The 123,778-nt window shown below is 36.4% G+C and overlaps 2 protein-coding genes and 1 pseudogene across 4 annotated transcripts; 1 reads left to right on the top strand and 2 right to left on the bottom strand.

Moving 5' to 3' along the window:
• Positions 1 to 29,168: 29,168 nt before the first annotated feature.
• LOC149563004 (uncharacterized) lies at positions 29,169 to 121,677 on the bottom strand. 2 transcript variants are annotated; one of them, XM_089826443.1, is made up of 9 exons: positions 121,119 to 121,509; positions 120,946 to 121,033; positions 120,040 to 120,125; positions 61,262 to 61,340; positions 61,077 to 61,136; positions 57,951 to 58,078; positions 57,749 to 57,820; positions 31,391 to 31,466; positions 29,169 to 29,630 (listed from the first exon to the last, which is right to left on the bottom strand). In XM_089826443.1, exons 1-9 carry the CDS (start codon positions 121,385 to 121,387, stop codon positions 29,583 to 29,585), a joined length of 906 nt encoding a protein of 301 aa, XP_089682569.1. In that variant the 5' UTR covers positions 121,388 to 121,509; the 3' UTR covers positions 29,169 to 29,582. The 2 variants fall into 2 exon arrangements, with proteins under 2 accessions (XP_089682569.1, XP_089682570.1); XM_089826444.1 differs by lacking the exon at positions 31,391 to 31,466 and having other exon boundaries at positions 121,119 to 121,677.
• LOC149563005 (uncharacterized) lies at positions 38,178 to 41,085 on the bottom strand. The gene is made up of 4 exons (XM_089826442.1): positions 40,945 to 41,085; positions 39,379 to 40,812; positions 38,955 to 39,243; positions 38,178 to 38,836 (listed from the first exon to the last, which is right to left on the bottom strand). Exons 2-4 carry the CDS (start codon positions 40,770 to 40,772, stop codon positions 38,273 to 38,275), a joined length of 2,247 nt encoding a protein of 748 aa, XP_089682568.1. The 5' UTR covers positions 40,773 to 40,812; positions 40,945 to 41,085; the 3' UTR covers positions 38,178 to 38,272.
• Positions 103,118 to 107,163, top strand: LOC149563006 (N-(5'-phosphoribosyl)anthranilate isomerase 1, chloroplastic pseudogene; annotated as a pseudogene). The gene has a single exon (XR_016363536.1). The product of XR_016363536.1 is annotated as an N-(5'-phosphoribosyl)anthranilate isomerase 1, chloroplastic pseudogene (transcript).
• Positions 121,678 to 123,778: the final 2,101 nt, after the last annotated feature.

Here is a 123,778-nt window from a genome sequence, read left to right on the forward strand (position 1 = left end):
TAGAACTCATAGCTTTTCACATCATCAGGAAAGTTCTCTATTATGGGAAAGCCTGGCCACAATTGTAGAGAAGCTAACATATAAATCAAGAAAGAAGACATGTAAAAGGTGTTGTAAAACTTCACGATGCTAAGGGCTCTAGACAGATGCTCACTTACCTCATAGGCCTAATCAACATATTGTGTATCTGAACAGATAATTTGTACCAAAAAGAAATATTGTTCAACAAAATTAAGTGCTTCTACCTCACCTTTCAATCTGTGCAAGAGAACCAGAATGTCTATGATCTTGGGCTTGCGATCAGTTCTGAATAGAGTTTTAAGAACTTTACTCTTGGCGCCTCACAGCTTTTAGAACTAGGACCTCATAATTTCTTTTCTCCACACCATTTTCTCCAAGAACTCAGACATTGCTCCTCCTACTGTCAACTCAGAAAAATCCTCCCATTCTAGAACTCAGAGGCAATTTACTAAAGTTTGCCTATCAATAGAGATTAGAACTCTATGATCAAGCAGTAGAATTTTTCTGGTATCTGGGTTGTAGTGATTTATACATTCAACAATTAATTCAGGAGCTTGAACTGCCATCAGAATCCTAGTTGCTTCCACTAACCCACTTCCTTGGAGCTTCTCGGTTATAGGGTGAATTGGCTCCAACCTCAACATCCTTTGAAAATCTTGCATGCATAGAAATGGAGTGAGGTATCTGTGAAACTCTGCAATGTGGATTTGATCCCATTAAGTCCGTCAAACCTAGCAAATCTGGTTGCCATTTTATCTAAGGTAGAAGTGAATCGAAACTTTGAACTTGAAGGAAGCATAGAGGATAGAATTTCCAAGTATAAGAGATTTGAAAATGTTGTGCAATTCAATAGCATAATAGTTCAAGAAAAAGCAGTAATTTGAAAATTTTTTATGTTTCTCTCTATATAGAAATCCTAATTCACCCATTAATCTTCAAGATCTGTGCCACATGAATGAATTAAAGGATAAATCTGTTAGATTAGTAAATTTGGGAGTTTCTAACAGACATTTCCATGTCTTTTCACTGTTTCTGTTGGCCTAATGGTAACTTTCCTTTATTCCATACTTACCTTCCCATTTTTCACCTAGTTTCGAAGAATTAAGAACAGAGTACTCTGTAAGGAAATATTCGCTCAGCCAGATTTTGCTCACTACACTTTTCCAACTATGATTAGCTTGTTTCTATTATCATCTTAAGGTGTCTTACGTGCAATTTGTGTGTCCAATTTTCTTACGAAGTCTATTTCTTCATGAATGCTGAAAACCACCTTCATGCGTTGAAGCCCACTGAGGAGAAGGTGATTTCAATTTTTTCGCCCATGCTTTTATTTTCATTTTATCCTTCAAGTTAATATGCCTTTTAGTTTCAGAAAAGCTAAAAAAGACTGCGAAAATCAAAGAGGGGCCCACTTACTTGTTTTTCTCTTTTACAAATGCCTTTAGCGAAAAATTGACTTCATGAGTCTAAAGCTCGTCGTGGAGGTGTCATTTTTTCCACTTAAGGTGATTCTGAGCAACAAGATCAATCCCAAATGTTTTCCAAGGTAGAATACTATGATGAAAATAAGGCTTATCCATAGAACAAGTCATTCCATTCTTACTTTAGTCTGTAAGCCACATTTGTTAAGCTCTGTGAAAAATCACCTTCATGGGTTGAAAACTCACCAAGGAGAAGGCGATGTTTGATTCTCCACAAGCTTCATTTGTTTTTAAATGTAAATCATGATAAGCCACAAACAAGTCCATTATTGAAAATAACTTTATGAACTGCAAGAATCTCCATTGGATTAGGTTCTAGACTACCCACAAACTCACAACATTGAGGAAAACCCACCTGGCCATGTGATGCAGGAAAAGAGAAAAATGGATAATCCGATGGAGAAACTTCATACCTAAGAAAGAAAGACTAGACCTAGACATACCTAGACCAAACTAAGACACAAAATTTTCCACTTTGCAAAATGGGTATAGGATGAAAAGTGGGGCAACAAGGAGCCACAAATTTTGTTTCCTAAAAACTCATAAAATTATGGCACTAAGAGAATAAGAACTAGAATCAATTGTGGAAAAGATTGTACCTATTCTAGATGACAAAAATAAAAAAACTTAAAAAGAAAAGGAACAAAAACAAAGCCATTAAGATTCTAGTAGATGTACTAAAGGATCATATAATTCTAGTTATATCAAAGTTGGACATTGCAAATGGCATGTTAACCTTCTTAGAAACAATGTCTGAGATAAACAATATCAATAGAGCTCTCGCCTTAAAACAATAACTACATCATGTAAAAATAAAAAAGGGTGAATCTATGAAGATTTTTAGAAGAAGGATGTCTCTCACCTGTGCATTTCAAACTTCTACTCCTGCTCATGCGTTTCAAGCTTCGCTCTCGCTCACTACTTCCTAGCCTGTGTTGGTGTGGAGGATGCCCGTGGTGTGGTGGTTACCTCTGATGCGGCTTAGCTCTCTACCACATCTATTCATGTGGCTTCCTCTATTCGGGTGAACCTTATGCCCCCTCCTATTGTGGCTAAGATCATTGTCGCAGGATCTAAAATTGTTGCTCCAGCTATGGATGCCTTTCCTAATGTATCTTGAGTTTTTGTGGATTGATTTGTTATCTCTTATATAGATGTGGCTTCTTTTGAAGCAAGTATTGATGCTTCAGTTATGAGGAAGGGGTCTTGTCTGGCTGTGGATCATGCGGTTGTGCTTGATTCTGTAAGTAATTCATCATTGCTTAGTCTTGAATCAGACATTGTTGATGAGATTAATACATATGTGGATGATTTCTTTGCTACTATTGCTATCTTTCATTTTAGGGGTTTTTTTCCCTCTCTCTCATATTTGCATGCTTGGATCTCCAAATTTTAGAAACCAATAATTTTAGTTTTAGTTCAGATCTACACTGTGGCAAGGGGTTTTTTATTGTGAAATTTGCTAATGTTGATTATTCCATCCTATGTCATGGTTTCTCTTGGGAGGAATGGTTCCCCCTGATGGCCGAACCTTGGTATTCGACATTTAATCCAACAACTGAGTCCTTTAATAAGATTTCTCTTTGGGTTAGGTTGTCGAATCTTCCCCTTCACCTTTGGTAGGACTCAATCTTGGAGGCTGTGGGGAAAGCCCTTGGGGATTTCTTATTGGTTGATTCGGTCTCCTCCAATGTCTATAGGAAAATGTATGCTTGCATCCTTGTGGAGATGGATATCTCTAAGGGGCTCCCTACTATGTTGAAGTTGGCTTCTTCAAGTGGTTCTTGGACTCAGCTTCTTCATTATGAAGGTATTCCCTTCAGATGTAGCAAATGTCATAAAATTGGCCATCATGCTGCTCAATGCTCTTCTAATAAGGTTAGATCGAAGAAATCACCTTCTTGGTGGTTGGGGTTTTAAGATGATCACTTTACAGTTCAAAAAGTTGCTTCTGATGTGGATGGGTTGGATAGCTCTTCACATATTGATCTCACTTTGGATGAGGATCTTGTTGATGTCTCTGATGATTTGCATATTGTCCCTATGACAGTTTTGACTCAAAGTGTTGTTGTTGATCTGTTTTGTTGACTCTATTGTTTTGGTCCCTTTGACAGCTTTGAGTCAGAATTTTGTTGTTGACCCTTCTGCTACTGACTCTGTCCATAACACTATTGTTGGGTCTTCTATTATGGGGGTTTTGGGGGTTAGTGGGGATTGGCAGAATGTTGCGAGGAAGGTGGAGGATAGTTGGACTTCAGTTAAAGGAAAAAAAAAGGCAAATCCTCCAAACCTTCATTTGATATGTCTTTACGTTCTCAAATCAATGGACCAAAATGTAAATCTTGATGATCTGTGGTCTCTTGGGTTGTTTGCCTTCTTGTTGGGAACCTTAGGGTGTCCCTCTAGTTTTTCGAGTGGTTATCTATATTTGCTTTAATATTCTCATTATTATATCTTTCTTGTCCCTTTGTACAAGGTTTCGAGTCCTTTCAAAACTCGTTTTTACTTAATCAAAACAAGGGTGAATCTATTACGTCATATTTTATAAGAATAAGTAAGTTAAGCGATCAACTATCTACTATTGGGCATATAATTGACAACAAGGAATTAACTATGCTATCCAAAACAAACTTCCCATATCTTGTGAATCATTTATACAAGGGATAAGTGTTGAATCCAAAATTCTAAAATTTGATCGATTGAAAGCCAATTGTATTCAAGATCAATCAAGATTAATCACCAGAATGATCAAAATAAATAATTTTGATGGAGAGATACAAGAGTTAAATACAAACTCACACAAGAAAGTGAAAAAAGGTAACTTCAAACTAAAGAAAGAAAAGAACGTCAACATCATACACTCATTCAAAAAAAGGACATGTTTAAACTACGATGCTTCAAATGTAACAAATGTGGACACCTTGTTGTTAAATCCCAAGATAGACTAACAACTAAATCTTCAATAGAAGTAAGAAAGATTGAGGATACATAAATAATCATATTATTTTTAGCACTACTAAGCGAAATCTCCACAAGCAGAGACACTCAGCTCATTGATAGTGGAGCATCTCGACATATCACTAGATTCAAAGAACAATTGGACATTCTAGATAAAAGCAAAGATGAACAAGTCATCATTGGTGATAATTCCACCTACCCTATAAAATGAATTGGAACCTATACAATTTAGCTAAAATTTAGAGTTTCACTTCCACTAATTGGAGTGTTATTTGTGTTCGACATCAAAAGAAATTTAGTCTCCATCTCAGCCCTTGAAGACTAAGGATAATGTATTACCTTACATGATGGAAAAGTTCTAACATGGCCTACAAAATCAAAAATAAAGAAGACTTATCCTATAGGTAATTGAGATGAATGTCTAGTTTACAAACTATGCATTGTTCAATCTCAAACCCTAATTCATGATATCTCTACTACAAATGAAATATGGCATAGAGTTTAGTACATCTTCATTATTGTGCCCTACCCTTCATAGATTATATTTTTAAAGGCTTACCTAAACTAAATCGGGATAATAAGGGAATATGTAGAATACAAAAGGGACTTTTCATAGTAGTGAGAGTAAATCAAGTAGTATCCTTGAACTTAATCATACTAACTTATGTGGACCAATGTCAATGTCCTCCTTAGGAGGATTTCTATATTATGTTATTTTTGTTGATGACTATTCAAGGAAAACTTGGATTTACTTCTTGAAAATTAATCTAACGAGATCTTATCAAGATTTAAAAAATCCACGGCCTTAGTTGAAAATATGTCTGGGAAAAGAATAAAAACCCTAGGGTCAAATAACAAGGAAGAATATATTTCTAAGAGTTTTAAATAATTTTGTAATATAACTTGGATTAAGATGGAGTACATTATTCCTTACAACTGACAACAAAATAGGGTAGCCAAAAGGAAAAACATGACTATAGTAGAATTAGCTAAAGTTGTGTTGCATGATCAAAACCTTAACATTTCATTTTGGTTTGAAGCCTCTAGCACAATTATATACATAAAAAATAGATGCCCATTACCCTTGAAGAAGCATTTACTGGAATCAAATTTGATATACCACCTTAGGACATTTGCTTATCTAATAGACATTCACATCCCCAAAGAGAAAAGGACCAGACTAGAACCAGCAAGGAAGAAAGGGATATTTGTTGGATATAGTGACTCATCCAAAGCATACAAAATTTACATTCCTGGTCAGAAACAAAATGAGATTAACAGAGATGTGATTTTTGAGGAATATACTACATTCAAAAGATCCAAAGAAATTAATGAAATAGATGATGAGTCTCTACAAAATATAGAAGAGGATCTTAGATTTGAGATTCAAAGGGAGACACATGTAGAGTATAATGAACCTTTGGACCCCACTCATGAACCTAGTGATGCTATTGTCACTTGAAAAAGACTTATTGGCAAAGAAAATAATTGAAGAAGCAGAAAACTTTGCAGCCCTAAAGGATACCTTTAGAGAAAGCAAGAAACCTAGAGGCTACTCAAACTATTTTACTCTTATGAGTGAACTTATTAAGTCTGAACCTTATAATGTCAAGGAAGCATTGCAACATCAAGCTTTGAAAGATACCATGATCCAAGAATATCAATATATTCTTAAGAATGATGTTTGGGACATCATACTTAGACGTAAAGGAAAATCATTATATCATTCAAATGACTCTTCAAAATTAAGCATACAATAGATGGAAGTATTGAAAACACAATACAGGATTTGTTATCAAACAGTTCTCATGGAAGCAAGGAATTGATTATGAAGAGACAGTTGTCCCAATTTCTCGTTACACCTCAGTTAGGACAATAATTGCTATTATTGCATCAAAAGGGTGGAAAATTCAACATATGGGTATAAAGATTGCATTTCCTAATGCCACCATAAAAGAGGAGGTATACTTGGAACAACTAGAAGGATTTTTTGTTCATAATAGTACCTCTCATGTTTGTAAGATAAAGAAGGAACTTTATGGTCTCAAACATGCCCCCCAAGTCTAGTATGAAAGAATAGACAACTACCTCTTCAAATCAGGATTCTCCAAAAATGATCCATATCCAAATCTTTATTTCAACATGGTAAACGTTGATATGTTAATTCTAATACATTATGTTGATGAATTTTTAATCATTGGAGAAGATCATCTTATTGTCAAATGTAAACAAGAACTTGCTTTTGAATTCAACATGAAGGATTTGGGAACACTACAGTACTTTCTTCGGTTAGAAGTATGGCTAGAAGAAAAGTATATTATTCTAAATAAAGGAAAATATACCTTTTAAATAGATTTCGAATGGAAAACTACAAGGCTATGTCTACACCCATGGAAACAAACCTACATAAGCTAAGATAAGAAACATCAAAGTAAGAGCTTGTTAATCCTACTATCTACCAACAGATCATTAGATCCTTAATGTATTTAGTAAATTTCAAAATAGACATTTTCTATGCAACAAATGCATTCAGCTAGTTCATGTATGGACCGAGAAAAATATACTTAGCTGCAAAAAAACATATTATGATCAAAGGGTATTTTCCTCATTTTGACCCCATTTGACCAAGTGTAAATAATAATCCTTAATTGGTCCTAAAGTACAAATTTATACCAACTTTGGCTTCTAACAACACTAACCCATTATATAGTTGGTCTACATGATCCATGTGACCTTATTACATTTGTTCTATTCTAATAGAAACATAATGGATTCGGGCCTTCAATTCAAGTATGAGTTGCTCCTTCACAAATGGGAGCTTAAGAAGTCGTGTGATTTAGAAAATTATTGGTGGGGTTGTTTGGACAAACGACAAATCTCACAATTATACATTATGATAACTAGAGTTGTATAAAGCTTTCTGTGAACCCAGTATTCCATGATAGATCCAAGCACATTAAGATTCCTTACCATTATATTAGAGATAATGTGGAGAGAAATGTAATACAACTGAGATAAATTAGCACTGATGAAAAAACCACAAACATACTAACCAAGCCTCTCAAGGATAAAAGTGGATCACTTTAGATGTAAGCTTGGTATGGTAAAATTGTAAATTTATTCGAGGTTAAGTCTCAATCAAATCTATTGTAAAATATTGTTTATATTAATAAGCTCTTCTCATGTGTGTTATTACATGATCTTGTAGAAATTATGGTAAATTTGTAAATTCATTTGAGGTTGAGTCTCAATTAAATCTATTGTAAAATATTGTTTATATTAATAAGCTCTTCTCATGTGTGTTATTACATGATCTTGTAGAAACATTATGAAATGTGATGATCTTTCTCAAATGTTTTCTTTTGTTAATATTGTAAAGTGGTGACTTTAACAATAATTTAACCTACTATAATGATGGATATCATATGGTTGATATCTATGCATTTATCATGATAGTTTATATCTCTTACTTAATATTAAGTAGTGAAACTACAATATGTTATATTAACGAAAGTCATGGTAAATACTATGAGATATAACATTTGTGGATAGGCCATGATCAAATATCTTCTTCTATACGCATCATGATACTTAATGATAGTGCACATTCTAAAAAAGATACGAGTATGCATATTACAAGACATGTCATACTCCTAAAAAGATATGAGTATGGATATTTAGAGACATGTCATACTCTCGATGATATCGCAAGGTAACATCTTCTATAATGGATGTCATGTTAATGTTCTTTGTATATAGTGTCGAGATGATAAATTTATTATCCCTAACTAAGAGGGAATGTTATTGATTTATAGCTTCGGTTGGATCAATTGATGTGCATCCATTCTCTGCAATAGTATTATGAGTATTGCTATAATTGATATTCACTGGATTGACATATACATCTATCTATCTATTTGTTTGTGTGCACACGCATGCATGTGTGTTTGTGTCATAAATATAAGATTTGGTTGATCCAAATAAATATCAATTATAATAATAAAGTCAATGATGAGATTTTGAATATCGCTTTCAATATGATCGATTGATCTTGAAATTGAAACTAATATATAATTCTAATTGACTATGCAACTGATTGCATATATTATAATCATATTATGTATCACATATCATGTATATTTTAAACATATCCTTATTGGCAATCTAAACTGATCAATATGATTTATTAGTAGCTGTTAGGAAACAACACTATATGAGTAGGGACATGTTTCAATGTAGAGGCATGTCTTGTCTCTACATTAAGACATCTCTAATATATATATATATATATATATATATATATAGACATCTTTAATATACATATACATATATATATATATATATATATATACACACACATATACGTATATGTATATACACAAACTAAAACACACCAAAACCTTTAGAAACTAATCTAATGCATACAAATGAAGGTAAAAGACACAGAGTAAATACTCCAACAAAGTTGCACACCAAGCTCCAAATATTCACATTCCAACAGTCTAAAACAATGTTTGTTTTTCTCCAACAGTGTTCAAACTAGTCTGTTGTACTAAGACCGTACAATAGGAATACCAACCGTTACATTAGGGTTTTTCAACCCTAATATAGACTTCTTCTTAGTATTTGTGTGAGGTTAGGGCTTCTTAGCCACTGAGGTTTGGTTAGGTTACATCATAAAAATTGCTGACAACTTTTAAGCAACTTTTGTTGCCTAAAACAACCTTGCCTCCATTCTTCAATGACCTCTAATGAAAGCCTCCTAAAGCACTCTCATGTATTCAAATTCAACCAAACTCACCTAAGACTCCAAACCTCCTAAGAAAGCATTGATTTCAAGATGACAACATTCCTTGAATCAATGTGTCATTTACATAGGAAAGACCATCTGAACTTCTAGGACCTAGACTAGGCCTAGACATACACAAAATGAGCTTGAAGCTCTTGTTCTAATTACATACTTCATGCAAGAAGTTCACACTACAAAACTAGAAGGTGGGAGCCCTTAGAAGGGTGCTCCTGCACCATACTCCCCCTCAGCACAACTAAGGAACTTTGGGGTCAAGAAGAGCCAAATCAATACCAAACTTCTTAAACTGTCCTTCCTCAATCTAGGTGGCTTCAGATTCAGGCTGATCCTTCCATTTGATCAGGTGCTCCATGTAAACTTGATGCCTTGTGGTCTTCTTCACTCTGGAGTCTAATACCTTTTTTGCTTTGGTTGGCTTCTTCTTGGGCATTGCATTGGTGTTTATGTCTTGCAGCACCTTTGGTGGATCCACACCTTGTTGTTTGATGTCTCCCTTGAACATGACTAGGTCTACAATATTAAACACTAGTGAGATGGCTAATTCTGATGGCAAATCCACCTTGTAAGCATTCTTTCCATATTTGGCTAAAATATGGCATGGCCCTACTCTCTTCATTTGTAGCTTGGTGGGCATGCCCTTCTGCATCCTTGCTTTGTTAAGGTGGACCATAACATAGTCCCCAATCTGAAACTGTACTTCTTTCCTCTTTTCATCTACTTTAGCCTTGAGTCTTTGAGTAGACTCCAAAATGGTTTTCTTCACTTGCTCTTGAACCTCCTTGATAGTTTGAGTGAAATCTTCAACTTGTCCACTCTTCAACTCCATAGAACCTAAGTCTCTCAACTCACACGCTCCTCTAGGGTGTCTTCCCTATGTTATCTCAAAAGGACTTCTTCTTGTGGTCTTGTTTGCACTGTCATTATAAGCATATTCAACCTAAGATATAACAAGATCCCAAGTCTACCCATACTCCTTTGTCAAACACCTTAGCAAGTTACCAAGCACCCTATTGATGACCTCATTTTGACCATCAGTTTGAGGATGGTATGTTGAACTGAAAGAGAGATTAGTTCGTAGCCTTTTCCATAAGGTTTTCCAAAAATGACCCATGAAATTGCTATCTCTATCAGACATAATACTCAAAGGGAGTCCATGAATCCTAACTATCTCCTTGAAGAAGAGATGTGCTACATAGCTTGCATCATGAGCAGTTTTGCAAGGAATAAAATGACTTATTTTAGAGAACCTGTCTACTACAACATAGATGATATTCACACCTGATTTGGTTTTAGGGAGTCCAACCAAAAAGTCCATACTTACACACTTCCAAGGCCTATTTGGAATAGTCAAAGGTTGGTAGAGTCCTGCATTGCTTGAACCTCTCTTAGCTCTCTGACATACTCCACATTGCTCTACATACCTCCTGTCATCCCTTGCTAGCTTAGGCCAAAAGTAGTATCTCTGTACTAACTCCAATGTTTTGTTTATGCCAAAATGTCCACTTAGACTATCATTGTGCTTCTCTTGGATCATATTTTCCCTCATGGATCCCCTAGGTACACATAGTTGATTACCTTTAAACAATAATCCATTTTGAAGGGTATAATCTGCAAACTGACAATGGAAATGGTTCTCAAACTCTAGGCACACTTTGTATGCTTCTGAGAAGTCTTCATCCTCCTCATATAGGTCTTGAAAACTTGCTATTCTAATGCTTTGCAACTGTACTTCTTGGATAGTCAATAGCTTTCTACTCAAGGCATTTGCTACCTTGTTGAGCTACCCTTTCTTGTGCTTGATTGTGAAGGTAAAGGATTGTAGATACTCCATCCACTTCAAGTGCTTGTTACCAAGCTTCTCCTGAGTGTTTATGTAGCTTAAAGCCTAATTATCAATAAACACCACAAATTCTTTTGGCAAAAGGTAATGCCTCCACTTCTTGAGATATTGTACCAATGCATACAACTCCAAGTCATAAGCTGAATACTTCTTTGTCTCATTGAGTTCTTCACTAAAGAATACCATAGGTCTTCCTTTCTGACTCAATACACCCCCTACTACTACACCACTTGCATCACATTCAATGGTGAACAACTTATCAAAAGTAGGTAAGAGTAGAATTGGTTTGGTAGCTACCTCTTGCATCAATGTTTAGAATGCTTTCTCAACTGCCTCAGTCCATTTGAACTTTTTTTTCAGTCCTCCTTTGATGATGTCAAGCACTGGTGCACATATCCCACTGAATTTTCTCACAAACTTTCTATAAAATTGTGCCAAGCCATGAAAACTTCTAACTTTAGTCCCTGTTTTAGGGGCAAGCCAATTCAAGATTGTCTCCACCTTGCTTGGGTCCATTTTCAGATTACCCTTGGACACTACAAAGCCCAAATAAACTAGCTCTTGCTGCATGAACTTACACTTTTCTAGGTTGATGGCTAATTGCTCTTCATGGAGTCTCTCCATGACCAACCTCAAATGTTCAAGATGCTCTGCTTTTGTTTTGCTATAGATGAGTATATCATCTAGATACACCACTACAAATCTACCTATGAAGTCCTTCAAGACCTCATTCATTAACCTCATGCAGGTGCTTGGGGCATTGGTAAGGCCAAATGGCATTACAAGCCATTCATACAATCCATATGTGGTTTTAAAAGCGGTCTTCCACTCATCTCCCTCCTTAATTCTAATTTGGTGATAACCACTCTTTAAATCCAGCTTGGTGAAGTACATAGCACCCCCTAAACAATCCATCAAATCTTCTATTCTTGGAATTGGGAATCTATACCTGATAGTGATCCTATTGATAGCCCTTGATTTTGTGCAAAGTCTCCATTTTCCTCCTTTCTTGGATGCTAAGACCACTAGGATTGCAAATGGACTAATGCTCTTCTTGATCAGCCCTTGATCCAATTATTCTTGCACTTGTCTTGCCACTTCCTTATTATGATCAGGGATAAGCTTATAGGTTTCTTTGTTAGGCAGAGATGCACCAGGAACAAAGTCAATATGATGACTTATAGCTCTTCTTGGAGGTAAAGTCGTAGGGGTTCCATCACTTACTATATCTCTGAATTCTTCCAACATTTGTTGCACTTCCAATGGTAATTCTACCTGCAACTTCTTGTATTCCTCCTTTGGCTTCACCATGATAGCACATCCTATGGTTTCTTCATCCTATAATGCTTGTAAGAAATCTTTACCATTACTAAGCAACACACTAGGTGTCTTAGAAGTTCCCTCTTCATTCTTTATTAAGGACTGAATTTTGAAAGTCCTCCCATCCTTCTGAAAAGAAATGGAATTCTCCTCTCCATCATAGATCACCTTCCTATCAAATTGCCATGGTCTTCCCAATAGAAGATGGCATGCATCCATGGGAAAGACATCACAAAGCACTTTATCTTTATAGCTTCCAATTGAAAACTCCACCCATGTCTGCTCATTAACTAGCACACTTTGCTCTTGATTCAACCAAGTCACCTTGTAGGGGTTTGCATGGGGAAACTTTGTAAGTTTCAACTTCTTTGTTGCTTCCTCTGCCATGATGTTATCAGTAGACCCTGAATCCACTATAAACTTGCAAACTTTTCCTTGTATCTTGCACCTAACTCTAAAAAGAGCCCTCCTCTACTTGGGTTCACCTTGATTAGGTTGCCTTATAAGTACCTTCCTGGACATTAGGTTCTCACCCATTTCTGATTCTAACTTGTTGACTTCATTAATGCATGACATGTTGTTATCTTCTTGGGTATAAGCTACCCTCTTCTCATTATTTGAGGCTGATGGTTTCTCAGGACACCTATAGGCAGGGTGTCCAAGTTGTCCACATTGATAGCACTTCATGGTGGCAAAGTAGGAGTTGCTTCTTCCTGCTCCTCTTCCTCTATTTCCTTGAGAACCTCTTCCTCTATCAAAAGATCCTCTTATACTAATTTTTGAACTTTGTTCCAAGAGTCTACTCTCCCCTTGGATTCTTGATTCACCACCTCTACTAAAACCTCCTCTTTGACCTCCTCTAGAGTCTCTGCCTCTTCGTCTGTTCTTTGAGGTGTGATCTTGCTTTCTTTTCCCTTTCTCTTCCACCTTTAAATCCATTTGATAGCGCTGATGGATTGTTTTACGAGTGACAAGGCTCATGTCTTCTTGAATAGACCACTTGATTCCATTCAAATATTTTGCCAATCTAGTGTTTTCATCTTCTACCATCTTGAACCTTAAGCATAGCTTTTGGAACTCTTCAGTATAAGAGTGCACATCCATATCTTTTTGCCTTAGATTTTGTCTCCTCCTATGTAGTTGTATTTCATAATCTTCGGGAATGTAGGCTTGTCTAATTTTAGCCACCATTCCTTTCCAGGTGACAATGGGATTTTTTCCTTCTTTTCTCTCTCTATTTGAAAAAACTTCCACCATGTTAGAGCAGTACCCCTTAATCTTGACTTTTCCACCATGACCTTTTGAGCATCAGAGACACCATCACATTTCAAATGGTTCTCCATTCCTTCAATCCATTCTATGATGAGGTCTAGATCCATCTTGCCACTGAATAGAAGAATGCCTTCCAAGGCTTTGCTATTTATTGCCTTTATTGCAAGGCTATTCTAGTAGAATAGGGTTTGGTGTTGGAGTTTCTTCTTCCAACTCAATCTCTTTGTCTTTGGCTTCTTTATCTTCTTTCTACTCTATCTTGTCCTTGACTTTATCTGTTGTGTCTTGGACCTCGCTCAACAATTGTTCAAGTTGTGCCAATCTTTCTCTCAAAGACTTGTTGTCTTCCTCTTGCTCTTCTACTTTCTTCTCTTGTTCTTCTACCTTCTTGGCCAATTCAGCATTGGCCACCATTTTTTGCCTTTGAGATGATACAATTGATTCTTCTGGTGGTTGAAACATCCACCTTCCACTTCCCAAGCCTTAACTAGGCTCTACCACCAATCTAATGGGGAGGCTAGGATAGACTAGCTAGTCTATGCTCTGATCCTTGTCTAAGGATCCAAGTGTTCTTCTGACAACCTTGATGGTCTATAAGATTCCTTATTCCTCCAAGGATCCTTTGACCTGCCTAACCTACCCACCAAGTTAAACTATCTCATCTACCAACATTACAAGCTTTGCTCTCAAACTACTATCCCTTACATAGGCTCATAAGGGTCTCTTAGGCTTCCAACTCTTTCCCACACTCAAATAGAAAATTTTAAGAGTTCCAAGATGTTTTTGAGGCATTTGACACCTTTTCAATGCATTGGCTTGGTTGGATCATCACCCGATTTGAGGGTTACTTTGTATTTTAGGGCTACAAGGAAGAGGCCTAATTAGCCCTCCTTCTGGTTTTATAGGGAATTTGACACCCTTTCCACAAAGAATCACCACCCATGTTCTAAAGAACATTTTCTCCTAATGACCCATTCTCAAGGATTCTTGGGTCTCAGGCTTCAAACAGGTTGTATAATACCTTTGGCAAATTTGAGGGTTTCAAGGGTTTGGGGAACTCTTCACTGTCCTGGTCTTCAACAGTACCTTTCCAAGGCTCTTCAAACCTTCTCCTTCACAATACTATGCCTTCAAACACTCCTCTTCACTTCCTCAAAAGGATTAGTCTTGGAACTCCTTCCTCTGTCACCTGGAGCACTTTGTCTACTGACTACTCCTAGCCAAGCAATGTCAAACTCGCCTAGGGATTTGTCAAACTCTTGCTTGCTCTTGTTTGTTGGGGCCCTACTTTCATAGTATTACAAGTTGGGGTCTGTATTCTTAGACTCCATAGTTCCATGGTGTTTCCACGATGGAATCAAGAGTTATAGGCCCATATGTAGAAAGCTCTCCAAGACTGGCAGAGCACTAAGAAAATGAAAGAACACAAACTAAAACACACCAAAACCTTTAGAAACCAATCTAGTGCATACAAATGAAGGGAAAACACACACAAAGTAAATACTCCAACAAAGTTGCACACCAAACTCTGAATATTCACATTCCAACAGTCTAAAATAGTGATTGTTTTGCTCCAATAGTGTTTAGACTGGTCTACTGTACTAAGACCATACAATAGGAATACAAACCCTTACATTAGGGTTTTTCAAGCCTAATATAGACTCCTCCTCAATATGTGTGTGAGGTTAGGGCTTCTTAGCCGCTGAGGTTAGGTTAGGTTACATCAATGAAAAAGTTGTTGATAACTTTTAAGCAACTTTTGTTGCCTAAAACAACCTTGCCTCCATGCTTCAATGACCTCTAATGAAAGCCTCCTAAAGCACTCTCATGTGTTCAAATTCAACCAAACTAACCTATGACTCCAAACCTCCTATCAAAGCATTGATTTCAAGTTGACAACATTCCTTGAATCAATGTGCCATTTACATAGGAAAGGCCATTTGAACTTCTAGGACCTAGAGTAGGCCTAAACACACCCAAAATGAGCTTGAAGCTCATTTCTAATTACATACTTAATGCAAGAAGTTCACACAAAAAAACTAGAAGGTGGGAGCCCTTAGAAGGGTGCTCCTGCACCACTATATTAGTGATAGTTCACATATATTACATTAAAAAAAATTGAAGCTTTTCTATCTATAACTAGATCAAAACCTCTTTTTTATATACCATTTCCCACAACACATAAAAGTAATACAAAGTTGAACTAATTTTTATATCTCCACATATTCATGCACAGCTTTTAAATTAATTTTCCTCATCAATTGCAAAATTAAAGGGTGGTAAAGATCATCCCACAAGAAAAAGTTGTTCGAGCTTTGTAAGCTAATGCCCCTTTAGACCTCTACATTTGTTCACCACTCAACAAAAATGTTGACCAAAATGGTTTCACAACTCAAGTAGAATAATCTTTAACAAACAAAGGGAAAAAAGACCAGCTCTTAAATTCAATAAGTAATCATATTTTTATGTTTTTTACCATGTATTTCAACAATAGTTTGTTAGCGAGTGATCTGATTTAACTTTAAACTTTGATTACTCTATTTCCAAGCGAATTTTATTTGAGAGAATTATGATCATAAAATTTACACATGATAACTGAACCATGTGTCTCGACTCTCTTATATACCCACATGTTAAGGGAAATTTGATTGGAAGGCCAGTACACAATTGTTCTGATGTGCATTATGTAGTTTAAAATTGTCACTCTCATAAATAAAGAAGACTTACATTTGGGAGTATTACAAGCTTAACAACATAATTAAAAGTTGTAAGGTCCCCTTTAAAGATAAATATATCTAGCCTTTCCACTATTTGACAAAAGTCATTTCTTCTTTTATACTAAGTAAAAGTCTCATTAGTTGGTGGGATGTCAATTAGATTGTCCCTTAGAAACCATTCCCTAAAGTTTGTCATAACTTGAGAGACCACTTGAGAACCTTCACTTTTTTCTTCCAGCTCTAATAAGGCATTAAAGTGCCCTCCAATCTAGAAGTTATTTGTCTAATTTAATTCCATAAATGTACTTATTTCATTCCATAAAGCTCGCTTATTTGTTGTCAGGACGGGTCCATATACATTTATTAGACAATTTAATATCATTTTAATAGCATTAAATTGTTTCTCCCATCCAATTGGTATTTGATTCCATTTTTCTATATTCTACTTTTCTTGGGTCCCAAATGATGCCTATGCCTCCTAAAGCCCCATTTGACTCTATCATATCATTTTTCCAAACCCTGAGTTTCTTGCTTAATTTCTCTCCCTCGGCCTTGCTTAATCTATTTTCTTGAATGAGAATGAGTTTCGAGTTAAATATAGTTAAGTTGTGCTTTAACAAGTGTTTCTTGTTAGGGGCATTTAAGCCCCTAATATTCCATGTTTGAGCTTCATGGCTATGTGGGAATGAACTTCCCCTTCCTGCATTAAGAAAATCATTGATCTTTATTTGGTTTTTTGCCTCACCCATTTTGGTTCTGAGTCCAGCTAAGGATTTCCTACCACATTTCTTATTTCATTTACCACATCTTGGTTTCTTTATACCTTCTATATTTTCTACAATTCCCAATATTTTTGTGTTCATGCTTGCAATTTGAACTCTTCATAACGATTCATCTACTCTCTTTGTCTCTTCTATTATTTCTAGCATAATTCTATTACTTAGTTCATCTTCTAGATTTTCTATTTCCTCTTCCAATTATGGTTGATCTGTATATTCTTTACTTTCTTTGAGTTGTATTGGGTCATCTTTCATGTCCTCCATCACTCCAAACTCCTCCCAATACTATTGGAGAGTTGTGTTAATTCTTTTTAACTTGTCTAAATCCGAACTTATAGTTGAATGATCCTTTCCATTTTTTCCTTGTATCTTAAGAATAGTTTCTACTTAATTTGGATGTAGATTAGATTTCCTTTTATGTCCAATTCATGGATATCTTATGTTATGATATCTTCCTGAAGGAGGTTTTTCCTACTTATTGGGGTTTGCCGGATTTTGTCCCCTGATTTTTTGGTCGTTGCCTTTGATAATTTCACTCATTGTCTATCTATTTCTTTATTTGGAGTGTTAATTTGTTGTTCATGTCCTGCTATAGTTTCTATACACTTGTTATTTTCCAATTGAATAGGAAGTGAAGTTTCTATGATATTTCCTTTTTGATTGTTGCCTTCTTTCCCTTGACTCACCGTGATCTTTTGCGAGAGTTCATTTATGCCTGTTATGGTTTCCAATTTGTCTTTATCTAAATTGCAAGTCGAAACTTGCGCTGAGCTCATATGATTTTCAGTTTCTATGTCAGTAGTACTACTCTTGTTCCGATCTTCTACATTTTGTTGTGCTTCAAGCTCTTCCCCTTGTTCTTTTTCTATTTTTTTGGTATTTTTCTTAGGAATGACAATGATTTCCTCATGCACTCCCAAATTTTCTTGCTTTGTGTGTAAAGTTTTCTCAGAAATTTTTTTATTATCCTTTACCAATTATTTACCTAATATTATGTCTAGGTGTTCTTGGTGAGCTTCTTCCCAAAGAATGAGGTCTTGCAAGGTATCATTGGGAGATGTATCTTGATGATATATTGATATACAATAGGAGCAAAGAAGAACCACCTTAAGCACTATGAAATGATGATCAATAGAATCAAATCATTACATAATGTATTACACTTGTACAAATGATGTCCATCCATTCTCTGTGATATTATTATGAGTATTACTATGACTAATTTTTATTAGATTGGCATATGTGTGTCTGTATCATAAATATAAAATAATGTTAATCCCAATAAATACCAATTATAATAATAAACTTAAAGATGAGATTCTTAATATCAGTTTGAATATGATCGGTTGATCTTAAAATTGAAACTGGTTATATATGTTCGAACAATAAATCATGTTTGAACATATATATATACATACACACATATATGTATGTATATATGTATATGTATATGTATATATGTATATATATGTATATGTCTATGTATATATGTGTGTATGTGTGTGTATATGTCTATGTATATATAAGTATATATATGTATATATATACATGAATATGTATATGTATATATGTATATATGTATATGTATATTATGTATGTGTGTATATATGTCTATATATATCTATATGTATGTATGTGTATATGTGTATGTATATATGTATATATACATATACATCTATAGGTGTGTGTGTGTGTGTGTGTGCACGCGCATGTATATGTGTGTGTGTGTGTATAATCAAGCATATATATGTTTGATCATATTAACTACAATGTTATATATATTTCAATAATTTCAATTGACCATACTACAAATTGCATATTTTGCATATAATCTTATCGTACTGAAGATAGCATATCATATGTATTTTAAAATACATCTCAATATCATTATCAACAATCTTAGCCTATTAATGTGATGCATTAGAGGTTGTTAAGAAACAACACTATGTGAGTAGGGACATGTCTCTACGTGAATTAGATTCACATAGGGACATGTCTCTACATTAAGATATGTCTCTAGAAGATGATATATATTGATAGTGTGTTCTTAAAAAAATTATACAATTCAGATTGAGTGCCATTACAAGATACACAATATCAATATACATATTTGATATTTATATATAATTTCATATCAGCATAATAAAATCTTCTATATCCCTACAAAGAAAGAAATAACTACATCAGGTTGAAAGAGACTATATCAGTGATAGAGCACATATACTAAATTGAAAATTTTAAGTTTCTCTATCTACAATCTAATCTAAACCTCTTAACATGGTATCAAAGCCTCGTTGAAGAAAATATTAAGATTGAATACATCCTAACAAAAAATCCAATTACCATCAAAAGAAATTAAATAAGCAAAAATAGTGAGTGGAATCAGATTCGAAGATAGGCTTAAGGGAGCCACAAATTTTGTTTCCTAAAAACTCATAAAACTATGGCACTAAGAGAATAAGAACTAGAATAATTTGTGGAAAAGGTTGTACCTAATCCAAATGACAAAATAAAAAACTTAAAAAGAAAAGGAACAAAAACAAAGTCATTGAGATTCTAGTAGATGTAGTAAAGGATCATATAATTCCAGTTATATCAAAGTTGGACACTACAAATGACATGTTAACCTTCTTAGAAACCATGTCTGAGATAAACAATATCAGTAAAGCTCTACCCCTAAAACAATAACTGCATCATGTAAAAATAAACAAGGGTGACTCTATGAAGATTTTTAGAAGAAGGATGGCTCCCACCCATGTGTTTCAAACTTCTACTCCCACCCGTGCGCTTCAAGCTTTAGCTCTTGCTCACTACTTCCTAGCCTGCGCTAGTGTGGAGGATGCCCGTGGTGTGGTGGCTCAACTCTTTGCTGCATCTTCTCATGCGGCTTCCTCTGTTTGGGTGAACCTTGTGCCCCCTCCTACTATGGCTAAGATCGTTGCGGCAGGATCTGAAAATGCTACTCCAGCTATAGATGTCATTCCTAATGTATCTCGGGTTGTTGTGGGTCAATCTGCTATCTCTTATGCAAACGTGGCTTCTTTTGAAGCAGGTATTAATGCTTCGGTTATGAGGAAGGGGTCTCATCTAGTTGTGGATCGTACGATTGTACCTGTTCCTATAAGTAATCTGTTAATGCTTAATCTTGAATTAGACATTATTGATGAGATCAATACATATGTGGATGATTTCTCTGCTATTGTTGCTATCTTTTGTTTTAGGCATTTTTGGCCCTCCCTCTCAAATTTGCATGCTTGGATCTCCAAATTTTGGGAACGAATCATTCAGATTTAGTTCAGATCTACCCTATGGCAAGGGGTTTTTTTATTGTGAAATTTGCTAATGTTGATGATAGGAATTCCATCCTATGTCGTGGTTTCTCTTGGGAGGAATGGTTCCCCCTAATGGCCAAACCTTGGTATCCGGCATTTAATTCGACTAATGAATCCTCTAATAAGATTCCTCTTTGGGTTAAGTTTTCAAATCTTCCCCTTCACCTTTGGCAAGACTCAATCTTGGAGGTTGTGGGGGAAGCCCTTCAAGATTTTTTATTGGTTGATTTGGTCTCCTCTAATATCTATAGGACAAGGTATGCTCCCATCCTTGTGGAGATGGATATCTCTAAGAGGCTCACTACTATGTTGAAGTCGGCTTCTTCAAGTGGTTCTTGGACTCAGCTTCTTCATTATGAAGGTATTCCCTTCAAATATAGGAAATGTCATAAAACTAGTCATCTCGTTGCTTGATGCTCTTCTGATAAGGTTAGGTCGAAGAAATCACCTTCTTGGAGGTTGGGGATTTCAGATGATCACTATACAGTTTAGAAAGTTGCTTCGGATGTGGATGGGTTGGATAGCTCTTCTCATATTGATCTCACTTTGGATGAGCATTCCATTGATGTCTCTAATGATTCGCATGTTTTCCCTATGAAAATTTTGACTCAAAATGTTGTTGTTGATCTATTTCCTGCTGCTAACTCTATTGTTCTGGTCCCTTTGACAGCTTTGAGTTAGAATTTTTTTGTTGTCCCTTCTGTTGTTGACTCTGTCCAGAACACTATTGTTAGTTCTTCTACTGCGGAGGTTTTGGGGGTTAGTGGGGATTGGCAAAATGTTGCGGGGAAGTGGAGGATGGTTGGACTATAGTTAATGGAAAAAAAGGCAAATCCTCCAAACCTTCATTTGATATGTCTTTACATTCTCAAAGGGATGGACCAAAATGTATATCTTGATGATATGTCGTCTCTTGGGTTGTTTGCCCTCTTGTTAGGAACCTCAGGGTGTCCCTCTAGTTTGTCGGGAGGTTCTCCACAGTTGTTTTAATATTCTCACTATTATATCTTTCCTATCCCTTTGTACAATGTTTTGGGTCCTTTCAAAACCTATTTTTACTTAATCAAAATAAGGATGAATCTTTTACATCATATTTAATAAGAATAAGTGAGTTAAGTGATCAACTATCTACTATTGGGCATATAATTGACAACAAGGAATTAACAATGCTATCCCTAAACAAACTTCCCACATCTTGTGAATCATTTATACAAGGGATAAGTGTATAATCCAAAATTCTAAAATTTAATCGATTGAAAGCCAAATATATTCAAGAATAATCAAGATTAATCACCAAAGTGATCAAAATAAATAATTTTGTTGGAGAGATAAAAGTGTTAAATACAAACTCACACAAGAAAGTGAAAAAAAGGTAACTTCAAACTGAAGAAAGGAAAGAACGTGAACATCAAACACTCATTCAAAAAAAGGATATGTCTAAACTATGATGCTTCAGATGTGACAAATGTGGACACCTTCTTGTTAAATCCCAAGATAGACTAAAAACTAAATCTTCAATAGAAGTAAGCAAGAATGAGGATACAAAAATAATGGTATTATTTTCAGCACTAACTGAAATCTCCACAAGCAGAGACACTCAGGTCATTGATAGTGGAGCATCTCAACATATCACTGGATTCAAAGAACAATTGGACATTCTAGATAAAAGCATAGATAAAGAAGTCATCATTGGTGATAATTCCACCTACCCTATAAAAGGAATTGGAACCTATAAAATTCAATTAAAATTTAGAGTTTCACTTCCACTGATTGGAGTATTATTTGTGTTTAGCATCAAAAGAAATTTAGTCTCCATCTCAACCCTTGAAGACTAAGGATATTGTATCACCTTACATGATGGAAAAGTTCTAACATGGCCTACAAACTCAAAAATAAAGAAGACTTATACTATAGGTAATTGAGATGAATGTCTAGTATATAAACTATGCATTGTTCAATCTCAAGCCCTAATTCATGATATCTCTACTACAGATGAAATATGGCATAGGAGTTTAGTACATCTTCATTATTGTGCCCTACCCTTCATAGATTATATTTTTAAAGGCTTGCCTAAACTAAATCGGGATCATAAAGGAATATGTAAGGGGTGTGATTTAGGTAAGAATACAAAAGGGACTTTTCATTGTAGCGAGACTAAATCAAGTAGTATCCTTGAACTTATTCATACTAACTTATGTGGACCAATGTCAATGTCCTCCTTAGGAGGATTTCTATACTATGTTATCTTTGTTGATGACTATTCAAGGAAAACTTGGATTTACTTCTTGAAAAATAATCTAATGAGATCCTATCAAGATTTAAAGAATAAAAAGCCTTAGTTGAAAATATGTTTAGGAAAAGAATAAAAACCCTAGGGTCAAATAATGAGGAAGAATATATTTCTTAGAGTTTTAAATAATTTTGTAATATAACTCAGATTAAGATGGAGTACATTATTCCTTACAATTGACAACAAAATAGGGTGGCCAAAAGGAAAAACATGACCAAAAGGAAAAACATGACTATAGTAGAATTAGCTAAAGTCGTGTTGTATGATCAAAACCTTCACATTTCATTTTGGGCCAAAGCCTCTAGCACAATTGTATACATAAAAAAATATATGTCCTCACTCCTATCTAGACAATATTACCCTTGAAGAAGCATTTACTGGAATCAAATCTGATATACCACCTTAGGATATTTGCTTCTCTAATACACACTCACATACCCAAAGAGAAAAGGACCAAACTAGAACCAGCAAGGAAGAAAGGGATATTTGTTGGATATAGTGACTCATCCAAAGCATACAAAATTTACATTCCTGGTCAGAAACAAAATGAGATTAGCAAAGGTGTGATTTTTGAGGAATATACTACATTCAAAAGATCCAAAGAGATGAACAAAATAGATGATGAGTCTCTACAAAATATAGAAGAGGATATTAGATTTGAGATTCATAGGGAGACACATGTAGAGTATAATGAACCAAAGTGATGCTACTGTCACTTGAAAAAGACTTATTGGCAAACAAAATAGTAGAAGAAGTAGATAACTTTGCAACCCTAAGGGCTACCTTTAGAGAAAGCAAGAAACCTAGAGGCTACTCAAACTATGTTACTCTTACGAGTGAACTAATGAAGTCTGAACCTTTAAATGTCAAGGAAGCATTGCAACATCAAGCTTTGAAAGATACCATGATCCAAGAATATCAATATATTCTTAAGAATGATGTTCAAAAAATCATACTTAGACCTAAAGGAAAATTTTTGTATCATTCAAATGACTCTTCAAAATTAAGCATACAATAGATGGAAGTATTGAAAACACAATACAGGATTTGTTGTCAAAGGGTTCTCATGGAAGGAAGGAATTGATTATGAAGAGACAACTATCCCAATTTCTTGTTACACTTCAATCAGGGCAATGATTTCTATTATTGCATCAAAAGGGTGGAAAATTCAACATATAGGTGTAAAGATTGCATTTCCCAATGGCATCATAAAAGAGGAAGTATGCTTGGAACAATTAGAAGGATTTATTGTTCATAATAGTACCTCTCATGTTTGTAAGTTAAAGAAGGAACTTTATGGTCTCAAACATGCCCCCCAAGCCTAGTATGAAAGAACAGACAACTACCTCTCCAAATTAGGATTCTCCAAAAATGATGCATATCCTAATCTTTATTTCAACATGGTAAATGGTGATATGTTAATTCTCATTCATTATGTTGATGAATTTTTAATCATTGGAGAAGATCATCTTATTGTCCAATGTAAACAAGAACTTGCTTCTAAGAACATGAAGGATTTGGGAACACTACAATACTTTCTTCAATTAGAAGTATGGTAGGAAGAAAAGTATATTATTCTAAATAAAGGAAAGTATACCTTTTAAATAGATTTCGAATGGAAAACTACAAGGCTATGTCTACACCCATGGAGACAAACCTACATAAACTAAGAGAAGCAACATCAAAGTTAGAGCTTGTTAATCCTACTCTCTACCAACAGATCATTGGATCCTTAACGTATTTAGTAAACGTCAAACCGGACATTTTCTATGCAACAAATGCATTCAGCTAGTTCATGTATGGACAGAGAAAAATACACCTAGCCGCAACAAAACATGTTAAAACATATTATGATCAAAGGGTATTTTCCTCATTTTGACCCCATTTGACCAAGTGTGAATAATAATCCTTAATTGGTCCTAAAGTACAAATTCATGCCAACTTTGGCTTGTAATAGCACTAACCCATTATACAGTTGGTCTACATGATCCATGTGACCTTATTAAATTTGTTCTACTCCAATAGAAACCTAATGGAGTTGGGCCTTCTATTCAAGTTTGATTTGCTCCTTCACCAATGGGAGCTTAAGAAGTCGTGTGATTAAGAAAATTATTGGTGGGGTTGTTTGGACAAACTACAAATCTCACAATTATACATTATGATAACTAGAGTTGTATAAAGCTTTCTGTGAACCCAGTATTCCATGATAGATCCAAGCACATTAAGATTCCTTACCATTATATTAGAGATAATGTGGAGAGAAATGTAATACAACTGAGATAAATTAGCACTGATGAAAAAACCACAAACATACTAACCAAGCCTCTCAAGGATAAAAGTGGATCACTTTAGATGTAAGCTTGGTATGGTAAAATTGTAAATTTATTCGAGGTTAAGTCTCAATCAAATCTATTGTAAAATATTGTTTATATTAATAAGCTCTTCTCATGTGTGTTATTACATGATCTTGTAGAAATTATGGTAAATTTGTAAATTCATTTGAGGTTGAGTCTCAATTAAATCTATTGTAAAATATTGTTTATATTAATAAGCTCTTCTCATGTATGTTATTACATGAACTTGTAGAAACATTATGAAATGTGATGATCTTTCTTGAATTGACTTTAGCAATAATTTAACCTACTATCATGATGGATATCATATGGCTGATATCTATGCATTTATCATGATAGTTTATATCTCTTACTTAATACTAAGTAGTATGAAACTACAATATGTTATATTAATGAGATATGTCATGGTAAATACTATGAGATATAACATTTGTGGATAGGCCATGATCAAATATTTTCTTCTATACGCATCATGAGACTTAACGACAGTGCACATACTGAAAAAGATACAAGTATGGATATTCAGAGACATGTCATACTCCTAAGAAGATACAAGTATGGATATTTAGAGACATGTCATACTCTTAATGATATCGTGAGATAACATCTTTTATAATGGATGTCATGTTGATGTTCTTTGTATATAGTGTCGAGATGATAAATTTATTATCCCTAACTAAGAGAGAATGTAATTGATTTATAGCTTCGGTTGGATCAATTGATGTCCATTTATTCTCTCTGATAGTATTATGAGTATTGCTATAATTGATATTCATTGGATTGACATATACATATTTCTATCTATCTGTTTGTGTGTGTGCACACACGTGTGTTTGTGTCATAAATATAAAATTTAGTTGATCGAAATAAATATCAATTATAATAATAAAGTTAATGATGAGATTTTGAATATCGATTTCAATATGATCAATTGATCTTGAAATTGAAACACACACACACACACACATATAATTATTATTATTATTATTATTATTATTATTATTATTAAACTGGCACAATTGATTTTACTGATTTGTTTCTATAAAACTGTAATGATGAAAGGATTGAAATAATTGGAAAATTAGGCATCTGAGCAACCAAGCTAGCCGAAGGAGAAACACCTAGCATTCCAAACATGCCTGACCGAGCTTTATTCTGTTCCAGACTTGTGTGGGAATTTGCTTCTTAATTCTTATTTTGCTGGATCCCATGGGCTCATGAAATAGTAACTCATCATCCCTAGGAGTAGTAGACTCTTTATTCTCTCCAAGGAATGAAGGCCCTTAGTAGTGGTATAAGAACCACATCTTGCTTGCTTCCAAACGTCATGGTCTGATTCTGGAGTTATGCCAAGGAGAGTAGAGGTCTATTCTGCTAATTGTGCCCTACACATTCCTCAATTTAGTTGCCCAATCTATTTTGGGCCTCTAGGTTTGGTTTGTTTTGTTATATTTATATGTTTCAATGTAGAGCCATGTCTTGTCTCTCTCTCTCTATATATATATATATATATATTCTAGAGATGTCTTAATGTAGAGACAAGACATGGCTCTACATTGAGACATGTTCCTACTCATAGTGTTGTTTCCTAACAGCTACTAATAAATCACATTGATCGGTTTAGATTGCCAATAAGGATATTGAGATGTAGTTTACAATATACATGATATGCGATATGCAATATGATTATAATATATGCAATCAGTTGCATAGACAATTACAATTTTATATATATATATATAAACAATGTAAGAATTACAGCAATGTCATTAGACACTGTATCAGTGATAGTTCACATTTATCACATTTAAAAAATTGAAGCAATATATAAATAGAGAACCATTTCCCACAATACATAAAAGTAATACAAAGTGGAACTAATTTTTATATCTCCACATATTCATGCACAGCTTTTAAATTAATTTCCGTCATCAATTGCAAAATTAAAGGGTGGTAAAGATCATCCCACAAGAAAAAGTTGTTCGAGCTCTGTAAGCTAATGCCCCTTTAGACCTCTATATTTGTTCACCACTCAACAAAAATGTTGACCAAAATGGTTTCACAGCTCGAGTAGAATAATCTTTAACAAACAAAAGGAAAAAAGACCAGCTCTTAAATTCAATGAGTAATCATATTTTTATGGTTTTTAACCATGTATTTCAACAATAGTTTGTTAGCGAGTGATCTGGTTTAACTTTAAACTCTGATTACTCTATTTCCAAGCGAATTTTTTTTTAGAGCATTATGATCATAAAATTTACACATGATCACTGAACCATGTGTCTCGACTCTCTTCTATACCTACATGTTAAGGGAAATTTGATTGAAAGGCCGGTACACAACTGTTCTGAGGTGCATTATGTAGTTTAAAATTGTCACTCATAAATTCGTAGATTTTGTCACATTGTAATTTTAATTGCTAGTTCAGCTGTCTTTTGATGAAAAGCGAAAATTTGAGGGCAGTGTTTTTAGTCTATTAAGCAACAAAGAGTTTCGCAATCTCAATAATTAATTGAACACATTTTTAGGTACATGAACCATTTGATAGCTCATGTACTATTTATGAATTCTCAACTCCATGTCTCATATTTAAAGATTAAACAGACTGCTAACGAAACAAATGTAAGATCCCCTTTTCCGAAAAAGCATGGACGTTAAAATGTTATAAACTAAAACCTACTGGTCATTCTTGAATAGTATTAAGTTTTACCAGTTCAGTTAAAATCCATATACCCGACCATAAATTATCTGTCTTAGTAAGATACGGGTATTCATTGGCAAGAGTGAAGTTTTGCATGAGTATGCGTACTAAGTCTAAAACTAAAACACTTTGTAGAGTAATTGTTTATTCCAATCCCTGCTAGACATTAAAAGTTAAAACTACAGATTCCTAAAACTGAAATCAAATAGTCATAGAAGGACACTTATAAGTTTCACCTAAGTGGCTCACATTCACATTTACCACCAAAAATCATGTCTTGGTTAGAAAGGATCTTTATTGGCCAAGGTGAAGTTATTTCATTTTGTAACAAATATAAGCACATGGTCTCAATTTTGCACTTACAATGTGTAGAATTATAGATCCTTAAATTTATAATTTTATTACTAGAACACTAAAAATTTGGCTCATCTCTACACCTCCCACCATAAATTGTGTCTGTGAAAACCTCTTCCTAATACATCACAAGCTATAAAGAATTGAGTTTTGAGTTTATATGCCTGCAGCATTTTCCCTTACCTACAAAAACTGTGTAATACGTATTAATTTAAGCTATATAATGCAAGTCTAACTCTATTTTAGCTTTTGATGCCTCGTGCAACAACTGAGTGTAGTTCAGCTCCCCATTCGATTTATTTATTCACAATTGAAATTGCACAACCTATTTAACATTCATAACAGGACATAAATGCTATGAAATTTGAAGGTCTCATTATCTTCATAAAAACAAAACAAACCAAACCCAGAGGCCCAAAATAGATTGGGCAACTACATTGAGGAATGTGTAGGGCACAATTAGCAGAATAGCCCTCTACTCTCCTTGGCATAACTCCAGAATCAGACCATGACGTTTGGAAGCAAGCAAGATGTGGTTCTTATACCACTACAGAATAAAGAGTCTACTACTCCTAGGAATGATGAGTTACTATTTCATGAGCCCATGGGATCCAGCAGAATAAGAATTAAGAAGCAGATTCCCGCACAAGTCTGGAACAGAATAAAGCTCGGTCAGGCATGTTTGGAATGCTAGATGCTTCTCCTTCGGCTAGCTTGGTTGCTCAGATGCCTAATTTTCAAATTATTTCAATCCTTTCATTATTACAGTTTTATAGAAACAAATCAGTAAAATCAGTTGTGCCAGTTTAATAATCTATATACTTTCTCAGATGTGACTTATATGGCCTTAATGGGGTGTGATTACTTTCATTCTACCTTTTGTACAATAAGCATAACTATCCTTTAAATTTCAAAGTAATATTAGTCACCTTTAAAATCTGGAAGGAAAATCAAAGGCTTTATTGGAGAAAAACTAGGCAGCCAAGAAACCATGGCAAGATTGCTGCTATTAGCCTTGCAACAACTCATGTACAATTGAAAGCATCATATCATACGAGTTTTCTTCCTCCTAGAAATATCTTAATTGCTCCACTACCCTTCTGTCATAAAATAGATTATTACTCCATGATGGCCTGTCAGAACAGAAGGGAAAATACGATCATAAAGCCCTGCGGTCCTAATAGGATATAGCCTTCCTGAACATATATGCACTTCAAACTTTTGCAGTTTGCACAAGTATAAAATGCTAACCACTGGATGGCTGACTTTGAGTTCGCTGATAATTTATATTAAACAATTTATATTTTCCATAGTTTAGAATTGCCTTTTGAAGATGCCTCGCCTTCTTTCCAATCACCCCAGCATTGTCCACCAAAAACCAATTGCTTGATCCCAATATAACTGGTACAGGCAAATCAGAGAAAAATCAACAAACCTCACTCGATCAGTATACTTCCACATTGTGAATTAGTTGGTAAAAAATTTTAAAATGTAGAAATTATTAATGCACATTACGTGCACAGCAATGTAAAGAAGGAAACAAATGATACATTTCTGAATATGCCAGCGCAAACCGTTTGAGGAAAATATCAGCAAACGATAAGTATAAGTTATCTTTTAAAAAGTCAGGAAGAAAAAATTAAAATAATTGGATTTTCAAATAACTCAAAACTAGAAAAAGGGAGCTTTTTTTGTTAGAATTTAAGGGCATTTCCATAGCATAGGGATACAGAGAACAAATAAAATGGAGTTAACCTATGAATTGTAGAAAATAGATTTTAATGTTTATATTCGTATTGCTGATGTTAACATTTTAAGAGGGCAATCACCAAATAGCGTCTAAGATCAAATATTAGCTAAGTTGATGAAGTAACTGAGATTAAAATTTATCAGACTTTTAAAAAGGGTGGTCAACAAATAGTTGCCCGAGCCTGAGATCAAAGATTAGCAAGTCTATGAAGTAACCGAACAAAACTTATCAGACAACGATCCAGCTGTTAGGAAATTAGTAAAAGTGGAAGCAATTTTGAAGTGATCCACAACTTTCATTGTGATTGAAGCAAGGAGATCTGTAGGGGTAGTTCAATATTTGAGAAGCTAATCAAATCATATTCTACAATTGCACTGCTTTATATTCTATAATGACAATTGGTAAGTGTCATGTCCCCGTATTTATAAGATTAAATAATAACAAAATATTATTCTAAATATAAATTTAGGAAATTGTATTTTGAAAATTATATTACAATATATAAATCATGAGTTATCAAATGAACCTACACATCCTTTCGAAAGCATGTCTCTACCATCGTTGAACATATAAAAAGATACAAGCGCAGAGGAAAAGAGGACACACACACCCAGCACTTCATATCCACACAAAGGGAATAGGAAACAAGTAAGGAGAGTATCAGAGAAACTATTAATTCATGTAGTGGCAGAAGTATACAGACTTACCCCCAGCAATAGAACAGAGGTGGAAAAATAAGAAGCATTTAATAATCAACACCATAGCACAGACCAGAGAGTAAGCAATGAAGAAATATGAAGCATTACATAATGAACAAACTTCCTTGAGAGGGAAGACTGAACAGAATGAATAATAACAAATGAAACATCATGTATACGGAAAACTAAAGCAAATTCCAGTCGGGAGTGACTCTCAGAAGAAACTACAATTAGATGGAGGATATTCTTGGTTGCTCATCACCATAACTGTCCAATCGAACAATATTGATTGCATAGACTTAATCAGCAAATAATATAAAGAGATCAATAAGGGAAGACATATTGAATAGGTAGAAAATGACAAAATGGACAAGATAAGAAGGGACGTGGCTATCCTCCCTACAAATTGTACCATTCACTGAATTTCAAAAAAAACGAAAACACAGTGAATTTTTTTGAAATTTTCAACATTTGATCTTTCATGATCTATATATTTTGTGATCGAAAACAACAAAAATTTTGAGAAAATTTCAGTGTTTTTGTGAATCTGAAAAAGAATCATGTTTGACTTTTTTTTGTCTTTGATGCATTTTGTCTAGAGATTAGCCAATGCCAATAAGAAGCCACGTTCATCAGTCACAGAGATAGAGGAGATTATCGGGAAAGAAAAACAAAATAGTCTAAGTCAGGAAACAAGAGCATTGGAACCAAACCTGAAAGATGTTCACAGCTATAGAATGATGGAACCAAACCTGAAAAGTGTTCACAGCTATAGAATGACGGCAGCAACTGCATACCAATTATTAGAATGAGATCACGTCATCATTTGAAGTAAAGTCAATATTGTAGACAATGATATAACCACTATTCTGAAAACCTTACACAGAGATATATGACGGATATGTGGATATGATAGGGGAGGGATTATTAATGGGAAGATTGAAAACAAGAAAATACATCCAGATTATAGTAAATGAATACCGCAAGAGACTAGGCATCATGCATGTATAGTCATACATATCGCAAGTATTAAATTTCTCCAGACATCTACAGCTACCATTTGGAGTGTTGGAGAATTCGAATATGCATACTTGTAGATTAATAAAGATAGTATGACTCACATCCACATATGAGGAATTTGGAGGCAGAATGGAAATATAAACAGATGTAAAAGAAGCATAATATAAACAGTATTTCAAGCCTATTAATTAATACAGAATTATATGAAGTTTATAGCCATAGAAGACAACTATGCAGAACCAATAAAAGGGAAAATATCTTGCAGATATAAGGAGAAGCCAATAGATATAGAAAAGATCTATGCAGATGTATAGAGATGGAAGTCAAAGCAATAACTTATAGGAACTTGATTTACATAACTATACAACTCCATCAAGATAAATTTTAAGAATGGAGTACAAGTTTTAATGGAAAGAAGTCTTTTAGAGTAGATTGTAAGGTGAATAATCTTAAAGCTCAGTAGTCAAAGAAGGGGACATTACAATAAGTCCTCCATACGGGGCAGAACTCAACAAAAGACATTTATTTAGTTGAAGTCGAATTCAATAGAAGACGTGTTTAGTCGAAGTAAAAGATTAGCAAGCCACTAGTTTTGAGTTTGACAATACCTGTCTCACTATTATTTTAGTTTGAGACTTTTTTTTTTAATTTCTTTAATTATTATTTATTATTTATTGTGATTAATTATTATTATTATTCAAGCCCAAGTAAACTTGAACCCAAGACCTCCTAGATAAGAGGCTTACAATTTACCATAGTATTCTAGGCTCTTGCCTAGTTTGAGACACATGTTAATAATAAAATATATTTAAAAAGTAAAAGTCATGTATACATCTATATATATTGAATATTTGATATATATATTGAATATTTGATATATTTATTGAATATTAAAAATTGAATATATATGCATACCTTATTAATGGGGCTCGAAAGGAGGAATTGTAGAGATGGGCTGAAATGGGATGCTCCAGAACCAGCCTGGATCAAGATCAACTTTGATGGCACATCAAAAGGAAACCCAAGGTTGAGCAGAGCTGGTTGTATTGCTCGGAATCACTTGGGGGTGATCTTAGGGATGAGATCTATACTATTGAGAGTCACAACAAACAATGATGCGGAGTCCAGACCAGCTTTGAGTGGGGTGAAATTTGGTCTTGAACTGAGAGTAGAAAAATTGCATCTAGAAGGGCATTTGCTACTAACTGTCAATGCAATTAGACAAAGATAAACACCTAACTGAAAACTCCACAAATAGGTTGGCACAATTTGGGAGTTGATTGGAAAATTCTCTAAATTTTAAATAAACCATGTTTATAGGGAGCGTAATGATGTGGCTGATGAGCTGACCAATTTGGCATCAGAATCGCTCTTGCAAGAGTTAGCAATGGTCTATGACATAAACAACTAGCTTTGGAAAAGGTAGCGACATCCTTTATATTCAATGTGTGCACGTGTTGTGTGGAAAATTATGACAATAAAGGAAGCGGTATTAACTTTTCCATTTGGAGAATGTTACGGTTAGGACTGATTAGTGACTGATACTGTGGCTTTAATCAAATATAAGCTTGTGTGGAGAAAAGATGTCCTTGTTTATGTTATCAATTGTCACTCCCAAGTCTTATATGAGGCAAGTACAATAATAGGACATCTAATATGGCCTCACAATAGATGAAATTAATAATAAAAAGTAATGGGAGGACACCTCAGTAGATGGGATGACAAAACAATTATTATTGGGAGGAAAGGTTGAGAGTAAAGGGAGGAGTTTCCCATTTCAGCACTTAAACCTTGAAAAAGTTCTTTGTGTCTCTATTTGGGTGTTTAGGTGAAACTAGAATTGGCAATGATGGACACACCAGTGAGGTTACTCAATTAAAGAAGACAGATGGTTTTCTTAGGGGGGTTCTCTAACAATTGGTTAAGGCGCATTTTTAAATCAAGTCACAATTTAGTTTTTCATGTCATCAAGATGAGTCTAGGGACGAAGTATTTCTAGGCCAATCATCAATAAAATGTTAACTCGGGTGTGGCAGTCATGTTGTTTGGCATCAATGTTGGATGAAGAGGAGACAAGAAGAAAGGGACAAGTGGCTCCAAAGGTATATCCAAGAAGGACTAATGGGCTTTGACAAATAAAGCTCGAATGTGGAACTGGATAGTGAAAATGGGGAATCTGAATGACAGGGTTGCAAGTGAGCAATGTATAAGGACTCGTTGAAGTCAACTGAGGAGCTAGGCATTGTGGTTCAAGTTGCAAATTTAAGGCTCGACTTCTCTCTAGAAAGAGTCAAAAATAATAATTTCTTCTAATATACAATGGGGATATTAAAATTAAGCTAAAGATTATAGTACTGCTCCATTTTGTGTCAAGAGGTCTCTACATAAATAGTATGTGGGGATATAGGGTTATAGATGTGGGAACTCTAGTTTGTGAAACGAGTTACACGATGGCATGAGAATAATTTGTGACAAAAAGAAAATGTAAGTGGTATAGTTGGTCAAGACTCCTAGCTGTTTGTTCTTTGGGGTTCGTGGAAAGAATCTTGCCTTTTTTCCTCAAGAAGCAAAGGAAGAAGTCTCTTAGTCTCTTATGCAAAATCTAAAAATGAATCCAATGAGATTTTCAGATTTAGAATGATTCATGAATGAGACTTAAATAGACTTCAATTCTTGACTCAGTCCTCGGGAAATGAATGCATACTCTAGTCAAAATCCGTAGCTGGAAAAGTATGGGAAGTTAGAGATTAAAATGCACAATAATAGGAACCATTTTGACCAAAACAGATGCAATATACAATGCATATCAAAAATGTTGTCCAAGGAATCAAATGCAACATGAAAAGGATTGTAAACAAACAGGAAATGAAATATAATACCTGAGAACTTACCTTGAAACAGCACCTTGAAGATTTGAGGGAGAAAATGACTAGATAAGAAGCAATTTTGAGCAAAAATGTGCCCTAAATGGGCTGTATTGTGAATAAAATACCTCCAAACCTGCATTTTTTATGAGCTAAGAAATGACCCTTGATCAATTTAATGCAAAAATAACCCTATTGGAGGAACAGATCTTGAGTTTTTGGTGATGAATCTTGTGCTTCTTTGCTCCAAAAAGCCGTTTTCTACTAAAAACACCCAAAGAGTGGATTTTTACAACTCCAAAACACATGTTTTTCACTTGGAAATTGCCACCAAAGGAGTTTGATTAAAACACATGTAACAGAGAATAAAGACAAGCATTTACAAGTCCAAAACACATGCTTTTCAACCCCAAATAACTACTCAAGCTTTAAACGCATAAGGGGTATGTAAAGACAAATCTCCTGGGAAGAAAAGCATGTGCTTTTCAATGCCAAATCGTCGCTTTAGCCTCCAATGGTTAATAACTCATTAAAGATGCACTTTTTCATTGCCAAAACACATGCTTTGGCCTTCAAAATCGCCACTAATCACTTGCAAAATATGATATAGACGTGGTTTTTGTAATAAAAAAGTTAAAACACATGTTATGAACCTCAAAAAATGCAATTAAATCATAACTCAATTCAAAAAAATGCAATAACATGTGCTTGTGGGTTCAAATTCCCACTTATAAGCATTTAAGTGGTATAAAAACGTGTTATTGGACATAAAAAGTCCACCTATATGGATTTAGGACTTATATTTTATTGGCAGTGGGTTTTTAATAGGTGTTTGCATGTTGATCATATACAATTAGTAATAAAAACCCCACCTTTATGCGAAAACAATGTCAACAAAGAAGGGTTTCTTGAAAAGTGGACAACTAGCATGGTGATTCCTCTCATCAAACTATTGCACTATTATGATTAACCCCCTCCTTGGGAAGCTCTTTGGTAGCATGGTCGAATGCAAAATCAGCAAATGGGCTGAATCAAAAGATAAAAAGGCTAAGGGACAAGCAAGTTTCAGACTAAAGCATTCCACTATTGATCATTGGGTTACACTTCAATTCTTGGTTGAAAATATATGGAATATAGAAGGTGCAAAGGCCTTTTTGTTGCTTTGTTGACTTTTAAAAAGCCTTTGATACTGTGTCGTGCAACAAGCTTTGGCTTAGAATGGAAGAACTGAAAATTCCTACCAAATTTAGAGCCACGACACATAGACTATATGAGAATGTCATGGCAAAAATCAGAACTAAGGATGGGATGTCAAAGTGCTTTGGCAACAATATAGGTGTCGAACAAGGATGTCCCCTTTCCCTAACCTTGTTTGGGTTATATATCAATAAGTTAGAAGAATGCTTAGACAAGAAAAATGGAGATGGGGTTCAACTAGCTAATTATGTGATAAAGCTACTCTTATATGCAGATGACCTCATTTTAACCACTAAAACAACAAAGGGTTTGAAGGAACACTTGAAGGCACTTGATAACTTCTGTCATGTAGTGTCCACCCATAGTTTACTATTCCATTATATATATATCAAACTCTTTTATGCCTATTTCATGCATGTGTTAGTTTCAAGAGTATTGGATTTATACTTATGAAAATATTTCATGACTTGGTTTACATGTATATCAATGGAGAATTACTTAGTTGATTATATTTCACATGTTAATTGATGATTATCATTACTAGCGCATTAATGATGCTTTAATGGGTCTTAGCTAGTAAATGTGGTTACTTTCATGATGATATCAAATGATGAGTTTTCATGTTTGAATATGTGATGATTTATACCCAAGACTTATTATAGTACTTATCACATACTTGTATGTGTATGTTGTGCGTGTTTGTTTTACTTTTTTGTCTGACATGTCTGATGTGGTTGAAGGAGTCGTAGTCACCTGCTAGTCGAGATCAACACGATATACCACTTCCCGCCATTGCTTGTTTAGTTTAGATATATATATATGCATATGTACATGTTTGGATTTTATGCAGGAATGTAGGTACCGGGCATCGACTTCCCTTAATTGTCAGGATGAGCGTGTCCTATCACAATAACTCAATGGTAAGAATGGGGAGATAATCTTCAGGTCCAATCCTAGCCATAACCTAAATACTTGTTTTGCAAGGAGGACTCGTAACTAACTTTCCACCTGTTTTAAAATCTTTGAGTTTATCTTTGTCTGTGTTGTTTGGTTTTGAGCTTTGGTCTATTTTGGTAATGTTGCTTTTACTTAGATTTCGCTATGTGATTTATTTGGCAAATGATTTAATTATAATATTTTGGTTAATCATATAATAGTGAGAATTATTAAATATTATTTGATTAAAAAGAAAATATTAAAGCATGAGAATATTTAATTAATTAAAAAAACTAATTAAATATATGTTTTACATTAAAAGCCTTAATTTAGAAGTCTAAATTTAAAAAATTGGTTAAAGAGAAATTAGACTATGATGATATTTAATTAATTATTAATTAATTAAATATGTACTTCAGTTTAAAAGATTTAATTTAAGTTGGACAAAATGAGAATTTAAATATTAAAATATTAAAGATTTAATATTGTTTTATTATAATTATTTATTTAATAATAATTAAATTAGAGTTGCATTTAAACAATGAGTTTTGATTATTATTATTAATTTAAATAATAAACTATGTTTTAATTAGTACTTGTACTAATTAATAAACTGGAGGAAAATAAAATATAAACTAATATAATTTAAAGATAAAGTTATAGTTCTAATTATGGTGTAGTTATATACATTTAATTTAATAATTATTATTTAGGAGTTTTATTCTAATAATAAACTCTAAATAATGTTATTAATTAAATTAATAAATATATTATTAAAAATACTTCGAAAATTAATTAAAGAGAGAGCTAATTATTTAAATTAAGATATTTTGTAATTAAATATCTAAAAGAGTTGTGCATGAAAAGGTAAAAAGTAATAAATTAATAAATAGTAATTGATCAATGAGTTCTCTCTCGTGATTGCACAATCAGAGCCCCAATTTAAGGGAGAGCTCTTTATCAGAGATCTAGAGCTCATTTTGCAATTACACAGGTTTCGAAGAGCAAAATGGAGAATTGGATCAAAAGAATTGTTGAAAGTTTCAGAGTGTTTGGATTTGCATGCATTCACAGATTTTAGCTATGCTCCACGGAGTTTCCGGGACGGGGACGTTTTAGGGGACGGGAACGTGTTTCCGGTACGGGTACGGGTCGAAGCCAAAATTTAGGGGACGGGACCTCAGGGGACGGCTATAAAATATAGGGAATTTTAAATTTTTTATATATGGAGAATTAGACTTCTTTAGAGATATATTTCTGATATGCATACCATAACAATGATAAATCATAACATTGATAAACCATTCACCATAGAATACATGGAAATTGAAAACTATTAAGATTAGAATCAAAATGAGAATATGATATGATGATATATCCGAATATCGCATACAATTAGCAAAAATGCCCAAAGGCTCCAAGTATCAATCTATCATCATCATGCATGAAATGAAAATCAAAATGACACAATGAAAGTAAATACTAGAAGTGTAAATGAGATGTCCAACTCCATAATAATCAAAAGCAATAATGTATCTGAGTATCTGAAAAGCAGAAAGCCAAATATATGGCTGTCCTCTAGGAATCTAAATCTCTATCTAAATCAAGATCATCATCAATCTCATCCTCTGAATCACTGGCAGGGGTAGGCAGAGGGTCCTCATCCAATGGAACTCCAAGCAGCCCTGGGGGTGTGTTATCCTCATCAATCTGCAATGCATCCTCAGGATTAACATCCCAACGTAGTGCTGGAGTCTGTCGATACTCAAGACTCTGTCGCTCCTGTAGTCGCAATACACTATGAACAGCCACAAGCTTCTCTGATCGTCTAGAGGTAAGGTTGTTCCTCTTGACCGATTGAATGAAGCTATATGTAGACCAATTCCTCTCTGCAGCAGAGGAACTCGCAACCTGTGAGAGAAGACGGGTGGCAAGGGCTTTCAGCTCAGGTGCATCTCTACCATGCCATGTCCACCATCCAATCGGGTCCTTTTGAGCTAATGTAGCTCTATCAGTCCTCGCCTCTGGTCTACCAAATGTTGGACCACGAAGATTGGCAAAGTCAAGCCATTGCCCTCGAATTTTTGCAGCATCCTCTGCACTATACATTTTTGAAAGGGCCTTGAAGAAGCCGTCCTTCACCTATATTGAACAAACAAAAATTAAGAAGTGAGAACTTAGAGTTTATAAACTTTACAAATAAAATAAAATATTTAAAAATGTATTATAAAATCAGAATTCTTTAATAAATTAAACTCACCTCCTCATCATTAGATGGAAGCACTCTCCCAGGCCTTGGTGCATACCATTTTGGATTGACTGCATAGGCTGCCATATGAAGTGGGTTGTTCATAGTGTTCCACCTTTTCATTACAATGGGCTTAAGATGCTCCTCGTAGAACTCCAAAGTAGGTTCCTTATCTTTAACAGCTTGCTTGATCTGCCCAAGCATGCTATCAAAAGTCTCATAAATCTCTCCAAGGCTAGGAGAGTCAGTATCAGCATATCTAATGACCTGCACAATAGGGTCAATGAAGGAGCAAATGTATCTGCAAATGAAAGAAAATTGCAAGTGAGAAACATAATATGTTAAAAAAATCAGCAAGTGCTTAAATCAATTTTTTTTTTTTATTAAATCAGCAATAATAACAATTATGATATCCACCAATTCTTAAGTTTCTTACCTCATTGTGGTCCACCAATGTTCATCTAGGATTCTTCGTTTGACAAGTCTTCCATCTGGGGTGCTTGATTCATGCCATCTATTCCACTCTGCATTGACCACCATGGATTGTAAGGCCTCTTGGACCTCAAGCATCCTCTCCAACAAAATGAAGTAGCTAGCATATCGAGTCTCCACAGGCTTGAGGAATTCTTTTTTGGAAAATGTCCTAAATAATGCAAGAGATGTGTGATGATTGCAAATAAACATTTGCACGTCTCTAGCCTCAAACACCATAGTCTTTATCCAATCAATTTTCCCAAAGTCCTTCAAGGTGTTATTCAATGCATGTACACAACATGGGGTCCAAAAAATGTGTCTATAGGTGCTCTCTATTATCAATCCAGCTGATTTACACACACGGGCTGAATCAGTGACTACTTGCACAACATTTGAAGTCCCTACCTCTTCTATAGCATCCTTCAAAATCTGAAATTGGAAGGATGCATCCTTCTTTTTTCCCGAACAATCAATGGCTCTAAGAAAATAGGCCCCTGCTGTACTAGTGACAATAAGATTGATGAGTGGCCGATGTTTGATATCGGTCCAACCATCCATGATAATAGAACATCCATCACTCATCCATGTTTGCCTCATATCCTCCATCAAAATGTTTACTTTTGAGTACTCTTTGTCAAGGATAGTGGTGCGTAATTTAGTCTCTCCTGGTGGTACAAATGAGGGACCAGCAGCATAAATATCTTTGCACATTTGTTTATAGAATGAGGAACGAGAAACATGGTATGGTATGCCATGAGCAACAAGAAATCTGCCAATGGACTCTTCAGCTCTATCTTTTGCTTGTATGTTAAATAAATCAGCCACATTGGTATCTCTCTTAGTCTTGGCCTTTCCCTTCCCTTTACTAACAGTGCTAGTGGGAGTCAATGAGGGTGTGGGTGTGCTACTCATAGGACCCCCGGATTTCAATAACTCCCCCTCCACATACAACCTATTGGCCTCAAGTTTTTCTTCCTCCGTAATTTTTTTGCAACCTTTCACCCCTTGCCCACCTATCCATAAAAGATGGCAATACACTCTTGTGTAGCTCCCAAAATAATGCTTCTTACATAAATGACACTCCCATTCCCTACTACCCCCCGAATTTTTCTTCTTATTCTTGTCTACTTTTGTGGCAAATTGTAGGAGAGGTTTCTTAGGGTTGAATGGGCCTTTGGCATATTGTTTTAAGGCTTTGGAAGGGCACTCAAATGGATTAGGCATAGGGACATCTACATTAGGCTCATCAATGGCTGCCCTAGGTCTTTTTCTTGGTCTTTGTAATTGTGACACTTGAGTTTCTTGCATGGCAACTTCCATGCTATCACTACTTCCCTCACTCTCACTGCTGCTCATGTTTTTGCCTTTGGATTTTACAATGATTTATAGTATACTGCTGCAAGTTATAGAAAAAAAAAATATTTCAATGTTCCATTAACATGCCCTCTTTATGTCATTGAAAAAAATGAAAAATGACAACAAACAACAATGAAGTTTGAATCAAACAAAAAGAAAATAAAAAACATACCTAGAATGAAGTAGAAATGAAGGCAAAACTTTCTCTTCCACCTCCAAAACACACTCCTCTTTTGTTGTTGTTGAATGTTCAATGTTTTCCTCTTCCTCTTCCCAACTTGCAAACAACTCCAAATGAGCAATGAGCTCCAACTTTAACTATTTAAGAAGACACATTAGGGTTAACAACTTAACATCCATGTGGGCCCTAGGCGGAATAGAAAAGATTAAATTTTTTTTTAAAAAAACCATTTTTTTTAACTTTTTAACTCACCCATGGCCGGCTGGAAAATAGGGGACGGCGTGGGCAAAAGGGTACGGGCGAGGGACGGGAACGCCGTCCCCGGTACGGAAATCCGTACCCAAGTTTCCTACGAAATTTTTTTTTGCGTTTCGGGGACCGTCCCCTTTCCCCTCAAAAAGGGACGTCGCAGGGTACGTCCAAAATCCGTACCCGCGTCCCCGTTTCGTACCCGGTACGGGTACTAGGGTACAGAGGCAGGGGACGCGTCCCCGTGGAGCATAGGATTTTAGTAATGGTTTTGAGGTAGAGTTTGAAAACCCATTGTAGAATTTTATTGAAAGATTTGTCTACTTCGTGTCTTCCTGGGTGTTTGCATATTGCCTATTAATTTACTGTATTGATTGTTGAATAAAGAATTATGTTGTAAATTTTAAAAAAGGAAAATTTATTAATCAAGAAAACTTTACTGAGGAAAATTATAGAAAAAACTGTAGAAAATTATTGTGACCGTATTCTTATAAACCCCTTCCTAATATAACGAAAATTTAATTATTGAAACATGGAAGAAAACAATAAATTGAACAGTTAGGGTTTCACCTTTAAATTTGTCATTAAAACTATGTGATTATCATGAATTTTCTAAATATAGATGAATATTCTTCTTACATCTAAAATAATTTAATTGCAATATTTATTTGGAATGCAAAAGATTAATTGAGAGGAAAGCATGTTGTAACTAAACTTATGCATATATGTGATAGCAAATATACTAAAAATAGAAACCAAGTGTAGTATGGTTATATGCATGTGAAAACAAATATACTAAAAATAGAAGCTAAGTATAGTAGGGTTGCATGTGAAAACAAATATGCTAAAAATAGAGAACCAAGTATAGTATGGTTGCATGATTTGAGAGATCAAAGACATGCGAAAACACTAATTGCATGTCTATTTTTATTTTATATAATTTAATTTTCAGATTTATTTATTTAAAAAAAATTAATCAATTAAAAATAAATAAATAAATATTTTATTAATTTCAAAAATTAAATAAATATTATTCATTTAGTTTAAGTGGATGTTATCATTATTGATTCTTAATTAAACTTTTGGTTGCATATAAATGATTTTATATTTATTAATGCAAAAGGAAAGTTAATAAATAAATATTTATAATTTTATTATATTTTTAAAGAAGTTGTGGTGGAATTCACTTTGAAATCATTTAGTTAATAACTATTTGATTTTATGAGAGAAATTATAAATAATTAAATTAAATTTATAATTTTATCTCTAGTTGCATTATGAATTAAAAGAAAGGTATATATTAATATTAGACTTAAATTAAAGTCATATTAATATTTTAGAAATTGAAATTAATATCAATATTTAAATATAATAATATACATTTATGTTATTAATTAAATCATTTATGATTTAAGATTATTTAAATTAATAATATGACAATATTGCATGATATTTTATATGCACAAAAAAATTGGATATTTAAATACTTATTGTTTTAAATAAATATATTAACAGAATAATTTTACATATATATATATATATATATATATATATATATATATATATATATATATATTCTTACTTTATTTCTAAACAAATCCTTATGACACAAATTAAACAAGAGAAATTGGTGGAATTAAATCGAGTGGCTGAAAACTATGTGTTTTCTAATATTCTATTTATAGTCTTGTGATATTTATTTTCTTGATAGTTTTTCTTTGTGAGTTGTTTCATTGACCAATTTAGGATGTGCACTAGAGGCATTTTTGAGATTTCTTTTATGATTATTTGACTGGATGTCATGATGAACTTTATGATTTGAATTGAGATTTACGTTTTATGAGATCTATACTATTGAGCATTTATGAGAACTTGAGTTTCGAGAACCAATGTTATTTTTTGGGTTGCCTATTAAGGAACCAAATTCGATCAATATTACTCTTGTGGTATGGTACACTATTGTGGTTTGTGATTTTTGAGAAGGTAGTCTAGGTACATGTCTATGAGAGTGGCTCACAATGGAGGCCGAGGCCCAAAGTGGCTGTCAGGGTAACTCATTGTAAATTGTGTAACAAGTGATATCATAGTAATTAAAATATCTTGCCTAGCCCTTTTCCTTGAGATATATTAAAAAGATATGTTAGAGATTTTTCCTCATCCATGCCTTGAGTGCTTGTATAGACTAAGGATGAGATGGAGATGATACCTTGAGAGGTATGACTAGTTTCCTCATTTTCACAAGAGGGTATCCTAGTTCCGCATAGAGTCATTAGGGGCCGGGGTCTTGAGAGACTGCCCGGGTAACCTTAGAGTTGGCTCATGTGATAACACTCCATAATATATAGCCTGAGTCTCCTTCATGGTTTTTTTATATTTGCCTCTAGTAGTGTACTTGTTGGATATTACTTTTGATGGTGTATTTATTGTGAGCTATTACTCATTGATTGGATGTCATTTATTGTTGACAGTTGACTTTTATTAATAAATGATTAGTTATTCATTAGTGGTGTTTTTATTGTTAGAGTTAGTGATTGGTAATTTACTTTTATTGATAACAGTTGTTATCTGTTAGTCATTGTGCTTGTAACACTTGACATTGATTTTGAGGTGGTTGTATATTTTTTTGGTCTTGGTATTTGTATATTGACTTGGTATGAGGTGTTAGTATTCAAATGAGTGTCCTTTCGATTTTGATTATCTCTTCTTCTTGAGTAGTTTGTGTTACCCTTGAGGTAGTTTTCGCTATCAAGATTCTTTGCCTAGGATTATTTTATGATTGTATTATCTATGTGTATCGTACATTATCTCTCCTACACGGTGAGAGTGGGAGCTTGATTAGGTGACCACGCAGTCGAGAGGTAGTGTATTCTTACCATTTGAGTCCCTCTCGAATTGACAGATGTTGGATGCTCCTTGATACAATGGTACCTGTTGGGTGGATATTTTGCAACCGACAATTTTGGGTAAAAATTCAGTCGCAAAGTAGGATGACCAGCCACAACGTGTGAAACGGAGTCTCTCCTACCTTAAAAGGAAGGCTCCCCCTTTTCACCATTCCTTGGATCAACTCAAGGTAAGCAAGAAGTCGAGAGATTTTATAAAAAAGGTGTTACCACCATCCTTTCTTCTTAACTTTCAAGAAAGAATCCACTTATTCATGGAGCGAGTAATGGGCGGGGTGAAAATCTAATTACACTTCTATCAAGAGTTGGAAAAAATGATACCGATGAACCTTCACTAACTCGAAGGCTAACTAAAAATGTACTGGTTTGGCTCTAAGTCCAGTCCTACTTCTATATGAAAAACTTTACAATTAGGGCACAAAGACTCCTAAAGGTAAGAATACTTAGCTATTTTACGAATTAAGAAGAAAATATAAGCTACAAATGAAGCTTCTAGCTAAATACTTTCACAATTGCTCCTGGTCAAAGCTCTGACTTCAATTGCCTCTTAACTCTTTTCTATTCAATTCACGAGATACAACTACTAATAACACAAAATAACATGAATCAAAGACAACTTGGATGAATTATAGACAAAGCTTACAATTCACACAAATAACAATCTCACTTAATCAAAGTTAAGTCTCAAATGCTCCTTTGTATTCACTATCTCTCAAAATAGTGCTTACACAAACAAAGTTCTACTAGCACAATTTCTCTAGAGCTCTCTTGCATAAAGATAATGATGATTTTACAATGAGGGGGGCACTCCTTTATATAAGCACAGGAGTTGAGAAAAAGATAGAGAAAAAGGTGAGAGCAACTCAACCAACTTTGACCTAGTCTAACTACAGGAGAAAATAAAGTGTTACATGCAACTCGCATTACATCCTTTACATACATGTAACTCGTATTACATGTAATTATATTTTTTCATATAATGCATTCTTTACAACTACTAACATGAAATAAAAACAAAAAAACAATCTTAGAGATTGTTTCTCAATGCCTTGAATTTGACAATGATGTCACACGTTGTGGGAAGATTAGCAATTTCCATAATCTTCGATATGGCTTCTACTCTCACTTCACTTTCATATGTTGATCGCACAACTTTGGAATTTGTTGCCGTAGTATCTAACAAATGTTTTGTCAAAGATTTATACAAAACAAACTTGTTCATCCTATGTGAACCAAAATCTTTAGAATCTACATCAGCATTGATCCTATTGGTATATTATGAATTTACTATCTCTGTTGCACTAAGCTTACCAAATTCATCAGTAATATAACATCCCATCTATTCCAAATCACAGATAACACTTGTTTCGACTACTTGACAATCTCCAAAGGCCACCTACAACTTTGTGATCAGCTTCCTTAATGTCTCCTCCTTGTAACCAATGAGCTCTTGAAATCTAAATAACATTTAACATGACGCAAGAATGTCACATGAAACCAAAGTATCCAAATCAGATTTCACCATTTCATCTCAATCATCAAGGATTTCTTTCAAGTTATCTGCTTCTAGAGTCAACGGAGAAATTAAGTTTTGCTCAATTTCATTCATCTCTTTGACACACCTAAGAACTGCAAATGTCTTTGTGATGGCTCGAACTCCTTCAGAAATGATTTCTTGTATCCAAGACTTAATAGCTTCAATCAGCCTTCTTTCTTTAGATGTTTGAGACATAACAAAATTTTAAAAAGATTGTTTTTGGATAACCTCATTCAAACGAGATATCTCCTATTTCAACCGATTATTCTTTTCCCAAAGCTCATGATTGTTTTTTGATACATTGGCCAATGCATCTTGAGCATCTTACAAACAACCCAAACGTGATTGCTTTCCAACTTCAACCTTAGTAAACTTGTAGTCAAAATGAGTAAGTTCTTCAATGGGTTTATCTACCAAGGGCTTAGCAACCTCAACAAATTTGGTTTTATCAGAACCAACCAAAATTCTGGAAACAATCTTATCTTTCAAAGATTTGGATTTAGTCTTCTTAACAGGAAGATTGTCAGGAGGAACAACCACTTTCCTTCTCTTTGTTGTTATTTTACTCAACCATGCAAGCAGGCTGAAACTTTCATCTACAGAAGCAAGCACAGTGGAGACCATTGGTATTGATCCAGATTGTATATTTGTAGTGATTGAGCAATATTCAATCTCTACTGTTGAAGGCATAGGAACATGTTGAGAAGACTTCGTCATGAAGAGTTCAAATCTTGTCAAAGATGTATCAAGTTGGGAAACTTGACCATTGGTAAGAGTCGAAAAATCTTCAAACACATTTGCTAAGTGATCATATTGTTCATGTGTAGGGATGCGAGGAGCAGCAGAAGAAATAGGAAGACAGGAATGGAAGGAGTGAAAACAGTGGAAAATAAATTCACGTCATCATCAATCTCATGCAAAAAGAGTTCTTCATGTATAGAAGACATACAGGCTTGTGCAGGCTTTGGGGGAGATATGATCATGATTTCCCCTTCTTCATCTGAATCTCCCTTATCAAATTTTGTTTCCAATTCTTCTTCTAATTCTACTATTGATTCTTGAATTGACTCAGGAACTTGAGATGATTTTGTTCCTTTTCCGCCCTTAAATTTGAATTTGAGGAAACCCTTGGCATCAGAAGATGAGGCACCATCTTTTCCTGTAATCTCCAATTGTCATTTTCTACCAAGAGGACCAAAACTTCCACAATCCAAGCCCATCTTAGGATTTACTCTTTTAAGGCCTTTACTTTTCAACCATTTGTTAGTGTTCACTAGGATGGATTGAAATCTGTCCATGATAAATGTACCTTCCTTTTATTGTCATTGGATAGGAAAAAGGCATTTCTTATCAAAGCCAACTTGATGGCACTTCGGATCAAGAATGTTGCCATCATCTTCAACTTAGAAATCTGAAGGGATTTCCAACATGTTAAGATCAATTATTTGCTGCAAGGTTAATCTGCAATAATCCATCTTCATGATATCAAGTTTTGTCCTCATATCTATCCAGATGTCTTCGATGTGATGAACATGAGTGAAGGCTCTTTTCATCTAAGAATTCATCTCTCAATAGTCAAAATCAAATCTAGCCTTGAACTTCTTCAAGGTAATCAACTGCAACTCTGCTTCCATATTCTTTGCTTTAGGCACAGAAATGATTGAATAATTGCCAATAGCCAAAGGCCTGGCTGAGGTAATGCCAAAACCAGGCCTATGTGAAGCATGTTAATCACTCTACACATCCATGAGTTGTCTAGCTAACTCCATCAAGATGATTCGATTTGTAGCATACCTAGGTAAGGTATACGGCTCTCCCTTGAAATATCCAACTCTCAAGTACGTGAAAGTGGGAAACTGAAGAAAAATACAGCCGTAATGGTTCACCTTCTTCCATGCTGCATCGAATACTCTTTTGATAATCAACTGCTTATCAAACAAGCACCGAAGATATCCGAAGAAGGCATCTTGGACTCTTCTGTAGTGGAATTTACTATTTGCCAAAGTGATTTGGTCATAGTAATCCCAAATAAGAACTTGAAGACGATCTTCTTTGGTAGAAAGACCAGAGAAAGATCCCATGGCAACAGCAATGTAAACTAGATAAGAATTCATGTAGAAAGGTACTGATGTTCCCACATGGCATATTTGCTGGCAAAGCGCAGTACTGATAAGTTCTCCCCAAAAGATATGTTCTTTATTCTCCATAATTTGAAACATGAACTTATACATCCATGGCTCAAAATCAATAGAATTTTTAAGGCCACAAATCCAACTGAGAAGGATAATAAGATCCTTATACTCTTGTTTGAAATTTGACTAATGAACGATCTTTGGCCATCTGGAGAAATTGCTTCTTTTATTGTCTAACCAGTAAAGGTTGACATACTTTTGATAATTACTCTTTTGTTCATTCCAACTAACCAATGATGATCCTTTAGTCAAATCAGCACATTCTGATTTATGTGGAACCTTGAAGATTTGTTCTATAACCTCAGGATCTAAGCTAATGATAACCTTGCCGTCAGCATCTTTGATAGTTTTCATCTTGGGAGTAAACCACCGTGCACATCCATAAACAAAGTCAGGTTCTATAGCCGCCATAGGAAATGTGGATACTAAATGAATGTTGCTTCTCCCAATGCGCTTCATTTCATGACTAGCCAGAGCCTCAACTCTTTGTAAAAAATCAGCCACATCAACACGACCAATCTTTGTGTCCAATACGTTATTCAAAATAGATATGATTGAAGGAGCTGCATAAGCCAATTCTTTATCATATTGATATTTCATTTTGCCTTTGGATTTGGATGGGAAGGACATGTCTTGTGCTTGCGCTGCAACACAAAAATCCCAAAACATAAATATATCATCAGAAGAGATCTCCATACAAGTGAATTCCGAATCAGCAGTGAAGATTCGAAAATGGATTGGAGACTTCACAAATCCATCAAAATGACTTCAAAAAGAAAGCATATGCATATGCAATGGAACAAAAAGCGAAATGGAATGAACGGAATGCAGAATGAAATGAAATGAAAGTGAGAAAATGGAAGATGAAATGAAATGGAATGAGAATGAGAATGTGTTAAGGCGAAACGCATGGGAATACGTGCAAATGAAAATTGCTGATTTTAAAAAAGTGACTTAGTGTTTTCAAGGCATTATTGCATGAAAAATGAGTACATGTAAATGCAACATGTAAAGTGAGGTGGAGGGTGAAATGAAATACGAATGCAGGTGAAGAATACAATTCACATGTATGTGCGAATGAAGGTCAAAATGGAAAGCATGGAAATGGGAAACGAAAGTGAGATAATGAGTTTTATAGTCACTTTTGGTGAAAAGGAGAAGTCAAAGTACATGAGAAGTGAAAATGACATATTTTTGACTTTTCAAAATATGACTTTTAATCAAAATCAGACCTTTTTGATGCAATTACACATAAGAGATTTTGTGTAATCGTGTTGTGCGAATGGAAACAAAAAGTGAGATGGGTGAAAGTGGAAGTGGAAAATGGGATTACATGCATATGCGGATGGCAAATGAGATGAAAAGCATGTAATCGCATTTCGTTGAGTGAGAGATGAAGTGTTGCGACATGAAAAATGGTTGTGAAATGTGATGATGCTTTCAGATGTAGTGAAGCAAAAACAAGTTCTTGGGAAAGAATTTGCAATTTCTCCAAGTGGAGAAAACCAGCAAGCAAGCACAAAACACAATTAACAAAAGAAACAACGTACCTTCGGAAAACAACTCAAACATGCCCAAATGCAATACACTTCAAAACTCAAATTTGAAATTGGGACTTGGGAAAGAACCAAAAACATGAAAATGAATAAAAACTTCAAATTTAAAGGAAAAATGCACTTTCCATGGCAAAGATTTTCAAAAATGGCAACCATCAAGTAATTTCATACATAAAATCAGCAAGATAAGCATGAATTAAATAGCAAGGAAAAAGAAGTCCACTTACATAAAGATTAAATGCCAAAAATGAAGGAAAAAGATGCTCCAATGTTGAAAATTTCTCCAAAAATGGTAAGACTTTTTCCAACTTTGCAAATTCGAATAGATGAGGGCAGCAAACAAGGATTTCTTGTTAGAAGATGCCAAAACATGCCCTAAAAACACTCCAAGATCCAACGTCTTTGCAAATGAAAACTCATGGGATGTTTTTGGCAAAAAACATGTTTCACCAAGGAGCATAAGTAAATCAATTTGGTGTTAAAACACCAAAATGTTAACCCATATGCAATGTAATCACCAAATAGGAGCAAATCAATTCATCCTCATGCAAGTCGAAGAAAAGACACGAAAGTTACCAAAAATTGAGCACCTACAATCTGAGAAGAAAAACTCTTACAAACATTTGAGGATTTAACTTGACGAAAGCCTTCAAAAGGAATGCACAATAAAGTTACGTAAAGCACAATTCAAGGATTATGAATTGCCTTTATGAAGCTTTACTAATACATCAAAACAAAGAGGATGCACCTAGGAATCCATGAGAAAATTGCATTGGGTTGCAACAATTTTGGGATGTCAAAATTGAGGACAACATGCATCAGTTGTTACCTTACATATTCAGTTGGTTCTAACAATGTTACTATTTTGGGATGGTGATTGCATTAATGGTCTTAACAACTCATGGTCCTTAGATAACACTGCTATTCATAGTGCGAGCTTGGGTCAGCATTAGTTATTTCCTGACGGCTTCAATTATAGTAAGCTGTAGTTTCTGGAAATGATTGTGTTAGAATTTTTTGCATCAATGTTTCCTATAACACTTTGTGATACATCATCACGATAGAAGAGAGCTGAAAGATAAATCAATAAACAGATTGATAGTTTAGGCAATGTTATATTTTGGGACGGTACATTGATAGTGATATCTTGATGACTTAAATGTTTGAGGAATTATTTAAGCATCAAATTATTAACATTTCATTGTTTATTTAACTAAACTTTATTTAAAGTTAATAAAGTAATTTATATTGGCACCTTGAGAGTCATAAGGTATAATATTGTTTAAATAAATGCCACCGAAATATGGAGACATAAGGAGTTGATAAAATTAAATTTAAAAGATTTGCATGACCCTAATTAAGGCGTTAAGTTTGAAGTTATGAAAAGATATTTTGGAGCTTATTTTCTCGTGCTGAAGGTAAGGTGATTATTTCTGATAGTTTCTCTGATGAGAAGAAAAATCTTGAGTGGTTTCTGGAGTTGGTTCAACTGATCCTTCCAGAGGATGAAAACCCTTCTGAAGAAGATTGGCTTCAATAGTGGAAGATCTACTCTGGCTGACTTCTGGAAATATCATACAAGTGTTTCACATGTGCATTTAGTTGAGATATTTTGTTCGTTTCTTCTAGTGAATGAAGTGCAGGTTACAAACAATGTTTCCAGTGTTGAGTGATTTGAGGGTTATTGATCCTCTTGTGGCATTGGATTTTGAGAGTTTTGGAAATCCTTTTCTTTGGCTTTGGTGGGTGCTTTCTTCAAACCCTTGGAATGTGATTCTTAGTATCATGATTGCCAAATGCTTAGACATATGGTAAAAGAGATGTGAATTTGAAGTTACAGATTGATAGTTTTTGGTTCCATTTTTCACATTGTAGACCGCTGCCATGTAATTTTCAAAATAATATCAGAGAATCAAAGATGCAACCTCGTTTGTAAACTTGGTGTCAGCAAATAGGTCTAATTCTAAACAGCCAGATTTCTGAGCAGAGTTCAAGGTTGATATATTTGGTTCTGTTTAAACTATTTGCTGCACTTGATGGAATTTGTTTATAACCTGCTGTTGCAGATTGGACAGCTCTGGGATTTGTTAATCTGATCTCTCAGTAAATTTGGAGGCTAAGTAGCCCAATTGATCTAGTTTTCCCATCGACTCCAGGTACAAATCATACCAGAATCATAATCTGTCTTGAATCTTAGTGGATACGCACAGGGTACAGATTTTTTTGCCATTAAATTGTTTCAGAAAATTTAAATCAATTTTGATTGATTCTGGCAGTGGCATGGCAAATTCAAATTGATACCTCACTGGTTCCAACGGGTTTAACTTCTAAAACCAAACAAAAACAATGCGGACTTTATATTTTAACTGTGTTTTATAGTTCATGTGGTTCATATTGGAGACATCCAACAACGACGAGGGTGTGAGCAGAGTCTTCTGTACGGCGAAGGTGGGAACAGCTGTGCTGCGACCGCATGCATGACCATCGGTGAGAGCTGCAAGCCTGCAACATTGGAAGTACACATTGTGCTGACGTTTAAGTTAAAATGTTAAAATATAATAATATTAAAACAAAACCTAACATTAATTGTTATAATAATATAATTTATTTTGTTTATAAAATTTTATTTCCAATGGAAAAACACTGTAATTGTATTTCAATTAATAATAATTAATTTATTATATATCTTTTAATTTTTTTATAAATTTATATTATTTTAAATTGATATATAAAATTAGTTTAAATTTAATAATTAAAAGGAAAACCTAAGACTCAAACTAATTTGTTGCTCCGAAATTAAGGAAATTGTGTGTGCGTGTGCGTGTGTGCATGTGTGTGCGTGTGCGTGTGAGTGTGTGCGTGAGTATGTATGCGTACACACACATATTGCATGGATGTGCCCAACCTCGCAAAAAATTCTATCATACTGGCGTTACCCATGTGCCTGTACCCAATTCAGCCACTTAATTTGGAGGCATTAATCAAGGTACTTCTAAACAATTTAATTGACTAAATGTTAAGTATCTTCGATTTTCAATCTCCAGATTTATGGTGTTTGTTTTCATACATTATAAATGGCAATACAAAAAAATGTAAACCTTCATGCAAATATGTGCAAACTGTTGTAAAACAAAAATAGAAATCAAATAACAAAACCAACAGCAAACTAATTATAATGTGCAGCTAGTCTAATGTTTTTCACCAGTGAATGCATGACAATTGTCTGACAAAACACCTACATAGCTGAGTGGGTGAAACAAGCACGAAGAATTTTAGCAGCAGAAAGAGGTAGGACCAGTGTAACACGGGGACGCGTCCCCCCCCCAAAATCTGGGCCGTCTCGGAGACGGTGACGTCCCCAGGACGGGGGGACGGCGTCTCGGCGTTTCGGGCAGTGCCACTCAAAGCGCCACCGCCACCGGAGACAACGAGACGTCTCCGAGACGGGTGCAGGGGGACGCCAAGGAGTCTCCTCCATTGTGGGGGGACGCCTGGATGTCTCCCGCGGCAAGCAAAAAAGACATAAAAAAACAAAAAGTTGAACTCATTTTTAAAATGTTTTGATGTTTCTTATTTATTGTATTGGATTGTGGGGCCCATCCATTCCTCCTCCTTTGTTTAAAACCCTTCTATTCTTCATTTTGATTCACATTTGCATTTCTCATTGTTTGCAACAGCAAGAAGAAGAAGAGTGAAGAGCTGAGATAAGGATTTGTGCAAGAGTGAAGAGAGTGTTTGCAAGTGAAAAATGAGAGTTTAGGAGCAAGAAGAAGAAGAGGAGGGTGGTTTTGGGTTCCGGTTCACCGAATCTTGTTGAAGGTTTTAAAGCAAAAGGTAGGGTTTCTAACGTATTTGTATGATTTTGAAATGCATGTTTATGAATGTTTTTGTTTGTTTAGATGACCTCTGTTATCTCTGGACTGTTTGAAATGTCTATTTTCGATTGTTTAAACCGACGACTTCCACTCTCTTCGCACTATATTTGGGAAATTTTATTTTTATTTTTTTTAAATTTAAGTATAAAACAAAAATTGACTGCCAACTTTTTTTGTTAATTCTTACATACTGAAATTGGCTCAGAAAAGCCCAAATCCTACGGAACCATTGGCAGTCAATGTTCGTTTTATTTTAACTTTTTTTGTTAATTCTTACATACAGAAATCGGCTCAGAAAAGCCCAAATCCTACGGAACCATTGGAAGTCAATTTTCGTTTTATACTCAATTTTTTTATTTTTTATTTTTTTTAAATATTTCCCAAATATAGTGCAAAGAGAGTGGAAGTCGTCGGTTATGATTATCATTTATAAATTCAATAATTTAGCTTTATTAATTTTTGGTTTTTCATATTGTGAAATGCAGTGTCACAATGAATACTCATAGTGATGATGAGATGGAATTTCATTCAGATAGTGGCAGTGAATCAGAATATGAGCCTGGGCCTAAGGTTAGGACTAAGGATGATGATGACACTGTTAAAAGCCAATTTTTTTTTTATTTTTTTATTTTTTTTAATTAATATTTCCCAAATATAGTGCGAAGAGAGTGGAAGTCATCGGTTATGATTATCATTTATAAATTCAATAATTTAGCTTTATTAATTTTTGTTTTTTCATTTTGTGAAATGCAGTGTCACAATGAATACTCATAGTGATGATGAGATGGAATTTCATTCAGATAGTGGCAGTGAATCAGAATATGAGTCTGGGCCTGAGGTTGGGGCTGAGGATGATGATGACACTGTTAAAAGCCCAATTTTTTTTTTTTTTTTTTTTTTTTAATATTTCCCAAATATAGTGCGAAGAGAGTGGAAGTCGTCGGTTATGATTATCATTTATAAATTCAATAATTTAGCTTTATTAATTTTTGCTTTTTCATTTTGTGAAATGCAATGTCACAATGAATACTCATAGTGATGATGAGATGGAATTTCATTCAGATAGTGGCAGTGAATCAGAATATGAGCCTGGGCCTGAGGTTGGGGCTGAGGATAATGATGACATTGTTGAGAGGGGTGACCATGAGAGTGACATTGCAATTCCGGTTGGGCCAAATCAACAAGGGGCCCAAACTAGTTCCACTTCCATGGGTACTGGTTTTATACTATCTGGTACTCCATCTACTGATTGCCCCTCCCCAGCTTTGGCACAGTGGGCTAGGGGTAAGTTTGATCCAAAATCTCCTTTAAAACAATTTGCCACTAAAATAACAAGCGGACAAGGAACAGGTGGCACAAGAAAGTGGAGATGCAATATTTGTGGTGAAGATTGGTATGGTAGCATCACTAGAGTGAATGTACACTTCCTCTTTTGGACAGGTAAAGGTGTCCAACCATGTAAGTTTTTGGGTGAATCCACAAACTTGAAGATTAGAGTTGAATTCAACAAGCTTTGGGGAGTTCCAGAGGACTTGGGCGTTCCAGTGCCTACTACTTTGGCTGGTAGGCAACAGATTCAGACTATACAGGAGGTGCATGAGCAACAAATACAGGGGCAACAACACCGACGCATGTCTTCTTCTAGACCACAGCATAGAGCCTCATCTATTTCATTGCCAGGGGCAGCCTCCGTACCTTCCTCTACTTATAGCTCTATAGGTGTAGCAGCAGCTGAGACGAGCAAGGGGAAACGCAGGGCACAGTCTAGTGACAACAACCCTATAGCAGAATTGTTTGCAGCCCAGACGAGAGAGAAGTTAGATGCGTACATTGGGAGAATGTTATTTGCCAATGGCATTCCACTTCACATTGCTCGGTCTCCTTATTTTAAGGAGGCATTTCAAAAAGTAGCAAAGGCGGGATTACCATAATATGTGCCACCAGGTGGGCACAAATTGAGGACTAAAATCTTGGATGATGAGTATGCCAAGATTGGTGAGTCCATGGAGACCATGAAGGTTGTCTTGGAGGAATCGGGGTGTAGCATTGTCATGGATGGGTGGACGGACATTAGACACCGTCCACTCATCAATGTCATAGTCACATGTACAGAGGGCCCATTCTTTCTTAGGGCGGTTGATTGTTTGGGGCATCGAAAAGATGCTGATTTTCAGTTTCAAATTCTTCGGGAAGCCATTAAGGAGATTGGGCCACAAAATGTGGTCCAAGTAGTGACAGATGCAGCTCATGTGTGCAGAGCTGCAAGGAGGCTTATTGAGGCCACATATCGGCATATTTGGTGGACTCCTTGTTGTGTGCATGCTATGAAAAATGCTCTAAAGGACATGGGGAAGATTAGTTGGATAAAGGAAGTGGTGAGTGATGCTAGAGATGTGCAGATGTATATCTGCAACCACCAAACCTCACATGCACTATTTAGGAGCTTCGCCAACAACGAGTTCTTGAAGCCAGTTGAGACACGATATGCATCCTATTTCATTCTCTTGGAGAGAATGCTTGATTTGCAGGAGCCACTGCAACTAACGGTTATGACAAATGAATGGAATAGGTGGGATGGTTCCAGGTCAGAGCAGGGGATGAGGGTGAAGGATATAGTTAAGAGTGATGTATTTTGGAGCGATGCAAAATACATTGTCTCTATTATTAGGCCAGTCTTCGAGGTGATCAGGTATGGAGATGGGGATGCGCCCACACTTGGAGAGGTGTATGAGTGCATTGATTCTATGCTTGGGCAGATGATGGCAGTTGTGCAAGTGAAGGACCCTACATTAGCCTTCTACAATGATCACATTCGGCCTATTATTCAGTGTAGATGGGACAAACTTAACACACCCTTACACATGGCTGCATATGCATTGAATCTGAGGTGGTACATGACTAGGCCTGGTAGAGTTACGCCACTTCACGATGATGAGGTGATTTATATTATTATTATATAACACTTTAAGACTTGGATTCTTATCATTTGATAAATTAAAATCATTTACATTACTAGTATCTTGATTCTTCTATTTGCTAATAATTTGTACTTTTTAAATTCTTTCAAGTGAAGGAAGGGTTCTTCAAGTGCATAGACAAGATGTATGACCTTGAGACAGCAGCTAAGGTTTGCATTGAGTGGACCAAATTTGCTACTCTTAGGGGTTACAGACAAGCGGCAAAGGCAGATATCAAGACTATGGCACAAGAGGATCCCATTTTGTGGTGGTCTGCTTATGGACCGAAATCTACAACCACCACACTAGCTATTCGTTTGCTGTCCCAGGTACTTAGTTCCTCAACTTTTAACTTTTCATTGTTTATTGTTCAATTATCATTGTTCAACTTCTAATTCCCGAGTCTTACATTAGCCAATTATTTTTCATCTCAGGTTTCTAGTTCCTCAGCTTCTGAGAAGAATTGGTCTACATATAGCTTCATCTACTCTCTTAAGAGGAATAGACTTACCTCTCAAAGAGCAGAGAAGCTAGTGGCTGTACACAGTGTGTTGCGTATCAATGACCGCACCACAAGTGTGTACAAGGAAAGCCCAGCATCACGATGGGATGTAGAGCCTGAGGAGACATCGCAGATTGATGAGGAGGATGCTTTAGATCCAAACACAAGGCTAGTTGGTGTTCCCTTTTCAACTCTTGATCTTGGAGAGACTGATAGTTCCAGTGGCGATGAGTTTCAACCTCCAGGGGATGATCATTGATTTGGCATTTTGATTTGGACTCTTGGAGACTCGTAGTTTTTGTTTGCATTATATACTTATTTTGATATCATGGTTCATGGTACATGATACTTAATTGTAATCATCTTTATGTCATGAGTCATGACTCATATGATCATTGATTACTATTAGATAGTGGTATCTAGATACTCATACTATTGATCTGAAGACTGATATATAGTCTTATAGACTAATATTTATTATTTTGAATATTTTCTGATGTTCAATGTTCAATGTTCATTGTTTGTTTGTTATAACTTATTTGATCATGAATCATGATGTTCTAGTTGAAAACTTCAGTGCAATGTTCAATGTTTAAGTTTTTTACATCTATGTATCTTATATTGTATAATTGTAGTACATCTTTTCATAACTAGCATTTTAAGTATCATATGTATAGTATATACACCCTGCTCCCTCCGCCACCCCCCCATCCCCCGCCGCCATCCCCTCGCCGTCCCCAAATCAAGGTCCCTCTGTCCCCCCGTCTCGAAAACTTGTCCCTCCGTCCCCCCGTCTCCTAGGGCGGTGTAACTATGGGTAGGACATTAGATTTTTTCAAATATAACAAGCATTAAGATCTAAAGCCATAAGACGTTCAATAAAGCTTCTAGCAAGGTTTTAAACATAAAAAATAAGTTTAAACATAAGTGTTGTAAAAAAATATGAACTATGCAAGTTTTCATAACTAAGATCCAAAAAGTGAAACCATATGTAAACACGGAGCAAGAAAGGTGTAAAAATTACTCTGAGCTCAAAGATCTAAGAACGTTAATTAACACGTCCAATGTCAACGGATCAGAATTTCCTATATCCACCCTGCATAGTGCACACACATGAAAAATTAACTACTAACTCAAAGCATGGGCATTCAATACATGCATATTCACTGAAAACCATAGAACTGATAGAAAACAAATTGTCATGTAATGACAGATGAATCTCTTACCAAATCCTAGCCAATTTGTCCTGAATTTCTATATCTCCAATATTTACAAAGGTAATTGTTTCCTCCGTGTGTATATTTGCTTGCTCAATATCATAACTTGGCTGCTTATCTACTGGGAACTCTGTTAACTGCAAAAATCTGCATTATATGAGATAAGCTGGATATAATGTTAAAAATAGATTAACAATGCATCAGACCTGGATCAAAGTACTAATAATAATTAAAGTTTCAAAACCAATGGGTATCATAAGGCCATATAAAACATTGTGTGCATGCTAGTAAGTCAGTATTTTCCATAGATCAAAGAAAACAAAAGGCAAAACTCAAACTGCAAAACAAAAGATTTTGTAGAAACAACCTGGCATTAAATTAAGAACAGTCAGGACTACTAATTGTTCATCTTGTAAAGCAACTTTATATAGAGAGGTCCATATTACAAGAACCTCAGAATACAAGCAGGATCTCCCTAAGCAAACATCAGGTGAACCTCAAGAGACGCGAGCGGAACCATGAATATGGGTGCAGACTGCAGATGTGATGTGATGCCAAGGTCCATGTTGATGCATTTGCTTAAGCAAATGACTACTACAAATCTTCTTACGTGCATAAATATGACTATGGAAAATGCCCTCTCTACTTTTGTTAGGAAATGCATGTGTAGATGGGTAGAAGCTGCATGAGAAAAGAAAATCACTATGGAAGATGAAATAGTTGATCTTCATTGTGTAACCATCTGCTTTTGAGAAATTTCTAAAGGAATCTTGAAGTCAAGCTAATGCAGCTTGCGAAAATAGTCATATTCCATCATCAAAAAGTCAACCCTTGGTATGGTACAATAGCACCATATTTAGTCAATTTATCTAATCAAGGTCTATAATCAATATTGTCTGCTTCTTACTAAACATGTAATTTGCTCCTCTCTAAATTGTGAAGTCCTTTCATAATTCATATGTAACAACTGAGAATAGTTACAACTAGGAATCCTAAAAACACTGATCCGAGAGGATCTGTGATTTTGATCTGCTCACAGTGCAGTGAGGTCACTTCGTTGCTTATGAATTTGAGAGAAGTATTGAGGGGGTTCACAATAATTGAGAAGATTTATGAAAAGGAATACCAATCCAAAAGTAAATGTGATGCTGCTCCACTTGTAGTGCAATGGCATTACTTCATCTCATATTGATATAACTATGGATAATTTGGATAGGGGTTCCAAGATAAGCCATGTCTTGAGGAAGGGTAAGGGTTTGTAACAAGTGAGAAGATTTGTGACACGAAGTTCCTATCCAATACAATTTATGACTTAGATCTACTAGCAGTGCAATAACATCATTTCACGCCATATGACCATAGATAGTCTGACTAGAGTTGCCAAGACAATCCAAGTATTTAGAAGCATAGAGGGGCAAGCCCTTGTCTCCTCACAGCTCACCAGCAGCAAAACTAATCATCCCACTACTTGGTGCACCATTCAAAAAATAATCAATTCTATTGATTCCCTTGCAAGTTGGATGGAATCAAACAACAGCAGCAGCTAGTTACTGTCTTCACCGTAAGTTTCCCTGTCTCTATTGATTGATTTGGATGGAATCAAGCAACAGCAGTAGCTAGTTCTGACTTCAATATAAGTTTCCCTACCTCTATCAATTCTATTGATCGACTTGGATGGAATCAAGCAACAGCGACGGCTAGCTTCTGTCTTCACCAAAAGTTTCCCCACCTCTTCTAGAACACAGAGAAATATGATGACATCCTAACTCCTCTTCTAGAATACACGGATGTATCATGACATCCTAACTCCTCTCCAACTATGTCCTCTCTTTGAAGACATGGGCATCCTAATTCTTCATGAATCATGTTATGCAACTCTGACAGTGTCAACTATATTCTACACTTCTAAGGAAACAATAAAAGAGAGGAACTATATCAACAAAACATAAACAGATGTGCTGCTCCTAAACTAACACACCTGTATGGCAATGCATTACAATTATTCTTTCATACATTTATAAAAAGGAAGCAGCTAGTAGCCCTGGGCCCCTAATTAGTCATATGAAAGCATTCAATCTGTTCTACATTCTAGCTGAATTGAATTTTCATCTAAACCCTTCTTTGCAGCTTGTATGCCCAGTCACATGAGGTCCGAATAGAGAATTTTGGCCATATATTTCATAACCCTTCATCGTTTCTCCCCTCACAATGTGTGAAGCTGGTAAATAAATCCACACCAAAGATGTTGACATTGATGTTTTGGAAAATGATAAATCTTAAAAACACTTTGCAGCAAGATAGTAACCAAATTGATCAAGAGCATGTTGATATACTCTACAATTTTGGCTCTTGAGAAGAGCATTCAAGAAATCTAAAGAAACGCTCAAAGTACAGGTCAATCTTGAGATCCTACATCCAGACTGACATTAACATCCTCAACATTTCATCCTACAGAGAAGCTTAAACGGTGTGGAATTTGGTGGACATGTTAATCTTGGAGAAGCAACAAACCTCTACAGAGTGTTCAGAAATACCATAAATGATGAGAATGGTTTTGGCAGTATTAATATGATTATATTTGAAAAGTTCTGGATTTGTAAGACTGCAGTAAAACAAAGCTTGAGCCAATACAGGACCTGATTACATCATTAAAGGAAATCTCTATGCCAGGGAGTTATGATGATAGAAGATTGTTGGAAAAAATAGAGCAACAAAGATTGTTGGAAAAAATAGAGCAACAACAAACTTTATAAGATCTACTTATTTTCAATGATATTTTCAAAGTCGTTAAGTATTATGATCAACAACAGGATGCAGACCTTCTACATAGAAGGCTAATGAGATATCAGGAAATTGTTGCAAGACATAATCCTGATCTATGAAAAAAATGCTGTGACAAAAATCCATGTTCCACATTTACTATATTCAAACGAATGCCAAAATGGTTGACACGGATTTACAAGTATGTCAATCATCACATGGAGTAATCCTATAATAAATTTTAGTCAAAATTCATTCTAATTTTAAATGATTTAAAATGCTGTAAAATCTCTTTCTTTCAAGTATTAAAGCAACTAAACATTCAAAAACAAGGGACAGAAAATCAAATAAAGTAAAGAACTGAAATGCACAAACCTGAATATTGCCTGAATTATAACCACCTAAATGACCAAGTGTAAACCAAGATCGTAATGCCTGCATCCAATACCAAATGTCTAGTATAAGCAACGTCATGCTTCCAATGCTAACTTTAAAAGTTATAAGTGAAAAATTCCCACAATTAAATATGCAAATGTAAAGGGAATTTGTATTTGAATTACGCTGCCAATTATCCTTAAATTGTCGTCTGATGGAGCATGTTCAAATTCCAACCATATGTAGGAATCAGAGTAGTCAAATCTGCAAAAGTTTAATAAGATCACGTGAAATAGTTTACTTTCTACTTTATTTTAAATCTAGAGTTGGACTCAATCTTCAAAAACTTAAATTTTAAAAAAGCCTTGATATGTTATAACCACTAAATTCCACCCCTAAGGATTCAAGATTGTGACTGTATGCAAACAATGTTATAGCTGTTTCAAGAATGCCTTAAATATGTGAATTATCAAGATCAATATTGAAAGACATTTTCATTAGCACACATAACCCTCAAATTCTTTCACAACACAAAGCAGGATCCTTTATCTGTGGTTATGATACCTGTACAACATTGTCTTATCAATGAAGGAAAACAATTTATTTGTGGTTGTGATTTAGGTGAACAGAATGACTGACTACAATGAAAAACACTAGAAGTGTCAAGATACTGATATCAAGGAATGGAAGAGCTAGGAAAAAATACGACTTCTGACCACCAAGTATTCAAACTAATAAATGGATCAATGTGTGCAAACAATTTAATGATACAATTCTAAGAAAAGGGTAGGAAATATACTACAAACCTGTCCTCCGCACTGGAAATAAATGGTCAAAAAAGAGAAAGATTCTAGTGTTAAATGCAAAACCATTAAACACTAGGAATATACGTTGACTAAACTCATAGTCAACTACATAGTATATGGCTACTTCACTCTGTATGGGACAGTTGTATAGCTAGTCAAACTTCCTGTGCAGTACCTCACAAATGGTTAATGCCAATACAGTAAACTAACCACCCATGTCCTAAAGATGACAACTATGTAACTGCATTTCTTTACCATGCTAGTAAAGAGATAAGGTGAGCGGCCTAAGGTGGTGCAAAACATCTCCTGCACAGGATAATATATTTAGGATATAAAAGAAAAACACCCTCTTCCTGAGGTGAATTATTGTTATCCCAATCTATTTTCCAAAGAATGGAGATTAGTCAAAAATAGTGCCTACCATGATCGAAATCAAATGCGAAGCAAATACTCGTATTTATAAATGTGTAAATCCAATTTGCAGGGTTCTTTGGGTACTCCTTTATCCTTTATCCATATGGGTATGGTCCCGGGCCAGCATGGGCAGCATAGAACCCAGGTTTCACTCCAAGATCTCAGAGTGGCTAGAACCGACCCTGTGTGAACCCAGAACCTGCAGTGCAACCACACTTGAAAAGAGAGGAAAAACAGTTTTAAACATTGTTAATCCCAAAAGATATCCAATTCTGCCTTAAAACTGTTTTTCTTGATTTCACAAGCATTAGTGAAAAAAACAATATTTTTGCCTACAAGCTGCCATTGTTGGTTTTTGGAAGGTTACTACTGTTTTCTTTGAAGGTGAGGGATACAGAAGAGAAACAGCTGCACCCAAAAAAATATTTCTCTCTCAAATTTGAGTAAATCTTGTACTTTTTCCTCCTATCAAAAAAAAATCTTCTACTTTTTCCCAGGTTTTGAAGAACTTCCTATAGATTCAAAAAAATACAATTCTTTTTTCTTAAAGTTTTGAGCTTTTTAGTTCTTAACTTATTTTACATTATATAGAGGTTAAGAAGCCTTTTTTAACTTGTAAGGCTGTAAACTTGTTATATTCTTTTCTTTAATGTTCGTATAGAATGATTAGTTCTAGGTTAGTTTTTTTAGGTAAGAAGCAAAGTAACAAGAATCGGAATCGGATCGGAATCGGCAAGGCCGAATCAAATCGTGAATCGGCCATGAATCGGAATCGAATCGGCCATGAATCGGAAAATTTAAAAAACCCTTGAAATTTAGTGAGTAACTTATTTCATAAACCCTTTATCGCTGATTCAATTCACCGATTCACAAAAAATCGTTTGGCTTGAATCGAATCGCCAAATCGCGTGAATCGCATGAATCGCCGTGATTCTTGGAACTATGGTAAGAAGTCAGAAAGACCATCTAAAAATTTATTAAAACTAAAGAAAACGATACAAAGGAAAAGCCAAGCAAAATCGACTAGCACTAAAAGATGACAGAAGGTGTCAAAAAGACTGCATTAAGCTTTCTTTCAGCTCACAATGGGGACAAGAGAGTGAATGACAACAAAATCTTTCGTATGCTTCTGCACATTGTCATCTGTAGAACCTGCCACAACAGAAGGATAAGAAATGTCCAAATTTGCTTGATCCGCATGTTTCTTTTGATCCTTGTATTTTCCAGGAACCTCAGAATTCTTTAACGAAGCTACCAATGGAATTGCAACTGTTCTCTCCTGCTGGCCTTGAGGAGTTGAATCATTCTTCTTGGAAGATTTTGATGTAGAGAGAAAACCCACTCTTGATCTTGAATAAACATTTTGTTTCCAACCTTGTGGTGATCTATAAGAGCATCTTTCCACCATGACTGTTTTACTTTTGAGATGACATGCTGCCACAATATGGCCTATTTCAAAACATCCTCTACAACATAAGGGAAGTCCTTCATAATCTAATAATAGGGTCCAAGTCCAACCAGCAACATGAAATTATGTTTGAAGAAACTTTTTAAAGAGGGCTATTTCTACCAAAAATCAAGCATAAGTCGTACAAAAAAAAATTAGGAGTATCTTTATCAACCACCAAGAAAATACCTGAGTTTCTGATGAATTTAAAACAGGAATTGATCCAAAATTGTAGCAGAAGATTTTATAGATTAACCCAGATTTGCATCAAGTTTAAAGATTCAAAAGAAGGGTTGAAGGCTAGATGCCAGGGCTTTAGTAACAATGAGTGTTGATGCTAGGATCAATAATGATCATAATGTATTAAATCTCAATCCTTGTTAGAGCGAAAAATTGCAATGAAGAATCCATGGTCACCTAGGTAGATTTTTGAATCATTTCCAAAAGTAGATGTCAATTTGCCTTTACCAAAATGTCCAAATTCAAAATTAATTGGCCATTGATGGTTTAAGAGGCAAATCAGAGCCATGTGTAGACAAAAATTCCTCTTCTAAAACTTTGTCCACGAACTCCAGAACAAGAATATCTTAGAGACTTACGAGGTTCATTTCATGGCCAAAAAAAGAGGGTTTAACAGATGGATTAGCCTGTACTTATCTAGGTTGGTTGTCCCACATGCAAAGAGCTCAATTAAAATTGACATAGTGCTACTTACTAAATAACATGTGACCATGTTTTAACAACTTCTTGGTGGTGGGAGTTATTGTTCAAATTGTACCCAATGTGGAAATGAAAATTAGAGCTCATACAATCAAATGAAAGCTATTTGTACATTATTTCTAGCTTGGGAATAAGAATTTGTCAAAAGACAAATAAGGTTTCTAAAACAAAAAATAATAAGATATATTAAGGAACAACAGGATTTCGACATAATAAATAATGAATCGAAGGAAAGAGTGCAACTTGTTTCCAAAAATGCCTTGCAAAGACCACCTAGTGGCTTACCATAACAGGCTAGCGCACATCCTTTCATGCCACCCTCTTCCCAAGAAAAAGAAAACCCATTTCTCTCACATAAATCGAAGGAAAGAGTGCAAGTTGTTTCCAAAAATGCCTTGCAAAGACCACCTAGTGGCTTACCACAACAAACTGGCGCACATCCTTTCATGCCACCCTCTTCCCAAGAAAAAGAAAACCCATTTCTCTCACATAAAAGAGACCTATTGAAAAAAACCACTTCAAAAATAAGGCAAAAGAGGTAGTTGAGGAGAGCATGGCTTGTGCATTTAAGTTCCTTTCATCTTGTTAAATACTATATTGGCGAGATATGGTCACAGCAATTTCCAATACAAATGTTATTTATATTAGCCTTGGGTATGAGAAAGGTGTACCACCTTATTGGATGAAGAGAGCTTTCATAGAGGCATCATTCAAAGAAATCAAGAATAAGTGGTCCAAAATAGTTGTCCATTTTTTATGAGTTCAAAAATTGCAATAATAGACTGCTAATCAATGTCATTGCATTGTTGGGTCAAGGGCCTCGCTAAATTGGCAAGAGCTTCCTGTAGTAAAGCACAAGATTGTGAGGTCCAATCTCCCCCAACCCATGTGGTACCAAAGGTTGTGTCATGCTAGTGAGACTAGCCACATTAAAAAGTTTACCAAGTGCACCACAGTTTGCAAGGGGTGTTATACCCAATTCCTAAAACCTAAAAAATGTCATTGCAATATCTCCTAATGGGGTGATTTTTTTTAAGACAATAGGTCATGGGGGAGACTGAAAGATACAATGCTAATATCCTCATACAACTCATTAATATGGTGAGCCTTGAAAAGGTCGTCCAATTCATAACAAACAACACTAAAAATTATAGGGCAATTGTGCAATAGTGGATGGTACATATGGGCATGTTTTTTGGATGTGATGGATTATCCACTCACTCAATCTATGACGATACATCAACTGCCACAAAAACCTCCTCAAGAGTAGGCATATTGAGGAGGGTTGTCTTTGTACCTAATGATGACATTTCAATGGCCTTATACTCACAACTCTCACCATTTGTTCTTGTTCCTATTCCTATCACTTCCTCTTCTTCTACAATTATGCTCCAAGATTTGTCAACTTCTCACCACCGACCTTGACTCCAAGGCTTGACCAACAAAATATTGTCAACGATGTAGTGTCTAGCAGTTTAATTGGTTGGAATCTTCCCCAAACATCTAGAGGTACCTATGTGCCGATGATGTTAAGAAGTAACCACATAGCATGTTGGGTCATGTAGAAGGCATTGCATTGAAGGCACATAGACTCATGTATCCACTCAGACAACACTCATGCCCAATTGTATACTTTCTCAACGCTTAAATCTTGCATACAATCTATCATCCAAAATGCCATGTCTAATGCGCACCTAGCCCCATCAACCCACATTTCATGAGGTTCAAATATGCATTACCATTCCGTTGTGGCGAGAAAAGTTTTATTAAGTCCTCGGCTCTCTAAAATCCTTATTTTATCCTTCTCTTCCTATGTTGGGTCCTTCCTACACATGCATTTGATGAGGTTTTCCCCATGCTAGTGAGAATCCTCAACAAGTTTCCCTACAATGCTGCCCATTGAGGGTATGTTGAATACTCCTATGAAGTCCATGGACCTATCAGAGATAGTGGTCTAGTTCCCACTATAGTTGATGGTAGACTAGCAAGTACCTCTAGTGTATGTACCACCATTATACAAAGATATAGTTTGAATTCCCTTGAGTTAAAGAACAAAATTTACACTACTTTGTCAACCTTGGTATGGCAGACTGCAAACTTGAACATGTGATTGCCTTACATACTTAGCCACCAACTTGAACACTCACTTCTTGTCAAGTTTTCCAATACCAATGAAAATGTTAAAACAAATTCGTTGACTTTTCACTTTCTTGCTATAATACAAAGTTAGAAAGTCCTATTTGAATTTTACTTGCTATTGCTCACCATGAATAGAGCTTGTGCTCTTGGCAATGAGCAATAACCTTTACAAAGGCCTTCAATTTAGAATGCCTTCTTAATCCATTATGATAACTATCATGATGAGGTTTGTTACATACCTCCTTCATGAACTTTTTATATGATTGTTTAAATTGCATTATTAAAGACGAGATGTTGCTATTTGAAATATATTTTATATGTCTATTGATGGCTTAATGGAATTTTTGATGGAAATTCTAGTAACTAATATTTATTTTATTGATACCTACTATGATAAGAAGACTATTTCTAACTATATTGTGTGCCTAAGTAGATGCAAGATATTAGATCGCTCTTGTAGGAGGGAGAGTATCATTAGGGAGAGGGGTGCAAACACAAGGAAAGGTCAAAATTCCTATCTGGTCTAGGACATAGAAATAAGTAACTTTGGGTTTTTCAGTGCCCTAGAATCATAGGGTCAAGATTTGTTCGCTAGTTGTCAATTAGCCAGTGTTGTGGTTAGGTGACCTTTCTCTAATTAAATCAAACTGAATCAATATTGAAGAGAACCTTCATCATTATTATATAAAAATTGAATCAATAATCTAAGGAATTCAATTATTTCAATCAGCCTTATAAGTACCTAAATGTATGCATGTATGTATGTATATATGCATGAGCTACATAAATGTGTATGTATATGAATAGGTATATATACATACAAACATTCATGAAGTTAAACGATCAAATGTATCTATGCATAGATTTATACACATAAAGAGTATAGGTTATGCAGCTCAAGGATCACCCCATGGCTAGATATTGAGATGCTTATTCAATCTTTGAAGGGTCATGGTGGAGTTAGAATATTTTAACTCCATCTTGCTGCACCCGTGACTTTCAAGAAAGAATTTCATTTGCTTCGTGGAGAAAGTAATAAGAAATCATCGAAGAGAAAGAATTCTTTTTCTCAACTACTATGCTTTATTCTTTCCTTCTCTCAAACCAAGAATTGTTTTTGTGTTCCGCAATTTATTAAATCTTTCTTCAAAACTAAGCACGGTGTTGTGCTCTACAATTATTCATTCACTTTTTTGAGCCAAGAGCTGCTTGTGCTTGTCATGAGCCCAAAATGATCAATAAAGAGATAATGAATGTATATATAAATGAAATAATTAGTCGTAATACTAATGAATATATTTATTATTATTGTTTAATAAATATATTTATTCTAATATTAGATTAAAATAATACATGTTATCAATACAAAATATTGATCATATATCACTGTTATCAATCTATATATCAATATATATAATTGACAAACAAGACACTCTTACTAATATTAAAATATATTTCTAAATAACCCCTAATCAAGACTAAATAATTTCTAACCAACTAAATATACTCTAATCAATATTAATATAATCAAATTCATCTAACGGGCATGACTTTTCAGAGGTCATGATGACCTATTTATACATGGTCTCCAAATGTCACATAAGGGGGGAAAATGACTATCAAGGAATGGAATAGTATGATGTCCCCTTTTTGGGACATTAGAAATATTGAAGCCTTATTTAATATAATGTTAAAATTGACTCTGAGACATAGACTCAAAATATTAAAAGGTCAATTTAATATTATAAAGACAGCAAAAGGTCAAGGAGGAATAAGACGAATAATTAGAGGGAAGTTGAAAAGTCACAAGGGAATATGACGAAAGCCAGAGGGGAGTCAAAGAGTCTTAGCTTGTGTATTAAAAGGGGAAAGAGGCTCATTGTTGGGCATACTTGATTTATTATTTCAGATTTCAATTTCTCTCTTGCGGGAGTGTTTGGATAGCTTCAGCTTTCAACTAGTATGAGGACGTAGCCCCCCGTGCCAGCAGACAGGGGACTCAAACCCATTGTCCGGGGAGACATCAATTCAAGTGTTTCGCATGTTGCTTACCAGGTTCTTTTCTCAAGTTTTTCCAATCTGACTGTTAAGCTGTATTTAGGATTGGATGTTGGAAGTCGATTATTGTATTGTTGTTGTATAATGCAATAATGTGTTCTAAGGAGTTGTATAAGAGTTTTTTGGTCTTTTATATTACTAGTTTGTAACGGATTTTATATGCTTGAATAGTGAATACTATTATGAGAAGAACGGGTTAGTACCTTATGGTAAATCTTCTGATTTTCTACTATGTTTCGTAACACATCTGCCTATATTCAAGTGCTAAATATCAGTTTGAGGAAACAACCAGATAACTATCAATTGGGTTATTTCCTATGGTTTACATTGCTGGTTTTATTTTTGATACGGTTTCATGTTTTTTATGACCTAAATGTTATTCTAAGGGAAAATGAGCAAATATCTGATTAGGGATATTTCAGTGGTATCAGAGTCGTATATCCTGCCATCCTAAAGGGTTGAATCTACAGAAATGAAATATTCGTAGACCATGTTGATTCAACAATTAGGGTTTTAATTGTCTGCAATAGATTATTGTGAATATTGCACTCAAGGAGAAGCAACACAGATATTGAATTTTATTTTGAGGGAGTTCTGAAAAGTACTGCAGTGACTATATTGCCTTGGGAAAGAATTGATATCTTTGGAAGCTTTGTCATGCAGTTTTGAGAGGTATCGTGCAGAATATTGTAGCTTAGAAGAGTGTATGTGCCGACTATAGTCATAAGACTAGGCAGAAATAAGAAAGGCATTAACTGCGACCAACAGAAGTTAGAACAGTGCCTACTCTGTGGGACCTTGCTGAGTAATTTTTCGAACTGGAGACATTAAAAATTGAAGTATGTGGTTTCTGTGAAACGATAGGAGGAGAATACGAACGCAAGAGTTACAGGGTTGTTTAACAATCGTGGGCAATATTGTAACAAATGACTTCAAATGTGCCGCAATAGATATTTCTAGCAAGAATTAAAATATTAATTCATTTGGGCAAAGAATATCATTGTATTGAATAATGTTTGTGCGACAAATAATATAAGGCCATGGAATCAATATCTTTGATTGCTCTCATCATGCGTGATGCTTAGGGATTGTTGTGCGGAGGCCGGCGATTGAAGATTATAGAGGACGTTTCATTGCCTAGAGAAGCTTTTCGATTGTGCGAATAGGTTTTGTGCGGTTATAACAACAGTTTGAATTTCCTCTAAGGTGCAATCTGGAGCAATAACAATATTCAAGGGAAGAAGTCGGAGGATAGCATCGTTTCTGAGATATTAACGAGTCAAAGACAGAGTAATGATGGAAGTAGTTCTTTGTGGTGTATGAAGGGCATCGAGTATCCACCATAACTTGTCATCGACTGGTCTACTATTGTTGGAGCCTAAATGGTGACTTTCATCTCCAAGTGGGAACTCTTTGCACAAAATGCAAGTGTATGTAATGTAGGTGGAATGCTTTTATAGGTTCATCTATTCTAAAGGTATTTACTACATAATATTCCTCATTCACGACAATAATAACGGTCAGCATTTTTGCACAACTTCACTCTTCCAGGAAGGCCCAACCCTTCACAACTTTTGTCATCAGTGTCGTTGTCAATTAAGTTTGAATATCAGTTCTTGGGCGTCAATAAGTTTTGGCAGGAGTTTGTTGTAATAGAATTCAAGTCGTGTGGAGGTGTTTGTGAAAAGTAAACATTATTCGACTTTTTATGCTATGTAATTGCCAATACCAATAGAAACGGATTATAACATTATAGGAACTTTTCGGGGGTCTTTGTTGAGTGCCAAATTGTCACGTATGATTGAAGGAGACAGTAATTATTCTGTGGATGCATTACCAAGAAATTTTTTCATTGTACTTTTAAAGGTTGTGGTCCATATTTGAATTGAAGATGGATGCCACGTGTTTGAGTTTATCAAATAGGCAATATATGACTATTGTACAAGGACAAATAATTGTTCATTGTCGAATTTCAACACTGGGCATGAGTGTAATGTAGCAATCAAATTTTCATAACCAATTTGAAGACACCTAAAGATCTATTGTCTCCTAACTTAATAAGTAATTGATTCCATTTCACATGACATTAACAGAATATAACTATGATAAGCAACTATTACTAATCTAACTATATTTCATGTTCAGCCGAAATAGAGAAAATGATAAATAAATAAATACAATGTAAACAATTTTAACCGTTCCTAACTAAAATCATATTCAGCTGAAAAATAAAGTAACGACTATCTTTCTTAACTGAGTTCATACCTAATTGAAAATATACAATTTCTTATTCAAATTTAGATGGCAATTAATTACCCTAATTGAAATAAAAAGACTATCTATATTCATGCTAAAAGATTCATAAGTAAAAAAGTGAAAAACATACAGTAATAACGAAAGATCCTTTATCTGGTTGTGCAAGCTTTGGCATTGGTAAGAGGAGAAGCATTGGCATAGGCTTAACCTCCCAACCTCAGACCACACTTATCCCCACACATCCTACCATATTAGAATGGCCCTCCCTACCTTGAGATCGAGCTTGGGATGTTCTTCAGTCCAACCATCTGAGTTCCTGGGTGGTTTTGAGTGCCCACTCAGTTATACCTATATAACTAACGTCTACAAACATCAAGTGATCATAGAAAGGCACATATGCCTATAAACTACTTTGGCCAAGGATTTAAGATGGGTGCATGGACCCGATCACCACCACTCGACTTGACAACAAATTCCATTTCCAGGACAAGCATGAGCTATTAAGTGTTCCATTTCTTAGTTAAACATATCTGATTTCATTCTTGGTTCTTGCAAGTTAACTCCACCTTTGCACCATTTTTTTTTTTTGCCGGTGAATCCTAGGTGCCTAAAAGATTATGATCATTCTATTTATTTTACACCTCTTCACCATTTCATGGCATCTTTTTCGGTGAATTCCTAGGTGTTAGAGAATCTATAGAATTTTGATCTTTGTTCAGAAATTGTCATAGCATGGTTTTTGATGCTAGTTCATATAATCATTTAAATTGCTACAGCTACCATTTGAATTCATAAATAATATTACATTTCACAGAGGTAATACTAAGAAGATCCCATTGACTCTATGGGATTGCAAGAGATTAACAGCAAGGTATTTGTTTTCAAACAAAGTATAGTTGGTTGTATTTGAACTTCTACTCAGAAAAGAAGATTCATGATATACAAATGCATGTATTATCTTATTCACAGTCCTAGCAATGCATATCCGGCTGCAGTTGGACTTAGACTTCAGAAAAGAAGGAATATGAAACATATAGTGTATAAATCTCAATCCTAACAATGTGAAGCCGGCTGCAGATGGTTTTAAACTTCGGAAAGAAAAGAATTAAGAAACACGAAAGCATGACCTAAGAGCAGTTTGAGATTTGTTTGGCGTGGCTCCTCCTATCCTTGGCCGGAACTCTGGTTGGATATTTGTTTCACCCGCTAGCTGAGACTTGTCTTGCAGATTTCTTACACTGGTGGATTAAGGAAAGAACAAGGCAATATTGGTTTGTGAAATCGAAAAGATTGTTTTTAGCTGAAAATGGTTATACTTGGCTTGAAAGTAGACGTATCAGACAAGAAGAGGGAATGATGTTTGCCTTGGTCAATTCACAGCTTCTTAAAGGCTAGCCGAGACTCCTCGACTTTTGTCGGTTTCCAAGATGAACATTCAATTTCAAAAACATAAATTCGATTTGAAAAAGAAGAAAATAAAGAGGGAAAAGAATTAAGGAAAAAAAAGGAGTTGAAGAGTTGGAATTTTTTTTTTTTTATTATAATATGTTCTTATATACATTCACATAAGTATATTGATGAGGTAACATCATTAGATTATATTATTATAATTTATTGGTGCCATTTCATTTTTTTATTTATGTGTTCATATGTAATTGTTTATTATAATGATATGATAAAACTTAATAAACAATCTCTTAAGGTATGTATTATATTTTAATTTAGATTATTTTATGTTTTTCCTATATTGTTTCCTTAATAGCTCATGCGGGTCCCATAATGTAACCTATGGACAAGTCATCGTATCCTTTCCAAGGAAGTGTCAATCCTGATGACTAAACCAAACGAACATCCCTTTCCAATGATCCCGTTTAGCAATGCTTCCCCTCTCTTCAATCTTCTCCTACAATCACCCATGTAAAACATTCTCGCCAAAATATTAATTCCATGGTAATTCAAAATAGAACATATTAATCGCTAATTTAAATCAACAACTGCTAATCATCTAATAACAGTTATAGGTTACCGACCATTTCATCAACAGTTAGTACAACGTATATAAATAACTAACTCATTTCACATGATCATGAAAAGAATAATTCATTACCAGCCATATCATCAACAGTTATTAAAACTTATATAAATAACTAACTCGTTTCACATGATCATGAACAGAAATAATTTGTTAAAAAAATAGTTATGATCAAATTAAAAATTAGGGCAAAATTTGGGATGTAACATGTAATGTCTGGAAGCCAGAATAGATTATTGTTGGGTAATTGACATTCTCGTGAGATATTAAATATCAAATCTTTTTGGAGACCGATATTAATGAAATTTTTGTAGGTCCTAAGAGTTCAATAAATCAATATATTACAAATTAAAGAGGGAGTGATTAAAACCTTTTATTTGTACATTTACAACATTTTCTTGAAGCTGCGAACAAAAGGAATTGTCATAAGATGAATGCTACAAAATTCCCTGTAGACAATGGAACACTCAACATCCTAAAAAAGGCCAAAGATTTTATATATTTTTGAAAAAATGTGTGATTGTCATTGAAACGGGGGTTGCCATGTTTAAGCCAATAAGTCTAGCGATACAAGAACTGAGGGTGCAAAGGTATTGGTTACCAGAGTCTCGTCAGAACTTTAGGCCATCCTCAAAGTCAAGAGTATATGCCTATTGCAACAAATAATAGTGCTTCCTGAATTTAGTACAACAGGAGAGTTGTCTAGTATATAGAAAACCTGAGTTTTTTTTTGTATCTTATATTGTAGGAGCCTGGAGATTATATTTTGGCGTATATGTTGGAATAACCCCAACCAATTCATATTGATCACTATATCATTAGGGAGACTGCCACAATCTGAAATCATTGGTGATTACTAGGGGAAAAATAGTGCTGTTTCATGCAGAAGAGCACTCTGCAAACCAGAGACCAATCAGGACAGGTATTAAAAGAACTATGGTGAAAATTAAGGCAGGTACATCGCAGGCTTCTCAATCAAAGTCATACGAGCAGAATTACCATTTGGCATTTACAACATAGGCACATCAACTGCAGAGCAACCATCTTCAGTAAGATGGAGAAAGGAAATACACCAAGCATCCAATTGTAGTGCAACTTTGATAGTCACCATCCCTTGGCCCTACATAAGCTCGAGTAATGGTCAAAGGTTTCATGTGAACCTCCCATATTATGATTTATATCATTCAGTATGAACTGCTTATCTACAAGTCTGAGAAACACAGAGGCACAGAGCTAAGAACATCATGAAGAATAGTTGCACAAAGATATTAATTCTCTTTGAGTCATCAACAAGAAATAGCAAAGAGCAAATACATTCTTTAATTGAGCAAAAGACAGGTAATTGAAGCGGTCATGGAAAGTCTGAAAAATCAAGTGTTTTCTTCACAATTTAATGACACCTTTAATGGTGAACAGATGAGAAACTTGCAGAAAGAAAAACAATTGCGTCAGCTATACGTACTTGGGTTGCAACTAGAACACATGGAATCCTAAATGATGTTCTCTCCAAATTGAAAGGGATAGAAACTTATTTGACCAATGTAGAGCAGGCAGATTGAAGACTCTTAAATTGGGCTTTACAACCTTCAATGGTGACATTAGTTCAGCTTAGGTTTATAGAGCATCCAGAGAAACAGGTTAGCCTTGTGGTTGCTTCATGTCTCAATGAGATTATGCGAATAACATCTCCTACAACAGCCTACAATGATGTGGTGATGAAGAAAGTTTTGCAGCTGATAGTGAAGAACTTGAAGGGTTTACACGTGAGGACAGGGACAGATTTGCTCCACATGTGAGGACACTAGTCCACCCGATCTTGTTTGTGGGAATCGTAATAACGAAAAGGAGGCTAAAAAAGTTTAGACCAATGCAGGGAAAATTGTAGATAAGATGGTTCCAGCTATGGATAAGGAACATACAAGTTTCTACGTTGGTGATTTGGAGGTTAGCTTTGACAAACATGTTGACGAGGCTGATTGTACTCGAAGTAATATCACGTTGGAGTCTTTGGGTGATGCACCATTTGTTTCTTATACACATGTTAAAAGTTTAGAGGAACAATCCAAGATGACACTACAAGACGATGAGCTACTTCAACATGACAATAATGAGATGCATGCCTTAGAACCAGCTTAAGGTTAGTGAACACATGGTTGTGGCATCCTTGGTACGTTATGACAGCACTCACAGGATGGTTGAGGATCTCTATAGGAAGGCTCAGAAGGAGATTGGCCTGTTGCTGATATGCAGGTAGTCAAAACAGCCCTTGAATCTATGAAATCAAATTATTTATGTTTGCTTTCCGACAAGGATTATATTCTTAAGGTTGCTGAAACACATGTTGATCAGCTGAATAAAAAGAGGCATAAGATTAAGGAACTCAATAGAGAGCTTAAGGAAACACAAGAGGCATTGAATGATGCTCGGATTTCCCTTCAAGAAGCAGAAAATCAGATTAGGATCACGAATCACTCTTAAGAGCAGGAGGATAAAGAAAAGCAGGAATATTTCCTAGAGGTAATTGATGAACTTGATAGCATTTAGCACACATATGCTTTGGATAATTGCCCCGAGCGATCAAGTACCAAAGTTTCAGATCACTTTCAGCTCATCGATAGCCCCGTGTTTGAAGTTGATGCTGATTGGATTTCCGATAATCTGTTGTTTGAGGTAAACGGGGACTCTCCTTTTGATCATCATGAAGGAGATGATGTATGGAATCCTGGTACGATTTTTAGCAAGGAATATGGATCACAGGATGGAAGTGGTGAATTGACTACGGTTGTTCGTCGTTGGATCAGTCCTAGTAGAATAATGATTTCACACCATACAGGAGTCGGTTAGATTGCATACATCAGCCTTTGGGTAGTTTTTTGTGTGGTATTGAGGAAGGTGATGTATTGATCATAGGGAATACTCTTTCAATTTCATTCTTATTCATAGCACCTATGTACTCGGAGATTCTCCAGATTGAAGATGACAGTTTGGTATTTGTTGCGCCTAGGGTGTTACACTCAGTTTTTGAGCGGTTTGTTTATTACATTATCTATTTAGGTCGAGTTGTCATCATCTACTGGGTTATGCATAGTTCACTGATACATTTCTATCTTATCATATCGGCTAGCTACGACAATAGGGTTCAAGATCCAAGTGTTGAGCATAGGTATTTTTGCCTTGTTGAGGACCTTGTTGTGATTCTACTCAGTTTGAGTTTGGATTCAGTGGTATCAGTGATGATCAGAGTTGTTCAATTTACAGGTGCAGAGTTTTTTTAAAGAGTTGTGTGGGATCCAGGGATCTAGTTGAGAGATAGATCGTAGAGTGACATCTTGCTTCGCAGTGTGGCTGGAATTGGTTTCAGTTTGGGCTACAAGGCTACTTGCAGATTCATATGGGATACTAGTACTGAATGCTTGAGGACAAGGAATTTTAAGGAGGGGAGATTTGTAATGTCCCCTTTTTGGGACATTAAAAATATTGAAGCCTTATTTAATATAATGTTAAAATTGATTCTGAGACATAGAATCAAAATATTAAAAGATCAATTTAATGTTATAAAGAGGGCAAAAGGTCAAGGAGGAATAAGACGAATAATCAGAGGGAAGTTGAAGAGTCACAAGGGAATAGGACAAAAGCCAGAGGGGAGTCGAAGATTCTTAGTTTGTGTATTAATGGGGGAAAGAGGCTCATTGTTGGGCATGCTTGATTTATTATTTCATATTTCAATTTCTCTCTTGCGAGAGTGTTTGGAAAGCTTCAACTTTCAGCTGGTATGAGGACATAACCACTCGTGCCTGCAGATAGTGGACACAAACCCATTGTCCAGGGAGACATTAATTCAGGTGTTCTACATGTGCCTACCAAGTTCTTTTCTTAAGTTTTTCCAATCTGACTGTTAAACTGTATTTAGGATTGGATGTCGGAAGTCAATTATTGTATTGTTGTTGTAACTGCAATAACATGTTCTAAGGAGTTGTCTAAGAGTTTTCTGGTCTTTTATATTACTGGTTTGTAATGCATTTTATATGCTTTAATCTTGAATACTAGTATAAGAAGAACGGGTTAATATCTTATGGTAAATCTTCGGATTTTCTATTGTGTTTCGTAATACATCTACCTGTATTCAAGTGCTAAATATCAGATTGAGGAGACAACCAGATAACTATCAGTTGGGTTATTTCCTATAGTTTACATTGCTGGTTTTATTTATGATATAGTTTCATGTTTTTTATGATCTAAATGTTATTTTGAGGGAAAAAGAGTAAATATCCGGTTAGGGATATTTCAAATGGCCAAATAACCAATATTTGAATTGGAGAATCAACGTCCAAAGATTTTAATGAATAAGAGCAATGGTGGAAGTCTGGTTCATTACAGTGGTATCAGAGCGGGTTTTCTTGCCAACCTGTGAGGTTTTATGAGTTCACTTTGGGCCAAATTGGTGAAGCATTTGCAGGAAAAAAAATCTAAGGTTAATTTCTATTTGCTCCCAGAAAAGAAAAAATTTAATATTCAGAATATTGTAAATCTCAGGTCTGAACTTAGACTGGGGAAGCTTATTTTTAATTGTCCAAGTTCGTAATTGGAGCCGTTAAAATTTGCTGGATTTCTATCATTGTCATAAGTTTTATTTATTGGGGTTTATTCTATTCCAAGGTTTCAAAGATTTTATATAATGTTGGGTGATTGTAGTCTGAAATCTTGAGCTGAGTGTGGGGAGCGCTGGATCAAAAAAGCACCTTTGTTATGGACCACTTAAGTGTTTCGTCACTTGATAAACAGGGCATATTACCATGATTTTCATTACGGAAATAACATTAGTGGTGCAGCAACATTAATAATATTACTAGAGTGCCTTATGGTTGGAACTCATATTTGTTGAACATCTCATAATCGATGTGATTCAACATTTTGTGGTGGGGAACTGTGATAATTTTTGGTCAAATTTTTGCACTATGACTAATTGGAATTTCCTTAAGTCAGCAGGACTAAAGCACCTCTCATATTAAAATTTATAGTGGAAACTTTATAAACAGTGAAAGCATTTTCCATAGCTATGGAATGAAGGAACAAGCACGTATATTATAATATTGTGCAATATGGTGGGTAATATATATTTGCAGGCAAATAGTTTGGTTATCAACAATTGAAGTCTAATGTCGGCAATTTAATCTGTGTCAGATAATGGCTGGACCAATCTATGTCGGGTATTGCCATGAAGCAACCTTTCACTTTCACACCACCATATTACTATGTATGAGAAGTGCCATAAGCATCAGGACCATATAGGAACCGTTTGGGAAGCCAAAGAAGAAATTGCAACAATGAAAGAGAGTTTGCACTCAGCCAAAGACTGAGACTTTTATCATAATGGGTCTGTAATTGTTTTTAACACAGCTGCATTGCAAAACAGTAAACACAATTAAAATCCAGATTCATTCTCTGCATCGTGACAGGTCTCGTATCGTGGCTGCTAATTTATCATTTGCTGGGAGGTTGGGTCAACACTTGCAATTGAAATTAATAAGAGGAGCAAAGAACAGTGGTTACTGAGAAGTTTTTAAAGGAACATACAGATAGAAGACAGGCATATCTCATAACCACATCTATTTGAGCCGTTGCTGAGACAAACTTCACACCTTAAGATTACAGAATCAAGGAGTGTTGAGTAGTAACAGGTGAACATACAGGATTAGGCTTTGGGAATCTATGCATGTACCGTGATTTGGTGGAAGATTGTGATTAAATTCTCTCTAATATTCTGTTGAGAATTTTAATATTGTGTAGGAGAAGATTTCTATTGTGGCAGGTTGTGCTCAAATGACTTGTATCTGTAGTTCATTCTACCATATTTTTACAGATTCTATCCCAGTATTGGAGGCGAAATGTAATGTCCCCTCTTTAGTTCGACATGACATTGATCATGGATTTCGCCTATTCCAGACTCTCGTAGGCAAATGGTGTGGAGAGAGAGTCAATTCTGCGGATCAGATGGTCATATCTTGCTCTTGAAGAAGTGTTAAGAGGTTATATTTTATTATTATGTGTTATTGGGGCCTACATGTTATAATTTTAAGTTGAGTTGCACTTTTTATTTTATAAAATTACTTTATTATAAAAAGTGCATTATAATGAGATTTTATAAAGGATGTTTCTAGAAGTTCTAGCAACTTCTTAGAAAAGTGAATAAATAGAGGGTTGGGCCTCTCATTTTGGACATGCTTGGATTTAAGATTTCTTCTACTTCTTCCATTGTGGAGCAAATTTGTAGTCTCTTGGGTCTGCAAATTATTTGATTTTGGGAACGAATCACTCCCTTGGATTGGCGACTTTGAGGGTGTGAAATATCACCTGAATTGTTGCATTTGAGGAGTTGGTAATTCAGCCATCTCATTTAGACTTCATTGAGATTCAGTTATAAAGGTTTACTTTGGTTGGAATAACGGTTTCAGTTGTGCCCTAGCATTTGTGGATTGATTAACAGGGTTTGTAGACACAATTGTGCATTATTTTCAGACTGCCAGTCCAGGGTTTGGACCCACGTTTTTGCTCATAACTCCTAATTGGCTTGACGGATGAATTTCATATTTTAGGGGGTTATTCAGCAACCCTAGGCGCCCAGATTTATTGCTTTTGGAGTGACAAAAAACGCTGCAATATTTTTATCTAGCAGCCGTACCAGGCCGTACCTGTACGGCCCTGTCAGTTAGGCAACAGCAGCAATTTTGTGAGTTGGTTTGGGGCAGATTGTGAGGTCTTCGGGTGGCATTAATTCAGCATTCATATCCGGCAAAATTGGAGCTATTCCAGGTGCACAAACTGAAGTTTTGATTGCCAAAATATTGCATGTTTTGGATTAGAACAGTCAACACTGTCATTGCATAAATAGTTATTTCCAGTCATTAATAACTGTTGTAAAAGTTTCGTCATTTGCATTCCAAATCTGAACTGGGTTATTGTTCATGTCATAACATTGCATTGTCAAGAGCTTGATGTGTTAAAAGTGCATAGTTGTGACAGTCTCTCATTGTAATCAGTTCTATTTGCTGTCATAAAATCAGAATTGCACTGGACTTCATATTTGAGTTTCATATTGTCATCTATCTCTTAGATTGGTAGTGTTATAATCTGGAATTGTTGTTCATACATTATTGGCATCATATATTGAGGTTTTGTTGTACAACAATTAGTAATATTGCAGCCTTATTCGGTTACATGCCAACTGTTTGACAATATTCCTAAGTCCAGTTTGAGGGTTTTAGTGGCCTTTATAGTAAGGGTCGTTACAGTGGTATCAGAGCTATAAGTCCTGCCATCCTGTGGAGGTCTTATAGGGAATTTGGAACAGCTGGATAGGAGGGAAAGTGTTTGACGAAATGTCAAAACACTAAAATCAGAACATTTATGAGCATGCGACAGAGGCTTTATAATTTCCGCAATACCAAAGCAAGACAAGATAGGATTTCAGACCTGCAGAGCGAACAGTCTAGCTCATCTGTACAGGTGGATATAGAATCCAATAATACAGACACAGGGGAGGTATTCTTTGATCAAGACTACGACTACAATATGGATAGAGGCGGGAATGCCGGTCCAGATCAGCAAGAGGAAAGATTTTTACAGTTATTAGACACCTTGGCACAGGGACAGCGATTAGCCGAACAAAGAGCACAGGAACAGAATCAGAGAATGGAGCTTATGATGGCTCGTCAAATGGGGTTGAACGCTAACATAGGTGGAGGAAATAATCAGAATGGTAACAATTAGAATGGGAATAATCAGGATGGGATACATAATGGAGGCGAACAAACTGGGAACAATTTCGGTCATGCACCCCAGCAAGCTAGGACAGTGAGTTCGAGACCTATGATTCCCACGTTCCTTCCTAGAGCTCCAGAGCAGCCAGTACCAGAACCCCAGATCACTGACATACAGGATCAGCTGAGGAGAGATTGGGAAGCAGGAGGTCCAGATTTTACAGCTGCAATCACCTTTAGAGAGTATATGGATGTGCGGATGAAGCATATGCCCCGTGGACATGACAGGACTCAGAGCTATGAGTTACGAAAGAAAGTAGGGAAACTTCAGTTACCATATTATGATGGCTCGGGGAAGTCTACAGCAAGAGCTTGGGTTCAAAAACTTGACACATACTTTCAATTGAACCCTATGTCTGAGGAAGAAGCTATTAAGTATGCAGCAATTCACCTGGATGGGTTAGCACACGAGTGGTGGCATCATGGTATGATCACTATGGGTCATGCACACATTACCTCATATGTGGAGTTTACGGAGAGACTGATTGAACGTTTTGATAAGAAGGATCCAGAACTCCATTTCAAGGAGTTAGCTCAGCTTAAACAATGGGGATCATTGGAAACATACATTTCAGAGTTTCAGAAACTTGCAGTGTTAGTAACAGATGTATCTGAACGGAGGCTATTGGTTTTATTTATGGATGGGCTAGTTGATCCGTTGAGAGGGTGGATTAAAGCTCTCAACCCTCCCACTTTGCAAGAAGCCATTAAGAAAGTTCGTGACATGGATTCCTCTTCAGCTTCTAAAAATAAATTCCAGGCAAAGAGTTTCCCTTTAGGAAAAGATAGGGACAGGAAACCCTTTCATAGAGAGGCACAGCTACCTAAGGAGGAAAGTAAGAGGTTGGACAAGGAGACACTTAATGACTTGCGTAGGAAGAAGCTATGCTTCTATTGCAAAGGCCCGTATGAGTATGGCCATGACTGTCCTATGAGGCCAAAAGGGAAGACCAACCGAGCAATGTGGGCTTATTACGAAGGCTCAGATTCAGATAGTTCAGAACATCATGATGAGGATCCTAATGAAGCAGAGGGCGAGCAGGAGATAGACAATGCAGGGCAACAGCAGGGAATAGAGCTACATTTACAGGAAGCACGACTGTCTAGTATCCAGAGAGAGGGATCTTTCAGACTTCGGGGAGTTTTGGCTGGGCAGAAGGTTATTACATTATTGGACACAGGTGCCACACATAATTTCATTGATGCACGATTCGTGGAGAAGCGTGGACTCTTTACTGAGGAGTTCGTGGGACTAAGAGTCAAGGTAGCTGATGGATACACTCTTCGTTGTGACAGGATGGTATGAGACCTACCTTTGCGCCTGAACAACTATGAGTTTAAGGCGGACTATCATGTGGTCAACATGGGTGACATGGATATAGTACTTGGAATGCAGTGGCTACATTCATTGAAGGTGGTTACCCTGAGACTAGAGGATATGGAGATACAATTCGAAGTGAATGGTAGGACTCATGTGCTTAAGGCTATCCGTAATGGAGACATCAGGACTATCTCATTTAGGCGGCTGGAGAGATTAACTAGGCATAATGATATAGAGTGGGCAGCAGTTTGTACTTTGACACCTACACAGGAGGAGCAACATAAGACGGAATATCATCCTGATATTCAGAAATTGAGGATTAAGTACGAAAAGGTATTCAGTGAGATTCCACCAGGCAGGCCACCGGACAGAGGCATTGAGCATATTATTGAGCTGGAGGAAGGTGCTAAGCCTATCATGATCACACCATATCGACACTCAAAGCGACTCAAGGATGAGATCGAAAGGACCATCGAGGAGTTGCTAGCTATGGGGCACATCCGACCAAGTAAGTCACCTTTTGCATCTTCTGTTGTTTTGGTAAAAAAGAAGGATGGAACTCTTCGGATGTGTGTTGATTACAGGGAATTAAATAAGAGAACCATTAAGAACAGGTATCCCATTCCTCGCATTGATGAGTTGATAGATGAATTGCATGGGGCTTGTTATTTCACAAAAATTGATTTGATAACAGGATATCACCAGATCAGAGTCCGTGAACAGGATATTGAGAAAACTGCTTTCAGATGTCATTGTGGGCACTTTGAGTTTGTAGTCATGCCTTTCAGTCTGACCAATGCACCTGCCACTTTCCAGTCCACTATGAACAGAGTTTTCCACCATCAGTTGAGGAAATTCGTGCTGGTGTTTTTTGATGACATTTTGATCTATAGCCGATCATGGCAGGAGCATCTAGAGCATTTGGAGACAGTGTTGAGCATTTTACAAAAGGAGTCCTTGTATGCAAAAGAGTCCAAATGTGACTTAGGGATGACCGAGCTGTTATATTTGGGACACATTATTAGTGCAGATGGAGTGCGGATGGATCCTGAAAAGATTCGCGCTATTGTTGATTGGCCTCCACCAAAGAACCTTACACAGTTGAGGGGGTTCCTTGGTTTATGTGGTTTCTATCGCAGGTTTGTCAGTGGCTACTCACGACATGCAGCTCCCATGACAGATCTACTGAAAAAAGGGGAATTTGTGTGGACTCAGAAGGCACAGGACTGTTTTATGAGATTTAAGGAGATAATGACTACGTGCCCAGTTCTAGCATTACCTGATTTCACGAAGCCATTTGAGCTTCAATGTGATGCATCTGGAGAGGGAGTAGGTGTTGTACTTATGCAGAATAAGCACCCCATAGCTTATGAGAGCAGGAAGCTCAGAGGCCCCGAGCGTTCATTCAGTATATATGATAAGGAGATGTTGGCCATCATGCATGCTTTGGCCAAATTCAGACAATATCTTGTGGGTAGCAAGTTTTGTATTAAAATTGATCATAACAGTTTGAGGCATTTCTTGGGACAGCGGGACCTGAATGATCGACAGCAAAAGTGGGTAAGTAAGTTGCAGGCATATGATTTTGACATCTCATATGTCAAGGGAACTCAAAATGTTGTTGCAGATGCTCTTTCTCGAAGGCCACACATCACTCTTATGGTTCAGATATCAGAGGATTGGCGACACTTGATTATAGCAGAGTATGCCAGGGTTACATGGGCCTCCGATATAGTGGAGGGAACAGTGATTGATACCAGATACACAATTGTCGATGATTTAATCATTTACAAGAACAGGATTTACCTAGTCCCAGGATCGAAGGTTAAGCAACTGATTTTGAGAGCATTTCACGACTCACCGACAGCAGGCCATCCCGAGTACTTCAAGACTTACAGGTCAGTTCAAGAGCGGTTCACTTGGAAGGGGCTGAAAGCTGATGTTTTGCAGTACGTTCGAGAGTGTCTTGTTTGCCAGCAAAACAAACAAGAACACACCTATCCGGCAGGGTTCCTACAGCCACTTCCGATCCCTGACAGGAAGTGGGAGTGCATCTCCATGGACTTTATCACAAGTTTGCCCAAGGTACAAGGACGGGATTGTATTTATGTGGTGGTAGATAGATTAACAAAATATGCTCATTTCTTTCCTATCACTACTACCCACTCAGCAGCTCAGGTGGCAGAGGTTTTCTTTCGGGAGGTTTTCAGATTGCACGGATTGCCTCAGAACATTGTGAGTGACAAGGATAGCCGTTTCATGAGTCATTTTTGGCAGGAGGTATTCCGGTTATGTGGCACGGAGCTTACACCCAGCACTAGCTATCGCCCACAAACCGATGGCCAGACGGAGATTGTGAACAAATGGGTGGAAGGGTATTTAAAGAATTATGTGGCAGCTCAGCAGCGAGATTGGGTCAGATGGATATATCTCTGCGAGTATTGTTACAATACTACATATCACATCACTATACAGATGACACCCTTCATGGCACTTTACGGTTATGAAGCACTTAGTTTCTTGGATTTGTTGTTGGGCGACAACCGGGTACCCAGTGCAGGAGAATTATTACAGGAGAGTAAGGATATAGTTGCTACTCTCAAAGATAATATTGCGAGAGCTCAGAACCAGCAGAAGCAGTATGCCGACCAGAAGAGGACTGAGCATAGTTTTGAGGTGGATGATATGGTTTACCTCATGTTGCAGCCATACAGGCAATCTACTCTTAAGAAGAGTGGTGCAGAGAAACTCAAGCCACGCTATTACGGACCATTCAGGGTTATCAGGCGAGTTGGTGAGGTGGCTTATGAGTTGGAGCTTCCGGCAGATAGCAGGGTGCACAATGTGTTTCATGTGTCCCGCCTCAAGAAGGCGTTGGGTCAAAATGTGGTACCTTCCGCGGTATTACCTCCTTTAGACGATGAGGGAAAATTGATTTTAGTGCCAGAATCCATCCTGGAGAGCAGAGAAAAGCAGCTTCGCAGAAGAGTGATAAGAGAATACTTGGTTAAGTGGAAAGATCTACCTGTTGAGGATGCTACTTGGGAGGGGGAAGCTATTTTGCAGCACTCGGTGTTGAGATTGCTTGAGGCCAAGCAATTTCAGGAGGGGTGGACTGTAATGTCCCCTCTTTAGTTCGACATGACATTGATCATGGATTTTGCCTATTCCAGACTCTCGTAGGCAAATGGTGTGGAGAGAGAGTCAATTCTGCGGATCAGATGGTCATATCTTGCTCTTGAAGAAGTGTTAAGAGGTTATATTTTATTATATTGTGTTATTGGGGCCTACATGTTATAATTTTAAGTTGAGTTGCACTTTTTATTTTATAAAATTACTTTATTATAAAAAGTGCATTATAATGAGATTTTATAAAGGATGTTTCTAGAAGTTCTAGAAAAAGTGCATTATGAGATTTTATAAAGGATGTTTCTAGAAGTTCTACCAACTTCTTAGAAAAGTGAATAAATAGAGGGCTGGGCCTCTCATTTTGGACATGCTTGGATTTGAGATTTCTTCTACTTCTTCCATTGTGGAGCAAATTTGTAGTCTCTTGGGTCTGCAAATTATTTGATCTTTGGGAACGAATCACTCCCTTGGATTGGCGACTTTGAGGGTGTGAAATATCACCTGAATTGTTGCATTTGAGGAGTTGGTAATTCAGCCATCTCATTTGGACTTCATTGAGATTCAGTTATAAGGGTTTACTTTGGTTGGAATAAGGGTTTCAGTTGTGCCCTAGCATTTGTGGATTGATTAACAGAGTTTGTAGACACAGTTGTGCATTATTTTCAGACTGCCAGTCCAAGGTTTGGACCCACGTTTTTGCTCATAACTCCTAATTGGCTTGACGGATGAATTTCATATTTTAGGGGGTTATTCAGCAACCCTAGGCGCCCAGATTTATTGCTTTTGGAGTGACAAAAAACATTGCAATATTTTTATCTAGCAGCCGTACCAGGCCGTACCTATACGGCCCTGTCAGTTAGGCAGCAGCAGCAATTTTGTGAGTTGGTTTGGGGCAGATTGTGAGGTCTTCGTGTGGCATTAATTCAGCATTCATATCCGGCAAAATTGGAGCTATTCTAGGTGCACAAACTGAAGTTTTGATTGCCAAAATATTGCATGTTCTGGATTAGAACAGTCAGCACTGTCATTGCATAAATAGTTATTTCCAGTCATTAATAACTGTTGTAAAAGTTTCGTCATTTGCATTCCAAATCTGAACTGGGTTATTGTTCATATCATAACATTGCATTGTCAAGAGCTTGATGTGTTAGAAGTGCATAGTTGTGACAGTCTCTCATTGTAATCAGTTCTATTTGCTGTCATAAAATCAGAATTGCATTGGACTTCATATTTGAGTTTTATATTGTCATCTATCTCTTAGATTGGTAGTGTTATAATCTGGAATTGTTGTTCATACATTATTGGCATCATATATTGAGGTTTTGTTGTACAACAATTAGTAATATTGCAGCCTTATTCGGTTACATGCCAACTGTTTGACAAAATTCCTAAGTCCAGTTTGAGGGTTTCAGTGACCTTTATAGTAAGGGTCATTACACGAAAAGTTTTTAAAGAGAAAAACTATGCCAACTAGATTGACTGAGCATCATAGAAGTGGGATCCATGCACAGTGTGTGTCGTACAGCAATGACAGGTAAATTGGACCCTTGGTAAGGTACGTATGTGTGATCCTTAATTGATTAATAAATACAATACATTGAAACCCTTCACATATCTATATTATGATTTTGGTTAACATATTAACATATGGCCAGGTATTGAATAGACATTGATGTTAAAAAATTTAGTAATATGGTATACATATTTTGTAGAACATGCTATATGTGGTTATATACAAAGGATATATATTTATTGTCAATAAAGACATACACATAATTAAATGTATGTTTATAGAAAGAAAGATTGAGAAGACTGATATTTTTATGAATTCTATAATTCGTAAGTGCAAAAGGGTTAAGATGATTTAACCAACTCCCTTATTCTCTTACTATACTCCTCGGAATTGATAGTAGGTGTTGTGTGGGGAGAGACGGAGTAAAACTAGAGGATATATTGGTGTGAAGCGCCCTATGACAAAGTAAATCCACACTCTCTTCGGATAGGTATAGGAGGGAAGTATGGAATTAGGTATTGAGCATGCTAATCAGTAAATACATTTCGAATTATATACTTCTCCCTAAAATTGAATTCATTTGATTACATAATAATTAGTATTAAACGTTGGTTATGAACAATCTCCAAATAGGGGTTATTGCATTATACGAACCTGGGAGTTGATAGATGGTGTTATATAGGGAGGGGCGGAGTAAAACCAGAGGATATACTAGTGTCATGCGCCCTACGATAAGTAAATCCACGCTCTCCTTAGGATGAGTATAAGCACAAAGCAAGGAATCAGGGTTAAAACTCATGCTAATCATGGGAGGCATTACAAAAAAAATGTTATTGAAAAATAATCAGAACCATTGATTTTAAGGGATAAGGTCTAAGTTATAAAATGTCAAGTGAGAATTAGGAATTGCTTGAGGACAAGCAATTTGAGGAAGGGCGGGCTTGTCAAGCCCAACATGATCGATAAAGAGATAATGAATGTATATACAAATGAAATAATTAAGCATAATACTAATGAATATAATTATTATTATTGTTTAATAAATATATCTCTTCTAATATTAGATGAAATTAATACATGTTATCAATATAAAATATAGATTATATATCACTGTTATCAATCAATATAGCAATATATATAATTGAAAAACAAGACAATCTTACTAATATTACAATATATTTCTAAATAACCCCTAATCAATACTAAATAATTTCTAACCAACTAAATATACTCCTAATCAATATTAATATAATCAAATTCATCTAACGGGCGTGACTTTTCAGAGGTCATGATAACCTATTTATACATGGTCTCCAAATGTCACATAAGGGGGGAACATGATTATCAAGGAATGAAAAAGCCAAATAACCAATATTCGAATCGGAGAATCAACATCCAAAGATTTTAATGAAAAAAGAGCAATGGTAGAAGTCTGCTTCATTATAGCAAGAACCTCTTTCAATGCATACATCCATTCTCTCTCAATCAATAAATCAATTATTTGATTCAAGAGCATAAGATGGCTGCAATACATACAGTGGGTTTGTAATTGGTTTTATCATAGTTACCAGCATTGAGTGAAAGGTTCAGGTGGAGAAACTTCATCCACAACTTGATACATCGATTGCACAGGCAAGCTGATCCTTTATACAATTACACTCTTGTTTAAAAAGCTACTGCCAATTTGGAAAATTTATAGTCATTCATGGATCTAAGCATTTATGCATTGAACATACTATAAGTAATCCTGTGCATTCTAAAAATCAATCTAGGGCATAATTTGTCATCAAGTATGTGTGTACATTCTGATTTGATTTGGAATATGTATATAGTTCTAAATCATCATGATATTGGCAACATGTGTGCTTTATAAGGAAGTTTATCATCAAAAGATCAAATGTAATCTGCTTACTCAAAAGAATCGTATGCATTCAAATTCAAATTACTTTCACAAGAAATAACCAGAGTATATTAAATGCAGAATCTGAATTGTAGATACTCTGCAATAAAAATCCATAGCATGCATGTTCATAGGAATGAATCCTTATCTCTATTAATGCTTTAGCATCCTATCAACTTCTCTTCTTGAATCAGATAAGCCTAGAGTCACTCTAAGATGAAAATAGGACATAACAGAAACGAAGATTTTAACACCAATACAGATGCATGACAGGCTTATTAACCTTGGCATCATGTTAAAATAAATATAATGGATTCATGCATAACATATTAAAAACCTGATTAAGAAACAGCAATTATTTGTCAGTGGTCTCATTCCCTTTAGTCGTATGATTGTTGAGTCAGTTGATAATTGTGTAGTTGCTTGTTATTAGGTCACAATCCCTTAAAGGTCGCCAAGACCATTGATGTTAGTAGACATTGATAGATAGCCTGTTGCTGGTCATTATGACCAGTGAGTCAATTGAACTCATTGTTCTATGAAGTCGAGTAAGGAATGTTGTCGGTAAAATCTATATTGTAGCCGACGGGTAGAATTGTATCTGAACGGGTGCGTGACGGTTGAGTCACCCCCTCAGGAAGGTATATGTACACCATCCAGAATGGACTTGGAAGCATCATCATTGTAATCAATCATATCGAATATTATAGTATCTTCTATATACATGCGAATAATAAAAGGAATACTTTTGCGTTACATGTTCTTGTCTATTGTCTGAATGCATTAATAAACCGTTTACCCTATAGGGTAAACATTTGGGGTCGTTGCCTATAAGGATCGGGTGCTATGAATGCCGAACACATTGAATAACGATAGAAATAAGAATCCAGAAGATGACAGCATATGTGTGGCACGGGAAATATTAAACCGCACAGAGCAAAGTGATCGGAGGCACAGACTCCAACAACTCGCCCAAGGGTATGGTAGTAGTTTCACAGGAGGTGACCACAGTACCACGGGAGCACTGACAAACGAAGTGCAATCACCAAGTTGATCAAGGGAGAGGTTGATAGAAGAAGCCTGAGAAAGGTGAAGGGTGATCGAAGGAACAAAGGAAACATTGACAACTGGTGTACGCCAAGGGGGAATAAGGACAGAAAGGAAAGGACCAACACAACACAGAGTGTCGAAGGAACACGAGCGTGGGGTGAACTTTTTGTCCCTAATACACCTAACGAGCAAATACAATTTGGTCGAAACAACCAAGTCCTTGAGGAAGCCTTTACACCACTCGAGAACGTAGGTGTCCGTAATGCGAGTGTTTGGAGCGCTATGGGAGTACAAAACAATGCGGGTACCAACAGCAGCACACAACAAAAGAAAGAAAGGGTACCTATGGCCGGTCCAAAGGAAAAGTTACCAAAGTTTGACGGGAATGGCACGGCTGACCCAATTAGACACTGAAAAACTTGTGAAACAATTTGGACAGCGAATGGAGAAAACAACCATGAAAAATGGGCAAGGCAATTTCCAGCCACCTTACGAGGTGTAGCAATCGATTGGTTTTCGAACACCGCTCTAACAAAACTAACCACATGCGAAAACATAAAGAAGGAATTTATTACAGAGTTTCAACTGCTACGAGATGACAATGAGATAGTAGCAGAAATCTACAGCACAAAACAAGGAAGAAATGAAACGGTCCGTATATATGCTAGAAAACTAAAAGAACTAGTAAATAAAATGGAAAGTAAGCCAGTGGGTAGGTTGAAAAAGAGGTGGTTCAAAGAAGGACTACACCAGGAGTTAAAAAGGAAAATGAAGATTGTACTACCATCGTCGTACACTGAAGCATACAATTGAGTGATGGACTTAGAGAGTGAACAGAAAACAAAAAAGAAGAAGAAAAACAGATCATCCAACTCATATGAATCCTCTTCTGAGGATAGCAGTAGTGATGAAAAGGGCAGTAAGAAGGTCCGAGCCCTCCAGAAGGATATGACCAGGATGATGAAAGAGTTTAAGAATATGCAGAAAGGGAATAGCCAGACCAAAGAAAACAAGCTATGGTGCACAGAATGCAAGACAGAAGGTCACACTAAGGGATCCTATCTGAAGAATCAGTTTTGTGATATCTGTCAAATTGCGGGACATTCCACAAAGGAATACCCGTTCGATATGAAAACAAGAGGGCATCAACAAGTGCTCCTAACACAGGAAACATCCACGTCAAGAGGGAATGGAAACACAAACAATGACGGTGCCACCTCGGGTGGGTACAAAAACAATAGAGGGGGACAAAGCAACAACACCAAAAACAATAATAACAATAATAACGGGGGCCGCAATCAGATTCAGTATGATGCAAACGGCCGACCGATGGTTCAATGTCGAGCATGCAACTTGTGGGGCCACTTTGCACGAAACTGTACAACGATGAACACATCGCAATTGTTATGTAGACGGTGTGGTCCTGGAGATCATGAAGATGCCAAGTGCCCGAAATCGAAATCAAGAGTGAATTTGATCAACATCCAATCGGGAACAAATGAAGAGGAAGTCCTAGCAATTACACGTAAACAGGCAAAGTCGTACCCAAACCTGAAGAAAGAAAAGAAAAGACTAGAAGAAGCACAGGCAGAAATTGAGAAGGGGATACAAACAGAGAAATCACAAACGGAGAAGGGGGACACTGCGGGTACCTTAATGAGGAACTACGCAGAACAGAATATCATAAGGTGGATATTACAAACTGAAGTGCTAGTAAAAATAAATGATCTGATCCTCACAATGCCCCAACTACGAATGGCACTCACAAACATGGCCCCGGCTGCTAAACTACCAAAAGAACCTAGGAAGGAGAAGGGAAGCGAAACAAGCACAACAAACCCAATGTTGCTAGCCCTCACATCAGGAAGGCATCTGGCGGTCGTAGAAATGGGTATATTGGGAACGATCCTCTTAGACACAATTGTGGACGGAGGTTCAAGGGTAAATGTCCTACTAGAAGATACTTGAAAGAAGTTGGGACAGTCGACGTTGTGGCCACCCATGTTTCAATTGCTAACTACAGACCAACATGGTATTAAGCCTCTAGGGATCCTGATGGCACAACCAGTAACTATTGGAACACAGTCGTTCCTGCTCGACTTTGTAGTCATCGCACTAAAGAAGAGATATGATTGTGATGAGTTTGACTCAAAATCACACAGTTAAATCCTGATATTCACATCACAATTTGACTAGCTGTGGAAATCATCTCCTACTTATCAAGAGATATGATGTCATTCTTGGACGAGGGTGGTTCGTACAAGCAAAGGTTAAACATGACTGGAAGAAGAATACACTATCAATGGAGAGCAAACGATAGAGATTTATTATTGATTTACACACACAAATGGTGGGAGAAGAAGCTGAATCGTCTGATTCAAAAGGAGAGGACGAAGGTAAGAAGCAAATGGAACCGAACGAAGGAGTGTTGAGATTAGGAGGGTCGAATGATCACGACCTAGACTCGATGAATGGCCTATTCCCCTGGCAGATGGAGGATTATGAGCTCTTTCCGAGTTGTAATATGTTAAGGGTCGACAAAGGTGAGAAAAGAGAGGAAAATGAATATCTGAAAGAATACAGAGAAGCAAAAGAAGGAAAGGTAGTTAGGGTGGAAGTTGAAGGGAAGAACATACTGTACGAACCCAAAAAGAAGGAAAGATTCCACCGTACGGTACACGATGAACAAATCGTGTGGAAAGAATATGTTACGTCGCACCATGGATTTAGTAGAAAGGTACCAACAGCAAGGAAAACACATCGTACAGTCTACAAAGGAAACAAAGAGGAAAGGCTTAATAAAAAATTCAATAGTATGGGGTGAAGGTTCTAAAATCAAGAATACAGTTATTGACGATAAGGAGTGGCAACCGATGGAGTTTATGGCACCGAATTTGAGGATAGCAATCAAGAACAAGCTGGCTAACACGGGAAGCCTAAGGGAGAGATTGTACAACCTGAATAAATTTGATGAGCGACGACTGCAGGCACAATGGGCCACAAAGGTTACACAGAACAGGCGTAAGGCATGACATGACAAGCATTTAAAATTGAACAAATTTCAACCAGGCCAAATAGTTTTTAAGTATAACAGGCGCAACAAGATCAGGCCAAGTAAATTTAAAATAAAGTGGGTCGGGCCATATAAAATCAGTGAAGTGGGTGATAACAGAGCAGTAAAATTATAGACGCTCGACAAGAAGGAAGTAGCTGATGCAGTAGATGGGTCGAAGTTGAAAATTTTCATGAAAGAAATAATGCACCTTCGTGGACGAACAATTGAGAGACAGTATAAAAATAGTAATTATTAATGTATATATGTAAATGTAAATGTAAAAAAAAAAACGTAAAATTGTATAGAGCAGTGATAAGAGAGTAAATTGAAGGCCATACAATGCACCGTATGGTTGGAAGACTTGTTTGCAGAAGATAACAATATCGTACGGGCCATCAAGAAAAAAGGAGACTATAATAAACGTCATTGCACAGAGAAAGATATTCATTGGAGAGTAGAGAGTATTTTAAGCAGTAAACATTTGGAAGACACCATATAGCCGTATGGACAAACTAGGAGGAAGTAGACACCATACGGCTTCCAAATGAAGTAGAGGACAAGATGATGTGGGAGGCACTCACCGTACGAACACAGAAGCAAGGTAACGCGAGAAGTGATACCGTACAAACATGAAGGCAAGACACCATGCAGGGTCAAGTAACCACCGTACAAGAGACAAACCAATACCGTACGAAGCTCTACCAAAACACATGAAAAGCACATCGTACAACCGTATGGACAGAAAGCTAGTCAAGCTCGTACGGCTAAAGGGATTGTACTACCATACGACTTACTAAAAACATAAGCATAGGTGTCGTATGGATGTACGGACTTAGGGAGTGCAGAAAGGAAAAGTCACAAGCTGGCCAGTTTAGTAGACCACACGGCCTTGGAAGGAGCAGCTAATGACTGTACGAACTAAGGAAAGTACAGCCACTAGAGAGCAAAAGATAGAGAAAAGTGTCGTACAGTAAAAAGAAGCACATAGGAGGCAAAGACATTACTGTACAGCCATGGATTGAAGGAGGTAGGAGTGTGAGCGGAAACAAGAACGTACGGACCAGGGAACAAATGGACACAAAAGCACAGTGTACGGCAATCCAATGGAGAGATAAGAATACCATATCAATAGGAAGGAGGGTCTTCCATACAACTGTATGGCTCACACAGAAGCGAACACTTGAAACACCATACAAACACAAAAGAAGGGTGATAAGAGGTTCAAAAAAAAAACGACAAATCAAGACAGTCCATAATAAAGAACGTATGATACCGAAGGGAAGGGAAAGACATAAACATGTAGTAAAACATAAGCAGTTGGTAGAAAGAGTGTGGGATCGAAAGAAAATCACAAAAATGGTGTGTTCCATGGACTTTTGTGTAGGTTTGAGAGTGTCAATTTGGTCTTGGCGGCTACCCCGCTGGACCCCCAGTAAGTTCAGTTATTAGTCGTCGGAAGTGTGACCAATTGATGAAACTTGGAGCTACTACAGGCATAGAATGTTTGTGTGCCAGAAGTGGAGAGAGCACTAGAGCAAGCCTTTCAAGAGGGGTGCTACACTTTGAGGCACTCGAAGTAGGTGTTGAACGTGAGGCTATCTTGGTGGATGCATAGAGAGCTCGGAGGAGCTGATCATCTAATTGGAGGCAGTAGAGCAACACTTGGCTTAGCATACCCAAGCGTTGGAAGCAGAGAAGGCGGCACGGGTGGCTATCAAGGTCAAATTGGCTAAAGAGACAGTATTGTGTTAGCAAAAGCTACAGATGCAACGTGTTTTTGGAGACTAGTTTGGTGCAGGCACAAGACGAATGTGAAAGTGGTGTGACGGAAAAAGATTTATTTTGTTATAGATGCGAATTATACCCTTTGGAGGAGCCAGGCGGATCAGGTAGCAGCTGAGAGGGCTCGGGAGGAGTCAGCTGCTAGGTTAGCCACAGAGAGGGCGGCCTGGGAATCCGAAAGGCAACCTGGGAATCCGAGACGGCAGCCCTATTGGAGAGATAGAGTCAACTACCGAAGTTGACAGTGGAAAAGGAACAGATAGCAACAGAGGAGGAGAGAGTAGCAAGGAGAAAGAGCTGGGAGAGATTGTTGGGATGATGCAATCAGCTTTAGAGCTTTAGATGGAGGTAGAGGCAGAACTGAAAGTCAGGAAGGAGCAGCTGAATGAGTTGAGGGAGTGGACGGCCACTACGCCAAGGACACATCCCTCTGTTTAGTATCTATACATTGATGTAATTAGTTGTTTATTTTTTAGTTTTGTTGTATTGTCATCCGGAGACAACTTTTCTTTTGGGGGGGATAAAAATGTTTACCGTACAAGGTAAATGGTTTATTAATGCATTCAGACAATAGACAAGAACATGTAACACAGAAGTATTCCTTTTATTATTCGCATGTATACAAAAGATGCTATAATATTCGATATGATTGATTACAATGATGATGCTTCCAAGTCCATTCCGGACGCTGTACATATACCTTCCCGAGGGGGTGACTCAACCGTCACACGCCCGTTCAGATACAATTCTACCCGTCGGCTACAACATAGATTTTACCAACAACAAGGTGAATACTAATAGCATGAGATAGTGCTAGCTTCTAGACCTTGACCAAGGTGACGCAGTGCAGTTGCATGCAACCGTCAATTCATATGAACCAAATACATGTCTACTCAAAAGGTTTATAGCAGTTAAGAGGTACCTATAGTGTGTGACCATGTAATGTCCCCATTCGAAATGGATTTGAATGATAATAGAGCCTAAATACAAGATTAAACAAATAAATTAATATAATATAATTATAATCATTAATAGTAATCACATTAATTTAATTAAATAAATAATATACATTGAAACGTTATTATCCAATTAACAAATGAAATAATAAAACAAGAGTTTGTATAGAATAAAAGAGTTACAATATTAAAACTTAAAGACATGATCTATATTTAGTCATTCATTCAAAAAATGTATTAAATATTAATATAATATATATTAAAGGATTAATAAATGGTCACAACATTAGAAGGCCTTGGGTATTTAAATAAGGGGAACATAGCATGGGAAGGATATCGATCGAACAACAAAATAAGGACGTAACATTTTCACGCTGGGAATAGAAAGGTAAACGAGAAGGGCAAGTATACCCAAACTGGTAAACTAAGAAAGTACGGACCAATCATTAGAATGCAATCAAAGCAAAATACAATACATTTTATGCTGACTTATATGAATCAGACAGGAAAAGGAAAATCTCAGCCCAGGAGGGGAGACTTGGAAAATAGATAGTTATCAACATAAAAAATATTTATAAATCAGTACCAGCCTTATGTAGAAAGTGAGGGATTAAGATTCGAGAGTTAAATTTAATGTTCAGACTTTGCCATCCATGGAAGATAAATCAAAATCTGCAGGTATTTGTTACAATTCAGAAATTATAATATAATACTCACAAAAGGAGCCAGCATGGAAACAATAATTATTCTCAGCACATGATAAGGAAAAGGCAGATTAAGGGAAGGAAATGGTTTGCTACAAATAGGATATACCAGCATGGAGGATAAATTCACAGCTATGGAAACAGTATACATATGACATCATACATACCAAAGATAACAAGGGACGGCAGTAAGAGAACGAGGGAAAAGATAATCATAGTCAGCGATAAGAGATTAGGTTTTCTGAGTCAGCAACAATGGGTCTGAATCAAAACATTTGTATCCATACAACAATCAAAGGAGAACAGTCTAACATTTACCATGGTGGACAATACCGAGAGCTCAATAACTTACATTATATATAATTATAAAGATGAAGTATTGACAATGCAGCTATGAGTTGAAGACATGGAATCAGAATAAGGAATACAGAAAATAATAATAGAAAGATACAGTCAGCGACAAATCAATACAGGGATCAGTCACAATAACTAATCAACAGTGATAATATGATAAGTGGCAGTAACATTTTAAAAAGAAGCAGAGGTAACAATACACTCAATGATAAGCAGCGAAGAATAGCAGAAATAAGGAAGACGTTCAGGTGGAAGATATACAAGTTAGAAGGGAAACAGTATAAATAAATTAAGTGCCTACCACTATTGAAGTTATTAGAACTACATATTGTTGTGAGAAGGTTCATTGATTATTACTAAATAGAGATGTATCAAAATTGGATAAATATTTCATCTAAGGATTGGTAAATCAAGAGTCGGTGCATATTTCAACAGCGCGTCAAACCTCAAATTTATACATTTTTTTTCTTATTAGACCCGTTACACAACCAATTTAAGAATAGTAAGGAAGATCAAGGACGATACCATTTATTGTGAGGAAAAAATGTAACTATTAGAAAGAACATCAAAATTGATCTGCAAATTTATAAATTCTTATTTAAAATAATATATATCGCTCTATTGCCCAAGGAAAGATTTTACTACTGTGGCGTTTTCAAGTGCTTCCATCTATATATAATGGCCCTTACCTTGTTCAAGCCAATCATCAACCCTACCTTGCAAATTATGTTGCCAAGTAACTTGCCTTGGGCCTCCATTAATTTGCTCTTGGTCCTAATCAGGATACATGGGATCTGAATAACCAAGAGGCAGTGATGTTTCTCAAATTATCCATGGCTGATGATCAACTCTCAGATTACATCCGGGAAGACAACTGTCGAGATCTGGACACATCTCAAAGGTCTTCATGAGACTTCTGACAAAAGCAGAGCTTTCTTTTTAAAGAAAACTCTGTTTTCTATTGTCATGAATGAGTGAACCTCGCTCCAAGCACACCTGAACAGGATTCAGGAAATTCGTGATCAATTGCTTGCCATTGGTCACAAGATGGAGGAAGAGGATATTGTAGTTATCACTCTTCGGAGTTTACCAAAGTCCTATGAGCATTTTATCGAGACTCTCAACATCACGTCCTCTGGTGTTGATCTGAAGTTCGCTGATCTCTGCACACTTCTGCTTCAGCAAGATCAATGCAAACAACAATTCAGTGGTAGCTCCACCTCCACCTCCACAGAGCAAGCCTTGATAGCTAAATCCTTTCAGAAGGATAAAGCAAAGTTTTAGCAGCCGTCTCAGCAGAAGTCTTCTGCTCCAGCATCAGATGGCTCCCGGAAGAACATTCAATGCAACTATTGCCATGAGTTTGGTCCCATGAAGGTTGAATGCAAGATGCTTAGCTACACAATCTAAGCAATCAAGTTTGCAGCCCAAAGCGAATAGTGTAGAGCACACTGAGCAAACAAAATCTTTCTTTTACGCCTTCATGGCTAAAAGCCCTGCAAATCATGTCAAGTCATCTACCTGGTACATTGATTCAAGTGCGTCTCATCATTTCACTCACCGCAGAGACTAGTTTACTGACTACTAGCCTTACTCCGATTCTATTTTTTTTTGTGGTGGAGAAGAGTACACTATTGTCGACAAAGGCAACATTCAGATTCAATCTACTGGGGGGAGTCTCATATTCCTCAATGTGTACTACATTCCAGGGATGGGACTAAATCTGCTCTCAGTCAGTTAATTGTTGCGACATTCTCTACAGTTGGATGTCACCTTCAGTTCAAATTAGTGTACCATCACTAATTGAGTGACTCAATCTATTATTGCAATGGGTCTTGAGGATCATGGTCTTTCAGACTTACTGATTCTGGTGATTCTCGGGTCTTAGCTATGGTTGCTCGGCAGTCTTCTGTTAGCACACTTTGGCATCAATGATATAGGCACTTAAATGTGCATTATCTCTCATAGCGTGCTCGGGATGAGCTTGTTCTTGGATTGCAAAAGATTCAGACTCAACAACTTGGAGTTTGTGATGCATGCGAGGCTGGGAAGTAACATCGTACACCTTTCCCAAGTGGCAATTCATGGCGAGCTTCTCAAGTACTTCAACTTGTTCATGTTGATATCTACGACCCTAAAGCCACTCCTGTTCTTGGGTCCAGGTATTTTCTATTGCTTGTTGATGATTTCTGTAGAAAAATGTGGGTGTATTTCCTTAAAAAGAAATTAAATGCATTTCCTGTATTTCAGAAGTTTAAATCTTTAGTTGAAAAAGAGTCTAGGAAATCTATAATTACTCTTAGATCAGATAATGGGGGGGAATTTTGTTCTAATGTTTTCTCTAGCTTCTTGGATACACATTGCACCAAACGTCAGTTAACCACGCCCCACACACCACAACAAAACAGTGTAGTTGAACATCGCAATCAGACAATCACCGAGATGGCTCGAACCATGCTCGAACACAAACATGTTTTGAAGAATTTTTGGGCAGAAGTAGTTGAAACTGCAGTTTATCTATTGAACCGGTCACCCACAGTGGCAGCCAAAGGTAAAACTCCGGAATAGGCCTGGTCAGGTTGCAAGCCCAGAATCAGTCACCTGAAGATTTTTGGCTCCCTTGCTTTTGTTTGGATCCACGATGCGTCATGCACCAAGTTGGATGCCAAGAGTCAGAAACTCATGCTTGCTAGATATAGCAGTCTTCGCAAAGCCTACTACCTGATCAATGTTGAGACATCTCGTCTCATCTACAGTCGTGATGTAGTGTTTCATGAGCAGCGAGGACCATTCATACCGGTTTCTCCTATTCCTGATCCAGTAGACCAGCCTATGAAGGCTCATGATTTGGGAGTTAGGCTTCCATTAGGTCCACCTAATGGGAGAGCTCCAATAGCTCCTGCAGCTCCAGTTATACTAGTGATCCCTGTACAGACACCTCCAACTTCTCCTGCAGGATCACCTCAATTTGTAGATGCTTCACCTGAGTTTGATTTAGATTCTCATGATGAAGAACCTGATCACCAAGCATCTTTTGATACTAATGTTGGTCGTTCTCTTCTCTGACCTAAGTAGTTGGCTAAGACACTTGCTGATCTTCGTGATGATGAGCTCATTGATGGGAGAACTGGTCAAAAAAAGAGCAAACCTATAGAGTCTATCAACTTTGCTCTCATGGCCAACATTCACAGTGTGTTTGAACCTCAAACATATTCTAAGGCTAAAGGAATTCTAGAGTGGGAACAGATTATGACATCTAAACACCAGAGCCTACTAAAGAACAACACTTGGGTCCTTTCTGATCTTCCACCAAGGAAGAAACCCATTGGCTGCAAATGGGTTTACAAAATCAAATACAAATCGAATGGTATTTTGGATAAGTACAAGACTCATTTAGTTGCGAAGGGCTTTTCTCAGCATCAAGGCATTGATTATGAGGAGACCTTTGCTCTTACTGCAAAGATGAGCACCATTAGATTAGTCCTAGCCATGGCAACACAGTTTGGCCGAAAAGTCCATCAGATGGATGTCAAGAGTTCTTTCCTAAATGTTGATCTCCATAAAGAGGTGTTCATGACACAGCGTCCTGGTTTCAAGGTTGCTGGTAAAGATCATCAGGTTCTCAGATTAGTAAAAGCTCTCTATGGCTTGAAGCAGGCCCCTCGGGCATGGTACATAAAAATTGATAAGTACCTCAGTGACTAAGGCTTCCAGAGGAGTTCTTCAGACTCAAATGTGTACATCAAGACTACTAACAATGACATCATCCTTCTAGTTATTTATGTGGATGATTTGATCATCACTGGCAGTTCAACATCTTTGATTTAGGGAATCAAACAAAATTTATGCCAGTCTTTTGATATGACTAACCTTGGGCTCATGCATTATTGCCTAGATGTTGAAGTTTGGCAACAATCTTTCGGTATATTCATCTCTCAGTCTAAATATGCCAGGTCTCTATTAGACAAATTTTATATGCAGGATTGCAAGCCTACATCTACACCTATGGAGAAAGGTTTCAAGTTATACGCAAAGTTTGATTCTCCTTCCATTGATGATACTACATACAGGCAACTAGTAGGCAGCCTCATCTACCTCTCTACTACTAGGCCTGATATTAGCCTCACAATCAGCTAATCTCACGCTTTATGACAACTCCTAAGGCTGATCATTGGATGGCCGCAAAGCATGTACTTCGTTATGTGAAGGGAACTTCAGATTATGGACTTTTGTACTCTCGAAGTTCTAATCCTACACTCAATGGGTTCACAAATTCAAATTGGACAGACTTTGTTGATGATAAAAAGTCAACTTCTGGATATGTGTTTAGTTTGGGATCCAGTGCTGTAATGGACACCCCTGGATGTCCCATAAAACTAAACCAATTTGCTGAAATGAATTTTGTCAAACAATTTGCATGCAACCTCTTAAAACCCCTTATAACTCTGGAAATCAAACGTTTATTTGTTTGTTGTGTTTCGTGCATGGAATTGGTATCATACATCATAAACAAGAGAGAAACTACAACAATATGCAAAGTGGAAATGAACTGCTGCTAATAAAATGTTATTTTCAGAATTCATAAAACCAAATACATGGCAGATTTATCAACTCACTAATTACTTCAGCAATATTGTCATAATACTCCAGCCCATGCTTACGAACTTGCTGCTACAATACTTTGTCCTCCAATCAGTCCACTACCTTCATAATACCATTCCCTCCAAGCGGCATAAGCGTCGGACAAGTAGTGAAGAAGATATGAGCAAAATATCAAATCTGCCTGTAGCCGGAAATGCAACTAAACTGCTTGATACTAAAGCCAATAAGAAAGAATTCCAAAGGCCAAACCCCAAGGGAATGACGTCTAGAATGTTACAAGAGAGGATAGACGTCCTCAAATGCCAAGAACAAAACTGTAACTCACACACCAATTTCTTCTCATATTCAACCTGCCTAATGAAGCCACAAATGCTTCCTTTTATTCTATTTCCAAGGGTCTGCTCAACTCATATGGGCAATGTGGGATAAAAGATGTGTAATATATAAAACATATATTAAAATGCCCCTTATGTCTCCCTTGGGTACACATCACCATAAAATAAATATTAAAGTAACACTTTAATATTTTACAATTAAATTAGACGTTACTTTAACAAAACTTCAGGCATTAAAATGTATTAGCAATCGGACTCCGAATAATGCGAGTGATAGCTCATCGGAAAGCTCTCACCAAAGAGTATCGAATCCAATCACCAGAATTGACCTGCACTGTGTCCTGTCGACTTACTAAAAATAGTAAGTATGCCTGAAACTGAGTAAATCAACTTCATTTTGGCCCAAACTGGAAATGACTAGGCCAAAACACTCCAGGATCCCATTAAACCCTTCGTTAGCCCTCGAGACCATGTAGAACAAGGCTAACGCACACACACTTGGTCAACTACTAAAAGAACATGAAGGCCAAAAGATGGGATCATTACAAGTGCAATCACATGGACCAGTAAGAAGCAGCAAGCAGTTTCTCTCTCCTCTACAGAGGTTGAATACAAAGGGACTGTTAAGGGCAGAATGTGCAATTGTTTGGCTTCATCGAATGCTTGGGGATATGTAGATGTCACCAGCGAGACCAACTACTTTGTTTGTTGATAACAACGGCGTTATCAAGTTAGCACGAAATCTAATCTTCCATGAACGAACCAAGCATGTGGATGTTTACTGTCACTACATACAACAGCTGGTTGAAACAGGACAATAGATTTGCATTATGTTCCTACCACAGATCAGACTACAGACATTCTCACCAAGCCTCTTGGTCTTGATAAGTTTGTCAAATTCAGAGGAGAGTTTGGTGTTGTAGATAGATTAACCATTAAGGGAAGGTATTACGATAATAGATAATCATCTATTATTAGTTAATGGTAATCTATTGTATATATTTAGTTAGTTTTAGTTAGCTATAGTTTTTTTAGCTTTCTTTCTGTTAGAATAGAACGTTTCTATTCTTTATGATCGTTTCCTAAGGAAACATTGTTCCATTCTTTTCTATATGATGATCTCTCGGTCTTTGTTAATATCAAGCAAGCATTTTACCAATTACTTCGTAATAAAAACATCATTCCAAAGGGATTTCAGTTGTGTCACTAGTTGGTGATGATTGGAGACTTAACCAACCCTATCTAGTTTATTTGTGTGGAGTCTGGAACAAGTGAAAGGGTGGTGAAAGTTGGTATGGATGTTAATGCAAGGTTTTGGTATAATCAATAAGTAACATTTTTCCATTTGAATGTGTCGTGTGTTTTCTATGGTATTGTTCTTCATATTGTTCCTTTATTATTAATAGAACTTGCTGCATGACATTACTACATAGTTACAGTGATAATATTACTTCCAAATTTTTTAAAGTTTGTAGCTGTGATAGAGATCTTTATCTCTTGAAATCTGGACGTTATTACCATTATTGTCATCTTCAGTTGAAAAGGACACTTAAATTTAATTTGTAATAATAAATGTAAATGACATGTGTCATTCACATGCATTGAGGCATGAATATTCAAAGAATCATAATTGATTATAGGAGTTATGAGAATCTGAAGAGACCTTCGGTTATAATGTGAAGGGTCTCTCCTATTATATATTCACATCAATCAAATGATATTGTACACTTGAATTTTATTATCAATAAACTGATCTTTTTTGTGTGGCTGGGTTTTTCCCTTCATTCTAGAAGGGTTTTCTCAGGATATTTCTATGTGTTTCTTGTATCTTTTTGGGTCATCCTTATTGCTGTTTATCTTTTTGGCTCTAGTTTTAACATGGTATCAGAGCCAGGTTAAAATAACAGCATTTAAAGAAACCTCATTCTCTATCTCAGATATCTGTTGTGGTTTTCATAAGTGTCTTAATCTGTATGTTCATGATGACTGCAAAAGAGATTTGGATATTTGATTACTTGTGGTGTTACCAAATAGCCAAAGTGTCTATGGAGTTCTTCTTTTCCCGCAGACTTCTTTTGTTCTGTTTCAGTTGGGTTCTCATATCTAAGGTTGGACCCGTTCGCATTATTTTTAATTCATACTTCTTTTTCTTTCATGGTTTCTCCTCATCTGTCGTTTTCGATATGTATGGTTATTTATGTTATGACATTTCCCAGGCTTGACTTCATGATTTTGTGACGATATTTCCAGCTTGGATTCTGATGAAATTGCCAAAGCTACTACTTTGGTAATGACAGATCAAGTTTTAGTGATCTTTTATTCCCTTTGTCAGTTAAGTGGTGATGAAATAGAACCTTTGTTTTGTGTGAGTGTGGACTTTTCCAAGCGCTGACTATTAATTAAATGTAATAAAAAAAAAAAAGTGTTTTTTCCTGAGCAGGATTCGTCTTCTTCCAAGCATTTCTTTTAATCTTTTATGTGCATTCTTTTCACATGCAAAGTATCACATCTTCTTGTTCTTCAACTTTTGAGATATATTTGAGTCGCAGCATTGGGACATGCGGTTTATCAACTTCATTCTGATGATTGAGATTATCATTTATTGTGTATGATCATTCTTTGGCTTGCATTCTGATTTATTTCATGAGTTTGGTCTCTTTGTGTTCTATTTATGATGACTTGGAATCGAATGCATGCTGGCATAATGCTTCCTTGGCATTTTGGTTTACCATCATTTTTTGCTTCTCATTAAATAAGGTTATTGTTGGACATTGTGTGCTTGTCCAGTCCTATGTCAATTTATTTTTGTTTCCTTTCGTGAGTTGGACATTTTGCATTGTGTCTCTTTCCTTGCATATGATGGCCTCATTTTAAAAATCCACGTGGCTCATGCATTGATGTGGCATCGTCTTTGCATCATAACTCTCGACAGTTCTTGAAAAGATATCAGTTTGTGCTGGAGCTGATAATATATTTGATAGTCTCATTAAAGTTGGCTATCGTAGGCGGTTACATTCATATGAGTGTCTTTTGCAAACTTACTTGAAGACACATTCCTACTTATGGATTCAAGGAAAGAATGGTGGCATATTTGGATGGACACAGCAATGCAAATCCTGAAAACCAAATTTGTTGTAGGGTCTTCAGCAGTCACATCGAGATGCAGAAAAGAATCTTCACTGAGGTCTTTAGCTTATGCCACAAACTTTTGCTGCATGAAGCCAACAGAAGCAAAAGATTTGATTTTTTATGAGGTTGCATGCTGATAGAGATCATTGAAAGGGCAGAATTCAATCAGCAGACAAGACAGCAGATTCATTACATGCATCAGTTCCTTTCGTGGAGATGTGTGGGATCGCCTGCATCCATGATACGGTTCTTGCTGCAGAAGCAGGCGCTAAGTTCATTGGTATGATTTTATGGCCCAAGTCAAAAAGATCAGTTTCACTACATGTTGCAAAGGAAATCTCAAAGGCTGTGAGGGATCATGGGGCAGAGCCTGCGGGAGTTTTTGTTGACGAGGATGCCAATAAGATTGAACGGGCATATGATGTGACAAACATTGCCTTTGCACAGAATCTACCGAGTTCTCTGGCCCACATTTTGGATGCATTGTTCCCTCATGTCTTTGCTTCAATCGCATCGCACTGGCTTCAATCGAGTAACTAATCAAGATCACGACATATCAAAGGGGCTTTGCATATATGTCATGGAGGTCTTGGAAAATTTTGGGTGAACAAGAAGATCTGAGATGGAGACGTTAAATAGATCAAGAAGGTCAATGGTAGGAAGGAGATATTCCAGTAAGATGTGTGTCTGCAAACAACAACATTATCATGGCAGACATTCAGAAGTTTTAAGCATGAATGTCATTGTTATTTTATGAGATAAGTATAATGGTGATCATTTTTATATAGAAAAGAGTATGATCAGGTTACATTTTTATTATTATATATGGACTGCATATATGTTAGTATAGCAGATAGTTTCTTCTCTGTGGTTTATTATACTTATATGGAAAATGCTCGCTGAATGATCATTCTTGTGATTGGTATCAATAGGAAAGTTAAGGTTGTTGATGCATTTTGAGTTGCATCTGATCTAGAAGATAAGTATTATTTCCAAAATATAAACACTGGTTATCGATTCTGCTACAGTAGATAAGCATTTTGAGTAAAATCATATTTTTATTTTGGAATAAGCAAGTAATTTTATGAGTTGTTATTAATCTCCCTTCATTGCAGGATACAACCAGAGAGAGGCCTCATAATTAAGAGGGAGTACTTATGGAAGGCCCTTCATTCTATCATATGCTTGTGATGCTTATGGTTTTTTATAAAATTTGAGACTTAAATGGAATCAAGTCTTAGTTTCTTATTGTCCATTTTATTCTTGTGTGAATAAATGAGATTGTAAGATCAACTATGATAACCCTTTCACTATGCGATAGTGAACATCATGTTGAGAGAGTCCATGATGTCATCACATTGAGAAATTCCGTGATGGGTGTTGGATGTCATGTTGAGAGATTCCACGTCAGTTCATGTTGAGAGAGTCCATGAATAAAGGCTTAGCTGTGAGTCTTACAAATCTTTTCATGTTGACTGATTCCATGAATATGACTCATTGTTACAGGTTTTCATGTTGAGTGATTCTATGAATATGACTCATTGTTACAGGTTTTCATGTTAAGTAACTCCATAAATTATGTTTTGAATTCGTATAATCAGAATTTATCATTCATTTTTTTGGTTGCAGCATTGTCTGACTGTTCAGCTAAAGATCTCTCTTGCTAAGAGGGAGTGTTAAAGTTTGTAGCTGCAATAGAGATCTTTATCTCTCGAAATCTAGACGTTATTACCATTATTGTCATCTTCAACTAAAAAGGACACTTAAGTTTAATTTGTAATAATAAATGTAAATGACATGTGTCATTCACATGCATTGAGGCATGAATATTCAAAGAGTCATAATTAATTATAGGAGTTATGAGAATCTCAAAAGACCTTTGGTTATAATGTGAAGAGTCTCTCCTAATATATATTCGCATCAAGCAAATGATATTGTACGCTTGAATTTTATTATCGATAAAATGATCTGTTTTTGTGTGGCTGGGTTTTTCCCTTCATTCTATAAGTGTTTTCCTAGAATATTTTTGTGTGTTTCTTTTATCTTTGAGGGTCTTCCTTATTGTTGTTTATCTTTATGGCTCTAGTTTTAAAAAATTTGGCATGGAACAATTCCACTTCCATATCTGGCATATAAATATTTCCAAAACTGGCATATAAACACTTCCATATCTAGAATATAAACACTTCCACATATGGCATATGAACACTTCCATATCTGGCACATAACATTTCTGGCACCATTGCCTAGTACAAACCTGGAGGTCTCCAGGTGACAGGTGAAAAGATGGAGGTCTAATGGGTCGTCCTTTTGACCAGAAAGTATTGATCACGGATAATGATGTCGAGGAAAAGGAAGTAACCCAGGAGGATCAACTAACACAGGACCTAGTTCAGGCATGGGATATAAAAGTAGGCTAGTACGCATGGTAAGAGGCAATGTAGAGAGCTCTCCTACTGGTATGGTACAAGCCAAACTCATGGTGAATGAAATGGTTTATGATCTCCTAGGGATCCTTCCCAGGTTATTGGCACGTAGGCTAGTGAAAGTAGGAAAGCGAGAGGTTGTACAAAGAGAACAACAAAGACAACAAATACTATAGGGTACCAAGAAAGGAACTAGAAGGAGGAACCTCGTGACACAAACATGCATCGCGCATCCGGTAATTCCAAAAATTAATGTCCCTCCTGTCGAATAAGGAGTGGAGGAACCATAAGGAGTCAAAGTTGGAGGAAAACAAAGCTGGTGTGAGACGATCCCTACAAATTCAGCAACAAATAAAGAGATGACGAAGGTTATAACACCTTGTCGAAGGGTCCCTCAACCCTCACTAAACCAATGTGAACCATAGGGAGGGGTCACCACTTGGTAGTACTACCAAGGTAGAGTTACTACTTGATATTGCCCCAAACAAGGTAGACACAGACAGTTGGGGAAGTGAGTCGGGTAGAACAGAGCCATCTGTGCACTTGGCAGAAGCCAGTGACAAAGAAAGAAGTTTGGAAGGGGAGGTAGCCAACTTATTCAAGAGTATGCTACGCTGAATAAAAAGGTTGGCCATCTCTGAAAAAGTCAAAATAGGGAAAACAGAGTCAAAGACCCCAAGAATGAGGTTGTATCAGTACCACCAAGGTATATATGGAGACGGTGGAGAAAGAAAGACTCGTAGCTTAACGGTATGGGAGAAGTACTAGGGGTCGAGGAGAAACCACTAACCCACTTAATTTCTAGAACACAGGGGGTACCAATCAAGGGAGAAAATGTCAAACACTCCAAACAAATAGAAACTTCCCAAGTTTAATGGTGTTGGGTCCAAAGACATAGCGCAACATTGCAAGAAATGTGTGACCATCTGGGAGGCAACTGAACAAGAGGTTGAAGATTATTGGGCAAATGCCTCCCTGGCCACTCTGTGAGGTATAGCCATTAACAGGTCAATTGACCTTCCAGCCACCCAAAAAACAACCTGAAACAATCTGAAGAAAGCTTTTGAAACGAAGTTTAGGTTGTTGTGGGATGACGATGAGGTAGTAGCCGAAATATACAACACGCGTCAAGGGAAGAGCAAGACTATTCAAGTCTACCATGAAATGCTCAAGGAGCTCATAGGGAAGTTGGAGAATAAACCAACCAATGGATTAAAGAAGAGGTGGTTCATAGAAGACCTCACCCCTTTAATCTGGAAGAAAATGAAGGTGATGCCTCCCTCCACATACAAGGAGGCCTGTGATCGTGCAATGGATATTGAAAATGAGAAAAAAAAATGTCAAAATATAAGAAGAAAGTAATTGATGACAATAGGGATGAGGACAATGATGGAGTCTCAAACAATCCAAGCACTGAGCAAAGACATGATGCGGATGATGAAGGAAATGAGGGAGGGAAAAGAGGTCAAAGAAAACAAAGAACTATGATGTACGAAATGCAAAAATGAGGAGCATACAAGAGCCAATTGTCCTAAGAAATCATTTTGCGACATGTGTGAGGTACTAGGGCACTACATCAGGGAGAGCCGAAACAATCTAAAGGCAAGGAGCGTTTAAGTACTCTTTACCTAGAGGGAGCAAGCAACTTCACCTACCACACCTCCAATGAACACAAATACAAATGCCTCGTCGAGTGGTTGCCACAACAAATGGCGAGGGAGCAATAACAATAACAACAACAACACACTGTGAAGCCACATTCAATATGACGCAAAGGGAGACCCCATGGAGCCACTTTGTGCGTGATTGTTAGAGTGGCGGACAAGGTTGAAGCATGCTACATAAATGGTGTGGACCGGGCAACCATGAGGATGCCAACTGCCCAAGACAAAAGGAGATAAACATGATAGAAGTCACACACCCTGTGAGAGAGGTCCTTCCCATCACCAAATCGCAAACAAGAGATCTCACGTACTCGGGTGTCGATACGGAGGAGAGGTTGAAGTAAGCTAGAGTAGATGTGGAACGAGCGACGGAAGAGCGACAACTATTATATAGTAGCATGAGTACCTGTGTATGATCAAAATCAAAGATAAAAATCATAGAATAGATGTTGCAAGCCACCATACCAGTACAAGTGGCGGGCCTATTAGAAACATTGCCACGGTTGATGGTAGTCATCACCAAGGTGGCCAGCAATGAAGCACAAGACAAACCTCGCTGCAATAAAGGAATACCACAAAGCAGGACGAAGAATGGTACAAGGAAGAGAGCACCCCCTCCAAGCCCACCATTGACCCTATGTTGCTAATGGTAGGAGGTCGAAAGACACTCGCAGTAGTGAAAATGGAAATCATGGGTTACAAATTAACAAACACCATTGTGGATAGGGGGTCGGGAGTGAATGTACTATCCAAAAAAAAATGGAATGCCCTAGGCAAGCCAACTCTATGGCCGTCGACATTCCATCTTGTAGGAGAAGATCAACATGGAATCAAACCTATTGGAACCTTATGGGGCAAAAAGTTGTCACTAGGACGCAACGGTTCCCTTTTGACTTTGTAGTCATCTCTTTGGAGAAGAAGGGGTATGATGCCCTCAAGGACAGAGATTGGCTGATTAAGGAAAAAGCTAATCACAATTGGAAGAAAAATACCATCTCCATTGAAAGCAAGGGAAAGAAATACCTGATCGATCTTCGAAATCAAATAATAAGTCAGGAGTTGGCATTAGGTTTCCTAAGTCGAAAGGAAAAGACTTGGACAAAGGAGGGAGAACCTCATGATGAAGGCATCTTGAGGTTGGGGAACTATTCTAAGGACAAGACTAGTGCCCTCAATGGGTTGTTCCACAAGTAGATAGAAGATTATGAAGTCTTCTAGCCTGACTGCAATGTGTTGGAAATCGAGGAAAGGGACACATTCCCTTCTTATACGGCAAAAACAAGGAAGGTGAGGATGATAGAGACAAATCAAAAAGTTGAGGAGAAACCAAGCATTTTCGCAAGCAAGAAGTTGACCAAACCACCCAAGGGAGAAAAGGAAGTTCATGGCAGTAGCTGAAAGGAAGACCCGTCGCATTGGCAAGAAGGGAAAGTTACCAATTGCACACCGTACGGTCAAACCATTCCAAACATTCGTACACCGTACAGTCAAATGGCGAAGATAAGAAACCACTAATGTCATATGCCATATGAGACTCCAAGACATGGATAGTACGAACAACTGTATGGAATGAAACTATACGAAAGGTACTATACATTAAGACATACAGAAGACAACAAATGTGTCATACAAAAGGCAACAAGTGCGAGTTGTACGGATGTCGGGAGTGCCAAATGCATGTTGTACAAATGAACATTGGAGAACAGGTCGTAGACTGTATGTCACACACCGTACGAACACTATACAATAGGAGACACACGTCATACAAACAACACCAGTATGAGAAGCCTGTACAATTGGATAATTACGTATGGAAATAGTTCGCCCAATAAGCACAATTTGTACAACACAAGGAGAGACCTGTACATTTGAAGCCTATACTCTTAGGAGGGAATTTCGACAGTTAACAAAAAAGATAGGCATGCTTAAAAGGACGCGAAGGGAGATGGTAGTTAGTAGTCGGATGGAAGTTGGCAGAGGAGACATAGCATCGAAAAAAATCAAGAAAATGATGTGCACCATGGAGTGCGGCATATAAACACTTCCATATCTCGCATATAAACACTTCCATATCTGGCATATAAACACTTCAATATCTAGCACATAACAATCTTGACAAAAATGTGTAAAAATGTTATGTTAAAAAGTCGTTAGAGCTTTGCATAAGTCGAGTAGCATCTAATTACATCCATATACTCCATCCTATACTATTAAGGTAGTCTCTAGTTTATTATCTTTAGTAATACTTATTTGGTTGTATGAGGAGACTTAGTCCATAAAGAAGTATATCTCACTTACTTCTTCTAGGATGGTGTTAGTAAGCAAGATCACAGAATGGACTCTCGATAGATACTACATTTGAGCACCTACGGTCCACAAAAAAATTTATTTGATCTGCCTCCTTGAGGGTGAGGGGTAATTACAATTGGTGAGACCCACTCGTTTGTTTCTACTTTAAAACTTATGCCCATATCCAACATTTTCTCAATTTCCTCGTATACCTTGGCAACATAATTCTTATTCGGCCTACAAGAGTTTTTTTCATATTGATTGTAGATAGTACAAGGGGAATTTTGTGTATGCAGAGCTCCAAACATTTCATTTAGGTCCTACTACGTCCAAGAAAATGTATCTTTATACTCCATGAGTATCTTGAATGCAACTATCTTTAGTACGAGGTCCCAATCATCCCCAACCGTGATGACCTTCAGAATTTCATCACCTAAATTCATCTTCTCCACATTTAGCTTCTCATATGTATCATCTTGTCTTTTTTGAAGTGATAAGTCAACGTATCATCAACCTGTGCTACTATCCCTTATACTCTTCATACTCCAAAGGAAATGTGTTACTCTCCACACCTTGGTCTCCTTCTTCAATTTCCCCAATTTGTAGAATGTTGCATTCGAGGTGGAAAACTATGAAGTCTTCTACTTGCCAAATGAATAGTCCTCATTCACAGAACTTGTCTAATCTTCAAAACAATTGTCCAAAACGAGCACTCCATCATTTGGTTCCATGCATTTCTTCTCTTTATCCATTCCCAACTCTCCACCTTTGGACTTTGATCAAAGGATGCCACTCTTCCCTCAAAGCCCCAATTATCAAGTCGTAAGTGTACTTCCTTCATTTACTCTTGATCAAGAATGTGTTCCTTTTTCAATTGTGGTCCCCTTTAGTGGCAATTGGACATCCCCTCCCATGTAGTGTATCATACACCTTCTACAAAAAGATGTCTACAAATCCAAGAAGAATTGTTGTTTCCCAAACGTAATTTTCTACACCACCAATGTTTCTTGATGGCATGATATCATGTCAATTGGTAGCTATCAAGTGGAAGGTTGATCGCTAGAGGCTTTTCCAAGTGCCTTTCTTGTGCCTCCATTGACAACAATTTTTGTCAACTTCTTCCCCTTCTCTCCATCTCAACAACGAACATTTTTCTCCCAATGCTCATCATTAACAACATGAGATCAATAATCTGTTAGAGAAAAAGGTTAATTTCATTTCATTTATTAAATTACCTTTCCTCCCTTCTTAAGATTTCACCTTTATGCACCTTTTGCATTCTCATTTAATAATTAATAGTAATTATTAAATAGCATTTACCTTTTGGGTTACCCTTTTCGGGTTTCGATCTCCTTCTATAAAGATAGATTGTTTGTAATTATCTTACATCTTTTCCATTTCTGAGAATACAATTTGCATATTTTCAGAGTTGAACCCTTACCTCCTCTTGACTTTTTCTTCTTTGTGGCAAGTTTTTACATGCAGGTATTCTTCGGGCTTTGTGGATTTGTATTGATCAAATCCTTCATGGTATCAGAGCCATCTGATATAGCTTGTTCAGTATCTAGAAAAAAAGGAGAACAAGGGTTTGATAGAACAGATCTAACATTTTTTGGGCATTCTTCTTTGATTTTTGGAGGTGCGACGACAACGATTCAAAAAAAAAAATTACAGAGGTGATTTTCAAATAGCGATATCTCCCTCATACGGAATCCTTTTTCTGAGCAATTTTTTTGTTTTGGGGTAGAATTTTGTGATCTACACATTGGTGCAGGTTGTTTGTGATCTTAGTTTCTAAGTTTTTCTTAAAATTGCAAATCCCGAATTTTGCAACTTCAAAAGCTTCATCCGAGCTCATATGGACACATATTTCGGTGTTATTTTTTTTAAAGTGCATGATTTATTGTCTACTTTCCAGATCTGGTATCAATTTGGAGTAATATTGAGTGGAAATAGTACTTTCAGCATTTGATCATTTTTTGGCCTACAAAAAATAGGTATTTGTGATTCATATCTGAAGTTTTTTTGCTCTTCTCTCATTTACACATTCCTTCTAACAGCTGGGGTTCAATTTTTCTATTGTGAGGGGTGTTTTGTATTATCGTTTTTGTTATTTACATCAGGAAACCAGAATTTTTTTCAAAAACAATTCAACACCTTCTAAAACAATGGCCGAGACCTCTTCTTCTCTAGAATTTGGTTGACCCCTCATAATTATTACACATGGAAAACCTTGATGACACGACTTCTCCGATCAAAAGGCTTGTGGTCTTGTTTAGATGCAGTGCAGCCAATTTTATAGAGGCCTTTTGAGGTCATGTAGCACAGAAACAAGATGGATGAGACAATAGGATTGATTGCCTTATAAGTCTCCAACAGTCTACAGTTTCATCTTGATGGGTGCAATACCCCTCTAGCTATGTGGACCAGGCTTGAAGGCTTGTTTGGTACAGAGAATGAGTTCATGGCACTTCAGATTGAGGCAGAGCTTACCTCACTTATACCGGATTCTTTTCCTTCCATTGAGGATTTCTTGACGAAATTCAAACAACTAAGATCTTTATTGCAGGGTTTTGGGAAGATGAAGACTGACACTGAGTGTATCTACCTGATTCTTTCTAAACTTCGTGGAAACTTTCAAATTTTTTCTTCTACCTTCTATTCCACCAAAGATGCTTTGGGTAATAGATTTGCCATGCCATCCTTTGAGGTTTTTTGTGATCAATTGACTCGAAAGCAAGCTAAGCTCTCTCAATTGGATTCTCTCACAGGCTTACAGAATCATGCATTGATAGCTCGACCATCTTCAAGGACGAAGGAGAAGACTCAGAAATCTCATTCTACAGAGTCTCAGATTGATTCCAGCACTCATAGTTCATCAGGGCCACCTCCTTCTAAAGGGGGCAAATCAAAGCCAGAAAGACCGAAATGTGCTTATTGTAATAAGCCTAATCATGATGAGTCACACTGCTATGAGAAAAACTTAGATGGCTATGCCAAACATGTTTCAGATTTGACAGCTCTCCTTCAGAAAAGTGACATTGATATTCCTTCTACTTCTCACAGACCTTCTTTATCATCATCATTTCAGTCAGATGGTAAAGATACAGGAAAGGATCATGCACTATGTGCAACCACTATTCCTCTTTCTTCTAAATGGTTACTGGATTCAAGTGCTTCACGCCATATGGCATCTTCCCAGGATTTGTTCTCTTCTTTTGAGACTTCTCCTACTCCACACACTTTGATGGGGAACAACACTGTTACGACTGTATGTGGGAAAGGTTCTATTGACATTGATGATGGTACATTTCATGATGTACTTTGTGTTCCATCTTTGTCCTCTAACCTTCTCTCTATTTATCAGATTACACATAGTGGGATAGGGAAGACAGTTGAGTTTGCACAAGATTTAATGCACATCAGAGATAGTGAGATAGGCAATATTATTGCTACAGGGACTGTTGATCATGCTTCACACCTATATTCCTTCTCACATTTTGGTCCACCATCTCCACTATCGGAGACTCGCTCTCTTTTTTCATGAGAGTCTACTAAGGTGAAGTCAGGTCACTTGAACTTGTGTTGTTCCTGAGACCAGTGTTGTGACTTCTACAACTCCACCTCCTGTTTAGATTTCATCTCTTGCACAGGATTATTCTTCAACATTGCCTACTATTGCAACTCCAATGATTGAGCCACCTACTGCAGTTGTTGAGGATATATCAAAGGACACACATCTCCTCTCAGATGACAGATTCAACACACTTGTTATCCCACCTCCATTAGAGATTCCATTTCAGGATTCTCACGCTTTCTCCTTTGAGCATCAGCTAGGACTTCCAGTTGCACCTTACATACATGGGTTTTATCATCCTTGTCCAATGCCTTTGTTTCCTTCAAATTGAAGCCACATTGGTATGTTCATCGACATACGAGTTCTGCCATTTTGGGGGGACTATGGAGTCTCAAGCTTCTATCATGGAGGCTTTCATTGTACTTATGGTCTTGAGAGATTCTCTTGAGATGTTTCATTTGTGCATTCTTTTCTATCTCTTTTTGAAGTAGAGTTTTTCCCACTGGGTTTTCTCTATTTCTCTGTTTCATAGAGATTTGATTGTTATTGGGTACCTCATCAGGCCTTGTAGCCGGGATTATGGAGTCTCAAGCTTCTATCATGGAGGCTTTCATTGTACTTATGGTCTTGAGAGATTCTCTTGAGATGTTTCATTTGTGCATTCTTTTTTATCTCTTTTTGGAGTAGAGTTTTTCCAACTGGGTTTTCTCTATTTCTCCATTTCATAAAGATTTGATTGTGATTGGGTACCTCATCAGGCCTTGTTGCCGAGACCCAAGTTTGCTTTCAGCATTGCATTGTATTTTCCTTTCTCTTTCTGCTTTGTTGCTCATCTTAAGGGGGGATGTTAGAGAAAAAGGTTAATTTAATTTCATTTATTAAATTACTTTTTCTCCCTTCTTAAGATTTCACCTTTATGCACCTTTTGCATTCTCATTTAATAATTAATTAATAATTATTAAATACCATTTACCTTTTAGATTACCCTTTTCGAGTTTTGATCTCCTTCTATAAGGATAGATCATTTGTAATTATCTTACATCTTTTTCATTTCTGAGAATACAATTTGCATATTTTCAAAGCAAAACCGTTGCCTCCTCTTGTCTTTTTCTTCTCTATGATAGGTTTTTACATGTAGATATTCTTCGGGCTTTGTGGATTTGTATTGATCAAATCATTTATTATATGGTTACCTTTAGTTAATGGTTTCATTGTTTGTTCTTCTTGCGGCTTGCATTAGTTCTATTTGTTTGTATTGTCACCAACTATATTAGTGATTGCCACTTTTAATTGTAATATGGTTTGCAAAAGGTTTGTTACTTTTATACATATTTTTTTTGCAACACCTCTTATACTATATTATTCTCAAACTTTATCTATAGTGGAGTACTCACTACTTCATTGGAGATTCTTCAACTTCAACTATAGTGGAGTACTCAATGCTTCATTGGAGATTCTTTTCTCATTTGCCATCACTAATCCCATGTAGGCTTTAGCTTTCAAAGTCTCTCATTCTTTGTATGGAGGTTTGGATGCACTACCTTCTTTGACTCTATAACCTAGTGCTTCCTTGTCTAGATCCTCCGCAATCAACATGTTCACCCTTTCTACTTCAAATAGTTGGTGTCTTTGTGATTCCTTAGTCCACACCACTTACACAATATTCCCAAATTATTTTGACTGCTTTGGCAATCTCGAGCAAAGTGATGCCATCTATTGTGCTTCCATACTGAATCATTTGTATCCCTTTTGTGTCGTACTGTAGTCTACTTTTTGGACCAATGTTGTTATTGTTGTTGTATTAATCTTTGTTAATTAAATTGTTGTGGTATACAGTAGTTAACGCATTTAGGTTGGTTGGTGGTTTTATATTTGTGGTTGATGGGGTTGATTGTTCCCCCTGAGTGAAGAACATTTGTGTGCTTCTTGCCTTTGGATTGTATGGCCATTCCTTGATGGAATCACCCATTACCTACTAGATGTCACAAAACAATTTTTCAAACAAATCTTAATGTGAACTCCTACTTTACACTCAGGGCACTAGAGTTCTTTGTTTTCCTAGGAATTCTCCTTCTCAACTTTCGGTTTCATTGTTATGCACATCATACCTTGCCATGGGGCTTGGGAAAATTTAATACATCGACAATTATATCCTAGGTACTTTCATCATCATTCGTCTATAGTTTTCCCCATGAATGTTTTGGCCTTTGCTCTCGATGTCCATCACCTGATTATACGCATTGGCATATAAAGATGAGGGCAACACTTTCATTTTCTTACACACCAGGGGAATTGATCCCCCAATTTAACCAATAACTCTTTCACTCTACGATTGTAAGTTCGTAGATTTTCATGCTTCCCTTGTTTGGTATTGTAGATTTCGGCCACAATTTCATTTCGTAACAATTTAAACTTTGACTTAAATGCCTTCTTCAAGCTTCCCAAGAGTCTAAATATCTCTCATCCAACACTTTGAAGTAGCCAACGACTATCCTTTGTAATGTTACAGAAAATATTATTAGCCAATAATCTTTGTGATCATAACCACTTGCTATTTAAATGGTTCTACACATCAAGCAATGCCATATTGGGTCCTCCAACCCATTCCCTATGAACTTGCAAAGCTTTAGCTTGTCAAAGTGGACTTGCCAAGAAGTGCCAAGGAGGCAACCATCTTTCTTGGTTTGTATATACCCTACCCTATACCTTGGACTTGGTTGGACTATTTTGCCCTCGACATCTTGGTCCTTCACTTGGACTGATGCCCATGTATGAGTCATCTACATGCCCACCCTAAGCATCCCTTGGACTTTGTTACCTTCCTCTTTGTTCCTAGACTCTCTTCTTGCTTGGAATTTTGGCTCAATGCCCCAAATCCTTGGTTCCTCCAACATAGAAATTTGTTTGACATGTTGTACTCTCTAGCATCTCCACAAACAAGGTCCCAAGGTTTTCTTCTTCGTAAGATTCAGCAAGTTCTACCCACTTCCCACCATGAGTAAGACTCTTCCTCTCATCTCAACTACATCTACAACTAGCACTTCGACATGTGCTTCTCAGTAAATATGGGCTTTCAACTTCGACAATTCTTCTCGATCATCTTCGTCACTTGCTTTGTTCTCTTAGCCGAAGGGATCTCTTTACAAATTCATTATGACTTCTTGACTGTTTGGTGTACGTCTTCAATCTTTGATTAGTTACATAGGTATTAATTTCCGAGAATATTTTTGTTGGTAATGTCATGCACTGCTTACTCCCTAAAGTTTGATTCTTCGTACCACTACAATATTTGTTGTCTACGTATCTTGTGGTCGTTCTCTTCTCAGAGGGTAATAAGGTTACATGCGAGCAACCTTAACAATTTCTGAAGAAGATGATCAGCTTTGTCATTCATTGTTAGACTATCTCAAATGACGCTTTCAAAGACCTCTCACCGGAGAACCTCCGTTTGAATGTATGGGTTTACAGATACTTCCCTCAAGTACACCAAGTCTTGTGCCAATTCATCTTCTATCATGTATTTCTCTTCTTTGGTTTCAATTACTTCTAGTTCTTCCATGAGTTTGCCTACTACATCGCTATTATGCCTATCTGTGAAGTATATTTCCCAGGATTCTTATCAGAACAAATGTCTACTCAGTATGGTTATGTTAATGCACAAAATAAACAAGAATAAAATTTTAAAAACATAGAACATCATATACAAACATAGAATATCAAAGTATAAATACAATTTCCAAAAAGATAGAGCATATAAAATGAGTACACATGTAGCAGTTCCCGACAGATACAAAATGAGAACATATATAACAGTCCTCGGTTGAGATTACCAACCATCAAGAACTCAACTAACAAACCACGTGTTGGAGACTAACAACACATAATTTACTTCCCAAGTAGCTGATTAACATTTAACTCATTTCCTACTCTCGAACTAACTAATATTAATTCATTAACATACTTGGCACATTCAAACTCCTATAGAAGCCTTTTGAGGCAGCAACTTTATTTCATAGGTAACAACAGACTATGACTTTTACAGTTACTTCTGTGTTAGCAGCATCAAATAATGCCAACTAATATATATGATGGCTGCTATGACAAAATAATGATATATTCACAACCTTCAAAACTGCATAACTTCTTCACGCAAGTGTTGTGAATTACCGAATTACATATTCTTCCGCAATAACCAAAAATAGGAACCTAATAAAGTCAAACCAGTAACACTGGATTTCACTGTAATTCAAAAATGAATATTACCTAGTGTAAAAACTGCTATCAAACTCCACACACACACACTGAAACTCTGAAAAACTCACTGAAATTTACCAAATTGAAACACGTTTCAAACCTCAGTATTTGAAATTCTGGCAAACTTCTTTTTCAGCACCTCTACCGACAAACAAGAGGATTTTTGTACTCTGGACACCTGGAAATCAAAAATTTTCATCCTCCGTTAACCTACACACCCAGGGTTTTCATTGGCAGAAGCAAATAGATGAACACAACCTCTCCCTGTACAAGGACCAGCAACTTAGGTGGATATGGATAACATGAGGACACAGGAAATAAAATGCGTCTATTGTGGAGAAGGGGCAGTGTTGATCTATATGACAAATCAACATAGAAAACTCCTTCATACATGCCAACCCAAAGTAAGAAAAAATGAATACAGATTGTTACACTCATGGAATCAATCTACCCTCAACTGTTCCATCCAAGTGCATGGTCAGATAAAGGGATCAACAGAGAGTGTCTATCTTCCATTGAGGGACCATGATAACTGAAGTCATTTCACCCTCCAAAAAAAATCTGAAGACAAAGGGAGAGTTTTCACACACAATGGCACCATCGTCTGTAGAGAAGGTTTCATGTTTCCAGACTGAATTGATATCCTGGTAACTGTGTCCTGTGGAGATTTTACTCCAAGGAGATTCTCTATGTGAATGTTTTGTGTCTTTGTGTGGACAATCGCTTCCTTGTATTCCTGCTCAATGTATCCTGTAGCTGCCTTACAATTACTTTTAACTTTTTAAATTATTAGAACTCCAGTCAATTTAAAATCAACGCAACTGTACTTTCTAGCTTTGCTGAATATTAGATTTTCCAGCTCATTAGAATTATCCAATACCAGTTTACAGATTCCACACATGCTTTTCTAAATAGTTTTAAGATTCCACACATAAGGTTTAGCGTACCATATGAGGTAAAATAAATCAATAATACTGGAAATATGTATGTTTTTCTACAAGATAGAAAACCACTGGAGTACTTTCCAAGAAATTTAAAATAAAAATAAACCTTCCTCGGTTAACCATAACTGCAAGCAAAATAGATTAAAGATATTAAAAAAGTATATGGTCTTGTCCCATTCCTGTTAGAGGGAATAATAATTCAAACAAGATGTTGAGGTACCAAGCAAACCAACTACTCATTAAAGGAAAATCAAGATGCTCAAATACTGTAAACAAGGAAATTCACTTACTTGTTGAACAGAACGCTCATTGGCTCAGCTGACCCAGTTTTTGTCTGAAAAATAGTTTTCTGCTTCTTTTTTATCCTGTTCTGTACCTGATCATGTCCGTGAATTCCCGAAGTTAACAAATGGTGGAAAAGAGAAAGTTAGGTCAAGTGGCTGTGGATCCAGTGTTGAATTAGCTTGGCTCTCAAACACCCATCAAGTATCCATTTTTAACGAGTACAGATTGCAGTTGCTAATTATTTCTTTCCAACAAATACAAACTTAACAAGAACAACACCTACCAGTTTAAGAATATCATCGACCCTAATCTAAAGCAACCTTCCTAGCAGCATAATTTATAACTAGTACTAACATCATAAGATGCCTTGTACACAAAGAATGTGATCTTTATGCACCTAGAATGATATAAAAGTCATGCCATGAAAGTTAAAATCAATACATGAAAACGAAGCTTGAAACAATCTTCGCAATAAGTAAATACTAAATACGAAACAATCTTTGCAATAAGTAAATACTAAATATGCTTGACTGTCTCAGAGACCAATCTAGGCAAAAGGAATATTATTAGACATTAATTCCTTTTGCAAAGCCGGAAACATAAAAGGGATAAATGCCAGACTTAGAGAAAAGCCTCTTCTGCAATATGAAAAAAATTTAAACTCCAGTTTGTTTCAATCGTTAAAAATCTACAACGAGACTTTCATAAAAGAACCACGAGTTCACAGAACAAGAGACATGATAACTATAAGTGTTGAAACTGGGTATGTCTTAGCAGACGAGGTGCAAGTCATAAAGAGGACCAAAGCCTACAATTAGTTTTTCCAGAAACGAATTTAAAATAACTGAACGTTAAAAAAAACAATTGCACACGTTTCAAAAAAAAGGGTTTCTGGAAGAGCAGAGGAATACATGTTTCCGCATATCATCGGGGTTGTCAAAATCCCCTAAGAGAATATCAGCAAGGTCCGCCTCATTCTCCACTTGTCCTTCTTCCTCACTGCAAAATCATCTGAATTTCCATCAAATGGAGCTCCAAAAAAATATCAGAATTAGTTTGAAAATAATTGGGTAGTCTCTCGTACGATTGCCATTCTGCTTCCTCCCTATTTCTGGCTGCAACACGCAAACGTGGAATACGGCAAGCAGAACTTGCAAGTTTGAAGGTGTTGTGAATATTGAAGTGAAAGCGGTGAGATACAGCTACGTTTGGGCTAAAGTGAGCATGGCGAGTAAAGCTGTTTTGGATAAAGCGCATCGTTCCGACAGCTGAGAGTGTTCCGCCAAACGCAGAGGGTCCTCTTGTGGTTACTTCTGCGCTGCAATTGAGAGTAAGTGGAAAGTCCAAACCCATAACCAATGATATGAAATGAAAGATTTTAATAACGTCAACTAGGCCTATGGGACCCCAATCAGCACACGCCTCCACAAAGGGGAATGATCGAATGAAGGTATTTTAGGAGGCGAGCCAGTCTATGGGACCATATGCACGTTCTTTTCAAGTTTATCCTGTTTGCTCTGCATTTACCTCAAAAAACTAGTGTATTGTGTAGATTGGTCCCCACAAAGAGCTGGTGTAGATCGCACTCCTTCAAGATGTCCTCGAATTGATGACGGATATCTTGGTATGCAATGCATGAAAATGTATTTTCTTTCTTCCCACACTTCCTTAGGTATCATCCATCTATCTATCTCACATCATAGATGATGGGATCAAAGATCACATTCTTACCTTTGCTATTAGAAGTCTATTTTTATCTTTCATGTCCACCTGTGAGTAGTTGTTAATCTCATGACACCACGTGGAAAAAACTTAAGTAAGTTGTAACTTTTTTACTAACTACTTTTTTAGCTGTTGAATTTTAATAATCGGGTTTGTTATTTTGTCCAACTGTTTTTCTTCAAATAAGTAGTTCAATGTTGCCGCTTTTTAAAATCTCTGTATATCTAGCTCCGATGTATGTGTATGTCGAACACTCCCATAACAAAGTGATGCTCCATCTCCATAGCCTCCCTGCCATACAATAATCATGTCATGTTTCCCCATTCCTCTTTAGGCACCTGTCGCCTACCTGTTTCACATCTCAACTTACGAGAGCTAGTTCTAAGTTGGGCTATAAGCATTTTTGCTTTCCATTTAATAGTAGCTCCAATGTACATTTTTTCCTTATGATTAGTAGCTAGATTAAATTCCTTGTTATAATAATATTTTTTCCTCCCCTTGTGTTTTGTCCACATGATATTGTGAAATTTTTCATGCACGTACTTTTTTATTTCTCCATTACTACTAGGGCACATATGGATGTTAACAACTCATTTTTGCATCCATTTTTCATTTTGCTCCATCCATCTTCTTTTTCTCCTATGAAGCATTTCCTTTGTGACTAACTTAGGCCAGTGATGACTTACCATATTTTGAGTAGCTTATCATCTAAACCAAAGCAATGGCTTCTAACGGGAAGCAACCAACCTTAGCCAATAAGATCTCATAAGGAACAATAGTTTTGATGTTGAGGTTGTTGATAATAAAGTGCTTTTGAATTCTTTCAACCTATCTTCATTTATGATTTGACATAATACTGCCCTAAATTTCGCACCCCTACAAGATCATCGCGGTGACAAGTAGACCAAAGAGTGTTTTCTTGGTCTTCCAATCTTATCACTTTGTATTCATGCACTTAGTCTACAGAGAATACAATGCCTCCCATTCTCCTTAAATTCTTTTTGATCTGCATGTTTCCTAGCTGAGCTTGTTTTGAAAATTGATTTTTAAATACTTGTATTCACTCACTATCTCTGAAAGATTACCCTCAAAGAGAAACGTGTCTTAGGATCTCCTATTTCTCTTCAATGAGAAGATCATAACTTTGGCTTTAGTGGTGTTCACTTGCATTCCCACCTCCAAACAAAAACTTTCTAATTCCTTCAAGTGTTTTCTCAAACCATTAGTTGTCTTAGTGATTATGATGAGATCGTCTACATATAAAAGCAACCTTATCATGCAGTTAGCAAGTTGCATCCCCTCACCATTCATCTAACTTGTAAATGTAAAGCCCAAATAGGTCTGGTGATAACGAGCACCCTTGTTTGACTCCAATGTCATTGCCAAAACACTCAGACAACCCATCTACAGCTATGATTATAGTCTTAACATGCTCATACAATCTATGTATTGCAATCCTAATCTCCTTAGGAATTTCTAGCTCTTCCATCCTATGCCATAGTTTGTTACATGGCATTATATCTAATGCTTTTTTTTAAGTCCATAAATAGCAAAATGCCTCTCCCCCTAAGTGTCCCATATTTTTTCAACCATCTTAGAGTAGCCCTATGATCTATAGTGGAAAGTTGTGGTCTAAAACTTACCTGCCCTTTGCTCTTTTTTCTTCCATTTCAGTCCATTTACTAATTTTACCGATCCACCGTGCTACCAAATAACTTTCCAAGGAGTGGATTAACCATAATAGTCTGGTAATTTGATGGGTTGTTTATGTCTCCACCTTTGTGAAGAGGAATCACCATGCTAGTCATGCAATTTATAGAGAAACCCTCCTCATTAACATTGTTGAAGTTGCAACTGATATGAGGTGTAAGAATATCAACACCCCATTCTAAATATTCAGCCTACAGCCTGTCAATATCTTGGGTTTTACCTACTGCTAACCTCATAATACCCTATATATATATATATATATATATATATATATATATATATATATATATATATATATATATATATATATAT

This window comes from Cupressus sempervirens, chromosome 4 (genome assembly GCF_028749045.1).
Source record: "Cupressus sempervirens isolate cs-2001-9-10 chromosome 4, ASM2874904v1, whole genome shotgun sequence".
Taxonomy (NCBI): domain Eukaryota; kingdom Viridiplantae; phylum Streptophyta; class Pinopsida; order Cupressales; family Cupressaceae; genus Cupressus; species Cupressus sempervirens.

Excerpts from the sequence above, each read along its gene's own strand:
- LOC149563005 (XM_089826442.1), bottom strand. The coding sequence starts at position 40,772 with ATGAGCAGCAGTGAGAGTGAGGGAAGTAGTGATAGCATGGAAGTTGCC. Across the intron at positions 39,244-39,378 it reads CATTGGTGGACCACAATGAG|ATACATTTGCTCCTTCATTG; the intron begins GTAAGAAACTTA and ends TTTCATTTGCAG. Across the intron at positions 38,837-38,954 it reads TTCCATCTAATGATGAGGAG|GTGAAGGACGGCTTCTTCAA; the intron begins GTGAGTTTAATT and ends TGTTCAATATAG.
- LOC149563004 (XM_089826443.1), bottom strand. The coding sequence starts at position 121,387 with ATGGGTTTGGACTTTCCACTTACTCTCAATTGCAGCGCAGAAGTAACC. Across the intron at positions 31,467-57,748 it reads CTTAGATCTTTGAGCTCAGA|TTGCTGCCGTCATTCTATAG; the intron begins GTAATTTTTACA and ends ATTGGTATGCAG. Across the intron at positions 29,631-31,390 it reads TAGCTGTGAACATCTTTCAG|TTATATTGGGATCAAGCAAT; the intron begins GTTTGGTTCCAA and ends TGCCTGTACCAG.